The sequence below is a fragment of the Gadus morhua genome, chromosome 12, assembly GCF_902167405.1.
Source record: "Gadus morhua chromosome 12, gadMor3.0, whole genome shotgun sequence".
Taxonomy (NCBI): domain Eukaryota; kingdom Metazoa; phylum Chordata; class Actinopteri; order Gadiformes; family Gadidae; genus Gadus; species Gadus morhua.
In genome coordinates this window covers 17360159-17504337 of record NC_044059.1, presented here as the reverse complement: position 1 = coordinate 17504337, position 144179 = coordinate 17360159, and the positions used below count along the sequence as shown (strand labels likewise).

The 144179-nt window shown below is 45.6% G+C and overlaps 4 protein-coding genes across 20 annotated transcripts in view; 1 reads left to right on the top strand and 3 right to left on the bottom strand.

The window, feature by feature from the left end:
• Window positions 1-56363: 56363 nt before the first annotated feature.
• On the bottom strand, window positions 56364-90323 carry plpp3 (phospholipid phosphatase 3). 2 transcript variants are annotated; one of them, XM_030371904.1, is made up of 7 exons: window positions 89717-90323; window positions 72173-72330; window positions 69449-69541; window positions 69115-69302; window positions 68937-68994; window positions 65748-65924; window positions 56364-58997 (listed from the first exon to the last, which is right to left on the bottom strand). In XM_030371904.1, the coding sequence occupies exons 1-7, from the start codon at window positions 89853-89855 to the stop codon at window positions 58869-58871; spliced, it is 942 nt and encodes a 313-aa protein (XP_030227764.1). In that variant the 5' UTR covers window positions 89856-90323; the 3' UTR covers window positions 56364-58868. The 2 variants fall into 2 exon arrangements, with proteins under 2 accessions (XP_030227764.1, XP_030227765.1); XM_030371905.1 differs by lacking the exon at window positions 72173-72330 and adding an exon at window positions 72971-73125 and having other exon boundaries at window positions 89717-90322.
• Window positions 90324-91143: 820 nt separating this feature from the next.
• prkaa2 (protein kinase, AMP-activated, alpha 2 catalytic subunit) lies at window positions 91144-130029 on the top strand. Its single transcript, XM_030372576.1, has 10 exons — window positions 91144-91366; window positions 92299-92440; window positions 93668-93761; window positions 94188-94332; window positions 95382-95469; window positions 95599-95823; window positions 107535-107697; window positions 108052-108390; window positions 126141-126267; window positions 126730-130029. The coding sequence occupies exons 1-10, from the start codon at window positions 91270-91272 to the stop codon at window positions 126981-126983; spliced, it is 1674 nt and encodes a 557-aa protein (XP_030228436.1). The 5' UTR covers window positions 91144-91269; the 3' UTR covers window positions 126984-130029.
• Window positions 130030-131720: 1691 nt separating this feature from the next.
• On the bottom strand, window positions 131721-143228 carry LOC115555615 (FYN-binding protein 1). Of its 4 annotated transcripts, none has more exons than XM_030372572.1 (20): window positions 142640-143222; window positions 140936-142116; window positions 140299-140432; window positions 138817-138981; window positions 138188-138512; window positions 137948-138069; window positions 137306-137334; window positions 136894-136928; window positions 136374-136554; window positions 134767-134926; window positions 134401-134536; window positions 134271-134305; window positions 134059-134140; window positions 133834-133868; window positions 133417-133486; window positions 133215-133292; window positions 133019-133035; window positions 132894-132927; window positions 132481-132592; window positions 131721-132175 (listed from the first exon to the last, which is right to left on the bottom strand). In XM_030372572.1, exons 1-19 carry the CDS (start codon window positions 142646-142648, stop codon window positions 132487-132489), a joined length of 2934 nt encoding a protein of 977 aa, XP_030228432.1. In that variant the 5' UTR covers window positions 142649-143222; the 3' UTR covers window positions 131721-132175; window positions 132481-132486. The 4 variants fall into 4 exon arrangements, with proteins under 4 accessions (XP_030228432.1, XP_030228435.1, XP_030228433.1 ...); XM_030372575.1 differs by having other exon boundaries at window positions 131855-132175; window positions 132477-132592; window positions 138188-138473; window positions 142640-143228; XM_030372573.1 differs by having other exon boundaries at window positions 131855-132175; window positions 132477-132592; window positions 142921-143222.
• An 894-nt stretch (window positions 143229-144122) lies between these two features.
• dab1a (DAB adaptor protein 1a) overlaps window positions 144123-144179 on the bottom strand; it is a 166034-nt gene continuing 165977 nt past the window's right edge. For all 13 annotated transcript variants that reach the window (XM_030372487.1, XM_030372488.1, XM_030372497.1 and 10 more), the window contains one exon: window positions 144123-144179. This exon is cut by the window's right edge and continues 2507 nt beyond it. The gene's annotated coding sequence lies outside the window, so the exon portion shown is untranslated.

The following is a 144179-nucleotide window of genomic DNA, read 5'->3' as shown; positions in this document are numbered from 1 at the left end:
CTTTCCCTATGTCTGTTTAGATATCCTTTCAAAATAAATGTTAATATTATGTTAATAAATGGTAACATCTAGGAAATTGCAGTAATTGTAGTTATTTTCAATGAAAACATTAGTCAATGAACAAAAAATACATAGTAAAATTACTAATTAAATAGTTATTTAACTTTTAATTTCTCAGTAACTTTAAAAGATTTTTTTGAAGAGAGTTTTAAAGTTGAATTTTAGTTTATTCCCTTAAATAACAGACAAATATTTGTGAAATGACGATATATTTGTGAACGTATTTTAACGATAAATATATGGATTTCTAATAGTTTATTTTTGTAAAAGAACAGGAATATTGTGTGTTTTCACAGTTACAGTGATTTCATGTAAGTTTACATTTGACATGTAAAATCACAGTCTCTTTTTGTAAATTAAATGGTGTTTTAAAAATACAGACAAAATCTGTGAAATAAACAGTAAAATTCTGTTATATTACAACTTTTTTTTACAGTGTAGTATAAAATGATTAATTCAGTAATCACCCACTAACAGTAACCTGTGCCTAGGCAACACGATAACTGAGGTGCACTATCCTTTTTTTCCAAAGGATTATGGTGTCAAAGATGATGCTGCTGCTGATGAAGAAGAAGATGATGACGAAGATGCTCATGATGTTGTTGATGATGATGATGATGAGGATAGTCTTAATGATGATCATAGATGAGCAAAGTATATCATTGTTGGGGGGGGGGACGTGCAACGTTATGATTTAGTTTGGAGCATGTCTCTTGTTTGCTTTACGAAATAAACAAGTTCCCAACAAAGGGACGAAGGAAACTGGTCTCCCCGCGCTCATTAACCTGCTACAGTGGCGCCCAACGTGGGGCGAGCGCATTGAAAATGGACCAGTCCCCATTGGGAAACGTGCTCGGGCACTTGGCCCAGATGGCGGAGCGACAAAGCCAGTTACACCATGCGCAGAACGAGGTGCTTACGGAACTGGCCCAATCCTTGGCCGCCGATCGGGCCATGCTCCGGGAGCTCCTCACCTCCAGCGGATGCGGCGAGGGACCCCGGGGGGCTACTCCCAACATTCACATCCCGAAAATGGGGGAGACGGACGACGCAGAGGCCTTTCTGGGGACCTTCCAGGGGGTGGCCGAGGTCTCGGGGTGGCCTCGCCAGGAGTGGGCGCACCGTCTCCTACCGCTCCTGACGGGCGAGGCGCAGCTAGCCGCCCACAGTCTGCCGGTCGGGGCTCAGCGGGACTATGACGCCATCACCCGAGCCATCCGGGATCGGCTGGGCCTGTACCCGGAGGAACATCGGCGGCAATTCCGGGCGCTGGCCTTCGGCGAGGGGGACCGGCCCTTCGCCTTCGCCCAACAGCTAAGGGACCAGGCCAGGAGAAGGCTGGTTCCAGACCGGAATACAGCGGAGGAGGTGGTGGAGCAGGTCGCCATGGAGAGATTTGTGGAGGGGCTGCCGGCGAGGACATCCGCCTGGGTCCGATATCACCGGCCCGAGAGTCTCTCCGCTGCCACCTGCCTACACCAAAGGCGAGCCAGCGACTGCCGGTAGCAGGCCCACGGGCCGGTGCGGCGGCCCCGCGGCGGGACAGACCAACACCGGCACCAAGGGCGAGAGGGGGGGGGCCCGGTCCAGAGCGGGCACATGAGTTGCTTCCCCCCCCCACTCCACAGACGGGCGCTCAGACGGCAGGGGAGGGGTGCTGGCGGTGCAGGCGGCCAGGCCACCTCCGGCGGGAATGCCCTATGATGGAGGTGGGTCAGGTCGTCCGCGTCATCGGTGCCCCGTCTCCCCCCCACGGTCCTCATTAAAGAAAACTGGGAGGAGGGGTCCAGTGACAACAAGAACGAAATCCAGTACGTTATGGACTTGTCGTACAGGCGTCATGGACGCCTGTACGACAGAGGGACTAGATTACGCGATCTCACCCCGGGGGATATGGTCCTCGTACTATATTTCCCACCTCTAGCACCAAATTACTCGCGAAGTGGCAAGGGCCCTTTGTGGTCACACGGCGGGTTGGGGACGTGGATTACGAGGTAGCGCGGTCGGACAGGGGCGAAAACAAGCAGGTCTACCACATCAACCTCCTAAAGAGGTGGAACGATGCGGTCCCTGTCGCGTTTGCGTCAACGTTACCGGAGAGGGAAGAGCTCGGACCGGACGTCCCTAGCCCAGGCCCCACCCCCCCTGTTGGTCAGGGCGAGGGTCTCTCAGGGAGTCAGGTGCGGGACGTTGCCGGTCTGCAACTCCGGTTCGCCGACGTCTTTTCGCCCCTGCCCGGTCGCACCCCGCTAATTACTCACAACATCGAGACGCAGCCCGGGTTAAAGGTGCGGACACACCCCTACAGGCTACCCGTCCACAAACAAGATGTGGTGCGGCATGAATTGGCAACCATGCTGGAGTTGGGCGTGGTCGAGGAGTCTCACAGTGACTGGTGCAGTCCCGTCGTGCTTGTGGGGAAGCCGGATGGGTCTGTCCGGTTCTGTGTAGACTACCGTAGAGTGAATGCGGTGTCGAAGTTTGACGCCTACCCAATGCCTCGGATCGACAAACTCGTGGACCGGCTTGGCATGGCCACCTATTACACGACCCTGGACTGCACGAAGGGCTACTGGCAGATTCCGCTGTCTCCAGCAGCCCGGGAAAAAAACAGCGTTCTCCACTCCGCTCGGTCTGTACCAGTTTAAGGTGCTTCCGTTGTTCGGGGCCCCGGCCACGTTTCAGCGGCTGATGGACCGGGTTTTACGGCCCCACGCCGCGTATGCTGCTGCCTACATTGATGACATTGTCATCTATAGTGGAACGTGGGAGCAGCATATGCGGCAGGTGGCGGCTGTTCTTCAGTCGCTGAGACGGGCGGGGCTCACGGCCAACCCGAAGAAGTGCGTGATCGGGCGGAGGGAGATCCAGTATCTGGGGTACCACCTGGGGGGGGGGAAGGTCCGGCCACAGGTCGCGAAGACCGCAGCGGTCGCCGCCTCCCCTCGGCCCAGGACCAAGAAAGAGGTGAGGCGGTTCTTGGGGCTGGCAGGGTACTACCGGCAGTTTGTACCACACTTCTCCGACCTGGCCAGCCCCTTGACCGACCTCATCCGTAAGAGGGTCCCAGATACAGTCCAGTGGTCGGAGCCATGTCAGGTGTCGTTTGAGGCTATTAAAACAGCCCTCTGTGGAAAGTCGGTCCTGTGTGCTCCTGACTTTGATCTCCCTTTTTCCCTGCAGACTGACGCGTCGGATAGGGGGTTGGGCGCGGTCCTGACCCAGCAGGTGGAAGGGGTCGTTCGCCCGGTGCTGTACCTGAGCAGAAAACTGTCGGACCGGGAGGGTCGGTACAGCACAGTCGAAAAGGAGTGTCTCGCCATCGATGGGTGGTCGGCGCCCTTCGCTACTACCTGCTGGGGCGCGCATTCACCCTCTACTCCGACCACGCCCCCCTCCAGTGGCTCCACCGCATGAAGGATGTCAACGCGAGGATCAGCCGGTGGTATCTCGCGTTGCAGCCCTTCAACTTTCGGGTCGTGCACAGGCCCGGGGCGCAGATGGCCGTGGCGGGCATCTCCCTTTCCGGGGGGGGGAGTAAGTTGGCGGCCGGATATGCCCCGGCCTGTGTCGGGCGGTGGGGGTATGTGGGGGGGACGTGCGACGTCTGGCCTGCAGGGGGAGGTAGGGGACGGTTGGGAACACACCGGATTGGTTGGGGGGTTTGGACCTGGTTGCGAGCAGGTTCCCGCGATCAGGTCCAATCAGGGAATGTGTATTTATGTGCCTGCTTTGTGTTGCAGTAGGCGAGAGATGTTACTTGAGAGAGAAGTTACCCATGAGAGAGAGGTTACCCGTGAGAGAGAGAGATCGACAGACTGTGCTCAACATCGATGGAACCAGGAAGCGCATGGATCGAGCGTTATGATTTAGTTTGGAGCATGTCTTTTGTTTGCTTTACGAAATAAACGAGTTCCCAACAAAGGGACGAAGGAAACTCTCCCCGCGCTCATTAACCTGCTACAATCATATCTCCATTTTGGGTTATTTTCCATACACAGTATTTTTTTTTTGCCGAAAATCAGTTTGAGTTGGACATGATGCTGGGCACATCCTGTAAATAATGACAGGAAGACAGGATTAACATACTTGCTGTTTTTTCCCCCCGGTACATTTCATTTCATTCAAGGGGCCATTCTTTAAATCACAACCATTAAGTGGGATTAGGATTTTTTTCATGCAATATCTTTGTTTATATTTGAGAAATGTAGCTAATTTTTTCCTTTGTACTTAGTAGGTAACATGAACACAGCCGAGTGGATATGAATTAAGCATTTCCAAGAATCTCATACTATGTTTTCATGTGGGGACAGTGAGTGGGGTGGAAGAAGAGTTGAGAAGATGGAGAAAGAAGAGGAGTTGATAAAGATAGCAGATGTCTGGCTCTATGTGCAATGTGTATGTGTGTGTGTGTGTGTGTGTGTGTGTGCAGGGCAAAAGGTGATTATGTCATTTTCCAGTGACCCTCCTCCTAGTCTACCTCCATCTATCGCTTCCTCTCTCTCTCTCTCTCTCTCTCTCTCTCTCTCTCTCTCTCTCTCTCTCTCTCTCTCTCTCTCTCTCTCTCTCTCTCTCTCTCTCTCTCTCTCTCTCTCTCTCTCTCTCTCTCTCTCCCCTTCTCCTCCTAGGTCTTTCATTTTGTTCTTTATTTCATAAATCCATGACCAACATTGACCCACATTTTAGCAACTGTCTCATAAAACCTTGCTCTATGCCTGTTTTACTAGCACACACACACACACACACACACACACACACACACACACACACACACACACACACACACACACACACACACACACACACACACACACACACACACACACACACACACACAGCTGCATGCACATTGCCCCCAGCTGTGAATCTCTATCTATGTCTGGACCGATGCACTGATACTTCCTCTCCCTGCCCCCTGCTTCATGGGAAATGTCTGGGATCTAACAACATTTAAGTAGAACTCTATAATGCAGTGATGCAGCCATTCCTTACGTCTATGGATATTAGGATATTTGTAAGTCATAGTTCCCTTATTTTCCAATTTACTTTGATTCGTTATACAGGTGAAACACTTTAAATACCCAAACGCAGGATACACACACACACGCACGCACGCACGCACGCACGCACGCACGCACTCACACACACACACACACACACACACACACACACACACACACACACACACACACACACACACACACACACACACACACACACACACACACACCACACACACACACACACACCTTCTCCATTGACTCTGTCAGACCAACTACCTGGGGGAGGATTTGTGCCGGGATTCAGCTCTACCTGTCTGGTTCCTTTAGCCAATCATAAAGCCGATTGGCGCCAGGTTGGTAGACAACTGAGGGAAATTAGGGGAAAATCGGATTGCGCAACCAGATGACGAAACAACATTAGGCAACCTCTCTTTCCAGAACAATTTGTGTTTCGATATGGCCAAGCTTTCTTATGCCTCAGGTTGGGTTACTGTTTTTTAATCTCTCTCTCTCTTAAATTTTTCAATTCAAAAAAGCTTTATTGGCTTGAGAAATATACATTTGCATTGCCAAAGCAGCTGAACAATAAAATAAACAGCGTTAAAAGTAAAGTAAAAAAGTAAGGTATATATTATCATAATAATAAGTATGATCCTAAGTGAATCTCTCTCTCTCTCAAAAACACACACACATACAAATATTGAAACATACAGACGCACACAAACACACACATGTACACAAACGTACGCATAATGAAAGAGCTCAATCCAGCTATGTTGTTTGATAGAAATCGAGAGCCCTGGGGGGTATACCACAAACCTCGCTAAACATACCCAGGCTTTCTTGGGAAAACCTGGCTCGACGGAGCCGCAACTCGCAATCAGAGTTAAATGATACCACAAAGCTCACTTTAGATTCAATTAGTTAATTCGTAAGTGAAAAGATTCTGCATATTGTCTAAAATATATTATGTATCATCATCCCTTTTACCCACATATATGTGGGGCCCCATGTTTGCTCCTACGAAACTGGGGCCAAGTCAAAAATAAATATAAAAATATTATTCAATGTTGTAAGTTGTAAGCATCCATTTGAATAATTTCAGGTGAATCTAGCCTATGATTTGGTTTTTCCGACTATTGAGGTGATTTTTCTTAACAATTCTCACAGCTATGATATGAATTTGTAGAATAAAAAATGCCTAGGCCTAATTGTGTCACTGACATAGCGGTTATATAAGGGATAATGGACAACACAATTGACTATAGGTTAATGTACGTTGAACGTGCGGGGCCACCTTCGAACTTGAAACACAGACACACTGCGCAACACTAGCCGCGTTTACATGGCACATCTGATCCGCATAGATTTCTATGCGGAATAGATCTGTTCCTAAAATGTGATCCCCTCCTGTATACGTGGCAGTAACAAAAGTGTCCGTTATGTCTCTCGCGCACAGCTGACACATCTCTGGACCGGCGGCGACATAATAGACGTCTTATCACTATTTGGCATTGTGAATTTGATTTTAATGAAAGCACAGCAGGAGAGAGCTTTTCTCTGCCTGCTCCTTAAATTAAGAAGGAGGACAGCACAGCTACGTCCGATCTTTATATTTACCCCCACCTCCGCCGCAAACAAGAGGAATTTGAATGCAAGTCCTCAGCCAAGACTGCTGGGAGAGAGTGGTCTCTCTAAGTTAAGAAGTATTTTAACGTTCAGCCTGCAAAAGTACTAGTAGCCTACTCATTTACAGTTATCTCGGACGCGCGCGGACACTATGATACGCGAACACGTCATTAATAAACACCCATGTCCCGTCGCTTAGCAACGGGACACGCTTACCGGACTACTTACGAACAAAGACGTGAATCAGGCAATAAATCCACTTTCCTTGACAGCGGTCAAATTCGGTGTGCATTAAAGTACCAACGGAGCTCAGTGGACCAATTGCGAACTACTGCAGCTGCTCTAAGTTAAACCCCAATCTGTTCGGAATAAGTGTATACATTTCGATTAAAACGGACTACACCACCTCTTCTATTCGGCATAGAATTATATGCCGAACAGATAATTGTATTCCGAATGAGGCATATATATGATCATTTTCTATTCTGCATAGAAATCTATGCGGATCAGATGTGTCCATTTAAACGCGGCTAGTAAGTGCACGGCTTCTATGTGTAGCATTGACTACATACGGTCCAACAAGGAAGATCAAATAACGAATACCCTCTGATGAGAATCTGTGTCTCTCGTAAAGAATATCGTCAGACAATGCCAAGGGATCGGTTCTGTCCCGAAAAAGCCTCTGTCTCCGGAGAGACGCCTGTACGATAAGTGCGCCGAGGTCCACGGGAACACCCACAAATGGTGACGCCATTGTCGGAGGAGGGGCTAGGAAGCTGCGCACGCCAATTTAAGTAGCCGATCTCCGGCTAGACTAAGCCGAAAAGCTGCTCCCGACCAGGTTTGGTTGCGAGCAGTGTTAATTTTGTCAGCTATTTTAGATTTAGTCTTAGTCTTAGTCTTTTGACGAAAATGCTTAGTATATTTAGTCACATTTTAGTCATTGTTTTCCTTTGTAGTTTTAGTCTAGTTTTAGTCGACGAAAATTCCTTACATTTTAGTCAACTTCTGGTCATTACTTTTAGTCAAAATGTTTTCTCTTTTTAAACTAGTTCAATTAGGCTAACCCTATATAGGCTATATGGACACCTGCTAAGTTGTTCCACTCAAACAGAGTACTAAAGTGAAAACGTTACGTTGTCCTGGCAACCGGATTTTCAGTTCTAAACAACCGAACGAGAGATGGTGTTCTCCATTGCTTCCATGTGTTGTTTCTTTCAAAATTAAAATAAATCAATTTCAAGAGGTGAAAATCACTACCAATCGAAAAATGTCGAGGCGTTCATGTATTCCCCTGGGGTATTAAAAGGAAACGTTTGTAAACGTTAGTTTAGTTTAGTTTTTTTTTTAATATGAAGACAATCTATTCTCAATATTACTTACATCATTGGTAAACTAAACTCACAAATCAATTCGCAAAAAGATTGTTCCTTTTCTATAAAAGGTTTGTGTGCCATAGGATTTCCCCTTGTTAATTTGGTTGTGTAGAACCGAAAATCTGTTGCTCTCGAAACGTGACGTCACACTTTACTACTCTTGTCTGTTCAGCCTTCAAAACGATAGCTGGTAAATTGTGAAAAATGCATTAAACTGTCATCAGAAAACGCGGTTATATGCTATAAACCCGATAGTATCTTGGGTATAAAGGCTGGGACGAATTTCAAAGTCCACCTTATGTTGGAGTATAGACCGTGGCGATTCCCATTGAAACGAATGGCGCGGTGATTTTCTTCAAAACGAGAGCCGGTAAATTGTGAAAAATGAATTAAACTGTAATCAGACAATGCGGTTATATGCTATAGACCCTAGTATTTGTGGAATAAAAGCTGGGAAGAATGTCGAATCATGTACAATGCATAACGTTAGCTCATAGCTGAGTGGACCATACCTCCCGTTGCCAAGTCGTAGCTAAGGTCCGTCCTATTTACTGGAGGAGTGAACAGTTGCATAAGAACCTTACGGGAGTGTACTGATTGGAAAATATCGTGCATTTTGAATGTCCAAACAGCACACCAATAACATTTTCGTCCTGTCTCGTCTCGTCAACGAAAACAAAATGACATTTCGTCATCGTTTTTATTATCACAGATCTATTTTTAGCTCGTCAACGTCTCGTCTTAGTCACGGAAAAAAGGTCGTTGACGAACATTTTTCGTCATATTTTTCGTTAACGAAATTAACACTGGTTGCGAGCATAAGTCACCATGGTGATATAGCGACGCTTAAAGAGATAGACTTTCGTGGTACAGCTAACCCAGGCTTTCAGCTCAACATACCTCGCTAACCCTCTAATCGATCTTCGTGGTACAGGCGCCTGCTGTCTTGATTGTGCTGACTCATCCACACGAGTGTGTGTGAGAGTGTCCTAGAAGCGTGTGAGTATCTATTGCCGCGTTTCCACTGCAGGGTGCGGAACGGATCGGATCGCAGAGGTGCGGTAGGGAGGGGGCGGTATAGCCCAGCTCAGTTCCGAGGTCGCGTTTCCACTGCCGACAGTACCCTTTGTGGTAGGCCGGATGTCGATCGCCGCGGCAGCTACGTACGTAAACATCGTAAACAACGTCTTCCTCCCAAAGAATGCAGACGAACGACTCCACCTCCTTGTTCGCCCAAGCAAGCGTTTTACGCGACATGTTAATCGTAAAGAATAATACCTCGAGGCTACTGTTTGTTTGTTTTTATCCCTGCGTCACCCGGAAGTGATGATTCTGTCGACCAATCAACGGGACCCTTTTCCGGGACCCTTTCAGGCGTCTCGTCTCGTTTTCAGTACCCCAACGGAGGAGTCCTGAAAACGAGGCCAAAACGGGTACGGCTAAGTCCGGGTCAAGCCCACTTTTGGCGGTCGAAACGCGGCCCGATCCGCACCTTTGCGATCCGATCCGTTCCGCACCATGCAGTGGAAACGCGCCATATGTGTCATTTTGAGGATGCCACCAGAAGAGCTGAGGTCACCTTGGTCGTTCGCACTGCTGAGATCTTGCGTGCAACTTCCCTGTGTTGGAGGCGGGGGGGGGGGGGGGGGGGGGAGGGCATCCACAGATTCATGCTGTTTTACCGAGTGTTGGCTAGCCTGGGCCTACCCGACTCTCATACCTCATTTAATTTGCAAAGAGAGTCTGGACCTACTCAATTGACAAACGTTAACTCACTTGAAGGCGGCTGTCTGTTGAAGTTTAAAACTATTGGATCTGCCCAGTGCCACTCTGAATCTGCCATAACCAATCGCCAACGTTTGGCCGGGAATCACGTTGAGCGGAGGCTGTAAACAAACCTGTGCGTGAAGATGTCCGTCAACAAGAGCTGACTTTAACGTCATTGTTCTCAGCCACTCCCTCTGTTCGCTGATTGGATGCAGACAATTTGGAAGGAGAAAACAAACTAACATACTGCAGACCCAGACCTAGCACTGAAGGGAAATTAAAATTGAGCGGCAGTACTTAGGTGGGCGGAGCCAGGCTAAGTGTTGGCCACTGTACCTATGGATAATGGGAGCTGTAAGAGCATTCCCTAAAAAGGACACCAGTGGAATATATACCCCCCCCCCCCCCACCCCCGAGATTGATAGGTCTAATAAGATCATAGTACAGTTGGCTGAGTGGGAGATTGATGGGGAGGTAGAATTTCTGAGGCTGCATAGAATGGAGAGTTTATCAGTCGTTTATTTTTCAGAGAGTGTTTCTAGATAAACGTTGTAGGAAATGTGATTCAGTATGGAGCTGGACGCCCCAGAGCCAATCATCATCACCCGTGATCCGGTCCAGGCTTACGCCTCACAAATACACAATGCACAAATAACACATTTGTTTGTGTGCGGCTGGTCTAGCTTTATATGTATGTCATTGTTTTTTTTTCAAGGGTCTTTCCCCGCCAAACATTAAACCTACACTCGTTCTTGAGAATTAGATGTGATACATTCCAGAAGTGGATCTAGATTGGATGTGGATCTAACTGAGACCTCAACGAGATGTCACTAGATGGATCGGTCTATCCATCCATTCATTCATCCATCCAGCCATCTATCACAGCCAATCATCTATCACAGCCGTCTATCAAGTCGATGTGTGCGTGTGTGTGTGTGTGTGTGTGTGTGTGTGTGTGTGTGTGAAGGTTTAGCCCTATGACTGCACAAATGTGTGTTATATTTGTATTGTGTGACTTTCATCTGACATGCAAGACGATGTGTGCAGGAAGCTAACGCAGGCCAGCTGTTCAGCAGTGGCGTTTCTACATGTAAAAAACAGGTGGGGCTAGGCTAATATTGTTTATCCTTTAAAATGACGAACCAGTGTTCTTTTCGTCACCCGTTTATTTTCACAGCCGTGGCGATCTTTGTAGACGTTGACTCCGCCTGCTCCTGGCTATCATGCACAACACAGGACTGTATGTAAAAATCTAGTTCAACATCTGACCTGTGAAGGGCAGTCATACGCTAAACAGCGTCTTAACTGCCGAAATCATTCAACAAAAATTGTAGACCACTTCACTTTTATCAGTGTTTCTACTGGCTTTTAAGGCATACAGACATCCATCCAAACAAATGATGGAGCATTTTAATTTTGTTTGAAACTCATTTTTGGAAAAGGTTACAGCCCAAATATTTTACAAATAAAAATGGTAATTTTCATAAAAAAACAAAAGTATTTCAAAATAGAGATTGAGCTTCCTTCATTGGTCTTACTTAGTCAGTGTCCCACCATGCTGTTTGTAGCCCTGGCTTGTGTTTCCCATTCACTATTCAGCCCTTAGCTCCACCCACCCACTGTCCTGGCACCTGCCAGGACAGCAGGCAGGTACTGGGGCCATCACAACCATTACAAATATAAACATACTTTAACACTATTCAGTATGCTGGGCTTTTAGTTTTTTAACTAAGTGACTGTTCTCCATTCATCATATATATATATATATATATATATATATATATATATATATATATATATATATATATATATATATATATTCAATTAATAAAGTACATTAGTGCAGCTTTTAATCTTTTATCGCTGACATCAAAACATTGCAATAATGAAAGTCTCATCTAATCTCATTTTCGTCCGCTTATCCGGGGTCGGGTCGCGGGGGGAGCAGCTCAAGCAGGGGGCCCCAGACTTCCCTTTCCCGGGCCACATTAACCAACTCTGACGGGGGGATCCCGAGGCGTTCCCAGGCCAGTGTTGAGATATAATCTCTCCACCTAGTCCTGGGTCTTCCCCGAGGCCTCCTCCCCACTGGACGTGCCTGAAACACCTCCCAAGGAAGGCGCCCAGTGGGCATCCTTACCAGATGCCCGAACCACCTCAGCTGACTCCTTTCTAAGTAAAGGAGCAGCGGCTCTAATCCGAGTTCCTCACGGATGGCTGAGCTTCTCACCCTATCCCTAAGGGAGACGCCAGCCACCCTTCTGAGAAAACTCATCTCGGCCGCTTGTACCCGCGATCTCGTCCTTTCGGTCATCACCCAGCCCTCATGACCATAGGTGAGGATAGGAACGAAGATCGACCGGTAGATCGAGAGCTTTGCCTTGCGGCTCAGCTCTCTTTTCGTTACAACGGTGCGGTAAAGCGAACGCAATACCGCCCCCCGCTGCTCCGATTCTCCGGCCAATCTCACGCTCCATAGTACCCTCACTCGCGAACAAGACCCCGAGGTACTTGAACTCCTTCACTTGGGCTAAGGACTCATTTCCTACCCGGAGTAAGCAATGCATCGGTTTCCTGCTAAGAGTCATGGCCTCAGATTTAGCGGTGCTGATCCTCATCCCAGCCGCTTCACACTCGGCCGCCAGCCGATCCAGTGAGTGCTGAAGGTCACAGGCCGATGATCCCATGAGGACCACATCATCTGCAAAAAGCAGTGACGAGATCCTCAGACCACCGAACTGCAACCCCTCCCCACCACGACTACGCCTCGATATCCTGTCCATGTATATCACAGGTGAACCTGAGGGCTGTGTTCAACAGGATTGGTGACAAGGATTGGTGACAAGGCGCAGCCCTGGCGGAGACCAGCACCCACTGAGAACGAAACTGACTGGCTGCCGAGGACACGAACACAGCTCTCGCTTTGGAAGTACAGGGATTGGATGGCCCTGAGGATAGACCCCCTTACCCCATACTCCCGCAGCACCTCCCACAGTTTCTCCCGGGGGACCCGGTCATACGCCTTCTCCAGATCCACAAAACACATGTAGACCGGATGGGCATACTCCCAGGCCCCCTCCAGGATCCTTGCGAGAGTGAAGAGCTGGTCTGTAGTTCCACGTCCGGGGCGAAAACCGCATTGTTCCTCTTCAATCTGAGGTTCGACGATCGGCCGAACCCTCCTTTCCAGCACCTTGGAGTAGACTTTACCAGGGAGGCTGAGAAGTGTGATACCCCGGTAATTGGCACACACTCTCTGGTCCCCCTTTTTGAACAGGGGAACCACCACCCCGGTTTGCCACTCCTTTGGCACTGTACCCGACTCCCACGCGATGTTGAATAGGCGTGTCAACCATGACAGCCCCTCAACACCCAGAGCCTTTAGCATTTCTGGCTGGATCTCATCAATCCCTGGGGCTTTGCCACTGCGGAGATGTTTAACTACCTCAGTGACCTCCACCAGGGAAATTGACGACGAAACACCATCAACCTCGAGCTCTGCCTCCAACATAGAGGGCGTGTTATTCTGATTCAGGAGTTCCTCAAAGTGTTCCTTCCAACATCCGACGACCTCCTCAGTTGAGGTCAACAGAGTCCCATCCTTACTGTACACAGCTTGGATGGTTCGCCGTTTCCCCCTCCTGAGGTGCCGGATAGTCTTCCAGAAACACTTTGGTGCCGACCGAAAGTCCTTCTCCATGGCCTCTCCGAACTTCTCCCACACCCGCTGCTTAGCCTCCGACACGGCAGCAGCTGCAGCCCTTCGGGCCTGTCGGTACCCTGCAACCGAGTCAGGAGTCCTCCAGGATATCATATCCCGGAAGGCCTCCTTCTTCAATCGGACGGCTTCCCTGACCACCGGTGTCCACCACGGTGTCCGAGGGTTACCGCCCCTTGAGAAGCCTAAGACCCTGAGGCCACAGCTAGCCGCCGCAGCTTCAGCAATGGAGGCTTTGAACACCGCCCACTCCGGCTCAATTCCCCCAACCTCCACAGGAATGCCAGAAAAACTCCGCCGGAGGTGTGAGTTGAAGATACCTAGGACGGGGGCCTCCTCCAGACGTTCCCAGTTCACCCGCACTACTCGTTTGGGCTTACCAGGTCTATCCGGAAATTTCCCCCATTCCCTGATCCAACTCGCAACCAGATGGTGGTCGGTTGACAGTTCCGCCCCTCTCTTTACCCGAGCGTCCAAAACATGCGGCCTCAGATCAGATGACACGATCACAAAATCGATCATTGATCTTCGGCCTAGGGTACTCTGGTACCAGGTACACTTATGAGCACCCTTATGTTCGAACATGGTGTTTGTTATGGATAATCCATGACTAGCACAGAAGTCCAATAACAAACGACCGCTCGGGTTTAGATCAGGGAGGCCGTTCCTCCCCACCACGCCTCTCCAGGTGTCTCCATCGTTGCCCACGTGGGCGTTGAAGTCACCCAGCAGAACTACGGAGTCCCCTACTGGAGCCCCATACAGGACTCCATTCAGGGTCTCCAAGAAGGCCGAGTACTCTGAGCTGCTGTTTGGTGCATACGCACAAACAACAGTCAGAGTTTTCCCCCCTACAACCCTTAGGCGCAGGGAGGCGACCCTCTCGTCTACCGGGATAAACTCCAACACCGCGGCGTTCAGCCGGGGATTTATGAGTATCCCCACACCCGCCCGGCGCCTCACGCCCTTGGCAACTCCGGAGAAGAATAGAGTCCAACCCTTATCCAGGAGTACGGTACCAGAGCTGAGACTGTGCGTGGAGGTAAGCCCCACCAGATCTAACTGATAGCGCTCCACCTCCCTCACAAGCTCCGGTTCCTTTCCCCACAGCGAGGTGACGTTCCACGTCCCCAGAGCCAGCTTCTGCCGCCCGGGTTTGGTCCGTCGAGACCCCTGACCTTCGCTGCCACCCATGTGGCTGCGCACCCGACCCCAACGGGTCTTCCCACAGGTGGTGGGCCCATGAGATGAAGAGAGGGGGGGTGCCACGTAGTTTGTTCGGGCTCTGCCCGACCGGGCTCCGTGGCAAACCCGGCCACCAGGCGCTCGCCATCGAGCCCTCCGTCTGGGCCTGGCTCCAGACGGGGGCCCCGGGCTTCCTCCGGGCCGGGTCACATCTCCTCTTATTCCGATATTCATTGAGGATTTTTGAACCATTCTTAGTCTGGCCCCTCACCTGAGACCACTCTGCCATGAGAGACCCTACCAGGAGCACAAGGCTCCAGACAACACAGCCCTCAGGTTCACAGGGACACGCAAACCTCTCCACCACGATAAGGTGACGGTTCCAGGAGAGGCAATAATGAAAGTATAGTTTTTAAACGTTTTTAAACTTTAAACTAAGCTTCCGTAAACCTCAGAATAAAATGATACTACTGCAAACAGCTGTAAGAGCTACTATAAGAACCCAATATCATTTTACCATGGAGTACACCTCTCATAGGCCTAAGCAGTGTCCTGGAGGAGAAATCAAAGAAAATAGCTGTGAAAAAAAAGATTCAGAATGGCCTGTCTTGGTTTAAAGCCCACTCGCCACCACGACAAGGCGCAGGGCAGCAGTGGGAACATATAAGACTGGAAAAACATAAATAGACTGAAGAGCAAAAGACATAAGGCGTTTTACCTCTAATTCTTCCTCCAGACTATGGCCCTGTTTACACGAGGACGCTTGTGGGTAAAAACGACAATGTGCCTTGCGTTAAGACGGTGACGGCGTTTTTGGGGCATGAAAACGCATAAATCTGAAACCACCCATCAGAGTGGAAAAGTTAAATACGCTCCGTCGTAGCGTTTCCGTCTACACACCTTCAAGCTGCTCTGGCAGCTCTAACAAGCGTACAGTAGTCTTTCCATGAAATGTACAGGATATGTACAGATAGAATTACTGAACAGAGAAGGATCTTTTTGGTTTTTTCGGCACGGATAAGAGAAGAAGGAGGGTTTTACGTATGCGCTCAGACATGGCGGTGTTGTGTGATAGTGTATCACAGCACCACCTAGCCGCCTGGCATGCATACCCAATCGAATTCCACACACTTTTGCGTCACCGTATGCACGCAGATTTCCTCCCGAAAACACTTGTCTAAACGCGGAATAAAACGCCACTTTTGCGTCTTCTGTTCAGACCGTCATTGTGTAAATGTAGCCTAAGGGTCTGAAATCTGTGCTCCAATAGATGATCTACCACATTCATGTTGTCAATTCGTTTTTGTTTGTGTGCCTCCGGCATGTTTATTAGCAAAGTTATCCTTCTCCTTCTCTCCTTCGCTACCGGACTTCTTGCGCGCGGTAAGTGTGTTGAGGTGGGGGACTCTCTAAATCGACGCCACTTCGCCCGGGGCGGGACTTTACGTCCTACGTCACTCGCTATGGGTGTGCATGTGTGCGCGTAGCCGTTTGCATCAGGGATCTGTGCACGAACTCCCTTGCACTACAGGATTACGAGCGTCAGTGTCGTTCGCGATGGAGGGTGGGAGACATTCCTACAGTCTGTGATGATAGGCTATATTTCTACAAATGACTTACTATTACTAGCGATTAACATGACGAAACAACACAAACTAAGCTAACATTAGACTATAGTCATACCAGATAACGCCATACCAGCTAACCCTAACTATTTCTATTAAACTCTGAACCATTTTGCAACGGGCAACTGTGTGTTGGTGTGTCTTATTGCTTCCCACGTCTGCGTCTGCATCTTTCCCACTCCTGGCTAATAGTTTCAGCTTTTGCACTGTATATCAGAAATGATAACCCTGTACCACACTGCTCATTTGTTGACGTTTTGTGAGAACTCACGCATTTCTCTAGGTATCTTAAGTTTCCTACTGGAGTCATCAAAACTTTGAACTTTGTGTTATTGTAAGAAATATTGTGTTGCAAAAACACTTTGGGCCCTATTTTAACGGTCTGAAACGCAAGTGGGAAGCGCAAAGCGCAAGTAGCTTTGTGGGCGGTTCTATGGCGCTATCGCTATTTTACAGGCGGATAAATGACACTTGCGCCGCGGCGCAAGTGTCAAAAGGGTTGGTCTGAAGCAGCCTAATTACCCGTAGGTGTGGTTTTGGCGTAACGTGCAATGAACCAATCAGAGCGTTTTCTCGCATCCCCTTTAAGAGCGATCGGCGCTTGTTCCATGGCGGATTGCTATTATGATGGCGGATTTGCCAGGCGCACGCCAAGAAAGGTTCAGAGGAGTGAGAAAATAATTTATTTTTCAGCTAAATCTCCTTCAAATCTTTGCAACTTTTCATTTTTCGTTTTGTATTATTTGTTTTCATTTACGCCTACGAACATTTGGACAAGTCGAATAAAAAATGTCCCAAGGACATTCCGATGTTTTGGGCTCACTTTCTCTGAATCACAAGGTTATGAATGCATGGTAATAATTGTACAATGTAGCTAAACAATAGAGCGGAGATTTCATTAGTTTGCGTACCTCACTATATACGATGCAGCTCCTCTGACAGATGAGCTCTCCTTTCACGTGCTGCTGCTGGGGCATTTGGACGTAATGGCATCGGCACATGCAGTTCAGCATCACGTCTCCTTAAGTCCTCTAATCTATCCTCATTAATGTCATCGACACATCCATGATTCATGGCAATGTTGTGTAAAACACAACATGCCACAAAGAATGCTGCGACTTTTTGAGGACCATACTGTAAAGTACCACCTGACCTATCCAAACACCTGAAGCGCATTTTCAGTATTCCGAATGTACGTTCAATTACACTGCGTGTTTGTGTGTGTTTCCTGTTGAATACAATTTCGCGCACTGTTAGTGGCATAAGAAATGGGGTCATGAGCCATGTCTTCAACGGATAACCGTTGTCCCCTAACAGCCACCCATCCAAGGGAGGATTCCCCTCGAATATGGCAGGAATGGTCGAGTTTGCCAATATGAGAGAGTCATGGCTTGAGCCAGGGTAATTAGCAAAGACATGATTTATTCTACAATTAGCATCGGAAATGACTTGGATATTAATCGAATGAGTTCCCTACCGGTTTATGTATATGATTGCGTTTACTGATGGGGCACGTAGCTGCACATGGGTGCAGTCTATAGCACCAAGGACGCCAGGGAACCCATACTTGGTCCAAAACTCCTGCTTTGTTCTTTCCTGGCTGTCAGGTGTAACAGGGAATTTGATGCATTCCCCAGCATGTCGGACTAGACCTGACGTAACTGCATGTATAGCCAAACTTATTGCCGATTGTGAAATGCGTCCCATAGAAGGGGATGCTGGAATGACCCAGATGCATAGAAATGCAGTGCCGCTGTAACTTTCACTGCAACGGGGAGGGCATAGGGACAGCGTGCATCAGACCCCAGCTCATCTGCCAGGAGATGGCAGATATCTGTGACAGCCTGACGGGTCAGGCGTAGCTTACGCCTGCCTTCCTCCTCACTCAGGGAGAGATAGGTGTGTCTGGGCCGGTAGACCCTCTCCCTCCGGCGTCTGATCCTCGGTCCCAAGACGTATTCCATTCCACTGTGCAATAGAAAAATTATGAGCAACCTCAACTTAACTGGTAAGTTGCAGAGTAAGGTTTTAAATGGACTTACAGAAGGTGATTTCGCAGTCTTCAGAATTTATTTCGCAGTCTTCAGAATTGTGGTTCCTGATTCTTGAGGGACAACCCACTTGACAGGTGTCCTTATATAGCCTACATAGTCTCTTGCCACTATTGGTCAACCAGGTTAATTTGATCCGTCATTACGCCTGCTACAATTCGCGTGAATAATTTGGGTAAATGTGTACGCTAGATTTATGCCTATTTATTTTATCTTTATGGACACCACAATGATTTTCCTTGTGTGGTAATATTTTATTTTCCTTGTAATTATGTATGGAAAAATGCAAAAATGGGAACTGCTGTCCGTGTAGATGAGAGAAGCAAAGTGTATGCGCGAGGTGCACAAGCAATCCGTATGCATCGCATGCGCATGTATGCATGCGCCCTTAAAATAGCATCTGAACAACGCGCCACTGACTTTAAACCAGGTATTTCCTGGTCTGTGGCGCAGTTGTATTCAGAAACGGCAAAATATCGTTTGCGCCAGAACACGCCTCCTCCTTTCGCCGAACCGCCCCTTGGGGCGCAAGATCATTCCCTAATTTACCGGCGAGTGGCGGTGGTGGGAAAAAAAAACGCTCTGCGCCAGTTGTAAACTAGCAACGACACATGCGCCAGTGACTAAGTCACTTGCGCCGGATGCAAGATAGGGCCCTTTGTGTCTTACCCTTACCGTTACCGTATGCCGTTATAACCCCAGTAACATTTCTTCACCATAAACTACAAGTTACGCAAAATAGCATACAAACATCCAGTCCAATATGAAAGAAAAAAGCTAGCTTCATTTAGGAATCGAACCCCTTATCCCCACGTTAATGAGTTGTTCTCTGACCACTAGCCCATCAGGTCTTACATACGTGATTCAAGAGTTAACCACTTGACAATCTTTAAACTTCGTTTGCCTAGAAATTGTAAAGACAGTGATGTGTTTACATTGTGCGAGTATCCGTCACTCGCGATGTGTGTGCAGTCCAAAATGAAAGAAAAAACCTTGCATCCCTAGGGAATCGAACCCCCAATCATCAGTCTTTTAACGGTCGTTGGTAACTGTAAACAAAGAGATCGCATTTTGTTTAACTGCTAACTAACAAACGGGTTTATGCGTTCACTGAACAAAGATTATGGAAATAAAAGACCACTTTTCCATCAGAAAAATCATCAGAACCGTTATTACCAACCCATAGACACTAAAAGCCAAAACCTTTCTCACATGCACACCCATCGCAAGTGACGGCTACGCGCACACATGCACACCCATAGCGAGTGACGTAGGACGTAAAGTCCCACCCCGGGCGAATTGGCGTGGGGTGAAAGTAGCAGCATAATGTGTTTGAGCCTGTAAGACAACTGTACCATCATATACTGTTATTTCATAGCAGTCCATCAAAGCATTTTTTGTATCTTTCTTTTCTAGTTTCACTCCGATTCAATGCTGTCAACCTGACTGACCTGCTGTTTAAGGTCACTGGAATCATGAATCATCATCACGTGCCTCACCCTACAGCCAATGAACTGTGAAAAACGATGGCCCTACTTCCACGAGCTAGCCCCACCGGAAGTAAAATAATCTCCGTCCACTTCAACAGAGAAACACGCCGAGCATGCGCATTTCATTTTTTCACGTCACATTACATTGGGTTGGAGGGGCTAGCCCCTCCAGACGAACTCAGCCGGAAGAAGCAAGCCTGGGTCGACTAAAAATGAAATAAGAGCGCCGAACTTATTATTTTACAGTACTTTCTGGGGAGATTATTTTTTAAATATATATATATATATATATATATATATTATTTATTTGATACATTTATTTTTTTTCATTTTCATTTTGTTCTTTTTTTCTTGTGAGAGTAGGTGGGGCCGAGCCCCACTTGCCCCTAATGACCAGTCGCTCATCAGACACCAACACAGTCTCACTCTGAGCTCATCAGACCAAGCCGCTTGGTCAGGGACTTCTGTTGCAAAAGGGTATCCTTGTGCTTCTTCATTCGATGCAGGGAGTTTTCAACTCATTACAATGCAATCCCTCCACGGCAATATATGAAGCCCGGGGATGGAGCATATTAACCTGATGCCTGCACATAGAGAAGCTATGAGCATTCATCCCATTAGCTAACGGAGGACCCTATGGCTGCACATAGAGAAGCTATGAGCATTCATCCCATTGGCTAACGGAGGACCCGCTGTACATAGAGAAGCTATGAGCATTCATCCCATTGGCTAACGGAGGACCCGTTGGCTGCACATAGAGAAGCTATGAGCATTCATCCCATTGGCTAACGGAGGACCCGATGGCTGCCCACAGAGAAGCTATGAGCATTCATCCCATTGGCTAACGGAGGACCCGATGGTTGCACATTAACTGCGATTTTACAGTGAAATCTGTGACATTACTCAACTCAAATACATCAACGTGTCCTTGTTAATTACACAACATGTATGGATTAAGGCTATGGACATCAGTTCTCCTGTTTTGTGCTTTGATTGAGAGAAACAATCTTTTTTTTGATCAGTGGGTAGCTGAGGTGGTTGCTACAGAGACCACGTCCGTCCGCTTTGTTTGACAACTGACCGAGCTGCCAAGGCCCACCCTTTGGCCCTGAGACACACTCATATCAACCAGTTCACACACTATCACACGCCACAACTCAAATTTCTCACGCGGACAAATTAATCCCCAAAATAACGATGGTTTTGCAGGACTTTTATTTTGACTGTCTTATATGTAAGGGATAAGGCCCCTCCGCTGCGCGTCGGCTGTTCACGCCTCCGCGTCGTCCATTAATTCCTGATAATGGACACCTCGAAGGGCATTATCCCGCTTATACCACGGTCACTTGCCAAAGATAATAAATTAAGACCATTCATTTATATTTTCATGCGTTTTACAATCCAAATATAAAGTTTTTCACAAGCCATAACTTTGTTTCCCTGGTAACGCCTGAGGGTTTGACTAATTCCTGGATCAACCATTACCCTCCCGTAAGGTTCTTATGCAACGGATCGTTGTTCACTACTCCTGTATTTAGGACGGACCTTAGCTACGACTTGGCAACGGGAGGTATTCTAGTCCGCTCAGCTATGAGCCAGAGAGCCAGGGCCGTTGCACCAAATCCTGGGCCCTGTATACAAGAGGTACTGATGGGCCCCCCCCCGAATTCCCCCTACCAGCCCCCTGCGCTGAATTGTTGACGGGGGGGGTGGGGGGAGGGGGTAGAGAACAATTGATGACGGGGGGGGGGGGGGGGGTGGGGGGGGTAGAGAACAATTGTTGACGGGGGGGGGGGGGGGAGACATGGCCGTGTGCGACTCCTAACACTATGGGCTGGTGGATAATTAAAAAAATCCCCCGACGGACTGCGGGGGAAAATGAGGCAGTCTTGGGGGGGCCCAAGGCCCCCCCTCTGCCTTGGGCCCCCCCAAGACTGCCTCACTTTCCCCCGCAGTCTGTCGGCCCTGCAGAGAGCTAACGTTATGCATTGTACATAAAATTCGAAATACGTCCCAGCCTTCATACCACAGATACTATAGGGTCTATAGCATATAACTGCGTTTTTTATTACAGTTTAATGCATTTTTCACAATTTACCAGCTCTCGTTTTGAAGGCTGAACAGACAATTAGACTGGAACTACTTAGCAGGTGTCCGTATATCAGGAGTTAATGCACACCCTGCAGCCAATCAGAATCGAGCATTCCCCCAGACCGTGGTATAATGAAAAGCTAACGGACATGAGTTCCGTGACATCCTCTTTCCGCCCACGCGTTAACGTGATGCTTGGGTGTGCACTGTGCAGCCGACTTCAAAGCAGCTCGGAGGTTTGGAAGCTCTTTCGTATCTTTACGTAAACCTTCCCTTCTTCCGAAATAAGAGTGTTCAGGAAATGGTCGTAGGCTATGACATAAAACCGGAAAAACAGACGAGTGAGACTAGACTTCATAACAACAAGTATGGATGCCCGCAGTGACCTCTTTGCACTTCTTCACTGAATCAGATGAATCAGTTATTAGAACTGCTTGCGATGGTTGAAAATAAGGGAGAATTTATCAGTTAATGTTTATAATTTTAAGCTATAATGTATCGTAATGCAAATATTAGAATGGGTGTTAAGTTCGCCTATTAGTGCTTGCTGCAAGTTCACTTTAGTCTATCAATGAAATGGGCAGCCATTGTTGTGACGTAAACTCTGAGGCTCGGGTTGCTCTACTTCCTCACGAATTTCCGAGGGAAGTCTCAGACCTAACAGAGTGTTCAAGGCGATTTCCTCCAATCTTAAGGTCCCATCCTCCGAAATTCCCGGAAACTCAGACTGTTTTGAAGGCACCAGAAGCATGGACCCATAGACATTATTCTGCCCTGAATATGTTTTATGTTAAAAGACACTTAAAGTTACTGTTGAAACGTTTTATTGTTGCAAAGGTATTGTGGAGCCTTTATTTTGAAAGCAACCTAGTAACAGGAAGCGGTAAGTAACAGTGTAAACACAACAGTGAGAAGGCATGTTTGTATCATCTCATGGCTGTTAATCCTTGAGTAATCCTTTGTGTGTATCCCTCAGAAAGCAATGACTGTAAGTGTTACACATTCTTTACATGTTGAACAATTTATATTGATTTATTTTGACGAGTTTACTGATATGTTTGTAAGAAAGTAGCAGCATAATGTGTTTGAGCCTGTAAGACAACTGTACCATCATATACTGTTATTTCATAGTAGTCCATCAAAGCATTTTTTGTATCTTTCTTTTCTAGTTTCACTCCGATTCAATGCTGTCATCCTGACTGACCTGCTGTTTAAGAAGTCAATAAAGGAGCATGCACGCTCACTTCCTGGCTCTTGAAAAGGAGTTGTTTATCTATGTCATCACTTTAGAAGTAAAACACATAGAGAGAACAGTAAAGTGAAAGGTCATACTGTCAGAAGGATTCATCTGCCACAGTTATGGAAGCCCAGAAAACACAAAGGGATGAAAAAGCATCATCACAGCCCAGCTCCAAGGGCACATCTTCTTCAAAGTGCTCAGTGGCTAGTGCCGCTGCTAAGGCCAGAGCTGCAGCTGAAGCCGCACACACCAGAGTCACATTCGAACAAAAGAGTTGGAATTGAAGAAACAGAAAGCCAAGTTAGATTTGGAAAAGGCTACACTAGAAGCGAACCTAGAAGCACTAGAACTGGAAAAAGAAGCTGCTGCCGCCAACGCAGAGGCTGAAGTTTTAGATGCTGCAGCAAGAAAAGAATGTGAGGACATGCACAGCGTCGTCAGGAGTGACGTCTCACCACAGTCAATTCGACAGCGAACAGAGGCATATTTGGAACATCAGGCTCAGGTCAGCTTCAATCCTAACACACCTGCCTCAGACACACCGCCCCCTCCCCATATCACAGAGACACAGCCACTGACAAGGCAGGAGGTCCCTGAATCAAGTCCCGCCTACCACCATGATGGCTCGCCCACAACGTCAAGACAGTACGTATCAACACCCCTGCTCCAGACACACCCGCCTGAGCACCCAAGCTCACACCCTCATTCCTCCTATAAGCCCTATCAGGAGCAGCCCTCCTCTCCATTCAGGCATGCAAGTTATTCAGACCATTCTCCTAGGAACAACGCACAGGGCTCTGCTATTACTCCATCTTCTAACATGATAGACTTTACTAAATATCTGGCTCGCAGGGAGATAATAACAACAGGTCTTACTAAATTTGATGATCAGCCTGAGAGCTTCAGAGCATGGCAGTCCTCCTTCTTTAATGCCACTCAGGACTTGGACCTATCAGCTAGTGAAGAGTTAGATCTACTGGTAAAAAGGCTGGGAAGGGAATCATCTGAACATGTTATTAGGGCTGGGCGATTTGGCCAAAAAATAAAATCTCGATTTTTTTCTAACGAATGGACAAATTACGATTTAAACCTAAAATTATTTTTCTGTTTTTCTCTAAACAAATTAAAAAGACCAAGGCAAAATTAAATACATATTTTCTTTATTAACACAATACAAATAAATGAGATTACCAAGTAATCTAGGCCTATGTGAACCAGGAGGATAAAAAATAAAATCAGCACCACTTGGCTGTCATTGTGCAAAGATTTTTTTACATCAAACTGAAAAAAAGATCTTGTAGGCCAACCCTGAAAAACTTGTAAAATGCGATCGACTTTCTACAAACCTCACACGGAACAGTTTGTTCTATGTCGGACTGCTTTGTACCCGAACCACTTCCATACAACTGAAGTATCACCCTTTTTTATGAATGAGTTCTTCATCTGTGTTCATGGACATTTTTATGGTAGGGGAGATCCGGGTCGATTGAAACACAGGGACGATTGAAACACATGCGATTTCCTCGAAAACCACGGAAGGCTTTCACGTCAAATTCCGTCACTTACGTTCAGCACGCAAGACTGACATAACCCCGCGAAATTCCGTGTAATGACGGCCCACCGTTCAAATGTTATCCCCCAAACCTGTTTTCGAGAAAAAAAAAAAAAAAAAAACGGTTTTCGGTTTTTTGGTTCAGCCATTTCACAAACCGTAGCAAAAGTAAAAATTCAAATTAATCGTTTAAACCGAAAAAATTAAGCCCTAAAAGAATTCGAGCATTACACGTCACCAACCCTCAAGCCGCGCTTCGGCTGTCTTGGACAAGACTCAGAGAGTGCTATGCCACCCCTGAAGTGATAGAGAGTGCTCTATTTAAGCGGCTGGATAATTTTCCTCGTCTCACTTCAAAGGAGAACATTAAACTAAGAGAAACTTAGTGACCTGCTCATGAGCTGCTCTCAAGCTAAAGAAGACGGGTACTTATCTGGACTCAGTTCCCATGACACACCTCGGGGCATTAACCCGATCGTTGAAAAGTTGCCACCAAACTTACAAGAAAAATGGCTGTCTACTGGGTCAAGGTATAAAGAACATCACAGAGTTTGTCATCCCCCGTTCTCTTTCTTTGCCGACTTTGTCAGCAGTGAGGCAAAGGCCAGAAATGATCCCAGCTTTGTCTTGATGAACAGCAGCCGTAACCATTACCATAATGAAAGGCCCACAGCAAAATATGATGGTGTGAAGGCAGCTATATCTGTCCATAAGACAGACGTATCAGTAACAGCAGGCTCAAGCTCGACGTATAGAGCAGAGATGGAGAAGAAAAGTAGTTGTGATCCAGCTAAATACTGTCCACTTCACAATAAAGCTCATCCTCTGGAAAAATGCAGAGCCTTTAAAATGAAGCTGCTGACAGACCGCAAAAATTTGCTGCAAGATCACAGACAATGTTTTAGGTGCTGCTCTGCTACTCACATGGCCAGAGAATGTCCTGTGGAGCTGAAATGTAATGAGTGTGAGAGTGACCGATACTGCACGGCCATGCATCCAGACGCTAGCCTCTCACCAGCAGTGTCACCTGTGACTGAGCCAGACATAGAGCCGCAAAACAACCAACCTCCAGAGGTAACTTCAAGGCGCACTGAGGTATGTGGAGAAGGTCTCCCAGCTCGATCTTGCGCAAAGGTATGCTTGGTGCAAGTTTTCCCACAGGGACAAAAGGAACGCTCAGTCAAGAAGTATGCTATCCTTGATGACCAAAGCAATCGCTCCCTGGCTAGAGCTGTGTTTTTCCAGCTCTTTGGCATCCGAGGCACCCCTTCACCCTACTTGATGAGAACCTGTGCTGGTACCATTGAAATGACTGGAAGGAAGGCAGTCGGTTTTCAGATAGAAGCAATGAATGGTGAAGTGTGTTTTGACTTACCGCCACTCATTGAATGTAATGAGATCATGACCAAATCGTTCAGAAATCCCTTCACCAGAGGTTGCTCTTTCCCATGCTCACTTAAGACCTGTGGCACCTCACATCCCAAAGCCTGATCCTGAAGCGCAGATCCTGATCTTACTAGGGCGGGACCTCATACGTGTTCACAAGGTGAGACAGCAAATCATTGGGCCACACAATGCACCTTTTGCCCAGCGTTTGGATTTAGGGTGGGTGATAGCGGGGGAGGTCTGCATTGAAAGTGCTCACAAGCCCTGTAGCTGTCTTTAAGACCAACGTCCTGCAGAATGGACGTCCATCTTTTCTAACACCATGTCAGAAACACATCTGTGTTAAAGAAAAAGCGAGCTATGGCGGGGAGCACAGGCATGCCCTTTCTACCCAATAGTCCAGCTATTCTGCCATCAGTGTGCCTGCCGAAGACAAACTTGGATGCAGTGTGTTCAGGAGAACAGAGAATGATGACAAACCTGCTTTGTCTTTCGAGGATGAAACATTTCTGGAGATCATGCAGGAAGAGCTCCAGAGAGATGAGAAGAACAGCTGGATTGGTCCCTTACCATTCAGGTCACCCAGACCACGGCTTCCAAATAACCGTGCTCAAGCCCTCTCTCGCCTCCACTCCTTGCAACGTACACTCAACAAAAATTCTGAAATGAAAGAACAGTTTGTTGCCTTTATGGAGAAGCTCTTTGAAAATGGACACGCTGAGGAAGCTCCCCCTGTCCCCGAGAATGCAGAGTGTTGGTACTTACCTATTTTTGGGGTGTATCACCCCCAAAAGCCGAGTCAGATACGAGTTGTGTTCGACTCGAGTGCACAAGAAGGTGGCATCTCCCTTAACAATGTCTTGCTTTCAGGCCCCGACATGAACAACTCCCTCCATGGAGTACTGCTCAGGTTCAGAAAGGAGCTTGTTGCCCTAACCGCTGACATCCAACAAATGTTCTATGGGTTTTTGGTGAGGGAAGACAACAGAAATTACTTAAGATTCCTCTGGCACAAGGATAACGATCTTAGTAAGGAGGTGGCAGAGTATAGAATGCGAGTCCATGTGTTTGGGAACAGCCCTTCATCTGCAGTGGCTATATATGGCCTTCGGAGAGCTGCCCAGGAAGGTGAACAGAAGAACGGCTCTGACTCTCGCCACTTCGTCGAGCGACACTTTTATGTGGATGATGGGCTCATCTCCCTCCCAACTGAAGCCAAAGCCATTGATCTGCTCAAGCGCACTCAAGCGCACTCAAGCTTCACTGGCAGAATCAAATCTTAAACTCCATAAAATCGCCTTTAACAGTGTCGCAGTGATGCAAGCTTTCACACCTGGAGAACTGGCTGCGGGCCTAAAAGACTTGGGCCTTGATGAAGAAGTGCTTCCAGTACAAAGAAGCCTTGGTTTGTGCTGGAACATAGACTCTGACACTTTCACATTCAGAGTTGCAGTCAACGACAAGCCGTTCACCCGCCGTGGAGTGCTATCCACCGTCAATAGCCTCTTTGACCTATTGGGCTTGGTCGCACCAGTGACCATCAGGGGGCAAGCACTGCTCAGGGAACTTTCTGCTGACGTTCATGAATGGGACACTGAACTTCCTGCAGAAAAGTTTAACAAGTGGGAAACATGGAAAGAATCACTGCAGGATTTGAGTAGCCTCCATCTTCCCCGCTCATACAACAGTCTCTATCCAGTGCCACATACACAGAGTTGTGTCTCTTTTCGGATGCTTATAGCTGGGCTATAGGAGCAGTAGCTTATTTGACGGTTGTCTTGACAAAAGGGCATTGTAGAGTTGGCTTTGTGCTCCGGAAAGCAAAGCTAGCCCCTCAACCAGAGCCCACCATCCCTCGCCTCGAACTATGTGGCGCTGTGCTGGCCGTCGAGATGGCTGAACTGATCCTCGATGAGCTTGACCACAAGCCAGACGCACTGAGGTTTTACTGTGACAGCAAAGTTGTCCTCGGCTATATACACAATAGCTCTGAGCGATTCTTTGTGTATGTACACAATCGTGTTCACCGGATACGCAGGACAACCTCCCCCCAACAGTGGCATTATGTGCCTACGGATCAAAACCCAGCTGATCTGGCCACCAGGTCTGTGTCTGGTGGCCACACACTTCAAACAAGGCGTAAGTGGCACACGGCATGTCCAAACCTGGAAGTTGGAGACATTGTGGTACTTAAACAGAGCCAATCACCCCGCAATGAGTGGCCAATGGTTTTGGTCACTTCCACCAGTCCAAGTGGTGATGGGAAGGTCCGCAAAGTTGAGGTCAGGACAACATCGCAAGACAAAATAAAGACATTCTTAAGGCCTATCTCAGCTGTGGTCTTACTCCTGGCAAAGGAAAGTCAAAGGTCAAGTTAGGAAAGTTAAGTCTTCAGTGGCATCAGTATTTGCCAGACGGGGAGTGTTCTGCCCTGAATATGTTTTATTTTAAAAGACACTTAAAGTTACTGCTGAAACGTTTTATTGTTGCAAAGGTATTGTGAGCAACCTAGTTACAGGAAGCAGGAAGTAACAGTGTAAACACAACAGTGAGAAGACATGATGGCATGTTTGTATCATCATCTCATGGCTGTTAATCCTTGAGTAATCCTTTGTGTGTATCCCTCAGAAAGCAATGACTGTAAGTGTTACACATTCTTTACATGTTGAACAATTTATATTGATTTATATTGACGAGTTTACTGTTTCTAAGTTGTAAGAAGTAGCAGCGTAATGTCTTTGAGCCTGTAAGACAACTGTACCATCATATACTTACCTGTTATTTCATAGCAGTCCATCAAAGCATTTTTTGTATCTTTCTTTTCTAGTTTCACTCCGATTCAATGCTGTCATCCTGACTTACCTGCTGTTTAAGAAGTCAATAAAAGAGCATGCACGCTCACTTCCTGGCTCGTGAAAAGGAGATTGGCTGGCTGTTTATCTATGTCAACACTTTAGAAGTAAAACACATAGAGAGAACAGTACAGACACCTTATATCGTAGACGGAGCATCGAACGCTACCGCCTACTGGCGCTGACGAGACGCGGGGCCGCCATCTTGGAGTGGTCATCCGCTCCACTCAGTGTAATCCATTTGGCTGGAGCAATGAACTGTCAGTGCATTTAATTAATCATACCTCACTGAATACCACAGATTTTCATGCGTTTTTTTGTCATACGTGTAGCTATGATAAAGGAAACATTTGGCGTGTTAAATTATTCATACTGTAGTTGGCTTATCACTAATAGAATATTCTGATATGCTCTAAGTGACCTGACATCCGAGATCAAAACTGGGAACATAATCCCTGAGAAGGGGAAAAAAAACGGTCAGCTATTTTTAAGTTGAAGAAACAATATGACATATTTATCCTGCATAAACAATGTAAGAATACATTAGATATGTATATATCTTAGGGACCTTATAGACTGCATCTCTGATTGTGGCTGCAGCAGCAGTTTATTCTGTCTTTGACACTTTGTACTGATATTTTGTATTTACTATTAACATACTTTCCTTAAATGATTATGTTTACAGTGATTGTTTTATATGTATGCCGCTTTAGCAAAAAAGCGTCAGCCAAATATTTAAACATACAACATATATATGCACCTGAAAGTTTTTATATCAGCTAAAACCACCAGTCTTTTTCACTGGATTCAGAATAAAACCAAATTCTGTCTTACCCAACAATGTTAGTATTTAAATATTGTTACTTGAATGACTTATTCATGGTTACAATTATACTGTTTTTTCTTATGCTTTGCCTAAAATGAGAATGCATCATAATACAAATCTGCTGATGGAATGTTTATTTACAGGAAATAATATAGATACCGGTAAATATAAATATACAGGAAATATCAGCAGAAACTAGTGAAATTCAAAAGACAATAAGCAGCCAGGGTTAGGGTTTTAAAACCCCTGAAAGAGGACTGTTTTGCACAGCTTCTTTCTTGTGCTTCCTTTCTGTAGTTGAAGAGAGTTTGGCAATGTGGTGTAGCTTTAGCTTATGAAACACCGACACAACCAATGAGAGCAAGTCCGAATGGTGGTTGTCGATGCCAAACTGTGTCTCCTCAATGTGTTCCCAAGCAGAAATATATCCTCTATTCCAATCTCCCCTCGGACGATGTGTAGGACTGTTGACACCTTAGGAGCTTGAGCTTGCATTGTGGAAGCTTGGCGGATCACCCTCTCTGCAGTTTTCAGGACCTTATAATAATAACAATAATAATACATTATATTTATATAGTGCTTTACACAGTGCTCTAAGACACCACAGAACAGAGAAAATAAGAAAAAAGCAACTTTAATATTCAAAAAACAAGATAATAAAATCAAATAATAATAATACATAATTATTAGGGCTGTAACGATACGCGTATCAAACCGAAAATCGCGATACTCAAAGCCACGAACCTGTCTCGCGGTGTGAGAAGGCAGAAGCGCGATATGCCCTTTCTAACTCTTCGGTCAAATTGTCCGATTGAAATTTGCTAATAATTTGTCTAAATAATAGTCTGCTGACAGCGCCCCCTCCTATCGATGCCGTAAATATGTGACGAGATGCCTCTCTGTGATCACAGCTCTCCGTGGCTACGGAGGATTGCATTGTCTCCACAGCCGTCGAAGTCCTCATATGCGATATGAACGACATTTATCCAGAGTGGGCCAAGCGCGAAAAAAATTGCCTGTGTGATCCTGTCTCTATTGTTTTGTGTGATTTGACTGGCAGTTTGTCTGCTTATAGGTCGGAATGAAGCGGCCACCGATTATTGACAGGATGGGTACTTTATTCTACCGGACTCGTTCGCTTCTTCACTAGACACACGCGCTACCGCTCGCTCTCCTCGCTCGTCCACTCACTCGCTGACGTCACTCACACACGCACAGTGTTTCCACAAACATTTTGGAGACTATGGGGGGGGGGGGGGGGGGTGGCATGGAGCGATTGTTGATGGGGGGGGGGGGGGGGGGGGGGGTATGTAGCTACATAGCCTAATAAGAAGCGCTATAAGGATATTTGAATAAACCAACCAAACAGTTAAAGGGGCCCTATTATGCCTACCAGCAAAAAAGCATCCTCCAACTGCAATCTTTGGTTATTTCTTTATTAATTTAGCTATACTTTAATAGTATTCTTTCGGTTCAAATCTGTTCAGTGTTCCAAATTATTTGTTATTAAATGTTACATTAAGATAATTGGTATTTAAGTGTTGTTTAAATAAATGCTTTTTAAATTTAAAAGAATCGTGGGATGTATCGAACCGTGGGTCAAAATCGTGATACAAACCGAATCGTGAATTTGTGTATCGTTACAGCCCTAATAATTATACATAATACACAATACAATATACAAAAGGATAAGTTTGTTTTGACAATATAATATTTACATTTATGAATGCTAGCCTTATGATGATACACCTAATCTTTGGAGGTGAACCGGGAAGCTGAAGAGGGATGGAATAACACCATCAAGTAGTCTGACATTCTGACCCGTCCTGTCAAAATCAGCCTGCTTAAAAAGTTGACTGCAGACAACTGAATAATCACTTGCAGTGAATCCTTTTCTCCTCAAAGCCCCTTCCCACTTCTTCCTCACATCTTTATCTTTTGGAAACCTTCAAAAGTGTCAGATGTAATCTAGGTCAGTGCTTATGGATAGGATTGATCAAGTATCAGTTCATGAATACATAACCTAGTTCAACAGTAATGCCAAGATTACCCCATTCCAGGTGTCAGGTGTGGCAGGGCCTTTTCCTGTTTATCACACATTTTGCCCCACACATTTCACAAAGGTGGGCTACACAAAAATGGGTTGGAAAGTTAGACTAGCTATACTGTGTATAGCCACTGTCCATCTGATCACCTAGTTAGTTAACATATATTAGCCCCCCTACACAATCTGGACTGTGGTCCTAACTTTTATCCCTATTGGCTTTTACAATCTTTATCATCATCATTTATTTATTCATTTCTGTCCTGGGTATGACGTAAAACTGCATCCCTAAAAACAGGACACTCTAAACTAAAACCGGGACTGCGAGGAGTTGCGCCCCACAGTACTTAATTAGCATAGTAAAGCCAACCATGAAGAACAAAGTTATCCCAAACCCTATACTTCCAGCGGCGGGAGTCCGCAGGAGCAACACAGTGGAGCGGACGGTGGTGCTGGTCCTCCCTCTGGAGGACACCATGACGACAGGACCTAAAACCCTGGGATCCAGGGAGGGTCCTGTCCGATCACAGCACCCCGTCCAATGCACTCATGCGCTGTCGGAGACCATTCGTAATGGGAACCTTCAACGCATGTACAGTGAGAGAAGAAGCTAGATTGGTGGAGCTAGCACACTGTGCTGAGGAGCGGGGAGTGGAGATCCTGGGAGTCCAGGAACACAGAAGAGTGCACACTGATGACCAGATCGTTTACCACAAAGTAGAGAGATGCACGTTCATCACCTCGTCTGCGTGGCGAAACGAGGCCCAGGCCGCAACAGGCGGCGTGGGGCTACTGCTGGGCTCTCGGGCGCGTAAGGCTCTCCGTTGGGTTTACCAACACACCGAAAGGATCCTTATCGCAGAGTTCTCATCTAACCCATTAACAACAGTCATAGTCGTGTACTCACCCACTAACGTGGCCCCAACTGAGGAGGCGGAGAAGTTCTTCGAGGACCTGGCAACAGCCGTGCGAGGTTTTCCAGCACACAACTTCCTAGCAATCCTGGGGGACTTCAACGCAAGGCTCGGACCAGAGGACACACCCTTCCCATACCACGACTCTACCAACCGCAATGGTGCATACCTCACCGCCCTTCTCATGGAGCACGAACTACTGGCAGCGAACACCTTGTTCCAGAAAAGACAAGGCAAGAGATGGACCTTCCAGGATCGAGCCACACGTATGGTACGCCAACTGGACTATATACTTGTGAGGAGAAAATGGAGGAACTCCATCCTTAATGCCGAACCATACAGTTCGTTCAGCTCGGTGGGTTCGGACCACCCTGTGGTGTCCATGAGGGTGCGACTGAGCCTCAGGGTCCCCAAGCCTAGTCCCAAGATCCGGCACGATTGGAAGGCATTCGCAAACGATCCTGGCCTTCAAACCAGGTACACTAAGGAAGTCAGGAATCGGTTCCAGCAGCTGGACAAGGGAGCGGAGCCCAGCAGCGAATATATGAGATTTGTCGCTGCAAACGAGGAGGCAACCAGGATGTGTGTGCCCGTGTTGGACAGAGCCAGAACCTCCCTGAGGTCCAAACATCCGGAGGTCGTAACGGCACGAGGAAGTGTGGAGGAAGCACGCCTCAACTTTGAGCGTGAACCAACCCAGCAGAGATGTGGGGAACTGAGAGAAGCCAAGCAGCTACTGTTCAGTACCTACGACAACATCAAGGGGGAGGAACTGATGGAGAAAGTGCAAAGGGTGCAGGCTGCGCAAGGCGAAAAACAGTATGGGGAATCCTGGAGGGTCATCAACGAAATGACTGGGCGGAAAAGGACAAAGGAGGGACAGGTTGAAGGTCACAGCCCTGAGGAGAGGATGGCAACCTGGTTCAACCACTTCCGAAGCCTTCTGGTTTCAACAGCAGATGGGGCCGAGGAAGAAATTCCACCAGTCCTTCGGAACCTAGACATCGATGATGGTCCATTCACTGTCACTGAGTTAGCCCGGGCGAAAGGCACAGTGAGAGCTGGAAAAAGTGCTGGGCCAGATGGCATACCCCCAGAGGTTTTAAAGAACTGTGAAATCGATGACATCATGCTGGAGTTTTCCAACCAAGCGCTACTGCAAAACAAACTGCCTGAAGTATGGTCTCTCTCCAACATCATCCCAGTGCCTAAATCAGGAGACCTCTCAAAGCCAGACAACTACCGAGGCATCAGCCTGACATGTATCACGGCAAAGATATACAACCGCATGATACTAAACAGGATCAGGAGCGCCATCGACCCTCACCTGAGGGAGAACCAAAATGGCTTTCGCGAGAGGAGAACCACCACAGCCCAGATCCTGGCACTAAGGAGAATGATCGAGGAGGTGAAGAAGGATAACCCGACAGCTGTACTGTGCTTTATCGACTTCAAAAAGGCATTTGATTCGATCCACAGAGGCACGATGGTGAAGATCCTTAAGGCCTATGGTGTTCCTCCCAACCTACTCCAGGCTATTGAGACCATGTACGCAGGAACAAGGTCCAAGGTGGTTACCCCAGATGGCAGCACTGAGGAGTTTGATATCCTGGCTGGAGTAATGCAAGGGGACACACTAGCCCCCTTCCTCTTCATCATTGTCCTGGATTATGCGCTGGATTCGGTCTCGAGGACGTCCTAGACTCACATTCGTGGATGTACTCAAGAAGGATGCAGGAGCGCAAAGTACCAATGAACTGGCCAGATGTATGGAGAATCGGGATGACTGGAAGCAACGATGGAGGGCTCGTCTGAGGACGACCTAGAGAGAAATACAAAATTTAGAAAATACGTGTCCCTGATCACGTTTCAATAGATTAAATAACGTGACAGTGTCACGTATTTTCGTGAGACCAGGTTTGAGCATGTGCATGGGTTGAATTGTGTGTGTCTCACGCCGAATGCATGAGACTTGAGAGCCCTGTACTTACATGACACAAACCACCACCGCAAACGTTCTCTCCCGCTTGAGATGAAGTCTTTCTTTATAGGTTCATGGGTCTGATGCGCCAATTTCCCATGCTGATATTTCCGGAGATTCTCGGGCATCTTCGACAATTTGGCTATAGATACATTTCATGTCTCATTACACGCTAAATAATATAATTATAGCCTAATTATATATATAGCCTATACATATATATAGGCAATATATATAATTAGGCAATATATATATATATATATATATATATATATATATATATATATATATATATATAGCACTTGTGGTTTTGGCATAAACATTACTAGGGTGTTATGTTACAAAAAAGGTCGGACTATCGTGCTCTGGAACACGCTTCAATAGATTAACGTTCGTGCGCATGAGCACGAAATTGCGTGATACCGGGTTGGATTGGCGCTGTCACACCAAAATTGTACCGGGGGCGAAAATTGTATCGTAATCCGCGTTCGAAACATTACGCCATCGTTCGACGCGATTGTCCTTTGCAGGGCAGGTTTCAAAAAACATTTTGCTCATGTTGCCAAAGACGAAATAACATAATACAGATAACACTTGTTTTTACTTTATATTTGTATTGTATTGAATTTAGCTAGTAAACTGAGTGTTTAAATGGTATCATAGTCAAGCTAGCTTGTGTTAATAAACTTTACTAGCTAAATGCGATTAAACAATTAAATACAATGCAAACATAAAGTTAGCAACGCTAATAAATGACATTTGTAAAATGAGTTTTGCAAATGACATTCTACAACATTCTACAAATGTTCTACAACGTTACTAAATAAAACATGACCATTTACCCACTAAGTAAGCTGAAACTGTACTGTAAAAGGAAGCCTTGTTTGTTTCCATGGAATTACCAGGCTCTTGCCATAGTTGTAACTGGTTATTACCTTTTCCATGCAATCACCACAAACTTGTATATGTTCTGCAACGTAGTTAAGATCTTTAATTTTAGTTATAAAACCCCAAACCACTGTTGATGAGAGGCTAAATCAAAGGCTTATCTTTCAAACAATGCATATCTCACAAACAGGCACTGAACACTGAAGAAAATCGGGGGGGAAAAAGAGCCGTCCACATCAACTCAATTTAAATGCTACTAATGGTGTTTTGATAAAACACATGACAGGGTTATGGCAAGTGACCAAAATGGAGACTGCTTCAACCTCTACAATTTGAATACGTGGCGAATGCCATGCAGCAATCTGCCTATGGGAGCAGCTCTTTAGCATCGTGCTAACCGGGGCGAACAGAGCCTGTCCCTTCCCGTTCTATTAAAGGCCTAAGTGCAGGTTAACTGGAAGTTTTGATTAATGGGTACATAAAGCACTCGAAATATGTATATCATTTATAAAATGTCTCCAAAATAGTGTTAAAGTCCAGTTTTGATCTTTTTTGGCAGTAACGGGTGTTTTCTAACATCATTCGGCGATGACGTCATGTTGGGGAGACGTGGTGGGAGGTAGCCTCAGCCTAGTACTAGAACTATGGCGTCTTAGAGGTGGCAAGAACCATAAATAACGTGTATGATGGCCCACAGCAGTATAATTTTGAACCTGTCAGACGTGAGAGGGCGAATGAGGAATTGCCGAGAACTGATGGCGGTCAAAGCCAATTAAATACATGGTCAGAGGAGAATGAGTGGAGAGTTGCTATCATTTAGCAAACAGCAACGAGCGCTGGAGCTAGTCAATGAACAGCAGTGCATACAACAATAACATAACTTTTATTTATTTTTACTGTCAGTGAATAGCAAAGAGTGAAAGTCAACGTTTTCTTTATATCACAGTGACAGTGATTATGTCTTAAGTACCGGTAAACTTAGTCAGAAGATCTAGAAATAGAAGGCATAATGCTAGCTATGGGCTAACTTAGCCTATCGGACAGCAATCAGTGCACTTGCAAATGAGCGCCTGCAAGTATAACCGATCGTGGTGTGACATTATTTAACCATCAATCTACCACAAATACGACCAGACAAATGTACATTGAACACATACACAAAGCACACCGTCAACCCGGCAGATGCTGACAGACAGCCCACAACAAGCCAAACATCACCACGGCGGGTGTGCTCTCTCTCTCACTCTCGCACGCCCGTACTACACAATCACTCCTCGGCACCTCTTTTTCTCCCCTTTTTCTCCCTGCCCATCGACATCTTCTGGGCCGGAGTTCCGGAAGCCCAGGACGCCGACGACGAGCATCGAGGTTGAAGACGTCGCCTCCTTGGACGACGTCTTTGCTCATTGTGCGTCCGGGTTCTCCCGCTCCGGGGCTTCCACCGAAGCCACTGTCGTCCCGCAGATTACCGGCCTGACGGACAGGGTGTTCGTCTGTGCCTCGCAATCTGCGGCGTCCCTATGAGCTTCGTGGGCGGACTGGAGACTCATTACACGAGCCCGTGGATACGGACGCTTGTGCTAGTTTCCTAGCTTCCCCCATTATCCCCTCTACCTCCCTTCTACAGTCGACGGTGAGAAGACGGGTCTGCGCGCTGTGTAATACAGCCAGCGGACAACGCGCGGGCACGAGTGCTACGGCTAGACGGCTCGCTGCCTGTTCAGCGGACACGAGCGGGGCATCTAGACAACTTTACTCCGGCTACTTCCTGGTTTCCAAGAAGTCGGGAGAAGAGATCTATTCTGGATCTTCGCGTGTTCAACAGATTCGTTGCCGCGAGGAAATTCAGAATGCTCCCTATCAGAGCGCTGCTCCGATGTGTGGGAGAGGGCGACTGGTTCACATCCCTGGATCTCAAGGATGCTTACTTCCACGTCCCTGTTCGGCAGGCGCACAGGAAGTTTCTCAGTTTTGCCTTTATGGGGGTGGCGGACGAGTACCAGTGCCTGCCATTCGGCTACTCCCTGGCCGCGCGCAACTTCTCGAAGTGTGTGGGGACGGCGTTGGGACCAGGGAAAGAGGGTTCTCTTCTACCTCGATGACCTACTTATTCTGAGCAACTCAGAGGAAGCTGCAAAAAGGGACACCATGACGGTGATAAACCATCTCTCTTCCCTGGGTTTTGCCATCAACTGGGAGAAGAGCTTCCCGCTCCCCGGCCGGCAGATAGTCTACTTGGGGCTTTGCCTAGACTCAGCCACCATGACAGCGATGCTCTCGCCTCCTCGGCGAGACGCCATCCTGTTGGCACTCTCCCGCTTTCGCGTTCTCAGAAACGTGACCGCGCTGTCCACCATGCGTCTGTTAGGGCTGATGGTAGCCACCCATCCCGTGGTTCCCCTGGGTCTGCTCTTTATGCGCAGACTCCAGTGGTGGGGCTCGCCAACGGTTGGACCCCGTGCGACACAAGGTCAGGGTGCTCCTCCTACCCCGTTCGGTGTCACCAGAACTGGAATATTGGGGAAACCCCCCCGCCCTTCTCAGGGGTGTTCCCCTGGGCAGAGTGATGTCCTACATAGTGGTCTTCGCGGACGCCTCGTTGACGGGTTGGGGAGGAACGTGCCTCTCTCACTTGGTGGGAGGCGAGTGGCGCACGACCCCTACAGTCGACATAAATGTCCTGGAACTCGTCGCTGTGAGGAAATGGCTGTTGCATTTCTTTCACCTGGTACGTGGCCGCCACGTTCTGATCAGGACAGACAGTGTGTCGGCGGCGGCGTACATAAACAAACAGGGGGGAGTGTGCTCCTCTGCTCTCCACCAAAAGGCGGTCGAGCTCTGGCTTTGGGCTCATCAGTATCTCCTCAGTCTGAGAGCCCTGCATATCGCGGGCGCCCAGAACTTTGGGGCGGACCTCATGTCTTGCGGCGGTCCCCGCCGCGACGAGTGGCGGTTACATCCTGACATTGTCAGACTGATCTGGCAGGTTCGGGACGGCTCAGGTGAACCTGTTCGCGTGTAGGGAGAACACACACTGCAGGTGGTGGTTCTCTCTCAACCCTCGGGATCTTCCCCCGTTGGGAGTGGATGCGTTGGCGCACACACCTTGGCCGTGGGTTCTCTTGTATGCGTTTCCTCCGCTCCAGCTGATCCTTCCTCTTCTGGAACGGGTCAGACAGGAGAGATTGTCCCTGATTATAGTGGCTCCGGAGAACCGCTCAGCTCTGTGGTTACCAGAGCTGGCGGCGCTCTCACGGACGGCGCCGTAGCCGTTACCGTTCAGAACGGATGCGCTTTCACAGGCCCATGGGACGGTGCACCACCTGCCCGATGGATCGGGACGGCTTTTGGTCTGGTTCCTGAGAGGTTGATCCTGCAGGGAAAAGGTTTGCCTGAAGCGGTTATCAACACTATCCAGGGTGCTTGTGCACCTTCTTCCCTCTATGCGGCGAAGTGGTGCGCTTTCTCTGATTGTTGTGACAGGAACCACGCTGTCCCATCCCATTGGGAGGTGGGAAGTGTGCTTGCATTTCTACAGCACTTATTGGAGAAGGGTTTGGCTTTTTCCACTATCAAGGTCTATGCGGCAGCTGTTTCGGCTGGCCATGCGGGCTGTGATGGTGGACCGATCTTCAGCAATCCACTGGTCAAGAGGTTCTTGCGTGGGGCTAAACGGGTTAGGCCTGTTTCGCGCGTGCTTACACTACGCTGGGATCTCCCCACCGTGTTGCGCGGTTTGTCCAGGGACCATTTCGAGCCTCTGCCTCAGGCCCCTTTGGATGACCTGTCCTTTAAAATGGCGCTCTTATTGGCTTTGGTTTCTGCAAAGCGGACCTGTGAGCTGACCGCTCTGTCTGTCAGCCCGAGCTGCTTGTTGCTTAACGAGGACAGCTCCTTTGCGCTGCTCAGACCTAATCCTGCGTTCCTCCCTAAGAACATTAATAATTCTTTCCGGTCGAGCGATATTGTTTTTAAGGCTTTTCACCCACCACCTCATTCTGGTGAGGCGGAGGCGGAGTTGCATCTCCTGTGCCCGGTGCGGGCGCGCTATGTACGTGAAACGCTCGGCCGCGTTCCGCTCCACACAACAGCTGTTTGTGTGTTATAGCGACGCTAGCAGGGGCCGCGCTCTCTCTAAACAGCGGTTTTCTCGCTGGACATGTGAGGGTGTTTGCTTAGCCTACGCTCGGCAGGGCATAGCGCCACCATTGGGCGTTAAAGCTCACTCGACACGGGGCGTGGCCGCTTCAACGGCTCTACTCAGAGGCGTTCCGGTGGAAGAAATTTGCGCGGCTGCGTCTCGGTCTTCCCCCGGCCCTTTTGTCCGTTTTTACATGTTAGACATGTCCAGGGGCTCACTCGGCAACTCTGTGTTGGAGTCCGGTGCCCCTTCTACGGCTTAAGAATGAAGGCTTGTTCTTTTAAGCGACATCGTTGAAATTCCTCGCGCCTTCCGGCGAGAGGAATTTCCTCTCGCCTTTTGGCGAGAGGACTTGAAGGCGTTGGACTTGACTCCCAGTATTTCTCTCCCGCCGTTTTTCAAATGGAAAGCGGAGTAGAGAGGTTCCTATTGGCTCGCCGATTTACGAGTTGGTTTTGTCTGCCAGTATGGCACTCCCGCCGTTTTTTAAATAAGAAACGGACGAGAGAAGCTCCACTTATCCACCTTATTCCGCACGTAAACATGGGGGGCGCCATTGTTGTTGACTTTGTGTTCAAACTTCCTGTATAAATTTAATTTGGAACCTCCGCTGTATTGAGACTGTAGTTGTGTACTGTTGCTTGTTGCCGTTGATGCCGTTTGATACTTACGAAAAGAAAACATGTCTAGTTTAATATGTTCAGTCCGTGGATGCCACAATAACTGGAGAAAGAGGCGTCTTTTTCTTGAATCAGAGTGCTTTCAACATAAGAAAAGGGGATCGGAGTGTTGTGGGGCACCGTTTAATTTATTTCCACCACCGTCCACTGAAGAGTACCTGCGCTCCTGGCTAAAAGCCCTTACTTTAAAACAGCCCCCTAAAAAACCCTACGTCTGCTCTTATCACTTTGTGGATGGGAAGCCAACAGCGGAACACCTGATTCCTGAGAAATGGCTGGGATATGAAACTCAAGCTAAGGAGAGGCGTCGGGTGCTTGTCGGAGCGTCAGATAAGAACTATTATTGTATTTCGTTTTATACTAGGCCTACTGCATATTTTCTTGTTTGAGCACAGTATTACGGTGTCTGCCACACCGGCATTTGGTAGCCCAGCTATTATTAAACATTTTCAAATGTGAAAATCGTGAAACTCACTATTTTCATCAACCAGCGATGCAATAGAAAACATAAATGGTCTGCTTGTAACACCCAGTCCTTCAGGTACCTTGGGTGCATCAACACAGTGGGGTGATCCAAGTCTATCGGACCACAGCTATGCGGGCCTTCTAGCACTTCACCTACCCCTTCAAAATGATCAGGCAACAGTGTGCTCCAGCTGAGGTGAATCTTCAGTTGCTCAGAAATGACCACCTCTGCCTGTCACGGTTAGCGGGTGGCAGGCAGGCAGGTAGGACCCAAACGCAGACAGTTCGAGTAAAAGGATAATTTATTAACTCAAAAAGGCAAGGAACACGGGTGACACGGGTAACACAGGGAACACCGGGAACACAGGACAGAACTCACCACAAACTAAAATGATCCGACCAGGAACAAAGGAAAGACAAGGGCTTAAATACCAAACACACACAGGGCAGGCAACGAGCAACAGCCGAGACACATTAGGGAGGGAGCAGTAATCAAACAGGAGGGAAACCTGACATGGGGAGAAACAAGACCGATAACAAAGTAAAACAGGTAACACACCAAAACAAGACAAGGAAACAGACAGACCATGACACTGCCTGCTATATACAAGATTGAACTTAGAAGCTTTTAATACATTAGCTGAAAACCTGACAAAGGAATTTGGTAACTCCTCACAGCTATCCCCCAGAGATCAGCTCTTGATGACTCTGATGAAGCTCCGGCTTAATTGACTCCAGGGTGACCTAGCGGATAGGTTTGGCACATCACAATCTATTGTCAGTAAAGTCACCTCCTGTTGGTTTGACTTCATGGAAGAAAACATGAGATGTTATGTACCATGGCTGCCCAGGGAGACAATTCAGGCAATGTTGCCCCAATGCTTTCAGGAACATTACCCCAAAGTGACATGCATCATTGACTGCTCCGAGACCCCCCCTTCAGAAGCCACACAACCTAGACTCAAGGGGCGAGTCATACAGTCACAATTACGGCCAGAACACCATCAAATACTTGGTGGCAGTTGCACCATGTGGGCTCATCATGTTCATTTCGTCCGCATACGGAGGAAGATGCAGTGATAAATTCATAACATCGGATTCAGGTTTTCTGGATTGCCTTCGCCCAGGTATGAAGTTATGGCTGACAGGGGGTTTGTAATCCAAGACCTCCTGTATGAAAGGAAAGTGAAGCTCACCCTGCAAGCGTTCACCAGGAAAGGCAACAAACTGTCAGAAGAGGACATTACCACCACAAGACGCATCGCAAACGTACGTGTCCACGTTGAACGTGTCATACGTAGACTAAAAAAACTATAGGATTGTTTCTCAAATAATAGCTCTCCCCCGGTGGTAACCTAATGGAAACCGTATTGATCTGTTTTTTTTTCCCTTCACTTTTCATGGATTCCATGAAGGAAGGATTGGGGCAAGACTCACTTTTTCTCTTGATCATCGCCTTGCTTGATCTAGGAGGAATTCGTTTTTTATTAAGCTGTTGTGTTTTGCACATCCTCGGCTTTTTTTTAGTCTTATGTGCCCTGGTGGCGAAGTCTAGACAGCGTAGCCTACATGAAATAGAACGATAGTTATGATATTATAACTCTAGTTCTATGATTGTAGGCGTAGCCGTCTAGTTTCCCACCGGCTGTGCCAGTGTTGTTTTCGTCAGGCAAGACGAAAACGAAAATGACGTCGTCAGACCCCTTTTTTCCATGACGAAAATGAGACTAAGACGAACGTCACCAAAGCCATATAAAGACTAAAATGTGACGAAAAATGTAGACATTTTTGTCAGACGAGAACTAGACGAGACTAAATTGTTAGTGAGTGGACGAACAAAGTTTCAAAACATGCTTTTTTCCCGCCAACTATAATAAGCGTGCAATGTCACTCAAGAGCTCAGACATCAGAAATGGAGCCAGCTGCTTGTCCTAACAGTCACGCCCCCATCACACACTAAAAGCCTCGCTCGCGCGCAGCTGCGCCTGCACGCACACGGCACACACACACTCATTGGGTGTGTTCGAAACCGCGTACTTGCTTACTGCTTACTACCTACTAAATATTTGGCTTACTTATCGAATCCTTAAATAATGATTGAGTAATCCATTTGAGTAATCGACGTTCAGAAGACCGTCCCTTACTTAACCACCTCAGATGACGTGAATCAAATGACGTGTCAATAACCTACCGGCCGGGGCGCCGTTAATAAATATTATAAATAAATATATAAACGTCACATTTAACGTCACAGTACATCTCTCAACCTAAGGATTTGCGGTGATATGTTAAAAACAATTATTAAACAATTATAAAAGCACTGCTGCTGCGGCTCCCCGTTTAGCGCCATTGCTTCCACTGTTCTTTTGAATAGACGCAGTGCATTCTGGGGCAGTTGAGTACGTCTAGTAAGCTGGCGATGCTTACTCAAAATCTTTCCGGAAGTAGAAGACATTCGGATACTACTCGCTTACCTAAAACTCGCTTACTACGTTCTGCATACTCAATTGACGTCATAGTTAGTAGGAGTAGTAAGCAAGAACGCGGTTTCGAACACACCCATACACTACAGAGAGAGGCTGGTGGACGAGGCACACACACACTCATTACACTACAGAGAGAGGCTGGTGGACGAGGCACACACACCACACACACACCATGGCAGCAGCAGCGGTGCTAGCAGCGGTGCTAGCAGCGGACTAAACTAGACTAAAACCTTTGGAGTTTTCGTCGGACTAAACTAGACTAAAACCTTTTGAGTTTTCGTCAGACTAAAACTAGACTAAAACTTTCAAAGATAGAAATGACTAAAATGGGACTAAAACTAAGAAGCATTTCGTCAAAAAGACTAAGACTAAAACTAAATCTAAAATGCCTGCCAAAAACAACACTGGGCTGTACCCTCCAATGGCTGAAAGAATAGCGTGGAGGATGGGCGGTGGTTTGCGCCGCTTTATATACACGTACCGTGGGAAATGTGGGCAGTGCCCACGTTGATTGGTGCATAGTTGAAATATTTCAGTGTGCGCGAGCACGCGCCCATAAGGCGAAGCCTAGACGGCTACGCCTACAATCATAGAACTAGAGTTATAATATCGTAACTATCGTTTTATCATCAACATTCAGTCACTGCAAAGATTTAAAGACTAGCCTCTTACCATAAGTTAGAATGCACCGAAAGTATGTGATTTATACAGTCTGGTTCGGCTTTCGCTAGCTATCCGTTTTTAGTAGGCCTATGACTTCTCAACATTACGTCTTTCTTGTGTTAGGCGCACATGGCTAATTTGCATACGTCACCAGGATTGGCTGGCTCCGCAAGGCAAATAATATAACATATTTAATTATCTTTCAATTCAATTCAATTCAATTTTATTTGTATAGCCATTAATCACCATTACAGTCTCAAAGGGCTTTAACAGGCCAAATATTTGTGACACCCCCCTTTACCCATGCCCCCACACGGGCAAGAAAAAACTCCCTTGAATCAGCAAGGAAGAAATCTTGAGAAGAAACGCAGTGTAGGGGATCCCTTCTTCCAGGGATGGTCAGGAGTGCAATGGGTGCCACAATTGGCATACAGGTAAATACATGTACATCATATTAAAATGGTGATGGGGTTCTGGCCGGTTATCCATGAGGAGAGTCCAGGCATCCAGTCCAGCACCCGCAGCACGCTACAACTGACAGAATAGTGAATTAGAACGGGAAAGTACATAGTGGGAATGTATAATGTAAGAAGAAAAGCACAAGCAAACAGAGTAGTCTTCACTACGCATCTGTTGTTTTCACACTCCAAATGCAAGATTGTAGAGGTGCGTTTTGAGCTTCCCCTTTGAATAGCTCCACAGAGTCAGCTCCCTGATCGCTGATGGCAGCCTATTCCATAAAAAGGGGGTCGATAGGCAAACGCTCTCTGTCCGGCCGATTTCTTTTTTACCTTCGGCAATGAAAGAAGGTCGGCTCCCGTAAGACCGGAGAGACCGAGAAGGACTATAAGGAATGATCAACCCTGTAAAACCCTAACCCTGTAAAGAGGCGAGAATAGGTGTAATATGATCAAACTTTCTCGTTCTGGTCAGCAATCTAGCTGCCGCATTGTGTACCAGCTGTAGACTCTTTGTAGTAGAGTTCGGTAATCCCGAGAACAGTGCATTGCAATAGTCCAGTCTTGACGAGACAAACGCATGAATCAGTGTCTCTGCATCCACTACAGATAACATTGATCTGATTCTTGCAATGTTTCTCAAATGGAAAAAGGCAATTCTAGTTATACTTCTTATATGCTGATCAAAGCATAGTTGAGGGTCAAACAAGACACCAAGATTTCTGACGGATGCACTCTGTGGGATGGCGAAGCCATCCAACCACAGAGAGACATCCTCAAACTTTTCCCGGTCCCGCTTCGAGCCGATAATCATCAGCTCTGTCTTCCCGTTTAAGCTGTAGGAAGTTTTGTGACATCCAGCCCTTCACAGCAGCCAAACAGGACTCAACCTTTGAATCTGGGCAGAATCCCCGGAATCTACAGGAATGTAGAGCTGGGTGTCATCCGCATAGCAATGGAAACTAATTCCGAAGCCGCGGATAACGTCACCGAGGGGAAGCATATAAATTGCAAAAAGCAATGGACCAAGAACCGACCCTTGTGGTACGCCAAAGCGCAATTTACAATGCTTCGATTCTGCACCCTCATGAAGCACAAATTGGGTTCTATCTGTGAGGTACGATTCAAGCCAACCAAGAGCCGTACCCCCGAAACCAACATAGTGTTCAAGACGGTGAAGAAGAGTGCTATGGTCAATCGTATCAAACGCAGCGCTCAGATCCAACATCACAAGCATTGTGCTTGTATTTTTATCCAAAGCAAGAAGGATGTCATTTACAACTCTTGTAATAGCAGTTTCAGTTGAGTGGAAATTCCTGAACCCCGACTGGAAAGGTTCGAAGAGATTATTCCTCGTCAAATAGTCAACAATTTGCTTTGCTACAATCCTTTCCTGTACCTTAGACAAGAAGGGCAGATTCGATATAGGCCGATAGTTCCTGACTAATTCAGGATCTAGGCCAGGCTTTTTGAGTAGCGGTTTTAACACCGCAGCCTTGAAATTGGAAGGAACAATTCCTGTTGAAAACGAAAGATTCATAAGCAAGAGGATAACAGGCCCCACCGTTGGAAAAAGATCCTTAAGAACCCTAGAAGGGAGCGGATCCAACATACAAGTTGTTTGCTTTGAGGCCTTTATCACCCTTTCAAGTTCCACCAAGGAAATCGCCTTAAACTCCAAAAGAGTTGCGTCAGAGTTCACCATCCTATTTGGCAGAACCCCATCCTGCCCCACAGGATGTGTAGGATTAGCCGCCCGGTAAGCATCAATTTCCTCTCTAATTGATTGAATCTTATTCTCAAAGAAATCCATGAATTCACCTGCCGAGATCGAGGAGCCTACGGTCTGATTCTGTTTCTGAGTGAGACTCCTCAGCGTGTCAAAAAGAAATTTAGGATTATTTCTATTCAAATTAATGATACTAGAAAAGTAGGCGTTCCTGGCGATAGTCAGCGCACCCTTATAGGTGATCAGACTATTATGCCATGCAAGATGAAAGACCTCAAGTTTAGTCGAGCGCCATTTGCGTTCAAGGATCCTGCAATTTCGCTTCAAAATGCGAGTTTCTGCATTAAACCAAGGAGCTGGTTTTTTCAATGTTCGTTATTTAGTTACGTACGGAGCAACTGAATCAATGGCAACAGACAAGGCAATGTTGAGGTCATCAGTAAGGCACTCCACAGAACCACTATAGTTACAGAGAGGTGCAAGTGAACCAGATAACTTATCTTCCATAGCTGTAATGGTTGCAGGTGTGATGCGGCGACAGCTGAAAGTAGCTTGCTGATCGTCGCAGGGGCAGGATACCACCACCTGGAAAGTGAGCAAAAAGTGGTCTGATAAAGCTGAGGTGTAGGAAGAGACCACTAGCTGCGAAATGTCAACACCGTGGGGACCTAATCTTTCTATCTGTCTATCTATCTATCTATCAACGCATGGGTCTAGTTTGAATGTGATGTTTTTGTGTATGTCCAGTCAGACTTGTTGTCTCCCCTGTGTGGTCTTGTAGGCTATAGGCCTACTGTGTGAGCCGAATCACCTAAATGAATTCCCGACGTGTAGTTTGGTATTAATAAAGACTTGACTAGGCTATATTTATCTATCTAGGCTATTAGTCAACAATTATTCGCCAAAGGCGAAGTGAATAGTGGGGAATAGCCCCCGAGACCTAAGGTTTATTTGTTGTTATCAGCTGACATTTTGCGATGAAAACAATATCGAGTTTGAGATGTCAATCATGGGATATTGCCCAATATCCCGAGATAGCGAACCAATAAAATCGCGCCGCCTTAGAAGGTTCACGTGTAGCATATACTGACTATAATTATATCTATGTATTTATCTATGTATCTGTATAATCTACAGAACACTCTCTTACTAGTCTCTACTCTCAAGGGTCTCAATGCGGCTTTGGTCCGTGTCTCCCCAACGTGACGTCATGCAATGCATTCTGGGGGAAATGAGAATCAATACCAAACCGCTAAAATAGTACAATCCGTGCATGGCTCGTTCTTTGAATATTCCGATTCAAAACAAAATCAGAAAAAACAATTAAAAGAGTCTTTTTTTGTTTTTTTCTGATTTGGTTTTGAATCGGAAAAAGAGCAAAAGGAATAAACAAATAAACGGCATTTTATTTGTGTTTGTGTGTTGGTTTTTTAAACCCGAAAACAGAAAAACAAAAATAGATACATTTATAGTTATAGGCTACACCAGAAGGCAGAACGCAGCGAAGAAAAAAGAGCCAACCACCTAAACCAGCAATAAACTGTCTAATTATATTTAGCCTTAGTTATGGCCGCACTTACCTTATCGTGATTTAATTCGTGAACTATTTGACACTGGAAAGACACACGATACGATCAGTACCGCTCTAAAGCAATCTGGTGCCCCGAAGTGCTAGCCTGGTTCTACCAGACTCTCGTACTTCACTTCATTTAATTTCATTTGTACAGAGAGTCTGGACCTAATCAATTGACAAACGTTAACTCACTTGAAGGCGGGTGTCTGTTGAAGTTTAAAATGATTGGATCTTCCCAGTGCCACTCTGGATCTGCCATAACCAATCGCTAACGTTTGGTTGTGACGTATGTCATGCGCCGGGAATCACGAGCAGGTTGTACACAAACCAAACACCTTGCGCGTCTTCACGAAAATGTCCGTCAACGACAGCTGCAGGTTTTGTTCGTCGAATTTAATTTATCAGGGAAAAATTGCACATTGTAAATCAACTACCGACCTACAACAACAACTCAAACTGGCGTACGACTTTATCGTCATTGTTCTCAGACACGCCCTCTGTTCGCTGATTGGGGGCCGCTGTGGCGGCACCAGAAAACCAAATTACATACAGCAGGTCCAGACCTAGTACTGAAGGGAAATTCAAATTGAGCGGAAGTACTTAGGCGGGCGGAGCCAGGCTACCGAAGTGCTCCTTCGAAGAAGAAATCTAGTTTCTGATTTAGTTTCAGATCGTCCAATCGCAGACTAAGTCGCCGGCTCCCACGGAAAACAATAAAGCTAGCCATTGTAGAATGCGAGAGACTCGATAGAACGTTTGAAACGTCTTTATATGCATTTCTTTTTAATCCGCGTGCCCTTTTCCCGGCATTCATTGCGGTTTTATCTAAATATCATGCTGTAGTGAGTGTAACATAATTCACCTACAGTATTTGTTATGTGTTTGTTCTTTCAATTGTGTTAGGCATGTCGTTTACTGTCTTGGTGGTTCAGGGATCACTGTCCCTTTAAGGATTACGAGCGTCTCATGACGTCAGAGCCCGATGCGGGATTTGTTTACTTGCAGCACATTTTGATTTCCTGTTTCTCTCTTACTAAATAAACGAGTTACACAACTGTGTGCTCAACGTGCGAAATTGTATCTCTCACTTAATGCAATTTCCACACTGGTGACCCCGACTTTAGTCTGCTGGACGTATCCAGGGACCCAACACGACCATGACCGCGAACGCTGTTACTCTCAAGCTCCCCGAATTCTGGGAATCGTCGGCGTCGGCATGGTTTGCCCAGACCGGAACACAGTTCCGGTTGCGGGAGATCAACGCGGATACGACGAGGTACTACTTACGTTGTGTCAGCTCTCGGAAATTCAACAGCATCCAGAGTGGTGAGCCTCCTTAAAAATCCTCCGGCAAGGGAGAAGTATGCCGCACTCAAAGCCCACCTGTTAAAGACCTTTGAACTGTTGGACACAGAGAGAGCCAGCAGGCTTTTCTCACTTCAAGGGCTCAGTGACAGCAAACCGTCTGAGCTCATGGACCGTATGCTGGATCTCATGGGTGAGCACGAACCCGATTTTCTTTTTGTGCAGCTTTTCCTGCGTCAGCTGCCTTCCCAAAGTGAGGGCGGCTTTAGCCAACACCATGATCACTGACTGTCGGAGGCTGGCTGAAGAAGCTGATACATTTTTCCTGGCGGGTCAAGGGCACTGTGTGGCTGCGTTTTTTCCCGCACACATCGCTCCTGTGACACTGGACGACTCCACGCTCGTCGCTGCCTCCACTTCTCGTCGGCAGCAGTCTTCTGACCCTCAGCAGTCTTCAGGCCCGCAGAGGTCTTCAGGCATGTGTTTCTACCATGCGAAGTTTGGACCGAAGGCTCTTAAATGCCTTCCGCCATGCAGTTACGGCGGGTTGGGAAACGCCAGGGCCGGCGCTCGGTAGTGGCCATGAGCGTCGGCCGTGCTGGCAGGCTGCTTTTCATCCGCAACAGCATCTCCGGACGGCGGTTCCTGTGCGACACGGGAGCACAGAGGAGCGTCCTGCCTGCTTCCCGCTTGGACATGGGACCAACAGCCACGGCCCCCCTATGGAAGCTGCTAATGGTAGCCCCATCCTTACCTATGGAACGAGGTACATTGAGTTGTGTTTCGGAGGCCAACGGTTTGGCTGGGACTTTTGTTACAGCAAAGGTCCTCCGTTCCCCTCCTCGGCGCTGATTTTTTGTGTGCGCATGGACTGTTGGTGGATGTCAAGAACCGCCGCTTGATGGACGCCGTCCGTTTTGTTCATATGCGTGCACGCTCAGCGGGGCTGACTCCATACGACTGTCTAGCATGCTCCCCGCCTCAGATGACTTCCACCGTCTGCTTGCCGGTTTCCCAGCCCTCACTCAGCCTACTTTCTCTGCGTCTGCCGTGAAGCATGGTGTGGAGCACCATCTCGCCACTACTGGTCCACCCGTCTACGCCCGTGCTCGGCGCCTCAACCTGACCAAGCTTGCCGTTGCAAAGGCTGAGTTTGCAAACATGGAGCGCCTGGGTATAGTCCGCCTGTCCGAACAGCCCGTGGGGCCTCACCCCATCCACATCGTCCCCAAACCCGGCGGCGGCTGGCGCCCGTGTGGCGACTACCGGCGCGGCTAAATGAGGCAACGACGCCTGACCGGTACCCAGTGCTTGAAATATTCAGGATTTTTTCGGCACACCTGGCTGGTATGGTGATTTTTTCCAAGGCGGACCTTGTCCGGGGATATCATCAGGTGCCTGTACACCCACTAGATGTTCCCAAAACAGCAGTGATCACACCGTTTGGTCTGGTTTGAGTTCCTGCGGATGCCGTTTGGCCTTAAAAAACGCAGCTCAATCTTTTCAACGCCTCATGGACTCTGTTTTGCGGGAGCTGCCTTTTCTTTTTGTGTACTTGGATGACATCCTAGTGGCGAGCGCGTCCAAATCTCAGCACCTGGCGCACCTCCGGACTCTTTTTGAGCGGCTCAGCCAACATGGGCTAATTGTCAACCCTGCCAAGTGCCAGTTTGGTCTCTCCGTCATCGATTTCCTGGGACACAATGTCACTAAGGACGGTGCAGCCCCTCTCCCATCAAAGGTGGAGGCGGTCGCGCAGTTCCCACGCCCGCTCACTGTCAAGTCCCTGCAGGAGTTCCTCGGCATGGTGAATTTTTACCACCGTTTCATCCCTCGAGCCGCCCAGCTCATACAACCCTTGCATGAGGCCTTGCAAGGTCAGCCCAAGCACGCTGTGGACTGGACTGAGAGCAGGGACAAGGCTTTTGTTGCCACTAAGGCGGCCCTGGCGAACGCCACCATGCTGGCACATCCTTCTCCCACAGCCTCCATCGCCATCACCTCGGACGCCTCGGACTACGCTGTCGGTGCCGTCTACGAGCAGTGGGTGGGCGGGGCCTGGCAGCCACTTGCCTTCTTCAGCGGTCAGTTGCGTCCCAACGAGCGGAAGTACAGCACTTTCGACCGGGAGCTGCTTGGTCTCTACCTCGCCATCAGACACTTTCGTTCCCTGTTGGAAGGTCGGCACTTCACAGCTTTTGTCGACCACAAGCCGCTGACTTTCGCCATGGCCAAGGTGGCTGAGCCGTGGTCCGCCCGCCAGCAACGTCATCTGTCCTACATTTCCGAGTTCACCACGGATTTACAGCACGTTGCCGGTAAGGACAATCAGGTGGCGGACTGCCTGTCACGGGCTGTGGTAGGAGCAGTCCATCTTGGTTTGGATTACAACCGCATTGCAGCGGACCAGAACACGGACCCAGACGTGCAACTCCTGAGGACCTCGACTACAGGGCTGAAAATAGAGGATGTGTTTTTTAGCGATGCCGGCACCACGCTCCTGTGTGACGTCTCTACAGGCAGTCCTCGGCCAATCATTCCCACGGGATGGAGACGACAAGTTTTTGATGCCATCCATGGTCTCTCCCACCCAGGTTCTAAAGCGTCACAGAGATTGGTGGCCGCTAAGTTTGTTTGGCACGGCCTAAAGAAGGACGTTAGGGACTGGGCTAACACCTGTCTGGAGTGCCAGTGGGCAAAGTGCACCGCCACACTAAAGCCCCGTTGGAGTTGTTCCCAGTGCCGGAGAAACGGTTTGACCATGTCAACGTGGATCTGGTCGGCCCTCTGCCCTCCTCTCACGGTTTCAGCTACCTGTTGACCATGGTTGACAGGACCACCCGTTGGCCTGAGGCTGTGCCACTGACGTCGCTAGCATCGGTCGAAATGACACGGGCCTTTATCAGCACCTGGGTTGCCCGTTTCGGCACTCCTTCCGACATATCCTCCGACCGGGGCGCGCAGTTTACGTCTGAGCTGTGGAGCGCTGTCGCACAGAGCCTCGGAGTGAAACTCCACCACACTACCGCATATCACCCACAGGCTAACGGACTCTGTGAGCGATTTCATAGGTCGATGAAGGCTGCTCTTCGTGCCAGCCTCAAAGACAGCAACTGGGTCGACAAGCTCCCGTGGGTACTGCTTGGCATCAGGACTGCACCAAAGGAAGACCTACAGTCCTCCTCCGCAGAGCTTGTTTATGGCCAGCCGCTGCGGGTTCCAGGGGATTTCGTCCCTGGCACCACCGTTCCTTGGTCTGCCACTCTCCAGCGGTCCACGCTACTGGACAATGCGAGGCTTTTCGCACCTGTCCCCACTTCCCGTCACGGCCTCCCTCAGTCGCACATCCCCGGTGGGCTTCGGACGGCTGCCTACGTTTTCATTCGCCACGACGCCCACAGGGGACCGCTACGCCCGCCCTACGAGGGCCCGTTCCGGGTTTTGGAGACGGGGGACAAACATTTTGCGGTAGACATGGGCGGCAGGCCGGAGCGACTCTCCATTGACCGCCTCAAGCCAGCTCACTTGGACGTGGCCAGGCCCATTGACCTGGCTCAGCCCCCGCGGCGCGGACGACCTCCAGCTCTGCCCCTGCCGGGCCTCCCCTCCCTCCCAGAACTCCCACACTCCATGCCCCATACCCGTGTCATGGCGGGACGCCTAACGTCGCCTAACGTGCAAAATTGTATCTATCACTTAATGCAATTTCCACAACGCAAACTAAACAAGCAACTGGATTATTCAGTTTTCCCGTTTTGATAAAAAAAAAACTGAAAAATACAGTTTATTTGTATATTCCTTTTGCCCTTTTTCGGCTTCAAAACCAAATCCGAAAAAACAAAAAACGACTGTTAATTGTTTTTTCTGATTTTGTTTTAAATCTGAATATTCAAAGAACGAACCATACACGGATTTAGTACCTACGGTGGCGCTGAGCATTCACCAAATAAAAAAAAGTTTCACAGCTAATGTAGCCCTTAGCACACTCAGGATCTCGTAATTACGAGATAATATCTCGTAATTACGAGATAAGGATCTCGTAATTACGAGAAAAGATCTCATAATTACGAGATAAGGATCTCGTAATTGATGACGCTATCCGACGCTATCGTATTTAATCTCCTGCTCGGGTTGAGGCATTGGGAAATATTGATGTTCCTTAAAAGTGAGGAGGGCATTAATATAAGTATGTCAACATTGTGCAGACATCTGAAGTCATTGGCCGGCAAAGATGACGCTATCCAACGCTATCGTACTTTATTTCCTGCTCGGGTTGAGGCATTGGGTAATATGGATGTTCCTTAAAAGTGAGGAGGGCATTAATATAAGTATGTCAACATTGCGCAGACATCTGAAGTCATTGGGACTGTTCAGGAGAAAAGCCCAGTCGGACCTGCTACAAGTGGCTCTCTTCCTGCAGGAGCAGTTGAACCAGTACGGGATGCTTGTTCCATCATTTGATGTGCCAAAGCCCCTCGAATATTGACGCGTTAATTGTTCAGTGGAACCCAGAAGTGGAAATGTTGTTGTCGTGGTGGTTTAAAGGGCATGTGGCTGCCCCCTCACATTGCAGCTCTTAAAAGTTGAATACAGCAGTGCATTATGTGTTTAACTTTATACTATTCATTATTGTTCAGAAAACGTCTTCCCTCAAGCTCTTTTCCGATTAATGAGCTAAATTGTTTTTATACAAATCAATAAAATATTGTTTTTGTGGGGAAATATAATTTTTGTCCCACTGCCCACATTAGATTTTGTTTTAATATTGGTTGTGACAGTATGTCACATAATTAATGTATTCAAATTTAAAATACTATTTTCATAGTAAAGGCAAACCATGTCAGTTGTTAAATTATTTAAAATGTACTGACTGTATGTTGGTTAATTGAAATGCCATTTATTAAATGTGATCTTGTCTTCAAGTGGTTTAACTCGGACAACTCGGACATATTGTTTAAAACCTATAGCACCCAACTTATTAAAATATCCGGATTTAATCGGGCTCTATCCCATAAATTCAGTCAATAGAACGGGCAGGGACAGGCTCTGTTAGCCCCGGTTAGCGCAATGCTAAAGAGCCGCTCCCATAGGCAGATTGCTGCATGGCATTCGCCACTTATTCAAATTTTAGAGGTTGAAGCAGTCTGCATTTTTGTCACTTGCCATAACACGGTCATGTGTTTTATCAAAACACCGTCAGTAACAATTAAATTGAGTTGATTTGGACGGCTCTTTTTTTTGTCCGATTTTTTCAGTCTTCAGTGCCTGTTTGTGAGATATGCATTGTTTGAATGATAAGCCTTTGATTTTGTTTAATTTTAATACGCCTTTCATCAACAGTGGTTTGGGGTTTTATAACCAAAATTAAAGTGCTTAATTACTGGTGAACGATGTTGCAGAACATATATGGTACAAGTTTGTGTTGATTGCATGGAAAAGGGAATAACCAGTTACAACTTATATGGTAAGAGCCTGGTAATACCATGGAAATAAACAAGGCTTCCTTTTACAGTAGCTACAGTTTCAGCTTACTTAGTGGGTAAATTGTCATGTTTTACTTAGTAATGTTGCAGAACATACATGGTACAAGTTTGTGTTGATTGAATGGAAAAGGGAATAATCTATTACAAATTATATGGTAAGAACCTGGTTGGCCTAATACCATGGAAACAAACGAGGCTTGCTTCCTTTTACAGTACAGTTTCAGCTTACTTACTTGGTAAATTGTCATGTTTTACTTAGTAACATTGCAGAACGTACATGGTACAAGTTCCAGTTTACTGCATGGACAATGGGATGTATCTATTACAAATGATATGGTAATGACGTGGTAACACCACAGAAACAAACGGCTTCGTACCCAGTATTTAAGAAGATGTACCATGACACTAGGAAAACGGTTCCTGCGGAGGTTGTTACCAGGTAAGTAATTCCATAGTTTCTAAGGTAAATCGAATAAACCCTTTCTAAATGGGTGTAGCTATGAATAATAACTATGTAAGAAAAAGTAATTTATTGGAAAGTACTATGCTAATTTCTAGATAGTACATCATTCAACTTGGGCTGTTACCGACATAAACCTTGGATAAATACAATTGTAACTTGAATTAATAGGTGTTTCTAAGAATTGGTTGCCTAATTTCCTAGGAAGTACGAGTTATTACCAACCTGAAACAGTTAGAACCACACGGTACTTGATGGGTAATAGTGGAGGTTTTACTTAGTACTACAGCTGTAATTCCTGTGTATTTACCTTCTTATTACCAGTGGTAATTACCCAGCAATACACTATGATTTACCATGTATTTACCGGGTAATTCCTCTGTATTCACCTTCGTTTTACCTGCGGTAATTACCCAGTAATACACTATGATTTACCATATATTTACCGGGTAAATTCCTAGTAATTAGGGTACTGTAAAAGGAAGGGTTACCACTTTACTGTAACCCTGACCAGTTTGCACAATACCTCTACCTGTTATCCATTTTTAATTGTACATAATATAATATTCTTCATTTGTTAAAACTTATATTGTATTGTATTGTATTTTTATTGTATTGTATTATTTTATTTTATTACAGTAAGCACAGATAATACAGAGCATGTCACACAAACATTTCACTGCATATCCTGTATGAGTATGTGACAAATACAGTAAAACCTTTGAATCTTGAATCCTCTTCTTATACCTCCTTCTTCTTTTCTGTTGATTCCCCCTCTCACCCTCACTATTCTTCTGACTCCTTCAATTTTGGTAACAGTAAAGGCAAGTGAACTAACCTGCTGCATGTTTATAGTGCTTGAACCTGATGTCTACAATTAAGCAAGCATGTGTTTGCGTACCTTATGGCTGTGTTTAACCAATTGGCTCATAGGTGTGGTAATTTGGCAGTCAGTGCTTTGGAATGGCAAGGAAGTGTCATCCTGATATACTTCTGTGTCTAAAGTATACAAGTGTGTTTAGTGTTTTGCAAATCACTGTGTGTATTGTTTTGCAAAAAGTGTGAGGCTGACATTGTGCTTATAGCGGGGAAGCAATATGGGGGCGACTTGCTCAAGGATTCTTACAGATAGGCTGCAGACCTTCCCCCCTTTTGTCTGAGAGTGGACCACCTAGAGTAGAGTACCCATCTAATCTGTGATGATGGGGTGAAGACACAACAATAAAACGCACAAAGCAAAGGTGTGTTGGTAATGAGCTTTTCATTTTTATTCATCGCATGTATTAGAGTAGATTTAGCAGAAAGAAACAAATGTGGCTATTTCTTTTATACTAAAATGAGAGAATAAAAATAATACTAATAGTGTATTGAATACATTTTGTGTGTATTTTGTGGTTGAACGCATATTAAAAACATAATTACCACAATTTACATTTTTTGTTATCTAGATACAAGGACAATAAATCAGTCAATCAATGCTTTGAAAGCAGCACTTTGTAAAGAACACAGGTCTGTAATCATAGTGGATATATTTAAACACATTTAGGAACAATATCTTACAGAGTTAATGGTGTTGTACTGATCTATACATTATTTATATATATATAAAAAATAAGGTAAGTAGAACGCTTGTTGAGATGATGGGACGGACTGTACGATGAGAGAAGGTGTGCAACAATGGCGGGGCCTGGAGTCTGCGGCTGTGTGTAGTAGGAAGAGCTGCTGTATGCAAGTGGTACTGTACAACTGTTAGTGATTACACTGGAACACACATATAGGTTAAAAGATAATAAAATATTAGATCCACAGTTTTAATAAGCTTCACCTGACTGGGAAGTCCCAAGGCCTCACACTCTCAAATGCAAAGTGGCACACGTACATGGACACCAACACACACACGCTAACACACACACACACTTGGCTCAGACAACAGTGTGTGACGAAAAGTGTGGGGGGGGGGGAGGAGCAGGGAGTCTACACACACACACCACACACACACACACACACACACACACACACACACACACACACACACACACACACACACACACACACACACACACACACACACAAAGGATAAAAGTAAAGGGCAGAGCAGTTACAAACTGGCATTCAGCCATGCATCATACTCGCGCGCACACACACACGCACGCACGCACGCACGCACGCACGCACGCACGCACGCACGCACGCACACACACACACACACACGGGATATGTACAAGTAAAGTACACCATGACAACCACATGAGTATAATGGACAAAATACAAAATTCACATTAGGCACACAATCACATACACACACACACACACACACACACACACACTGATTATGAGCTATTGGGCAGGTGAGAGCCCCTCCCTACCAGCGGGAAGATCCCCAAATAATGTGCCAGCTTAGCTGTCAATCAATGCCATCTTTCCAAGGTGACAGACCACACCCCTATGCTTTTGCCCCACCAATCCCCTTCCTGTCAAGCAACCAATCAGACGGCTCCGACGCCAGAGCAAGAAGCATGGCACAGCCACACCCCTCGCCCAGGTCCTGAGAGATTCTAACCCCCTCCCCCCCCTACATCCAAAGAAAATAGACCCCCTACATTTCACATTTCCCCCTTCCAAAAATATATATAAAAAATGAAATGCAACATCCCGGGTTAGGGCTGCTATGATAGTTCACTGTGAAATGCTTGATGCGCTAGTCAAATTGACACAAGAGTTCATGAGTCAGGAGAAAGAGGGTCCTGGTTGTAAACCCTGGTCCTTAGAACCCTTCCCCTTGCTCACTGACGGCTGCTGATGCTGATCTCGCCGAGTGGTAACCTGTCCCAAACATTACAGTATTGGAAATATACTGTGACCGTGTCTCACTGTTCTGGTTCTATGAGGAGTGACTGATCAACTTTGTCTTCACCAGATATGGAGTTTGACGATTACGTAATTTCTAACTCTTGCTTCTGTCGCCGTGACAGCATCATTAAGCGCTTTCACAGACAACACATCTCAGGCAGCGAGTGGTGATAATGGACACTGTAATGTAAAACAAAATAAAAATAGTGCTATATGTTTAACATTGTTTTTCTCTATACTGTTAATATATCTATGCTGCTAGGTATACCGCACAGTTATAATGTTCCGACGGATCGCATGGGGTGTTTTTCTTACGGCGTATATAGGCCACACAGAGACGAGATCCATCTTCCTTCGATGCAGTGACTTTGAAGAATCACATGAATTTCCTTCAATCGTTTGTTTTATGTTTCTTCGTCTTTCAATCTCTCCACTTTTTTTTGTATACATAGAGGACAAAGCATTCATACTCAGAGGATGTTTCACTTCAACGCCAAACCCCCTCCTTCTAAACCCCCAGCCCTCGATGATCTTACTTTAAGTCATACTTCTATAGCTTCAAATTATTTTCGGTAACTATTGGTCAAACACAAACACAACGGGCGGGTGGATAGTAGTAAACATAACGGCAGTGAATAATGCGTCTGGATACTGATAGTGGACTTTGTGTGTGCAAATCTCAAATTCCAGGGCCTTTTTCTACCTACAGTGTGTTGTTTGGGCCCCGTTGAAGGCGGCGCACGGCGGAGGAGGGTTAACGTTGGAGAAGCAGCCGTATCATCTCTCCTCGCTACATTCTACTGTCTGATGGGGAGGGTTGAGCAGCACTGCAATTGGCTCCTCAGTCACAAGGGAGGAAAGAAAAAGGAGGCCTAGAGTGCCACGGCCCCCCTGGTCTCACACCATGTTGTGGTGTTTGCTCCGGTCGATGATGTCAGAGGAAGGGAGGAGCTCCTTCTTGATGGGCGAGGGAGGTGGCGTGGCCGGCGGGGTCTTGGGTTTGAACAGATCGGACACTAAGTACACCTGGTGGAAGGAGAGAGAGAGAGAGAGAGAGAGAGAGAGAGAGAGAGAGAGAGAGAGAGAGAGAGAGAGAGAGAGAGATTAATATAGTTATCACCTCTGGACAGTTTATTGTTTCATTACAGTAATCGTTCCGTTTTCATCTCGTGAAATTAGTTTTTCGTGTCTTCCCCTCCGTCTCTGCAAGATTCCCTGCAGCCTGACTGCCCTTCTGAGAGCGGGACCAGCCATAAACACCCAGGTCAGCGGAGAAGAAAGTTATCAGTAACAACGCAAGAACCATTGGTGGACACACAGGGAGGAAGTGGGAGAGGATGAGAGATGGGGGGTTGGGATCATAAACAACATTCTAGAGAGCTCAAAGAAAAGGAGAATCAAAGAGGGAAAGGTATGGAAATTCTGCCTTTCCTGTTGAACCGGACTCATAATAATAATTCTTCACTCAGAATTGAAGAAATTTGGAAAATGAACTAGGTGGCATGACAACATCCTGGCGGGGTTCAGCTCCATTAGTAAAGCGATCTGGCAGGAGGAAGTGATCTAGGAGCTGCGCACCATAAAAGTGAGATTCAAATACAGGAAGCTGATCTTATGGGCTCAACCTTGCGTCATCAGCCCAATCATAGTCAATAATCAGAATCATTCTCAAAAGAAACAGAAAAACAACCACATCTTGGTTACAAAGTCTCCCAGGCAATTATACAGACCTATTTCCTGGGAAAATGGAGGCAGACTGCTGAGTCAGAAATTCAAAGTCAAAGGATGAGAAACCTCTTCTTGAGGTCCTGATGACATCATACAACCAAAAGGAGACTGGGAATGGGTGGGCAGGAAATGGGACTATAGAACATACTGTCCCAACAAATGATGAGGGCTGCTGTTAGGAAGACCCTGGGCTCCGGAGGGAGAGCTTCATGCCGCTCTCCGGCCGGCTCTGGGCCGACAGGGGAAAGGCCCGCTGAGCAGCAGGTCAAAATGCTCTCTGCATTCCCGTAGAGGGACTAACACCCTGGGAATTCTTTCTCATTATAGTCAGCTGGAGTAACTATCCCTCATGTCCCTTCAAAATCTCATCTAGGCAGACACAGTCCGCCTAGAACATGTGTATTGCTGGCTAAAGAGACAGCTGGTATGGTCTATGGTCACAAATGTCAAAGTAGATCAGTGGTGGATACATTGCCACCATAGAGGGTAATGAGCTGGCTGGTTAGTCTTTAAGTGTGTGAGATTGTCTTTGAGTGTGTGTGTGTATATGTGTGTGTGTGTGTGTGTGTGTGTGTGTGTGTGTGTGTGTGTGTGTGTGTGTGTGTGTGTGTGTGTGTGTGTGTGTGTGTGTGTGTGTGTGTGTGTGTGTGTTTCCATGTAAGTGAGAAAGTGGGCGCTCATGCCGGCATGTGTGGGGAGACCTGGCATTTTGTGACCTTTACTGGTGACCTTTCAATGACAGAAATCATTTGGCAGTATGTCTGTATCTCCCATTAAAACAACCAGACACGAACCATCTTCCCAGTCTCCAATGAGCACTGTTCAAGTCTGTTCGTTTTGTGCATGTACGTGAATGCATACTATGTGTATGTGCGTGCAACTCACTCCTGGTCCATTGTGTTCAAAAGGCTGAGTGTGCAAAGTTGGCTATGACGGGACAAGGGGGAGAGTGCGCTCTTTAATGCCGTTTAGCTGGAAACAAGCCAGCGGGAACCTCTGGTCTCAGCAGCAAAATTTGTGCGAGCTCTTTTTAAGTATGTGTATGTTTGCGTATTCAAATTCATGTTCTTGTGAGTTCATGTTTCGAATCAATCAAAATGTGGTTTCCCCAAATGAGGTCACATCTGAGCAATGTCAAATGTGAGTCACAAAGGAAGTGATTGAGCTCAGGAAGTGCAAACATAAGAAAAACAAAATAAAGACCTTGTGCTTTAGAGGGGAAAAGTAACAATTGCAGTAGATTTAGACACTTTTTAGTCAACAACTGTGTAGAATCTCCCACATCCTTGTTCTTTACTGAAAACCAAAGTAAAGTGAGGTTGTTGGGTTCCATTGTGTTGGCGAAGGGTTATCAAGCAGCCATTTGGGACTATAATGACCACCAGACACTGACTGGCCTACGATCTAGCGGCTTTCACTGTTTTCTTTGTGTCTCTGTCTGTTTTTAAGAGGACATGAGAGCAGCAGAGAAAGAGGAAGACAGGAAACAAACAACCCTTGGCTGAGCGTTGTGTCTGACCTGACTCCTCGACCCTCCTCCATCTCTGATGGTGACAATGAACCCTGTAAATAAACCAACACCACCCCTACGCTTTCTCTCTCTTTCTCTCTGACAGCTGCTTCCTGTTTGACTTAAGTCTCGCTTGACCTTCACCATACCCCTCGTGGAAAACTGGGTCAGAGTGGATGGCCAATTGTGACAGGGAACTTCCTGGCTTATCCCAGAGTTAACTGAGGCGTTGCTCCGGCAGTTATTTCCATCATTTTGTTTTGAGCTATTTGATTATCCAATAAATGTATGTGTTAAACCAAATTCCAACACCATGTCAATTGAATGATAAAGTGTGAAAATTGAACCCAGGGTCTTTTTCGGTATGAAGACCCATAAAATAAGCCCACCAGACACTTTTTTTCGTCGATAATCGAGTATAGAGCTTGCCCGCGAATGCCCGGAGCAATGTAACAGCACAAATGGCTTCCATTATATTGGCTACCACTAATATTGCTCAAAGGTCCATGTTTCCAGGAAGTCCACACAAGTCGATTATCGGCTACCGTAAAAAATATAATTGATAATGAAAATTTAACTTAACATTCTCCCCTCTTGATAAATTGTTGGCACCTCTATTATATTATTTACAGTAGCCGGTAATCGACTTGTGTGGACTTCCTGGAAACATGGACCTACCGGCAAGGCACAGACTTGGAAAACAGTCTTCTTTAATAAACTCCCAGTACTATAACTAAGTTGTTAATGCTTATTTTTATGTGTAGGGACCCTAGTCATGCTACTGTGGAGGTTTGGTGATATTTTGAGCAATATTAGTGGTTAAAAAATCTAGATTTGGAAGCGTTCACACCACCCCTAGCCAATATAATGGAAGCCATTTGGGCTATTGATCAAACCAGAGTATGGTCATTTTGTCTGATTGACCATCCATTTTCTCGAATTTTAGCTGGGGTTTTTCTGTGGGGGTAATTTAAGCTTTATTGAGGATCTCAGGCACCCAGGTTTAATACCTTTTGGTCTGTCCCCCATGATCCTCCTTCTAGTCCTGTGCAATGCTCTCAGAGGAAAGGAGGAGCAGGAGCAGCTCAGCAGAGAAGTGCTACCAGATGTTGGTTTCCCCTTACAGTGGGGAAATCAGAATGGGAGTGAAGTATCGTAAAACTGAACCCACTGTTCCAATCAGCAGGGGTTGGACTGCGCTTTTGTGTGTGTGTGTGTGTGTGTGTGTGTGTGTGTGTGTGTGTGTGTGTGTGTGTGTGTGTGTGTGTGTGTGTGTGTGTTTCACATGCTGGTTTACCCATAACAATACAATAAATGTGTACTTGGTTGAGGCATTAATGATGTGCATGCATGTTTGTGTGAGCGTGTGTGTGTCTGTTTGTGTGTGTTATTGTGTGTGTGTATGTGTGTCTATATGTCTGTGTGTGTCTGCAGTGTCAATGTTATGAATATGGTTGGGTAAGGGGGGGTATGGGTTGGGTATGGGTTGTGTGTGTGTGTGTGTGTGTGTGTGTGTGTGTGTGTGTGTGTGTGTGTGTGTGTGTGTGTGTGTGTGTGCGCGTGTGTGCGCGTGTGTGCGCGTGTGTATGTGCTAATCAGTGAGTTACCTCATAGTCTGTGCATGGTTAGGTATGCATGCGTAGTATGTACGAGGCCCCTGTCGGTGGGTTCTCAATGAGTGTGTGTAGAGGTGAAGTCTTCCAGGAGCTACGCCTAGCTGCAGTCTTGCTATTCCCTTGTTCATTCAACCCCTGCCTGATTCCAATAATCCTATTGAACCTACAGATCTTGGATCCTGAAAAGGTACCTAAAAAGTGGTGTGATTAGCCGTTACAAGCCGTTTTGGAAATCTGCCCCTTATGACATCACAGGTGGGCGTGTCCACTTAGATGTGTGCTGGATAGATCCGTCAACCAGCCTACCCAGTGGACTGTAGCAAACGTTGCTCATCTATCCGTCACACATCTAGGTGGACACGCCCAACTGTGATGTCATAAGGGGCTGATTTCTAAAAAGGCTCGTAACTGCTAATCACACCACACCTGGTGGCATGTCATGGGACCTTTAAGTCGCAGTATTTTGTCACATGCACCTATGTCTGTGTGTGTGTTTGTGTTTGTGTGTGTGTGGGTGTGTGCGTGTTGGTATATGTGTGTGTGGTGTGTGTGTGTGTGTGTGTGTGTGTGTGTGTGTGTGTGTGTGTGTGTGTGTGTGTGTGTGTGTGTGTGTGTGTGTGTGTGTTTCGGCTCTGCCATGGTCAGCCAGAGGCAACATTACCAGTTCTGTTCAATAAATCTCCCCACGCAAACAGTTTGTTTGTGTGCATGTGTGTGTATGTGTGTGCGCGTGTGTCTGTACCGTAGGCATGTCCATATGGGCGTGGGTTTCTTTATTTTTCCCAGAGACAGCATAGTTTACCTAAGCCTGCTGTGCAGTAAGCGCCCAAGCAGCCAAATAAAAAAAATAAAATAATTAACAGCCTTATTCCTCGTTCAAAGCCTAATACCCTCTCTCGTCCCTCTCCCTCTCCTTTCCACCATCACCTCCGTTTAACTCTCCTTGGCACCGGCTGGCGTAGCTTAATGATGACGGTTAACGGCAGTGGAGGGCCGTCAGGGCCAGCAGGGTCTTCTCTGCTGGCCCTGTCAAAATCGAAATAATATCTATATATAATTTTTTTCAAAATTACATTAATTTGTGTCTGAACGCATCTTACTTCCCAATTTCTTCTGAGGCTGAGCTCAGCTGAATTACGCATCACTAGGTTACATGGACCAGCAGGCCCAGCACTAAAAGTATTGCTTTTGCTGAAGCTGCCACCTCCCATTGGATTATAAATTTCACTGACGTGTGTAATCAGCCAATCAAATGTTGATGTGGAGTAATAGAACTCCCCCAGGGCCCAACAATAGTGCCGGCGCTGGCCCCCGGTGATGTCATCAGCGAATTTTGAATTGTTGGCGGTACTGAGTTGATAGTGAACTACTATGGCTACCGCCTTCACAGCACCTAGCGATCCTGTTTCTGATCTCCTTCGTTTGCCTTTTTCAAGGCGATCGTTTGGAGAGAAGACAGTTTTAATTTCAAGAGGAAGACCTACACCGAAGCTGGATGGGCTGACCCAGGCCAGTAAAGGTTTTGTGTGGCACTCTACAGAGTGCAACTACAGCCACTATGACTGGCTAACGGCTAGCACCGTTAAGAACAAGCAATTCTGCTGGCCGTGTTTGCTGTTCAACATCAGCGAGGGGACATGGAACAGTGCCGGATTTAGCAGTCTTAACAGCTTCACCAAGGCCATGGGTGATGGGTGAGTTATACTTTGCACTGTATTGGAGCGATAATGTTGTCGTGGTACTTTAGTTTAAAACACATTTTTTGTAATGGTTGGAAACACAAACATATTGCTGGAATTTGGGCAGTAGGCTTAATGGTAATGCTGTGTGTGGATGCCGTTTAGTAAGCAAATTGAATGAACCCGTTCACTACTAATCCTGTGGGTTTAATATTCTGGCTGGAATAGCTGTTGTAAAATATCTGGCATAAAGGCCTACATGTATGTTTCATTTTTGTCCATGAACTGGCATTGCACTAGTAATACTGTCGCTATAGGCTACTTTATTGAATCCGTTGAGGTTGCGAAAACACTTGTTTTTGTGTCATGTGTGTGATATGCAATCTGGTTGCGGAGTAACATAAGGAAAGATCAGATGGTGATGCTGCATTACTCTAGCTCTGCTGTAATGCAAAGTGGTGTGCGTGTGCGCTGTTGTTGTTGCTGAAGATCAACTGTCTTGTTGTGGATGTTACGCAGTAGCGCATATTGTGGCTGTGTTGGCTGTATCGGCACCTAATATGACATTTGCGTGCATGTCTGAGTGTTTGGAGGTTGGCCGTTGATGGAGTTCGTTACTGAAGGCCCTGACTTAAACCCCACGGTACGCTACTGGTTAACGGAAATATGGCGACTGCCATGACGGTATGTCACCATGACTATATGTCAACAATAAAGGGAGGAAGTGTGTAGTAAAATATAGGACTTAACAAACAAACAAACAAACAAACAAACAAAACACACACACACACACACACACACACACACACACACACACACACACACACACACACACACCACACACACACACACACACACACACACACACACACTCACACACACACACACACACACACACACACACACTGGCTTGGTTCCCAGCAATGTGTTCTTCATTATAGGGAATCAGATTCTCCTCACTTCACTGCCTAGTCTGTTTTTCAGAGCGAGCGATAGACAGCAGTTCGGAGAACGGTTGGCGTATAATGAAAATGCAATAATAATACAAAGAGCCATGTGGGGGGGGGGGGGGGGGGGGGGGGGGGGGGGGGGGGGGGGGGGGGGGGGGTGGGGAATAAGCGTTTTTAAAAGGGGTTCCTCAATGCTTGGGAGAGAGGCATTACAATGAGGTTCAGAGTTCAACATGGTGGAGGCTGAGTGTGTTCAGTACTGCCACGCATCAGTAAACAGGCGATTCACTCACTGTGCAGCAGGCCACCAGGGCCCCCTGGAAGAAGCCGGCCAGCACGTCGGTGGGGTGGTGCTTGTGGTCGGAGACCCGCGAGAGGCCCGTGTAGAAGGCCATCATCAGCAGGGTGAACTGGAGCAGGGGCCGCAGGAGCCGCGCCCCGCGCCACGTGAACCTGGACTGAAGGTAGAACTGCAGGGAGGGCGGAGGAGAGAGAGAGAGGGATAATAATGTTTATTGGTGGTTAGAGAGGTCCCCCCTTCACTTTAGGCGTCTTTGAGTGTTATTAATTATTATTATTCTTCATGTTTAACCTCTGTTTTCCTTTTATTCCTAGTCTGTTTTACATAGTTTTGAATGATGACTATATGCTCTGTAAGGTGACCTTGGGTGTCTTGAAAGGCGCCTCTAAATTAAATGTATTATTATTATTATTATTATTATGAACAACATAATGAATGACTGTAACTTAAGAATTATTTTCTCATTCTGAATGTGGATTTCTGAGTGCCGACATCCCTGAGCAATACTGGTTCGATATTACGTTTCCCGTTGAACACCTGGAAGAACATGTTTATATCAATTAGCCTTCAATGAATGTGTTGCAACCCTTGGGTGTGTGTGTGTGTGTGTATGTGTGTGTGGTATGTAGTGTGTGTGTGTGTGTGTGTGTGTGTGTAGGTGTGTGTGTGTGTGTGAGTGTGTGTGTGTGTGTGTGTGTGTGTGTGTGTGTGTGTGTGTGTGTGTGTGTGTGTGTGTGTGTGTGTGTGTGTGTGTGTGTGTGTGTGTGTGTGTGTGTGTGTGGTATGTAATGTGTCTGTGGTGTGTGGGTGTGTGTGTGTTTGTTTCGGTGTCTGACCGTTTTAAAATGAATCAAAGGAGGGATGCCCAGCAGACCCACAGAGAGAAAGACACACACACACACACACACACACACACACACACACACACACACACACACACACACACACACACACACACACACACACACACACACACAGAGGATAAACGACTAACACAAACTAAGCAACACAAACCACGGCCCTCTGAGAGACTTGACTGAACCTATACTTCCCAGCTGCACAAACAGCACAACCAAAGAGAACACACACACACACACACACACACACACACACACACACAGGCAGGAATAGTGAGGTCAACACAGGTTTCTCACCACTCTCAAATCCTCTTCCACCACTTCCTGTCTCTCACACCCGGCAAAGAGGGGTTAGGGCAGAGCTAGAGAGCAGGTTGCAGCCAAGGTCAAGCCTCTTCCCCTCCTCCCCCTAGCCATCCTCCTCCCTCAATCAAGGGCTCTCTCTCTATTCGCCCAGACGAACAATACTACTTTAGACAACCCCCCCTCCCATCCTGCTCCTTCAGTAGATGTTGCCCCCCCCCACACAGACTATGAGACCGACTGCATTGGTCTGATCCTTGATGCAAACGAGGAAGCGCCCCCCTCCCATCCTCCACCGCCCATCTGCTCCAGGGATGTTTGGAGCGCAGGCTTCCTCCGCCCGCAGGTTCCCAGGTACGGGACCGGGCCACGTCCCGATAGGCCTTGTAGAGGCTTCTGTTAGGTACTCTGCATCCCAACCGCTTCACTTCCTGCTAACCAGGGGAAAATATCACATTCCCCTTGATACAATATTTTCAATCTGTTAAAAACCACCCTTTTTATAGGTCGGTTTATAGGTTTGTTTAACCGTGGCAACCTAGGCCATTCACGGCTAGCCCAAACACAGATAGCAACAATGTTTCAAATCAAATACACAAACACGGCACAATGAGATAAGGAAGTCTGTCCTTTGAACAGTTCTGGTCTCAACAAGCTCCTCGTTGCTCAGTACCAAGACACATCCTCGTCTGCCTGCTCTTCATCACACACACACACCCACACATACACACACACACACACACACACACACACACACACACACACACACACACACACACACACACACACACACACACACACACACACACACACACACACACACACACACACAGTACTCTGGCATCTGCCTCTCTGACCAGCCGGCTCTTGGGAATCTGCTGTGCATCCCAAAGGGACCGTTACACTTGAATAATACAAAAAAACAGAAGGAGCCCGGGCAGATTCCCATGGTGGAGGACACGTAAGAGAGACAAGCAGTCTGGCGGTTTTTGGAAAAATCCCACTCCCTCCCTCCTACCCAGATCTCTTTCTATATCTCTTTCTCTCTCTCTGACTTAAAGGGGTTTCAAATAGCGGAAATGAAGAAAGTCATGCACACATCAGAAAAGGGCATGTTTTACAACAAGTACGCCCCCCCCCCCCCCCCCACACACACACACACACACACACACACACACACTGTAATCCACATCTCTCTCTGGAGTTCACACCACAACGTGAGACAAAGCATAGCTGTGGTGAGGATTGGTTACTTGACAAACATGCTTGCGGGGGCTGCTTCGGCTACTCTGCCACCGCCCTGCTTCGCTGTCTGTGTGTCTGTCTGTCTGTCTGTCCATCTGACTGACATGTCGGTAGGCTTGAGCTCTGCTGAGGTAAGCCACAGGAACAACACAGCCCTGAAGGAGACACTTTGTGTTTGCATTAGACGCTAGCATTCCCTCGCCCGCTCGCTCACACACACGCTCCAATCGGGGCGACTGCGTCAGCCGAATTTTCCGTTCAGTATGTTGGAGCACCGCTCGCCAGATGTGCCAGTGAGCGGTGAGCTAAGTCGACAGCGCCGGGTGATCAGTGGGTGCTAGCCTGAACTGTCCCAGTTAGAACAGCCTTCCCAGGACAGAGATGAGGCTCCCGAGGACAGAATTGAAGCTCCCCAGGACAGAGCTCAGGCTGAGGGAAAACCAGGGCCCGCATTGTTGAGCTTGGAATGTCACCCTTGGATGACAAATCTAAAGTAGGGTTTTGTTTTTTCTCCATTAATCTCTCTCTCTTTCACCTTCATTACTGTGCGACTCTCTCTCCTGCATGGTCCCCCTATGGTTTTGCTCTCAGCACAGCTTTCCTTCTATGGTCTGGAAACTACATTGGATTCCCTCTTTTACAGCTTTGTTATGGCCTTGTACTCTCTCAGCCTCAGTCTCTCTCTCTCTTGCTCTCTCTCTCTCTCAGACACATATTTGCAATGTGTCTGTGTGTGCGTATGTCTGTGTTGTTAAGCTAGCAGGATCAATACTTACAGCCAGGTACAGCATTGTGTACATCGAAAACGAGGCATGTCCAGAGAAGAATGATTTTCTGGGGAGAAAAAAATGATTGATATAATCACATTTAGTGTGCATACATACATGACCCAATGTGTTACCAACATGCCCCTGTGTGTTACACATGGCTGCATGTAGGTTGTTGCATACACACCTGGCCTCCTGTACTTTGCTGTCCCGGCCAAGGCAGGTATAGACGGTGATGTAACCCAAAGAGCAGTTGATGGTGGAAAAGTCCGGCTGGCAGACGTCCAGGAAGTGGGGCCTCATGCGACCCACCGACACCTTGGCTATGTCCGTGAAGGACTGGCTGACTGCGCAGCCAAAGATGAACACACCCACCTGAACCCACACACAACAACCAAATATATCATTTTTACATGGAACATAACTGTCTTCCTATTACGTCATGGTGAAGTCATGTAGCATTTGTTTGTGTCCATCCATGAAAAGCTGCATTTCCTTTTCCCAGCATCACGACGACTGACCTGTTTGTAAAGAGCGGACACGTAGGGGTTCCCCACAAACGATTTGGTTCCCTCGTGGAGGCTGTGGATCCTATAGCACTCCCCAATCACTATCTATAAAGGCAAGGAGATCACATGAGTGTGAGTGGATGCAAACCTGATGAGTTGGTGAATAACAGGGTCACAGCCCATGTGGGGAAAAACGCCTAGTTTAGAGAGTAAAAGTTCCTGCCGTGTTAGCACTCTGATTTTGTGGCATTATAGTGTTTCTAATCGGACACATCATCAGCCACATTAGCCTATTGGATATAATCCCAGACAGATGGCTCAAAACATTGACAAGGACTTTTACTCTCCAAGCCTGGAATGCTCATCTCTGATTAAAGCAAAAGTCAAAGAAAGAAGATTGTGATGAATCCTGTGCTGTTCGTGGAGTAGTTCCAGCTGCGGCAGCATGCGTTTTAAAAGAAAGCTCCTTAGGCGGTTATGACAACATTGTTTGTGCAATAATTTTGGGAGAGTGGATGAACAGAGTATGGGTTAAAAGGCACACATACAAACACAAAGAAAGAGACGGAGGGATGGACAGGCAGACAGACAGACAGACAGATAGATAGACTGGTAGACAGAATGAGTATGGCCTGCCTTTCCCACAGGCAGTATGTTGATGATTGATTGATGGAAGCATTGTTTTACCACTTGGTTTATGGAATCCAGCATGGGATGAGTAAAGCAGTAAAGGAGGGAAGATAGTACTAAAATAAAAATAGTCCATGTCTCCTGGTTTCAAATGTAAACTGTTTAGCTACAGGACGAACAATGGCAAGCTAAAAATTATTATTCTTTTGCAGCATTTAAATCTGTTACAAAAAAAACATCTGGTAGAATGTAAAGCCAAGCCTTTGGGAATTGTGCTGTCTTAACATTGTCTAGGGGTGCCTTGCTCGGTTAATCTTTTCAAATGCCCCAGAAAAATGATGACATGTCCATCACTAACCAAGCAAAGAATGGAGTCAAGACCCAATGTTCAATCTATGGTCTGACCCAATTGCCCTTCTCAGTCTTTTGCGTCGATGCAGGTATGTGCATGTTTATGTCTGTCTTTTCTTGTCTATGTTTGTATGTGTGTGCTTGTGTTTGTGCACATGCCGACAGGGTGGTCAGAATGCAGGCTTGGAACCAATTTAAATAAACATTGGAGTCTATGTGTGTGCTTTTTCTCTTGGGGATGTAGCGATGGCAAACATACATTTTAAAGAATTTGACGGAAATACAAATGTCGGTAGATAAAATTAATCAATCAATAAATTGATATATCTATCTGTCTACCTGAATTGTCTTGTTGGTATTTGTACTCCCTTTATCCTATCTCTCTCTCTTTCTCTCTCTCTCTCTCTCTCTCTCTCCCTCTCTTATCTCCCTCAGTGGGTCTGTGTGAATGTGTGTGTGCTTCGCTTTAGCGGTAGTGAAAGCCACTAATGGAATACTGATGCAGCAAACAGGACAGCTTAAGCCACACATGATAATGTGAGAATTTACATACAGCCACACATGGATGGCACACACACAAACACACATAAATAAGTGTGTGAATATGTGTGTCACTGCTTTTTATATTGGTGGCATTAAAACAGTGTCTTGGTCTGCTGTGTGTGTGTGTGTGTGTGTGTGTGTGTGTGTGTGTGTGTGTGTGTGTGTGTGTGTGTGTGTGTGTGTGTGTGTGTGGGTGTGAATGTGTGTGTGTGTGTGTGTGTGTGTGTGTGTGTGTGTGTGTGTGTGTGTGTGTGTGTGTGTGTGTGTGTGTGTGTGTGTGTGTGTGTGTGTGTGTGTAGGCCACCATGCACAAGTATCTCATGATTCCACTAACCCCAACCAAGCTTCTAATGTATAGCCTGGTGACTGCAGAGAGTGAAACAGAGAGAGCTCACTCTCAGATGAATGTGCTCTCTGACTGAAACCCATTCGTTTTTACTAGCTTTTCTTTTAAAGGGTAGTTATTTTTCAATTGAATGTTTCTTTATTAGAGTCTCACTTTTTTTAAGACGTTGGAGGACTTGATGACATTTGCAATTTCTTTATTATGCATGAATGCCATTTTACTCATAAAGTATATATCCTAAAATACTTTTTTTTGTTAGCTTAATAAGATGAAAGCCTCAGTCTTTGAGTTAAGGACGACGAGGAGTGGGGAGAGGGCATGATACATTTAGCCACGGATTGAAAAAGGGCAAAGGTGATGGGGCAGGCATTGGGGGCATGAGAAGGGCTGGTTCTTACATGCATGCATACATGCACGGCACACCATCACACAGACAGCTTCCTATTACAGATGGAATGAGGTTAAAGACAGTTGTTTATTCAGAGACATTTAAATGACAATGCAAGGATATTGAAGAAGGAAGTCAGACAGACAAGAAAAGAGAGACACATCATACTCTACACGGAAAGAACAGAAGCACTGCATGCAAGGAGATAAAAGACTAGAATATATATGCATATATATATATATATATATATATATATATATATATATATATATATATATATATATATTTATATATGTGTTATGGTTAATCATTAATGATCTCGTTATATGCAAGAAAGCTGAATGTTATTATATTACTAATTCCGTAAGATCTACTGTGAAGGCCAGAAAAATATATATGAATGGTCAAGGAGGGGCAGAGATAGGGAGAGTAGAGGAAAAGGTAGATAAGAGGTTGGTTTCTATGTACGTAGACTTACAAAAAAAATGGCAATGAGAGTGCCAGCAGCACAAAGCACGGCGTCGCTTATGGTTTCTCCGATTTTATAGGGGTAGCGGATGGACTCGTCTGTACAGTAAAACCCGCGCTGGTACGGCCTTATGGTGCTAGTCTCAATGATGAGGAAAGGCAGGCCAGCTACAACAGACACAAAGAAAGGGAGAGAGAGGGAGAACAAGGGAGAGCCAAAGAGAGACAGAGACAGTGAGAGAGAGAGGAAAGGTAGAATGATCACAGAAATCGGATCGTGACACACACAGACACACAGAAAGAGAGAGAGAGAGTGAGAGTGAGAGTGAGAGTGTGAGAGAGAGAGAGAGAGAGAGAGAGAGAGAGAGAGAGAGAGAGAGAGAGAGAGAGAGAGAGAGAGAGAGAGAGGAGAAGAAGACATAAAAGCAACAGGTCAGTGACACAGGACACAACAGAGGGATCGGGGGAGGGGGAGTCAGTTGGGGAAAGGGAGCACCCTGGCAGCAGAGGATCATGGGATACGGCAGGGTTTTGAGGCTGGAGGATGTCCAAAGAGGTGTAATTTCAAATTGATCAACCAATTTCAAATATGAGGAGGAATTCCTTGATTCTTCAAAAGAAAATCACGATCTTACACCTATCTTCAGCAGCAAGTCTGGATTAAATTTGAAGAATTTTTGCACCTTTTTTCCCATCCGTCCATACACCTCTGGCCCCACCCCCCCAGTTCCCCTCCGGTGATCAGGCTGCTGTACTGCTTGAGCGGGTGCTCAGCCCGGCGCGGTCGGGCTATGTTGGGGTGACTTACAGACACCACGGGCAGTGTGAGCCCCACACCGATCAGCATGGAGGTGGGGACCGTGCTGCCCTTGTAAGGATAGCGCAGACTGCTGTCGCTGCAGTAGAAGCCCCTCTGGTAAGGAGGGACAGAGCTCCTTTGCAGCACCAGGCTAGGAAGCATGACTACACGTACACACAAACAGACACACACATACACACATGCACAGATACGGACAAGCATCCATGTGTTGCAAAAGACAAACACACACACACACACAAACACACACACACACACACACACACACACACACACACACACACACACACACAGACACACACACACACACACACACACACACACACACACACACACACACACACACACACACACACACACACACAACCACCCATGACCGTAAATTAGCACACATACAAAACTGGTAAATCAGATTACAAGTACACTCATTTCCTTTAATGGCCGAGCAGCTAACAGCCCATACCACCCACTTACCTGTAAACCCGGGAGAAGATCTTCACATCAGCACACATTAATCAACAAACAAAAATTAAGATGTGTGTGTGTGTGTGTGTGTGTGTGTGTGTGTGTGTGTGTGTGTGTGTGTGTGTGTGTGTGTGTGTGTGTGTGTGTGTGTGTGTGTTTGTGTGTGTGTGTGTGTGTGTGTGTGTGTGTGTGTGTGTGTGTGTGTGTGTGTGTGTGTGTGTGTCTGTGTCTTATGGCAAGCACTAAATGGGCTATTTACACAGCTTAACATCTCCTGCTGCTCCTGTTGACAATCAAAGTTATCGTTAGCATTAGCATTAGCACAAACACCCCCCTCTTTTGACAGAGCAAACGCATTCTGACACCCAAGACCCAAAGGGGGTTGGGGCTCCTTTAGCAGACAAAAGCTAATAATGCTTGCATCAGTGTTGTGTGAAAATTAGTGGGCAATTATGGTATGCAGGGGATGGAGGGGGCCTTTCCAAGAAGAGTGATGATTTTTGTATTACCTTTAAGGTTAACTTAGCATTGAATTTGAAGTCTTTGAAGCCTTGCTTGACACATAAGCATTGAGTGGTGCATAACCGAGCCCACTAATTCAGCTCTGTAGTTTCTTAAACCACTGAAACCTACACACACGCACACAAACACACACGCATGACCACAAACGCATGCACACATACACATACACACGGCTGCTCAATACCTTAGTCATTAAAGTGTCACTACTAAACAGGGGTGGGCTCACCAGCGTTGAACATACACACTTATAAAAACACACATCGAGACCCCCCAACCACTAACACACACACAAACTCACACATACTGCACACATCAACTCCATGCAGTCACAATATAAATAAATACATATCTCCGAATCAAAGAAACACAAACACAGCAATGCAAACTACGGCTCTGCCGGTAGGAGTTTCCCTGTGAAATCTGTGAATAGGCAAAAAACAACGGAAAAGTCTGGGCTCCGGGCGACCACCCAACTATAAAATGAAGGCGAAGCATAATATTCCCTATGCATGTGTGCCTGATGCAGGTTCACGTGCACGCTTCACTGATGTGGTCGAAGCGGTTAGCTCCTATAGTATGGACATTTGGGCTAATGAGGGCTGTTCCCAACTGGGCTGCAAAACCTCTGCATTCAGCATAGAGAGAGAGTGAGAGAGAGAGTGAAAGAGAGTTAGATTGAAAGAGTGAGCGAGTGAAAGTGAAAGAGAGAGAGAGAGAGAGAAAAAAGAGTGAAAGTGAGAGTGAGAAAGGGAGAAAAGGGAGAGCGACCACATAAAATGGGCTTATTAACATATTCAGTTTGCCCTAACTTCCGTAACTTTGCTTCATGGGAAAAAAATGATATCATGTTGGCGCCTCAAAGGGAAATATACATGGTGTTGAAAGATATGTCACAACACATCAGTCCACCATAGAGAAAAACGTGTGTATCACAGTTTTTGTTTACATTGATAAACTTAAAAGGAAAAAACCTTTGCGGGCATTTGGCAAAAAACAACACACACATGGGAATTATTCAGAGGCATTTATTGTTCTATGTAGATGTTCCAGAAGGTAGGCTGAAACATATTTCTGTTTGTTACAGCCCCTTTGGTTGCCTCACACCCACACACACCCACACAAACCCACCCACCCACACACCCACACACACACACACACACACACACACACACACACACACACACACACACACACACACACACACACACACACACACACACACACACACACATTCACCCCAACAGACAGACCCTGATGCCTCAGGTGTCTAAACTACTAGATCAATAACGATCAATGATGAAGATCCCCAGCCCCCCCCCCCCCCCCCCCCCCACCGTCTCCCTGGTGTGTGTGTGTGTGTGTGTGTGTGTGTGTGTGTGTGTGTGTGTGTGTGTGTGTGTGTGTGTGTGTGTGTGTGTGTGTGTGTGTGTGTGTGTGTGTGTATGTTTGTGTGTGTCAGCTGGTTTTTGGCATCAGTTCAGAGTGGTGGGCAGGAAGCAGGATGGGTGCTGATACTGACACCTTTAAAAACAGGGCTGAGAGCTGTGTGGACAGAGCTCAGAAAGGTCCGGTGTTAGTGTATGGGAATCTAGTTCTCGGGAAGGAGAATTTGTTGTTGTTGCATTGCAGGGATGAGCTGGGAGAACCCCCCCCCCCCAAGACATCAGACATGCAGTCCATATATGTATACATATGGCAAGGGGGTTTGTGATCTATGAGGTAAGCAAACTTCTCGGGTTTTGGTGTGGGAGGTCTCACATCCTCTAGTCTCTGGGCTCCGCTACTACTGTCTGCTTTCGCACTGTCTCTCCCTCCCCCTGGGTGATTCATATGGAAATGAGAACTGAAAGTGAAAGAGGGTTTGAGGCTTTACCCCTGAAAACTGGTTCTCACCCTCACACTCCTACGTGCACTTTGCGCACATCAGGCACACTTGAAAACACACATACACACACACACACACACACCTGTTTGCATAAAAAAATAACCATGGGAAACTGAAGAGGTGACCAGTAGAACGAGTGAGAAGGTGATGTATGTGTGTGTGTGTGTGTGTGTGTCTGTGTGTGTGTATGTGCGTGCGTGTGCATATGCTTGTGTGTGTGTATGTGTCTATGTGTGCGTGCGTGCGTGCGTGCGTGCGTGTGTGGGGTTTCAAAACAAGCTTGTGAGATAGGGCGCAAGAGTGAGCACTTCAACACTCATCTATTAAGGTGTTATGAAAGCCTCACTGTGTGCATGCTGCTGTCCTGCTGGCTGGGTGCTGGCAGCCCCAGGATGCCAGGCCGCTCTGTGCAGCGCGCCGTGCCATCTCCATGAAAACAGGCCGGAATGTAGCATTCTCCTCATACCGAGGCGGGTGGACTGGACCCAGAGGAGCGCACACACACACACACACACACACACACACACACACACACACACACACACACACACACACACACACACACACACACACACACACACACACACACACACACACAGACCCCTCATGGTTTCTGAGCCCCGAAACTCGTGAACCCCCTCCCTGCCAAACATTAAACACACATCCACTGCCTCACCACCACCACCGCTCTCTCTCCCTTCCTCTCTCGTGAAGCAAGCAGGAAGAAATATGGCCTCCCATATGTCAGTGGGGAAGAACGAAGAGTGAGCGACCTTAATGATAGCACTGAGCCGGAAAAAAATAAAAATAGAGAGAGAGAGAGACAGAGAGAGAGAGAGAGAGAGAGAGAGAGAGAGAGAGAGAGAGAGAGATGGGGCCAGCTGAGAGGCACGATCAGGGAGAGAGATAAAAAGACAAAGAGCTGGAAAAAACAAAGGTGGGCCCCGTCATTGGCGAGAGGCCGGTGGTGCGTCAGTGTATTAAAAACAACTCATTTACAAGCTCTTTCATGGGGTGTTGGGGGTTGCCCACAATCAGACAAAGACCCCCCCCCCCCCCCACACCTCAAGAAAACATCCTTCCCGGACGGTCTGGCCGAAGAGTGCCAAGACAACCGCACGGTGATGAATAACCAAGCTTCAGCCACACCACCCTGGCTTTTTTTTTGGAGGTAAAGAATGTTTTAAAAAGGGTCAATGTGAGGGCTTTTGCTTCAAGATGTGGAGCCCCTACTCCACTGCAGTTGAAGAACAGACATATGAAAACATCAGAGCTGAAGGGAGCTCTGATAAAGAAGAGAAAGATTATATGAGTCTGAAGTATAACCATGTCTAGTGAGGGGAAAAAGAACTGTAGTATGAGAGAAGTTAATGTACAGACATATTTCTATGGCTAGTTTACTATGTATGCATATACCGTGCTCCGGTCTTTGGTCTTTTCCAAATTACCAAATGAAAATATTGCAGATGGAATATGTGCATGGGTACATATTCGTATTATCATATTACAGGATACCTAATTATCATCCCAAAGACGTTATACACAGGTTATATTTCAAACTGCAATTCCCCTGCAAATATAAACGCAGTGGGTGCAATTGTGCCGAGGTATTTATTTATGTGTGTGTGTGGGTGTGTGTGTGTGTGTGTGCACCTTTTTCTTGTACAAGATTACCCTAGAGGCACCTTTGATTGGCTTTGGGGTTATATTTTGTGTGGTGAGAGAGATAGCACCTTACTAGTAGATTGCCCTGACCTTAGTTTGGAAATTCCTATTATAGTCTAATTATAGCTTAATTTCACTCAGCGATTGCATACATTTCTCTCAGCTAAATATGGCAAGAAAAAAAAAGTCTGGTGGGACAGAATCAGGTAATGGCGCGTTTCCACCGGAGGGTGCGGGTCGGTTCAGTTCGCGAAGGTGCGGCACGGATTGCGTTTCGACCATCAAAAGTGAGCGTGACCCGGACTGAGCCGCACTCGTCTCGCAGTACTCCTCCGCTGGGGTACTCCTCCGCTGGGGTACTGAGACGCCTGAAAGGTTGCTGGCAAGTTTGAGCTACACACTCCATCAGTTGGTTGGTCGACAGAATCGCACTTCAGTGCGACAGGGGGATAATAACAAACAAACATTATCCGCGAGGTATTTCTGGACAAAGGTTTTCGCAATAGTTTGCCGTCCTTCTTTGACGTCCTACATTGTTGGTCTTTGTTCATTGTGATCGTTCTTCTTTTTCCTTGAATTTATTAGCAGGCTACACTGTTTCAGGCTGCTATGAGGTCACGATGCTAACGCTGCCATGGCAATCGCCATCCGTCTTAAACCCCCCCCCCCCACCATAAGGGTACTGACGGCGGTGGAAACGCGAGCCGTAACTGAGTTGAGCCGAACCGCACCTTCACTACACCTTCACTACTAGCCGCACAGAAACGACCCGCACCCTCCGGTGGAAATGCGCAATAATAGAAATGTTCCCCACTGTATGCTACCATCCGCCAATAACCCACTTCATAGTTCTTTCGCTTCATTAATATTTTGATTTCCACATTAGTCTCTTGTCTTTTTCTCCAGACATGGTCTTCTTTCATGGTGGTCAAACTTTAGAGAAGTAGAACCACATCAAAACATCCTATCTCATAGCAAGAGGAGGGTGGGACGCTCCCGGGAGGGGGGGTCCGGCGAGAAGAAGGGCACAGTGTGTGAGAGGTTAATGGGAGGCGAGGAGAACAAACGTAGAGGAAAGGGTTTTGTGGTGCGTTATAATAGAGGATATCTGCCTCAAGTCGCACGGCAGCAAGCCCATGTGACCCAAGAGCCGGTGCGAGGGAGGGAAGGAGAAACTGACAGTGGGGTGAGGATTGAGGGGCGGGACAGGAAGATTTAAGGGGTTTTGTTGAGTCCATTGACCTGCCACTCAAGCAAACATTTCAACCTCCTGCCCCACTGCAATTCTTCCCACATTTAATGCATAGATCAGCTCACTTTAAAGCAAATAGTGGATTAACAGTACATATTTGTATGTAGGTGAGATAGAGAGGCTGAGAGAGAGAGAGGCTGAGAGAGAGAGAGAGAGAGAGAGAGATAGTGACAGAGAGAGGGACAGAGAAAGGGACAGGGATTGAGACAGAGCCAGGGAGAGAGAGAGAGAGAGAGAGAGAGAGGGATCTTGCTGTTGGACTCACCAGTTTGTTTGCTCGGACTTAACTAACTCACACAAGCCAAACACACATTTATATGTGTAGAAAATATACGTTGTCTTCTCTGTAAGCAAACCTTGAATTTCAGGGCAGTGGATATTGGATTTCTCATGAGTGGTGGGGTCTTAAGTGAGGAAAGACCCAGTACACATACAGATCTATTTTGAGCTCAAACTCTGCAATCATTATGCCTTTATTGGGACACATCCAATACCTATGGCTCTTAAAATTGTTGTCAGAGCTTCTGTGATGTGTGTGTAGCGAGTATTTCGGAAAATTCTTTACATTTATTCTCGGTGCAAGCGAGACCCATCTGAACCCAGCAAAGTGGGGGCATGAGTTGGCTTTGTATGAGTGTGTGTGTGTGTGTCTCGGTTGTAGTGTGTATGTATATCTGTTCACATAAGAATATGTAAATGTGGTTTTCTGTTGGCTCTTCCAGCACATCAGTTCCAAAACATGTTTCAGTTACAAAGCCCTTTTTCCAGCCGCAAAGAGGCTTTTAAAATGTTCTGGAGATCCAAATAAACAAAATCAGCCCTCATCCACCCCCAAGCCCCAGCTTCATCTACCAACCCATCAGTGACTGTTTAGGAATCACGTTCACACACAGACTAACACACACACACACATACATACACAGAAGCAGCTGAGGTCAGCAGAGCAGCGTACAGAGTGAATCCCTGTCTTTTTTTCCTATGTGTGTGACTGAGGGGCCGCAGGCAGAAGCATGTGCTTACTCAGAGAGATTTTTATTCACAGAAATAAATGCCTTTTACATGTGGCCACTTATTGGGACAAACCCTTGGGGGCTTTTTTAATCCATTTTCTTTAAGCAAAAGGCACCTGCAAGGGGAGTTTAGAAATGGAGGCCTCAAGTGCCAGTCCCTTTCAACAGGTCCCACTTAAGCTGTATAAAACAGCAGACATACCTCAAATCACTATTTAACTCTGCCACATTACCTTGTCAAACATACATAGTGTAAGATCTGTTATCAAGATGAATTCAGTGTATCGCCATCAAAAGCAAAGCCTTTAATGGACAACTGTCAGATGTTAACACGTTTCCTGTGTTGTGTTTCAGATTAAAGTGGGCACTATCAGGACAGGGAGTAGAGCCGTCCGGAGGTGGATCACAACGCCACAGGGAAATCCTAATGGTGGTGTCGGAGGATCAACAACAGCTGCATCTAAAAGGTTTTTTTATTGTTCCGACCTCTCCGTCGTATGCGGACTCCTCCGGCGGCGAGAGGTAGGAACAATGTAGCGTCGGAGAAATGACATGGACCCGAAGTGAACTCACAGCTGTCTACTGAAAACATCTTTCTCGAATGCCGCCTGTGTTTGTTGTTGCGGGGACGTAGAGGTCAACCGGAAGTGGCTCTATAACCAGTTGCTGAAAGGGCTACAGCGCCACCTAGGGTAGCGGATTCAGCCATGCTCCGGCCATTATCCGATCTCTTAAAGGCCATGCACGTTCGGATAATTTAAACGGTCCGTTCGGTATAAGGCCTAATCCGATCTAGCTGTCCCATGTAAACGCACTGACTCATTCAAGCGTTCTCAGAGAGAGAGTGGGAGAGTAGAGTGTATGTATGAATGTGTGTTTGTGCGCCTGTGTGTGCGTTGGCAAATCCTGAGTTTGCAGCCTCTATGCCGTCACGACTGGTGACTGGATAGCGGTGAGGGTGTCCATAAACCTCAACAATAGGCGTTAAAAGTGAGACTGCGGTGTGAATGCAGTGCGTAGCGCAGTGTTTGTACTGGGACTAAAGGGGTGTATTTTCATGACTGGCCTGCTCTCTGTATGCAAAGGGGGACAGGTCTTGTGGTGGCTGTAGCCCAGATAAGGCCTAGGCCAATAAAGATGCTGAGCTGATTAGGACACAGCGCAGGCCAGCACTAAGGAGAGATAAGCATTACGGCCTACCATCCACTTTAACAAAGATCTGCTGCTAGCAACGGCCACAGCCGTAAACCACTGAGGGATAATCAACAGGCTGGCTAGAGTTTCCCTCTTCCCCTCTGTTCCTCTCCCTCCCTCTGCTTACTCTCGCTCCTCCTGTCTGCTTTAAGCCCATTAGTTCTCGTTAACAGACAATGCATTCTGGGATGCATCAAAAGGGACATTGTTCAAAGAAAACAGTGAAATCAGGCCTCCGCCACCCCCACCCCATCTTCCCCCACTACCCATAATCTGTGCAGAGACAGACACACACACACACACACACACACACACACACACACACACACACACACACACACACACACACACACACACACACACACACACACACACACACACACACACACACAAAGAGTATTGTGATGGGGTGAGGGAGACATGCAGACAGAGGGCCCAGTATGACAGTGAAGTAGGGGCCCGGTAGGAGACAACATGTTGACAGTGAGATGCATTGTGGGGCCCCCAGGCCTCAGCCAGCAGGCTGTTATGAAGCCTGCTGTTCCACTTCTGTCTGATACTTCCATGCTGTAGCAGTACGGCTTAGCAGAGGGGAGGAGAAAGAGGACCCACAGAGCTCATTCTTCAGTCTTTTGAACACACATTGCCTGCTTATGTCTCACATGCTGAAGGCAGAAACAGTGAAAGAATCTGACGAGAAGAATGCTAGCATGAAGACATAAGAGCCAGCGAGGCACGGAGTAAACTTTTAATTTGCATTGGCATACTGCCATGGTGAATGTTTACAAAATGCCCTCTGTGCCTACACACACACACACACACACGCACATACACACACAGAACTTCACACAATCTTCATTCACAACACCAAACGACAACACAAACACAGACTGGAAAACACATAGGAATTACTGATAACAATAGTTTACGTTGGAGGATCCTATAATTATCATTTAAACAAGCAGTTTGTGTTATGGTTATCTCAGAGGTAAAAGGGAGGTCGTAATCAAAGATTAAAGACAGACTAGAGAAATTATTATAAAGCTATAGAATTTAAGTTGTAGGATACAATTATCAAACTAAAGGCAAGTAGTTTTTGCCTATTCTTTGTGTTTTCAGTGCAAAGAAAAGGAGATCATCTGAGATAATACGTCTTCAGTGAATGGGCAAGCTGCCGGGCTGCCCACAGGGAACACACACACACACACACACACAAACACACACACACACACACACACACACACACACACACACACACACACACACACACACACACACACACACACACACACACACACACACACACACACACACACCCACACACCAGGGCCAAATATGGCTCACACATGCTAACCATGTGCCAGTTACACACAAACACACACACACAGTCTCTTGCTCGTAAGCCATAGAGACATTTTAATGATAGCCCTAGGCTCTTCGTCTCCCTCAAAAAATCCCACAGGGCCCACAGACACACACACGGACACCCACACACACCTCTAATCACAGCCCTGATGCAGACACACAGACCGGGGGGTTGTTGTTTAACTGTAGCGCCCAGAGTGGTCAAACTAGCCCTATAAGTAACACTGAAAGGGCTTAAACATGCTACACACACAGGCGCACAAACACACACAAAAACACATTGGCTTGGCCGTAATCCCATCATGACCCCACATTAGTAAAAGGACAAACAAACGCGTTTCAATGTGTGAGATACTACTAAGGAACACAGGTTATGGGCCTCTGTTGATCAGGACCACTGCTTTGAAGACACAACAGTGCTCTTTATCTCTACAAACTATAAATAAATCACCCTCCCTCTGAAGGCTGTGATATACTTCATGTAAGTACATCCTGCATTTGTTTGATGCGTCTTCAATGCGCATTTCTCTACGCCTGCGCAAGGTGTGCATGCATGCGCAAGGTGCAATACCTTGCATCACGTCAAGAAAAGTTTGTGCTAAACGACGGCTGAAAACTATGTGAGCTGGTTCACAAATTACACCCATCTGTATGATGCAGCGTCTCTTCTGTACCACGACAAGTCTGTATGCCCCGATCGTTAGCGTGGAATCAAAACCGACTGATAAAGAAAGAACGTAAGGAGAAAAGGACGGCTGACCCTTTTAAACATCCATTTAAGCATAAAGTAAGCATTGGAGTATGTGAACAACCCATAAACTAGACCTGCAGCTACGTCTGACTCAACAGCCACAGCATTTTGTTGAAAATTAGACTTTGACCTTACTTCAAATCCCTATTCCTGCAGAATGGCCACACTGGCTGACCAACAGAGAGAGAGAGAAAGGGTGCTTGTGATCACTCTACACCTGTGACCGTGCTTTATATGGGTGGAAATAGTTTTAGATAGAGTCAACCATCCAGCCAATTTGTGTCTGGAGATTTACTTATATTGGAAATAATATGTTAAACTATAAAATGCATTTCCTGCAGAAAATGCGGTGAGTGCTGTAGTGCAAAGTGAGGTTGAAAACATTTTGTAATAAAGCCACATAGATTAAGACATAAAGAAATGTTAAATGGCTTAAATCAAGTAAAGGGATTTGAACAAAAGTTCAAAAGTCTAAATGGAGCAAACATTGTAAACATGCACACCATTTAAGAAAATGTAAATGGTTGGAAACAAATAAAGTGGCAGCAGAATGAAAAGCGCAAAGCATTGCTAAAAATTGCAGAAATGTAAAATGAATTGAACTGAAGAATCTGAAGGTTACGATGTTTTGCCCTGCACTGCTGGTGCGCGTGCGTGTGCGTGTGTTTTTAAGAGAATAGCGAGCCGGTGCGTGATTAAAAGTAGCCCAATGGAGCGGGAAAAAAAGCCTGATCTGGCAACACTGCCTGAAAGTCCTCAAAAGGAGCCAAATCTTGGAGTAGGGTCTGTCTGCGTCCTGCAAGACGGAGGCGTAACTTGTAGTAGGAGGCGTAACTTGTACTAGGAGGCGTAACTTGTACTTTTCTAAATCGCGGTCCAGGCGAGATCTTCTCTTTTCGCGGTAAAAAAAAGCCTTGTAAATCACGGTTCACACAAGATCTTCCTTGAAGTCGGATCTCCAGATATTCATGTCGGTAAGTGAAAAGAAGTGGATTAACAAGAATGATTTTTTTTTTTTTTACAAGCTTAATGAACTCTAGAACTAGGGCAGACTACTTGTGGTTGTGATACTGTTTAACATTCTTTACGAAATGTTCGAACGCTTAGGCCTACTGTTTTAACATTGGAAGAAACCCCAGCTTTCGCCACCTCGGTGAAGTTAGTTTGATGCACACGTTTGAGATGCACACTGAATAGTCACATAATACGCTATACTGTACAGGCTAGTAGATGTTGCTTGCTTCTTTCTGCCCCGAGTTTGCACAGTGCAACAGTGATGACGTACCTGAGAAATCCATGCATTGAAGACCGGCAAATATATATAAAATGAGGGCTTGTAATGTGAACGCTATAATATGAAGGCTTTCTCAAAACTATCCTCCTGTTAGTGACATTGTTCTTGTCTTGTTTCTATCAGTAATATTTATTTTAATTAATTGTTTTCTATCTCATGCAGGACCTTGAAAACATGCAGCATGCGATCAATAACAATATGTATTCAATACAATTATTTGAATTATAAATCTGCAGTCTTTTTGTTAAAGGTCTAAAGGGATTAAGTAGTCTAAACTTAAGCAGGTTCCCCACGTTAAACTGCTATATGCATTACATGTCATTGTAAAATTGTAATAGGCTTCTTTTCTTAAATGCATATGACTCAGGGATGTCAGTTTCAAGTAAGGCTATGATTAAGCTAATCAAGAGCATATCAAGATTAAGCTAATCAAGAGCATATTTTTAAATGAGCGGGTCGGGTGCATTATCTTTATATAATAAGGCCTAATATTTGAGGTCAGAGTTGCGGTCATTTATGTACCCGCGCACCACTGCTACATACAGATCACTTCCGTGATTTAGAAATGTACTAGACACGCCTCCGACTACAAGTTACGCCTCCTACTACAAGTTACGCCTCCTCCGACTACAAGTTACGCCTCCTACTACAAGTTACGCCTCCGTCTTGCAAGACGCAGACAGATACTATTGAAATCTTGAGGGAAAAACTGCCCAATCTCGCAACACTGCTAAACGTCCTCACGCTCCAGCGTCAACGTAAATCAATGAGACCAACTGAAACGAAGACGGTATGAAACTAAAACTGTGATTCTGAAGAAAGTTTAAATGATATCGAAATTCCGTTTAGATATTATTGAAGAGACAAGTGGGTTATTTTGTTAAATGGTTTGAACGAAGATAAACAGTTGAAAATTGATTTAGTTACGTCTTAAATAGTTGAAGTACCAGAAGACGGCTCCGCCATCCTCCCATTGACTCCCATGTTAAAATAGATAGTCTTTTAAAAGTAGAATATCTTAGAAAGTATAAAATATTCAAAAATCTGAAAAGAAGCGAGCGATTCCATGCTATTCTGAATATTTAAAAATTCTCTAGGTGAGTCTCTTGGTGAAAAATTGAGAAGGAGATGTGTCCCAGAGTTTGTAGAGAATAAGAAAGAAAGAAAGAAAGAAAGAAAGAAAGAAAGAAAGAAAGAAAGAAAGAAAGAAAGAAAGAAAGAAAGAAAGAAAGAAAGAGAGAAAGAAAGAAAGAAAGAATAAAACTTATGAAGAACATAGTTGGCGCTGTATGCAGCACTCACCTAATATTATTCAGCTAAACAAGTAAGTGATCAAGGAAAGTCACACAACAGATCAAAACATGTTGAAAAATCATCAACAAAGTACTTTTATTTCCTCCTCTCTTTCAGAATTTTTCCATATGCATTCCTATTGCTCAAAATGTAGTGTCATATTTATTATCAGCCTGCAAACTCACCGACCCCCACTCTGGTGAGGGGAGGGAAAGGGGGGTCTGGGGTCAGGAGGAAAGGGAAGAGGGAGGAGAGGGGGGGAAATGGGCAGCAAGTCACAAAATACATGATGACAGGATTCATTTTCAACCACACCTAACTTTGACCGACACTACCTTTCCGCTTCCCACCCTTTCCTGAACTCAACTCTGCACACACACACACACACACACACACACACACACACACACACACACACACACACACACACACACACACACACACACACACACACACACACACACACACACACACACACACACACACACACCTTACCTAGTGTTTCACTCATACAGAAAATTGCACCAGATGTCGCTGCCGCCAGGAGATGAATTTGAGAAATTCTTAAAAATATTTGTTAAGTGGCTCAGCATTAAAGTGGTTGATGGCTGGAGAGGCAGAGGTTACCTTTTCTGCTTTAATGAGCGGCGTGCAGACGCATGGCCATAATACCATAATTGGCTTTCATGGTGGAGAGAGAGAGAGAGCGAGAGAGTGTACTAGAGCTATATAGGGACACGGCCTTGTTACCAACCCCATTCCCCTTTGCCTTAAAGGTTACGCTCCCCTGCTCTGCCATGCACAATCCAGACGGGCTGGATTGTGTCTTCTACAAATGCCACAAGCCAAACACCTGACATACAGCACTGTGCCATGCACAGGTAGGGAGAAGTGTGAAACGAGGAAATGAACTTTAAGGCTACTTTCGATACCCTCTCTGGTATTCTCTCTTCTTTATATTACATCTTTATGTACATATATTTAGATTACCACAAAACATACATAAATACAGTAGTACACACAATTTTCGCCTGTGTCTGCGGGCTAGTCTATGCCTTTTTTTGATAAAAAAAAAACAACCGCATGCACAAGTGCACACCAAACAGACTATGGAGCCCAGCACATCATTTAAAACCCATTGTGTAAAATAAAATCAGGGCTTTGGTGAATCTACTTTCAGAGGCACCATTTCCTGAAAGTTGTCCCTCTGTGATATGCCCCCCCCCCCCCCCCCCTCCCAACACACACACACACACACACACACACACACACACACACACACACACACACACACACACACACACACACACACACACACACACACACACACACACACACACACAATTATCCATTCAAAAAATAATGATGCCAGTCCCAGGCATATGCACATGAGTAAGAAGAAAAAAAAAAAGGAAGAAGCTTTAGCGAGCAGTGATTTCCCAGAGCCTGTGGTTTGCTTAAGTGTGTATTTACAGAGCAGAGTTACACGAGCGGTCTTTGCAGTGTTGCTAAATATTGTCTGCTGCTCAACGACCATGGAATCCCAGCCAAACTGAAATCAGGGAATGCTGCCAACTGTGTTCTCGCTGTACATGGGCCCTGCTGTGCTGTTTTCATAAACCTGTGGCATTGAGACAAAGGCTGTGGTCACCCGGAAAACTGTTGACAGGATCGTGTGTATGTGTGTGTGTTTGTGTGTGTGTGGTTGTGGTGGTGGGCTTAAGATGGCCTTCGATGTTCTTCTGTAGGTTCTTTCTTGGTGCCTCAAGAACAATGAAGATAAAACCTTCAATAAGGAACCAGTAACCAGCATCAGACCATCCATCCCGATACCATCCGGAAAATGGGAAATTAATTGTGCATAATGGGGAAAATATTCATGAACATAGTTATGACCCCCCCGAGACAGTTGAGTGAGCCGACCCTCACCCACACCCCTAAATCACTCTCAAGTCCCCGATGTCCCTACTTGTCCATTCTCCTGGGACCCCCCTCCTTATGACCCCTCAAACAAACCCCCCCTGAACACACACACACACACACACATACACACGCACACGCACACACACACACACAGCCTGCCTGAAGCAGGACTACCAATCGTGCGTGAGGCAGCCAGCCTCTATTTAGCATGACAAAAAAAGAATTGTGTGTGCTTGTGTGTGTGTGTGTGTGTGTGTGTGTGTGTGTGTGTGTGTGTGTGTGTGTGTGTGTGTGTGTGTGTGTGTTTTGTGTGTGTGTGTGTGTGTGTGTGTGTGTGTGTGTGTGTGTGTGTGTGTGTGTGTGTGTGTGTGTGTGTGTGTGTGTGTGAGTGTGAGTGTGTGTGTGAGTGTATGGTCCCTTTGAATGCTAAAGAGGCGTCAGGCCCGCAGCTTCACCCATTAGGAAGTTGGTTTGAACAGGAAATTTGCTACACATGGGCTTAAAGTCTGCATGCTTTTATGCAGGAGGGGATGAAACAATGCATCTGTTTCTGAGGCACTTTAATAAGCAGCTAAACATAGTGGAAAAGATTTGTGTGTGTGTGTGTGTGTGTGTGTGTGTGTGTGTGGTTTTTGTGAAGACTGTGTAGTGAGCCCAACATTAAAATCTCTCTGCCCTGTATTACAGGATTCACAGCCCGGCCCTTCGGTTCTCGCTGAGACCGTTGTTGAGGCTTCCACCTGAAGGTCTCATCAGACTTGTGTTCGGCCTATCTGTCTCTCTGACTTATTTTGCTATCTTCTTGGCCTCTCATTCTCTCTCTCCTTTTGGACAACCCACAACATGTTTAAGCAATTATTCGATGCATTCTCTTAGACAGAAAGAGAGAGACAGAGAGACAGAGACAAAGAGACAAAGAGAGAACAAAAGTAAGAAATTGAGAGAAAGAGAGAGAAAGAGAGAAATCGAATGTGGAATGATGGGGGGGGGGGGGGGGGGGCAGCTGGCCTGGGACGTGCAGATAGGTTCTGAAAGAGAGTATAAGTCGGGCCTGACTCTTCTAATCCTCTTCTGTAGTGAGAGAAAGGGACAACAAGGGTAGAAGAAAGAGAGACGGGGGCTGGAGGTGCGAGGGGATAGCGTTTACAGTGACAACAGCCAAAAGCAAACTCGTTTTTTTAAATCCACATTCACACATCCAACGAAACACATGCACGCGCCCACACACACACACACACAGAGTCACACAGACACACACACACTAGTGTGGCCAACAGGGAACAGACACTTACAGAATATCAACTAAAAGTAACATAAACTAAAAGGCAATCAGAGAGATGCCTGTTGTGAAAAATCGAAATTGTGTCAGCTTCTGCTGTGCTGATCTATCATTATCTAAAATGAACTTTTATACTTTTATATTTGTACGAAGTGCTCTGCTGGAAAGGCATCTCAATTGGAGGTAGGGGAAGAAGTGCGCGGCAAGGAGGGCAATAAAAAGGTGGACGTGAGCTATTTAAAGGGCAGTAATACGGGCAGGTTACAGCTCATCAAAACATTTATGCCCTAGGCACGCTGGCAGGAAGAGTCCAACACCGGTAATGTCCTGTAAAAAATAATAATGACAGTGCCAAGCTAATCGCAAACAAGAGAATGATCATTGGTTGTCCAGTGGAATCAGACATGATTAATTAATTAATTATTAAGTGGGCCATGAATTCAGATGTGTTCTGCTGATTGCATTACATTTGCTGTCACAACGTAACTACATCTAAAACGAAGCCAACTTTATGAACAAGGATGTATGATGCGTGACAATTGGACGCATAGCTACAGGCGCCCACCAGTTGACTGTCCTTTAGTGATAAGGGGATGTTGCAGTTTATGTTGCCTTGTTGTGAAAGATAACAGACTTTACTTTAAAACCGATCAGACCCTAAATTGCACACATTAGAAAACGCTTTTTTACATTCAGTCTTCAACCATACATTCGGTTATTAACGTTAAAATACACGGCATCAAAGCTTTTTGGTGTGAGCCAAATCATTAATCATCAATAAGAATATGAGCAAACGAAAACAAGAAAGAAAACAAGAAAAAAGTGATAAATTGACTCACCAAGAAGGAGGCAGAAGATATCTAGAGCTATGAGCAGCTTCCTCTTGCTGTTGTCAATACCATTGTTGTTATTTAGAGTCGAGGTTCCTCCGTTCCTTGTCTCTTGAGCCATTGCTTTCTCATACATATATTTTTGCATTTGAGAACTCCCTACTTTATATTCAAATCTGACACCGCTGGTGCAAAAAATAGCTCAGTAGACCTATCTGTTCAGATGCGGTAGCGCATCAATGTCATTACATTAAATGGGAAAGTTACTGATTCCCAACTCGGAGGTCTGAAAAGTTTCACTCCGGCAGTGCAGCGATGCGACCCTTCGTTCGTATTGAACTTTGAACTAAAATCAAATAAAACAGAACTACTGTCGGACGTATTCGATTATACTTGTGTGAGACTGAGTACACTTCAAGAAGAAACGCAATTTTGTCTGAGTACAAAATCAATTGTAAGCCCACTCCTTTTCGTTCTTGGTTCAAGGCTTGAACAGGGTGAGAATAGAGCTTGGCGCTGAGAGCCGCTCTTGTTATATCAATTCGTCCTCTCCGCCCCCTTCAGTCTCAGGATTCCCTCCGCTGCTTCAAGGCACAGCCCCCTAATGAAGCTCCATCACATCCCTATACTGAATGTCCATGTCCATCACCAAGCTTTGAAAAAGAAGAGCAAAGAGAGCCACTGATGAGCGACGGACAGCGCGCCTAGTGGCGTTGACCTTTCATGTATCATATCTGAGGATTTCTTTCAGATCAAATTTGAGGCTTATAAAAATAACAAAGAATTGAAGACCAGAAAAGTCGATCACACCAGTCAACCTTTTGCTGCTGCATTTCCACCTATAATAAATAGTGTTTTCCTTATATTATACTAGCAGGCAAAGACCTATTGTCGTCATGAATATATATATATATATATATATATATATATATATATATATATATATATATATATATATATATATATATATATATATATATATATATATATATATATCTTACTCAAAAACGTAGGATTTACAGTCTACTTATGTCATCACATAAATGGTCCGTTTAACAGATTCAATTCAGACTCGGGACAGTTCTGTGCGGGTTTGGCGAGAATGTTCAGAAGCTGAGCGCGTCCTGCCACCTAGCGGTTAAAACTTGTATGGATGCACTCTACAATAACAAAAACTGTTCAGAGATTGTACAGGCCGACACATTTTTGTTTACGCAAGCGTATAATTTCAATGTTATGGGCAAAAACACAAAAACGAGTGTGCAAAAAAAGCCTTTTCGTCAAGCTTTAAGGCCTTCTTTGCTTATTCGTCTTAAATGTAGGCCTATAGATCTAAACAGAAAATAAAACCTATATTTTTGCTGATTCGTTTATCCCATCATCTTTCCCGCACATTGGGCTGTCTTTAAAACGCTGAAGGTTTTAAGAAGCTTTAAATGGACCATACATCGTTGATCGGTAGATCTGTGCAGCATGTGAGCACCGCCCCGCCTCCCCTCCGCACGCAGACAGCAGCAGCAGCTCACCCGCCGCCGTGGACTTACCCGTAGGTAACGGAGAAGATGGCAGAGCGGCAACAGAAGCACGAAGGCAGAGTAAAGATTGGCCATTACGTCCTCGGCGACACGCTTGGCGTCGGAACATTCGGGAAAGTAAAAAGTTAAGTCCTATTCGTACCCCATGTCTATGAAAACGTAGACCTTTTTGTATTATCATGGTGCATTTCAGTAGAACATAATACCTTTCCCTCCACAATGTTAAACTTGCCGGTGGTCAATACGCAACCTGCGTAGCTACAGCGATACGAGCAGCAGCGTGACGTCTTTACAGCGTAAACATATTTTGAGACTTAGGCGGCTTGAAAGGGAAATTCTCCTACCAAAACACTATCATCATATGTTTCTTATCATTAACCTTGGGCGTTAAATATCTAATGTTAAGTGCGATAATTTGAATAGTATTGTAAGCTTCATTTCTGTCTTATTAGGCTTTACGTGTTTGGTCCTGTCGCTAAAGGACATCTCTTAAGAATAACCTACACAAACCCTGTCGTAGAAACGACCAAATGATAACGACTGGGAATTAACTTAAATGGCATTTATATGTGGCTAATATCGAGCACTGCCTTGCTCTTAAACCACGTAAATCACAACACTGACATTGGACGTGATTAGCAAGTCACGGTGTTATGATAATTTCTCGGCTCCAGTTTTTCCGTGCGCGTGACCTTGTGGTATTTAAACCCCCTGACTGGCGTCTCCAACGGCCCCTTTTAACACGCACTTCAAATGGGTTTGTGTGACGCGCTTGGGCTTTTATTTGGTCACAAAAACAATGCTTTTTCTACATTCTCAAAGCAAATACGTGTTCATTTTCGGAAATGGAAATGACTTTATGGAAATCTGAACTGTAGGCCTAGTCTTAAGAACTGGTGACTTATTTGCAAGGTTATCTACGTCATGCTATTTATTTCTTTACTAGATGCATTGCTTTGTTAATACCAACTCTGCCTTTATTTATTGCCAAGCATAAATAAAGGCAAACTGTTTTTCTGCAATAAATACATAGTGTATTATTCATTTTACATTTAGTTGGCCAACATCAGCTGACTGGCCATAAAGTGGCTGTAAAGATCCTCAATAGGCAGAAGATCCGCAGCCTTGATGTCGTGGGGAAAATCAAACGGGAGATACAGAACCTCAAACTCTTCAGGCACCCACACATCATCAAACTGTAAGAGATTGAGACACGTCACCACGCACAACAAACAACCTTGTTCTCTTGGTTATTGCCTAAATGTTTCTGACATCAGAGCACCAGAACATTGGCTGCTTCATTGTATTCCCTTTGTATCTTTTTGTTTGTACTGTGATATGGTCCACTCTTAACTCTGTTTGTTTACTATTGCTGCCTCTTAATGGGCATGCTCAGAAGTTAGCTCTCAATAGTTTCACTCACTCACTTAGTCATTCACACACAAGAGATACTAGACACTAAAGTTTGCGTACAATGTATATCATGTTCACTAACTGTAGCCTGAAGTTTGGTATGCAGTCAGATAACAGACAATTTAAGTTACACAAAAAGCAAAAAAGCATCCCTTTCCTAATCTCTCTATCCATTAAACTATGCTCTCATCTCTTTCCCCACTCAATAAGCCCTGTGTTATTTTTAGGCCTGGGTTCGAGTTAGCCTAACCCCGTAACACTGTCAGCTATGCATGCATGTGCCTTTTCAGCCAGCGAGTGTCTGCTATCATACCCAGTACTGTAGCACTGAGATTGGGAACTACACTAGAAAACAGCGACATATACACACACATTTACACACACACACAAGACCAGTTTATATGCTCTGCTCCTCAACAGATGGCCTCAGGCTTTATGATGTGAGAAGCAGCCCCCCTCACTGGCACAAAGATATCATGTGCACGTGTGCTCTTATGGCTTTGGAAGTACTCTAGGTGTGTGTGTGTGTGTGTGTGTGTGTGTGTGTGTGTGTGTGTGTGTGTGTGTGTGTGTGTGTGTGTGTGTGTGTGTGTGTGTGTGTGTGTGTGTGTGTGTGTGTGTGTGTGTGTGTGAAGAAGTGAGAATCTATGGTGTTGAATAGTGAGTGCGTCTGACATATTTGAGGTTTGTTACCCGACAGAGCCAGGGTGCAGAGCTCAGTTTAAGTACTCACTCACTCATTACAGTATAACCTGATTGTTGCTGCCTGACCTTTTATGAATACATGCTACGTACGCCTTCAATTGGCATGCACCTAATCCATCTTCAACTGTACGTTTGTTACAAAACTACACTCCTTGTAATGCTATCACAGACCCAAAAGGATTAGAAAATTGTGTGTGTGTGTGTGTGTGTGTGTGTGTGTGTGTGTGTGTGTGTGTGTGTGTGTGTGTGTGTGTGTGTGTGTGTGTGTGTGTGTGTGTGTGTGTGTGTGTGTGTGTGTGTGTGTCAGGTACCAGGTGATAAGCACACCAACAGACTTCTTCATGGTAATGGAGTATGTATCAGGAGGGGAGCTCTTTGACTACATCTGTAAACACGGACGGGTAAGGCACTCTTGATCTGCAGATTCATTCACATCGATTCTTGGTGGTCTAGATTTATAGATCTATTTCTGTTTTACATCATTATACCAAAAGCAACTATCATCACAGTGTCAAGCCTGAAATGTTTGCCTTGTATTGTTGTGGTTTTTTCGAGCATCTCAATATGGGCTAATTAATGCTAATACCATGTTCAAAGTTATTCTAAATCTTTTTTCTGTTCAGCATTTGTGCTTTGAATTTCTGTTTTGATTGGAATGTCGTCAGGGATTTAACAGCCCTATCAAAATCCATATTACAGATTAGGGATACATTGTATTTCCCTTCCAGGGTTAATAAAGTACATCCTATTTTATGAATACACCAAGTACTTTCAGCCTGTGGTTGTGTCTGCTATCCTGCGGATTGACCATTTCTCCTGTGGTCTAGGTAGAGGACTCAGAGGCACGGCGTCTCTTCCAGCAGATTATCTCTGCTGTTGACTACTGCCACAGACACATGGTGGTCCACAGAGACCTCAAGCCGGAGAATGTCCTGCTAGATGCCAGCAAAAATGCCAAGATAGCAGACTTTGGTAAGGGGAAGTGGTGGCGGGGAAGTTGGTCTTTATGTCTTTCCTCTTCTCCTCGTTCTAAAAACAATAAAAATGTCAGGCAAAGAGAGTGAAGCACTATGGACATGAGGTGAAGTTCAGAATCAAAGAGAGTGATATTATACGCAATAGGTGGTTGATTGTGAAGCCATGTTACCACCTTAACTGTCAAGAGGATGTGGGAGGGAGATAATGCAGCCCTGTACACCAAGCTGCTTATTAAAGTGAATCACTCTCGATTGGCTGCTTCTCAGTAATCCAATGAGGGAGAGGGAGAGGGGGAGGGAGAGAGAGAGAGAGAGAGAGAGAGAGAGAGAGAGAGAGAGAGAGAGAGAGAGAGAGAGAGAGAGAGAGAGAGAGAGAGAGAGAGAGAGAGAGAGAGAGAGAGAGAGAGAGAGAGAGAGAGAGAGAGAGAGGAGGAGAGGAGAGGAGGGAGGGAGGGAGAGGAGGGAGAGAGAGGGAGGGAGAGGGGGAGAGAGACAGACAGACAGACAGACAGACAGCAGTGAAAGATTATCGCAGGTATACATCTAGGGTCCTAGAGGGACTGGGGAAGTTTAGTATCCACGCAACCAAGCAGCCTTAAATACATTTTGGTATACGTAGTATAGAGGCCCAGTGTCATTGATATGAGAGAAAAGAGCAGGGGCAGGCAGGAGGGGGGCTCAGCAAGGGTTTTTGTTGAAAGCAACAGGCAATGGTGAATAGTGCTCCATTGCGTTAAGGCAAGAAGGAGAGATAAGAGAGAACACAGGAAGACCGCAGGCGTCTGTGTTTAGCCTGAGGGCTGCGGCCTTGACCGGCCAATGGGGGCTCATCTAATTTAAATAAGATGTCAAACGAGGTATCAGAGACCCAGAGAGGGGAAAGATGATATACGTATCAAGAGACCACCTCCCTCTGTGAAGACCGATGATAACGATATGATGTTTTGAACTCTTGAGGTTTTACTGCAAGGTCTGTTGTCAAAACAAGCCCTTGAAGGTGTTTCTGAGTCCTTGTCCTTGTCTTGCACTGTGATGGGCCAACAGGCCTGTCAAATATGATGTCAGACGGGGAGTTCCTGAGAACAAGCTGTGGCTCGCCTAACTATGCCGCCCCAGAGGTTATCTCAGGACGGTACGTGTGTGTCACCGGATGACGCCTCCGTATCTGCAATAATCAAAGTTTACATAAGCATAATCACTATAAATGTGATTCACCTCTTGGACAAATGTCTGGTGCTGACGGCTGCCATGCTGTGCGCAGGCTGTATGCCGGTCCAGAGGTGGACATCTGGAGCTGCGGAGTGATCCTGTATGCCTTGCTCTGCGGCACACTGCCCTTCGACGACGAGCACGTGCCGACACTGTTCAAGAAGATCCGGGGAGGGGTGTTCTACATGCCGGAGTACCTGAACCGCTCCGTGGCCTCGCTGCTCATGCTCATGCTGCAGGTGGACCCGCTGAAGAGAGCCACCATCAAAGACATCCGGTACCCCCCCCCCCCCCCCCCCGACTTTTCCCTGCTCTGCCTGGGATACTGCAACTATTACTTAATCCTAACTAAATAGCGCCGCTCTGTACCATGGTGTTCAATAGTATCTCTCTGCGTCCTGCAAGACGGAGGCGTAACTTGTAGTAGGAGGCGTAACTTGTAGTCGGAGGAGGCGTAACTTGTAGTCGGAGGCGTGTCTAGTACTTTTCTAAATCGTGGAAGTGATCTGTATGTAGCAGTGGTGCGCGGGTACATAAATGACCGCAACTCGGACCTCAAATATTAGGCCATATATAAAAATAATGCACCCGACCCGCTCATTTAAAAATATGCTCTTGATTAGCTTAATCTTGATATGCTCTTGATTAGCTTAATCATAGCCTTACTTGAAACTGACATCCCTGAGTCATATGCATTTAAGAAAAGAAGCCTATTACAATTTCACAATCACATGTAATGCATATAGCAGTTTAACGTGGGGAACCTGCTTAAGTTTAGCCTACTTAATCCCTTTATACCTTTAACAAAAAGACTGCAGATTAAGAATTAAAGACAGCAGATTTATAATTAAAATAATTGTGTTGAATACATATTGTTATTGATCGCATGCTGCATGTTTTCAAGGTCCTGCATGAGATAGAAAACAATGAATTAAAATAAATATTACTGATAGAAACAAGACAAGAACAATGTCACTAACATGAGGATAGTTATGAGAAAGCCTTCATATTATAGCGTTCACATTACAAGCCCTCATTTTATATATATTTGCCGGTCTTCAATACATGGATTTCTCAGGTACGTCATCGCTGTTGCAATGTGCAAAATCGGTGCAGAAAGAAGCAAGCAACATCTACTAGCCTGTACAGTACAGAGTATTTTGTGACTGTTCAGTGGGCATCTCAAACGTGTGCATCGAACTAACTTCACCGAGGTGGCGGAAGCTGGGGTTTCTTCCAACGTTAAAACAGTAGGCCTAAGCGTTAGAACATTTCGTAAAGAATATTAAACAGTATCACAACCACAAGTAGTCTGCCCTAGTTCTAGAGTTCATTAAGCTTGTAAAAACAAAAAAAAATCATTGTTAATCCACTTCTTTTTACTTACCGACATGAATATCTGGAGATCCGACTTCAAGGAAGATCTCGTGTGAACCGTGATTTACAAGGATCTTTTTTTACCGCAAAAAGAGAAGATCTCACGTGGACCGCGATTTAGAAAAGTACAAGTTACGCCTCCTAGTACAAGTTACGCCTCCTACTACAAGTTACGCCCACTACAAGTTACGCCTCCGTCTTGCAGGTCGCAGACAGACACTGCTCATGGTGTTAAGTGCAGGGTGCTAGTATTTAGGACTGAACCCGTCAAAGAAAGTTTTTAGTAGACTTAAAGCAATCCATCAGTCGACTATTGTCATATATGATTACTTTGTTTTCATATTTAAGAAATATCTCAAGCGCGACCAGTGTGTTTTTCTATCTGAACAATTTATATTTAGTTTCTACAATCTGGTTTTAATACAGTATGTGCCCACGGTGTTGGACTCTTTTGTTAACCTATTTTTATCCTGTTGTAGAGCTAGTGGGATACACTTCTAAACTGCCGTTTTCATTATATTAGGGACATTTTCAGTATCAAGTTTCCAGTTTAAATGCATTTTAGTTTGGCTATTCTGTAGAGCTGTTACGTTGGGTGTGTAGTAAAAACCAACACGAACGAGTTACTTTCCAACAAACATCTTTATCTCCGTTCTTGTATCAACATACATTACATTCCTCTTCCCCTCTTCTAGCATCTATATAATCAGTCTGCTTTACTATGTCACCAAGAGGCTGTACAATTCAACTGAACATAACTGTATGAGTAACTCAATGCCGTAGTGAACACAACATCTCCCCCTTTCAATAAAGGCGAATTCCTTCATAACAAAACTTAAAATTACTTTTGTAATGGGATTCAAGTAACACCATGCCTATAACGTTTTCAAATAATAAAATGACAACCAATCAACCATTACAACAGCATTTAACAGTATGTAATTGCATACCAAACATTTTCATGCATGTACTCTTTTCTTTTCTTTAACAACCAACAAAAGGCATATTTATGCAGCTTCTTTAGTACAGGACATAGCCCTTAGCCCAGGTAGGAGGTTGCCTAAACCTCCCACTGTCCACATTTGTCTCTCATTGAGGTTCGGTTTGTTCAGTGTCATTGAGCGTTCATTTCTGGTAGTACAGAAAGATGAGATGCGTTCCAGATTCTACCATCATCCAACAGGTAGGTGTATGGGCTTTTGTTCCGCACCACAGTTCTTGGCTTTCTTTGTGAACTTTTGGTCCCCTTTCTTTACCTTCCATGGCTTCCGAATCCTACCCTGATCACCGGGGTTGAAGGATGTCTTCTTCCTGTCTGTGTACTGTTTTGAATTTTCCTGTATCTTTCTAACTCGTTCACGCACCACATTCTCGTTTACGTGGACATGAGTCATATCCATGATTTGGAGTGTTACTGTATGAGTAACTCAATGCAGTAGTAAACACAACAAGAGCCCGACTGATTTATCGGCGGGCCGATATTAGGCTTTTTCCAAATTATCGGTATCGGCATTCATAATGGCAGATTAATGAATATTATTATTATTATTTTTTATTTTTTTGTTCAAAGGACTTTGAGTTTCGTGCCTATTTTATCTATCAGAATGTGTGTGTGTGTGATTGTGTGTGGTGTGTGTGATTGTTTGTGTGTGAGTGACGTCAGCGAGTGAGTGGACGAGCGAGGAGAGCAAGCGGTAGTGCGTGTCAGTTTAGTGAAGTAATGAACGAGTCCGGTTGTGATAATAGAAGAATAGAAGAATAAAGAATCGGTGGCCGCTACATTCCGGCAATATTCCGGCCATATTCCGACCTATAAGTAGACCCACTGCCAGTTAAAGTGAAGGGTGTTGCCCCCGAGAGAGCATCGGCCCTGGAGGGAATGTCTCCCCTATGCTCCTCGACTACGGTCTTTGAGCCGACAGCAGGAAAGGTGTAACACTAACCATCTCATAGTTGGAGGCGGAGGGCAAGAGGGTATACGTGCTCCAATATTGCGAGTTAAAAATAAAGCGCATATATGTTTGAACGATTTTAGCTTGCGTGTGATTAATCGCGGGCCCGGATCTAGTGCTGAACTTTGCGGGTGCGGGCGGGTCTCAAACAATGGACCCGCAGGACTCTGGCCTAGGCTATTGGAAATAAACAAAATATCGGAAAGCAGAGTTGGTTGGGCTGCATTTGGGCGCGTTTGTTGGGTCCGCACGACAAAGTATCTCTAAAGGAATTGTAGCCCAAACATTCGCATGGTAGATTCATAGATATGGTAGGTCAGATGGTTTTCCACGTCAGCTGAGCTACGATGCTGTCCATGATGCTGACATGGCAAATGCGGCCCAACCAACTCTGCTTTCAGAGTCCTGCACGGGTCCATTTTTTGAGACCTGCACCCGCGATGTCCAGTACCAGATCCTCCCCGTCACTCATGATAATATCAAAAGGAAATCCGCACCCGTCGAGACCCGTTAATATTTGGCCCGTTACCCGACCCGTGCCCGTAATAAATCACAGACTAGCTAAAATCATTCAAATGAATGTGCTTTATTTTTATCTCGTACTATTGGAGTCTCCCCTGTTGCGCTCCGCCTCAACAGGGGAGACGTTCCCTCCAGGGCCGATGCTTTCTCGGGGGCAACACCCTTCACTTTGACCGGCAGTGGGTCTGCTTACAGGTCGGAATGTAGCGGCCAGTGTTGGGGTAGTTACTCAAAAAAAGTAATTAGTTACTTATTACTAGTTACTTCTGTAAATTGTAATGAGATTCCTTTACTAGTTACGGCATTTGAAAAGTAACTTCACTGCTTATTACTTTACTCTCCCGTTTTTCTAATTTACTGTAGATACATGGACAAACATAGCCCTATCATCACCTAGTGTTTTTTGTATAAATCTATACAAAATAGCATAAAATCATATGAAAGAACAATATCCCTGTCTGCACAAAGAAATGCCTCACTGTAAAATCCACAAACAACAGGATAAAGTAGGCTATGATGAGGTCAATCAGTAGCAACACACACGTTTCAATACACAGGCTTTGGGAAACGAGAAAAAAATTAAGTGGTCAATGAAAAATATAAAAAGGTCACTTTATCCCATACAATTTAAAACAGATATGCACTTGAGCGACGGTGACACATGCTGTTACTTTATGTGGTCCAAAGGCTGAATGAACCTGATCTATTTCGCAAGCTATGACATCGTAAGTGTGTCTTCCTCTCACCCTCTTGCATGCAAGAGCAGCCTTCTCAAGTTTTAAAGTAATGCTGTCTATCCAGTGCACCGTCATTCCTTATGAGGCACCGAAATGTGCGTTCTTATTCAATCTTGTTACAACCGTTAACGTCGGAACCGATTCCCTACTGAAACCGTGTTTCGGTGCTCAACCCTATTCCTAAGTAACTTTTGTTGTTGGTGGACCAAATGTCCGTGTTGGTGGACACATCAATCAATCAATCAATTTATTATTTAAAGTGCAAAATCACCATGGTACATGGTCTCAATACACTTTACAAAATATCAAGTACAATAATAACAATATTAAAACACCACAGGAATATGATAAAACAGTTAAAAATTAGTTTAAACCAAAGTATTGAGTAAAAAGGTATGTTTTAAGATGGGACTTGAAAATTGCAGTGGATGAAGCTTCTTTGATACATAGTGGGAGGCCATTCCATAGAAAAGGAGCACGGTAGGAAAAGGCCCTGCCACCAGCAGACTTTTTATTGATTGGTGGGATGACAAGGAGGTTAGAACTAAGAGAACGGACTGGACGTGGCGGAATGTAGGGAAAAAGTAGTTCAGTTAAATAAGAAGGTGCAAGTCCATTTAATGCCTTATAAGTTAAGAGAAGAACTTTAAAATCGGCTCTAGCCTGAATGGGCAGCCAATGTAATTATGCCAGGACAGGAGTTATGTGACCGTACCTACTTGTTTTTGTTAAGAGTCTGGCGGCTGAATTTTGCACAAGCTGAAGGCTCCTAGTAGAACAGATGGGGAGGCCAGAAAAAAGGACATTACAGTAATCCAAACGGGAAGACACAAGGGCATGGAGAACCACCTCGGCGCTACGCCGGGACAGAGCAGGGAGGATTTTAGCAATGTTGCGCAGATGAAAGAAGGCCGACCTGGTGGTTTCCTTGATGTGAGTCCGGAAAGTCAGGGTTGGGTCAAAAGTAATGCCTAGGTTTCTAATGTGCGTGCTTTCAGAGATTGAACAGCCATCGATATTAAGACAGAGACTCTCAGAGAAGTACTTGTAGTTATTGGGCTTAATCACCAGCAAATCAGTCTTAGCAGTATTAAGCATGAGAAAGTTTTGACTCATCCAGGTCTTGATTCGGCGAACACACGATTCCAGATTTTGTATATGGGAGGGGTCATTAGGCTGTAGTGGGATGTACAGCTGTGTGTCGTCAGCATAGAAATGGAACTTTATACCATATTCGGCAATTATCATACCCAGAGGAAGCATGTAGATACAAAACAGCAGGGGCCCCAGGACAGACCCCTGGGGCACACCAGTGGTAACCGTAGAGCATTCTGACAAAGAGTTATTGAAACTGACACATTGGGTTCTACTAGATAAGTAGGACTGGAACCAGGACAGCGCCAGCCCGTGGATACCAACGTAATGCTCCAGTTGGTGTAGAAGCACACAATGATCTACTGTATAGAAGGCCGAACTTAAGTCAAGAATTAAAAGTAAGGAGGCTGATCCAGAGTCAGCAGTGACAAGTAGGTCGTTAACTACTCTAGTTAGGGCAGTCTCAGTAGAGTGGCAGGAGCGGAAACCAGACTGAAAATTGTCAAAGAGATTATTGGCAGAAAGGTGGAGAGTCAGTTGATCAGCAACAATTCTCTCAAGTATTTTAGATAAGAAAGGCAGAGTGGAAACAGGTCGATAATTTGCAAGAATCAGTGGATCGCTATTGGGTTTCTTGAGGAGTGGTTTAATGATAGCAGATTTATAGGTTAAGGGGACACACCCCTCAGAGAGGGAAGTGTTAAAGATGGCACGTATAGGGGCACTAAGAATAGGAAAGAGTTCCTTAAGGAGGTCAGAAGGGATGGGATCTAGTGAACATGTTGTTGGCTTTGAGGCGGCAACCATTGAGGCCAGGGCCTCAGCGGAAATAGGTTTGAACTGAGAGAGTGAACTTGTGGACCAGGACACAGAGCACTGGCTGGACATGGTACTAGAGGGCTGCTGGCTAATGATATTGTTCCTTATTTGGGAGATTTTGTCGGTGAAAAACTCTAGAAAATCATTAGCTGTGAAAGAAGAGCTCAGAACCGGTGAAGAGTGTGTAAGCCTGGCCACAGTATTAAACAGGACCCGATGATTGTTCTTATTGGTATTTATCAAATTGGAGAAATAAGAAGATCTGGCAGCAGAAAGTGCATGTTTATAATGTTTAAAGCTAAGAGTCCAGGCGAGGCGTGAGGACTCTGATTTACAGGTGCGCCATCGGTCTTCAAGTTTACGACAAGCCCGTTTTAAAGAGCGAGTGAGGTCGGAGAACCAAGGTACAGATTTAGTTCGAGTGCCTCTACTGGTTCTAAGAGGAGCAAAGAAATCAAGCGATTCTGACAGTGCACTGTTTAGGCCATCTGTAAGGTTGTTGACAGACATAGACGTGTTGGAAAGTGACTCAAGTTTATCGGGCAAATGATCAGCTAGAAGGGACTTAACATGGTTGTTAATGACACGAAAAAAATGAGGGTTAGATTCAGAGCGATTTGTCTGTGCATGCGTGAGAAGGTTAAAAAAGATACAAGAGTGATCCGAGACCGGGACCTGAAGAATAGAAGGGAGGTCAGTAGTAATATCCTTTGTACAGACTAGATCCAAAGTATTACCGAGATTATGAGTGGGGCCTGACATGTTGGATGAAGTTGAGACTAAAAAGAAGGTTCCAGAAATTCGGTAGCTTTGGAATCCAAAACATCATTAATGTGAAAGTTCAGGTCACCGAGCAGAACTATTTTGTCGTACTTAATCAAGGCGGTAGATAAAAATTCAGAGAACTCAGTTAAAAAAATGGGATTAAACCTGGGTGGTCTATAAATGAGTAATGCCAGGATATGTTGGCGGTTTCCAATAAGGATGGCCAGGTACTCAAAAGATGTGAAGTCACCGAGTGAACATACTGTACAGGGAAGTTGATTAGAGAAGATAACTGCAAGTCCCCCACCCGTTCTGTCTTTCCTAGCGGAGAATAAGAAGCTATAGTCAGGGGGAGACGCCTCAATAAGAACAGCACTGGCAGTGGAGGAAAGCCAACATTCAGTGAGGAAAAATAAATGCAGCCCATAGTGAGTAATAAAATCATTAATATAGGATGTCTTGCTGGAGAGTGACCTAATGTTAAGTAAAGCACAGCTGAGGTCGGCAGGTGGAAGAGCTGGAGGGACAGGAACTGATTTTATACTAATCAGGTTAGATGTGACCCTCCCATGAGTGCTGGAACGATTAACTTTATTGGGATCAAGATTGTTGCTATGAGGACAGTGAGAGCGTTTCGACAGGATGCAACGCCTGTCAGTAACTCTAATAGGGATATGAGTGCAGATAGAAGTTGGAATTGACATTGGAAAACAGGTATGAGGATTTGCTGCAGGTTTTGCTGCTGCAAAATAACTAGGTGGAGTAAAGGGGCCAGAAGTGCAAACATTAAAGATGACAGCAGGACCCGCACTGTCAGAGACAGTGTTGTGACAGGAAGCCAACGTGTGCAGGGCCGAGTCTTGCTGGGAAAAGCATCATTTCAGGCTGAAAGCAATGAAGTTAATAAAATTGCTTGTTAATCTTTCAGACCCTTTCCTATTCAATTGTAAGCCATCAAATTTGAAGAGATCACGCTCAGTCCAGAAATAGTCAAAATTGCTGATAAAACCCAGGCCTGTTGCAGTGGTGAAGTTCTGCATCCACGTGTGCAGACTGAAAAGTCGGCTAAAACGCTCTGAGCTTTTGAGCAGGGTGGGAATAGGGCCAGAGAGAACACACCTCTTCCCAAGGCTTTCAACAGTGTGAATCAGTGACTCAAGATCAAGGTAAAGTTTGCAGGAGCGTCTGGACATGACGTCATTTGTGCCAGTGTGCAATAGAACAGTGTGAACAGATGGGTGGAGATCATTAAGGACAGGTATCCGTTCTATAAAGTCAGTAGTACTCCCACCAGAGAGACAGTAAGTAATGGAGCCTGGGAGATGCACATTTCTGATGATAGAGTCACCAAGTATAAGAATTTCAGGAGGTTGATTCTTGCAGCCATTGTCATAGACTGACAATTTAGGAGACAGGGAGAGATGGGAGTTGCCAGGGTTTTCAGGATCAGTAGAAGAGGGATTAGCGCCACCTACGCAGATGACGTCATCATTGTGCGTCGGGGCGAACGGACCCACTCCAGGCAGTGGGAACGATTGCTGCGGGGCAGGTAGAGGAGGCCAGTCTTCTGAAAGGGATACAGATGAAGGGGATGAACACCTTGGACGTTTATCCTGGGACATTAGTGCAGGGGTTGACACTAAGGTTTCAAAAGCACTTGCCCATCGGGCAAGTACAGGTCAGGTTCAACTTGCCCGAATGTAATGTTCACTTGCCCAAATTATAATCAGAATCGTGAACGGGCCTCTTTTTGCCAGGCACCCGGCCTGGTTTTGGGGGGGCTCAGAAAAATCCTCCTAGCTCAGACTGAAGCTGAATGTTAGCTTCCACACATAAAAAATAACAAACTTCTCTTTGTTTACTTATTTATCGAGCGCTCACATCGTGCCATGAAGTGATTTCAGTCCACCGTTCCAACCTATTAAAGCTACCGCCAAGTTATATGTAGACCTTCATGATTTTATGCAAATGTACATGACTAAATGTCAGAGGTAGTAGCAAAGATATGTCTTTTTAACTTTTAAGTTTCTTGTAGCTATAACTGAATAATCACAATCGCGTTTCTAGTAGGGTTGTCAGTCACGATACTGGATTTTCTAACTTCAATACTATTCCTGGAAAAAGATCGATATTCTATACCATTTTTGATATCAGGGGAAAAGTATTTTTCAGGAAAGAACATAATGTCATGGTTTTGCTTAGTCTGTCTATGGCTTGTATCGATATCATTTTTCGATGTCGGAATTCTCAAAACAAAAGTATTTTCATCAAGTATAATTATTTACAATTTACAAGTAAATAGATTATATCTCCACAACTGCAAGGGCGATAATGTCATCTTTGGGCCAAAAGAAAGATTGTTGTGCAAGTGAAATATTCAATGGGGATAATACTTGGTTAAAGTGAATAAAGCCATGGAACACAGCATAAGTGGAAGATAACATTTCCACCTGAAATAATTATCAGTATCAGTTGGTCGTTATCAGTTGGGAGCGCTGTCTTACTATGAGACACAAATAAAGGTAGATATCTTACAATTTTGACACTTGACACCTCTATTTAAAGTTCAGGGCAATCGAATGCACCAAGCCAAACACTCGCAAATAAATATATGGCCACTAGATTGCACTGAAGAATATGTTTTCTGATTGAAGGCAATTTACCTATTTCCTAAGAAACCTTCTCTTATTCATTGATTGAAAACACCATGTTAAGTTGCAAAATTTGGCCCAGATACTGGATAATCTGTTTATGGTGGTTTTATTAGATCAGAATCAACTTTGTGGACAAAAATCACAAAGGTAATACTTCATTTTTGGTTGTTAAAAGAAAAGGGGACGTTTCTTCTTAAGTTGTTATTTGCGAGTTTTAGTCACAGAATGATATGGTTTGGACTGTTGGAATAAGTGGAGGCTCAGCTTTCATGTAATATATAGTTTGTGAGGGTCCAATTTCGTGAAAAAGATCGCTATTGCTGTGTGCATGTGCACAGTTATGAAACCCAAAACCGTGTTCTTGACTTTCCTTGATAATTTGCCTCAATCCAAAGTACTTCCAAACTGCACTCCTCCATCACTACTCCATTTAACTTCGACCTAAACCGTTCGCGGAGGTGCTGCACTTGAGATGCTAGCTGTGTTGGCTAACCTTTAGGGAATCACTGCCAGAGACCGCACTGCGAGTGAGTGACAGAAGGCGGGGCTATATTCGCACTGAAGCGATGCGTGTCTGTTAACTCGCTTTTCCGAGAGAAGAGAAGACAACGCGCTGATCAATTGCAAATACTTCTATTTTGTGTGGTTTTGAGGAACAAAAGGTTGTTCTGCAGTTTCTAAAAACATTTGAATAAATAGCTTTTATATTAACATCCACCCAAAATCCACTTGCCCGTTCGGGCAACCAGAAAAAATCTCAACTTGCCCAAACATTTTTTTTACTTGCCCCGGGCAAGCGGGCAACCGTTAGTGTCAACCCCTGTAGTGGACTAGATGGAGGGGTGCGACGCTTTCTGCGTCGGGAGATTGGCAGGATCGGTTGCTCCTGAGCGGTGAGTGAGGATGTAGCCGGTAGCCCAGCTAACTTCTCCAGTGGGGTGAAGAAGTTTGACAACGGGATGAAATCATCGTCGTATTCATCCAAGTCAGGGGAAAAGAAGGGGAGAGAGACCCGTCTCCCCTCCTTAACAGCAGTCGTCCAGGAGGAAAAGGGAGCATCCGATGTGCGGTGGTCAGCGTTGGCCGAGCTTGGACCATCCTGTTGCAGCGCTTCCACCCGGGCGAGAAGCGAGGATTGGCGCTGGAGGACATCATCCAGGAGGGTCGCAATGGAGCGAAGCTCTGACTTCAGGCAGGACAGCTCATGGTCCGCCGTAGTGAGTGGAGGCATACTCGCAGCAAACCTGGGTTCCAATTCCCAGGTTCCAAACGAGCTTGGCTCATGGGAGTCAACGGCAAGGCTTGTTCAGCACTAGCCACACACACACATGATCCAGGAAGGACTCAAACTATTTTTTGAGCTTTGATTCCATGTCGGTATAACATTTGTTCAGGTTGGCTAATGGGAAATGTTTTTTTTACACGTAGGCAAACACGGCTTGGGTAACGCAGGAAAGCGCGTTACTAAAGTCTAGTAAAGTAGTGTAGTTACCGATATTTTAAATGGAATGCGTTACTTTACTTCGTTACCCAAAAAAGTAATATCGTTACTGTGACGCGTTACCCCCAACACTGGTAGCGGCCACCGATCCTTGACAGGCTGGGTACTTTATTCTTACTTGCTCACAACCGGACTCGTTCATTACTTCTTCTACTGACACGCACACTACCGCCCGCTCTCCTCGATCGTCCACTCACTCGCTGACCACACACACACACACACACACACACACACACACACACACACACACACACACACACACACACACACACACAGCCAGTGATATGCGTAGGCCTACGAGATAGGCCTACTTTCTCGTGCTCACGAGATACTTTCTCGTGAGCAACAGATACTTTCTCATGCTCACGAGAAACGTAAAAAAAACTGGTTTAAATAAACGCTATATATGGATATCAGGAAGTCGGATGTAATCACCCTTCTGTTGGATGTGCTCAGAATGCGACCATCTCCTGGTATGATTTCACAGATCCTATCACTATTGTGTCTTGCCAGGTGTGAAGGGATCTGTGTGTGTTTGGTTGACTGTCTGTCCCTCCTTTCCCCAGGGAGCACGATTGGTTCAAACAGAACCTGCCGGGCTACCTGTTCCCGGAGGATCCTTCGTACGACACCAACGTGCTGGACGAGGAGGCTGTCAGGGAGGTGTGCGACAAGTTTGAATGCACTGAGTCTGAGGTCATGTCCAGCCTCTACAGTGGAGACCCCCAGGTACGCTCCCAGCCCGCAGGCTGTCAGTAGTGGGACTGTTGCAATTTCGTTTTTTTTGTCACCGTCTTATAAAGTAAGAAAGTACAGTAATGTTTGTTCAATTGGAAGATGCTGGGCACAGGACACACTTGACGTGTAACCTAACCTGTGCTGTAGCAGGGGACTGAGGTGTCTTGTTTTCAGCTGCTCTCTAGCACAATCCATTTACGATGTATTCTTTTAAACTGTTGGTTTTCCCTCCCCTTCTATTTAGTTTTAATCTAATAATAAAAAAGAAAATATCCTTATCTTATCGTATCTTCACTTATTCTCATCCCCGCAACCCTTCTTGGTATCCCTCACCCGAACCTCCAGGACCACCTGGCGGTGGCCTACCACCTGATCATAGACAACCGGCGCATCATGACCCAGGCCAGCGAGTTCTATCTGGCCTCCAGCCCCCCGCAGGGCTCTTTCATGGAGGAGGGCATGCCCCTGCCCCCGGGTGTCAAACCCCATCCCGAGAGGATGCCGCCGCTGCTGGCCGACAGCCCCAAGTCCCGCTGCCCTCTGGATGCTCTCAACACCACCCGGCCCAAGCCACTGGCGGTGAAAAAAGCCAAGTGGCACCTGGGCATCCGCAGCCAGAGCAGACCCTACGACATCATGGCCGAAGTGTACAGAGCCATGAAGCAGCTCAGCTTTGACTGGAAGGTAATAAGATGCCCATTTCCTGTCATTCAGCTATGCCCTTTATCTGCCGCACCACATGCACGCCGCACCTCATCCATAGCCATTATTATGTGTCAAGGAAACACTAAAAAGGTTCCATGTGGGTGAGTTAATTCTGCGCATGCACCAGGAGGTGTGATAGACAAATCTCGCAAGTCTTGTTTTGGCTCTCCATTGTGATTAGCATTCACTGAAGCAATTGGTTGCCCCATGTGACCTTTGTGGTTTGTTTAAGTCAAAATATAAATAATTTGCCTCATACTGTCTCCAAACATTAAACAAGTTAAAGATTTGAGAGTTATATAGAGCAAGATTATTTGAGATATGAGAGCAAAATTTTGAAAGAAAGCCCAATCCCTCCCACATTTCTCCACGCTTCCCCACAGAAACCTGTGGGGAAGCTATGATAACGATAGTTACGTATTGTAACTCTAGATTCTATGAGTATAGGCACAGCCTTTTAAGGCTATCGCTATTGGGTTATCCTTAGGCGTGAGCCGTAGCACGAAAAAATTTGTAATCCCCGCCCACCAACAGCGTGGGCCTCAATCACGTCCGCGGGCAAAGATATACGCGGGCGCCGGCGGCCGTTCTGCTCCCAATAAACAGCTTTTCTTCAGCTATGTAAGGACAATGAGGCCGACACTTAAAAGGCTGCGCCTATACTCATAGAATCTAGAGTTACAATACGTAACTATCGTTCTATTTCGTATAGTAGGGCTGAACGATTTATCGTTTTCTGATCGAAATCGTGATTTCAGATAACGCGATCTCGGGATCGCCAAAGCCACGTTTTTTTCGGTTTTACTGTGCGTTCACGCGTCAACGTAGAGACGCGAATCGGGCGAATTAATATAATATAATTGTATATATAATATCGAGGCCAAAAGCTATGTGAGCCTCCGGATGGCCGTAGGGCTGGGAGCTCTCTTCGAGGGGTTTGTTTACCGGAGTTGCTATGGTTACCACGGTTACCGGTCTTGTGTGTTCCAACGGTTTATTAGGAATCTAATAAATGGCTGTCTACTGTGCGTTCACACCAAACGCGACGGGGTGAAAGGATCCTATACAAAGTGACACAGGATCCTGTACACTTTCGCCGTGCACAGGCGAACAGCCAATCAGCGTTCAACAGCGTGGCCACTGAGTCACATGTGTAACGTAACAGCCAATCAGCGTTCAACCGCCAAACTCAGTGCAGTTCAGTTCGGGGTGAACTGCAGCATGGAGGAGAAAGTGAAAGTTGCCGTTTGCGACTCCCGGAGCTCTATATATAATATAATAGTATGTAATATAATATTTGTATATATAATATCATGGCCAAAAGCTCTGCGCCTCCGGATGGCCGTAGCGCGGGGAGCTCTCATAGGGATTGGGCTTCTCGGGGTTTGTTTACCGGCGTTGCTATGTTTCCGGTCTTGTGCGTTCCAACGGTTTATTAGGTAGGCCTATCTAATAAATCTCTGTTTATTCAATACTTTATTCACTGCCTCTTCCGTGGTCATTACACTATTATGAATAGACTGCGTTGGGTTCTCCGACGTCTCTCCCTTTGTTGTTATACTCGAATGCACGAATTGAGTAAAAGAGCCATAAAAAAGAGTCTTTTTAAAAGTAGTACTTTTCTAAGTTAAGACAGTCAAAGATGGCTCTTTTAGTTCTTCAGTTGTAACAACTGCAGTTGGTAAAGGACTTTAGTTTACATGCATGTTTCTTAATAAATACATTTGAAATCAATTCTTAACTTTAGTTTTCATTCTTACATTAGAGTAATGGCATGTAATGTTTTAATGGTATGATGTCATCTTTGTAAATATTACTGTACATTGTGAATATTGCACTGAAGCTTGATTTGAAGAAAATCGTGAAGAAAATCGAAATCGCAATATCTGCCAGAGAAATCGTAATTTGATCTTTTCCTGAAATCGTTCAGCCCTAACGTATAGGCTTCGCCTTTTAAGGCTATCGCTATTGTGTTAAAAGGGCGAAGCACGATATAGTCTATGCCTCATTGGTCCCGATCAGTACCAGAAACACTGCTACATATGCGCTAGTATCATGCGTCAGACGTAGCATAACATACGTCATGCGTCTAATGGCACGTCATCAACGAGCAGCTCTAATGTGTCTGATAAGACACAAGAGCTCTCAGCATGAATATTTGACTCCACCTCACATTGTTTAATATGCGAGGGGAATAGTCACACAATCACACTCACTCTGTCAAAGCACCTAGAACTGAGTGTGTCATAGGGAGGCGCAACATGTCTCTTAGGTAAAACCTAATAAAGGAGCATGGGGAAGCCCAGGAGGCTGCTGTGCAGATATCCTCCATAGGCATCCCTTTTTGCAGAGCGACAGAGGACGATATTCCTCTGGTCGAGTGAGCTCTGATAGTCTCAGGCGGCTCTGCCCCCGCTGACACAAGCCTGTGTGATAGCATCACACAGCCAATGTGACAGCCGTTGTATCATCAGGGGGAGGCCCTGGGAATGTTCTCTGTAATGCACAAATAACTGTTGAGATTTGCGCAGAGCCTCCGTGCGCTTCACATAACCGTACGGGGCACAAGAGATGGGCTGTTGCCTCCTCCTCAGATTGATGAGGAGGGAGAGAGAAACCATTGAGTGTTATTACTCTCGATCTGAACGAGCTAGTAATACTCTTTGGTGTAAAAGCCGGGTTCGGGCGTAATATGGACGAACTGCCGCCTCCTTGTATTCTAAGAGAAGAAGGGGCTACAGAGAGTGCAGACAGGTCGCTCACTCTCTTAGCTGACGTCAGGGCCAGCAGCAAAGCTGTCTTGGCTGACACAAACTTGAGGGGCACCCGGTCAAGAGGCTCAAATGAGGCTTTAACCAGTGCTCGCAGCACCAGTGTTAAATCCCATTGTGGCGTGAGAGAGCGCGTCACGGGTCTCTCTCTCCTCACACCGTTTAGGAAGCGCTTCATTAAGGGGTGACTAAAAACATTTTTATCCCCGAAGCCTTCGTGGCATGATGAAACAGCAGCAGCGTATGTTTTAACCGTGCTAAAAGCCAGCCCTCTTTCCATCAGTGCCTGGAGGAAAGAGCACACGCGGCAAAGGGCAGGAGATGGGATCACAAACCCTCTCCGTGCACCATTTCTGGAAAGCCGCCCATTTAGCCGAGTAACACGCTCTGGTGGAGTCCGCTCTGGCACCCTGGATGGTCCGTACGACCTCCTGGGAGAGGCCGAGACCCTCTAGGCGCTTGCGGCCAGTTCCACAAGTGCTGGCCGATCTCTGGGTAATCTATGATTGCTCCCCCTGCCTGTGAGAGAGTGTCTCGCCGCCAAGGGAGTCCCTTCGGCGGCCCCGAGATCAGACGCTGGAGGCAGGGAAACCACGGTGCACTCGTGCGTTGCGGTGCTATGAGAATCATATACAGCCGCTCCTCTTAGACTCGGTCCAAGACTTAGGGAATCAGAGGGACGGGTGGGAAAGTGTACAGGAGTGTGTTCGGCCACGGTCTGTGAGCGAACGCATCCACCCCGACAGGGGATTGTCCGCGCGAGAGAACCACAGCTCGCACTGTGTGCTCTCCCGCGTGGCTGGCGAATAGGTCGACCTCCACCTTCCCAAACTCGCTCCATATCTGATTGATCAGATCGTGGTGCAGAGTCCAGTCTCCTGGTTGGGGACCCCCCCTCGACATAATGTTGGCCCCTCTGTTCAGGACACCGGGGATGTACGCTGCTCTGATGGAGAGCAAGTGTGTGTGCGCCCAGCATAACAGCTGTCTCGCTATGCTCAGCAGCTGTGCCGAGCGCACGCCCCCTTGGCGATTTATGTATGCTGCTGTCGCCTTGTTGTCCGTGCGAATCATTACGTGTTGATTCGTCAACATTTGGGCAAAGTGTTGGATCACTTTCAACACAGTGAGGAGCTCCATTTGCGTTTATATGCATGGTCACGGCGGGCGGCCAAACGCCGCCCACTACGTGAAACTCGCATGTTCCTCCCCAGCCCGACAGAGACGCATCCGTGATCACTGAGATGTGTGACATTGGTCTGCCCAACGGCAGCCCTCTCGCGAGAGTTCGGGGATCGCCCCAGTGGGTCAAATCGGGGCCCACTGATAGGGGAATGGTCACTTTGCGCCGCCGTTGGCACAAGGTGAAAAAACATCTCTGCAGCTGCCTCATGTGAAGCAGCCCCCTGTGTTTGGGGATCACTGTGGCGTGGAAGTAGGCGTCCTTCAAATCTATTGAGGTGAACCAGTCGTCCGGTTTTACACACTGTAACACTCGTCTGATTGTTAACATGTAAAACGGCCTCCCCGCGATGCATTTGTTGAATAGGGCTATATCGAGAATCGGTCTCAGCCCTCCTGTTTTCTTGGGTACCAGGAAATAACGGGAATAGAATCCCTGCATTTCCTCTCCCTTCGGGACTGTGGAAATCACTTTTTTCGCTAGAAGCTGCTGGAGCTGTTGATCCTTGGATGACAGGGTTGTTTCCACAATCCCGTTGAATCGTGGCGGAACGGAGGTGAACTGCAGGGTGTGTGCAATTGGCCAGGGTGCATGCGTTCAGCCATTCTGAGTAATGCTCTGAAAACGGCTGTGCAGCCTCTTGTTTTGATGCGGCTGTCATGGAAACGAGCCAGACTTGAGCCCCTGCTGCCGCTGCGAGGGGAGGAGTCCTCCTCGCAGCCCATGGGGAGCTCTGCCCGAAAGGGCTGGGTGTGTGTGTCATTAGCAGAGGCATGCCCTGCCTGCTCAGCTTGTGACAAGAGTGTAGCCTCCTCTCTCCTGAGCGTTGGGACGCGAGGAGGAATAACACTGACTGGGCAGCAGACTGCTGACACTGTGAACGAGCTGCGTGTCATTCGTAGACAGAGAGCTTGTTTTAGCGCCCGTCTAGCCACATGTCATGCCAGGCATGATGTGGTGAGGGGAAAGTAATGTAGGGCTGGCTCGATCAATAATACGAGGTTTATAGACGGCCTGCCTATATGTGGTGGGAGATGCGTGTGAAACAGTTATGGCCGAGCCGATAGGCTCCGGCGTTAACTGAGGTGTGGGGAGAAAACAGCCGTCTTTAGTAAAGAGGTGTTTCTCCCTGTCACACGCTTTTCCCTGGCCCCGTAATTGCCTTCGCCGGCGCTTGTGGGGCGGGACATAGCCCCATGAGCCCGCTGCCCGGGGCCTTCGCTGGCCGATCGCCGTAGCCTGCGACGGAGGCGGGCGGGGCTGGTAAGCTTGGGGGCCAGGAGAATGAGCTGCCGGCGGCGCCATGACAGTGGCTGTCGGGGGCCTATGAAACGACGGGAGCCTGGAGCGGAACACTGCTGCCCGGGTGGTTCTCGCCACATCGAATGCCTGTTCGGCCAGACGATGAGGGTCAGCCGCCATGTTATGTGCCAGAAGGGCGATGTTATTCATAACAGCCTCTTGCTGCATCATACACTGATGCACTCTGTCTGTAAGCTTAGCCGTAAGCTAGTCTTTGGGAGTGGGGCAGCGGTCGCTGAGCCCCGGCTTCACTCCAAAGACAGCACACAGAGCGGGATCCAGCGGCGGTACCGCCCTGTAACCCCGGTCTGTCAGACCCTCCGTCTTCGTGACCTGGATAAATGTTTTCACCGGGGCCCCGAGCTTCGAGATTGAAGTACGGTCTGATGGCGGGAAACATCGGCCAGATCGGGTCGAGACGGGCGGGGCGTTTCGTGGCCTCGAGCCCCTAGATGCCATGCAGCTGTTCCGGGCGTTGGGGGGCCTGAGGCACGGGCACCGCAAGGCGGCTGCCCTGGCGATAATGCCCGTTAGCTCTGCCACCAAAGCTCCAACCACTGAAAGTAAGGTGGCGGCGGGGACGGGCAATGCTGCTGCCCCGGGCCTCTCCATTCGGAGGGGGGAAGCCGGGGGAGACGCCCCCTCCTCGTCGCGGTCGACTCCGAGCTCACAAGGAGAGAGGGCATCGTCGAGCGGAACAGTAAAGTCGTCGGCCCATTTAGCAATGGCGGCGGCAGTGTCAGCTCTGCGCTGTCTGTCGTCCGACGGCAGCGTCGCACAATGCCGACACAGACAGAGCTTTTTTTAGAGCTTTTTTTATAGCTCAAATAAATGTTTTCAAAATTGTGCAGTACAGTGCACATTGTAATTGACTCAGATTTGTGCATTTATTCAATTAAGGTTATTGAGTTTTAGTTAAAGAAACATACTGCATTGTACCTGAACATAGTTGTTCAGGTACAATGTTTTATCATTTGTGAAGTCAAGTTTGCCCTATTTGTTGTGGGCATTGTCAAGATTATCTCAGGGAGAGTGTAATCCAAACTGTTGTCTGAGACCATTAAAAAAATAAAAATAAACATGGCACTTTTCCCTTAAATTAAGTTGAAGTATTTTTCTTATTTTGCACAGACAATGTTAACATTTGGAAAGCCTTGTTGCATTCAAGAATGCATCCAGTGGGGCATCACAATAACATTAAGCATGTTGTGTTAATTCCACAACAGGAGATATGTAATGTTACCTAAATTAGGTTTGAGGAAAAATAACCCAAATATCGACATCGGTATCGGCTGATATCGGAATCGAAAATTTAGAGTTGGACAATATCGCATATCGGATATCGGCAAAAAAGCCAATATCGGACATCCCTAATAATAAACGTATAGACCTACTTTTCTCCAAGTACCCTGGATTGCCAGACATGAAACCATATGGTACCAAACTTAGTGTGCTGCAGCCATGGAAGAAAGCTAAATAACTGGATCAACTGAGTGCTAGATTCAATCCAACCTAAAAAGCTTTGTCCTTTGTCAAAAAAGCTCTATGACCAGAGCCTTGCTAAACCATTGACAATCTTGCAGTTGCATTTGAAAGATGGAGAATGCTTAGAGCCCAGAAGGATTTCAAGAAAAATGCCATGAGCTCGGTCTGGGAGGAAGGGGCGGACGGAGACAACAACAAATTGTTACTACGCCAGTTCCTGGCTACCAACCTGGATTTGATAAACCCTTTGATTTACTGAACTAAATTAATATGGTCTCAATTACCTTTACCACGAGGAGCTGGTCAGACTTCAAACAAGTGGTCCAGAACCCTCCAGATGACCCCCACCTGCCTCACCTCTGAGAGTTAACCCATAACTTCTTTATTTGTAAACCAGACACTTTTTTCTCCCCGTTCATAAGGATCTGATAAACTTATTTGACTTTATTCCATCAGTGCTATCTTGCAACTGCTCATAGATGCATAATATTTTATTCCACTTATCAAAAGCCCACAATCAAGAAGAGTAAACTCATCACAATTATATATTATATAACTTAAATAAAAGCTTCTTGCAGTCCGGCTCAAGGCCGATTCATACCTCCGAATCCGGACGAAATTCGTCCGTCGCCCCAAACGTTGCCTCCGGAACTACCCTTCATACCTCCGTCTGGTTTCAGCGTTGTTATGGATGTTACGCAATTAATCTATCTTAATTACTCTAGAGGGCAGTGACTGTCGTTTCACAAATGAACGGCATCGACAATCGCAAACATGACATCTGTAGAGATGATTTTGCTTTGTGTCATTCGAAATCGGCAAAGAAATGTGCAAAATGTGTAAGGTGGCATGTGACACCCCTCACCTCACCAACCCGCAGATTATCTCCTCAAAATGTTCTTAAATGACCAGTTACAACTCTTTGCCAAAGCAGGGGAACAATAAAATAAAAAGGTCAGGTATATAGTATAATTTAAGTATAAAACATTCAACACAATATATATACTTATCAGATATTATACTACTGTATCTATTTTCGCGAATGGTCCGACTTTTGACTCTATACTGCCGCCTCAATTTCCGGTGGTATTGCTCCTTTTCTCCCGGAGCACTCCGGATTCGTAAGCTCAGAGGCGACGGACGAAACACCTCCGGGACCGGACAAAATGGCCCGTATCCGTATTTACCGTAGGGTGTGAATGGGCCTTCACACAGAGACCATAGCCATGTTCATTTTATACAGGAAAAAATGTACTTAAAAAAGCAATCATGGATGTCAGAAACTAGTAAGTTGAATGCTCACCTGAGAAGAAGGTGAGAAGGAGTCCAGTGAAGAAGGAGCAGATAGGACAGACGAGTTGAGAGAGGAGGGAGACAGGGAGCATAGGTTGTGTTGCAAGGGGGCAGACTGAAAAAAAATGTTGCTCTATTTTTTTTATTCGAGCAGCTAAATTGGCCATTGAAGATGTTAAGGGTTGCTAAACCTCATTCTAAAAAGACAAGCATGTGTGTACAGAGGAAAATCCAATACAGCATTGCATTGATGGAGGTCCCATTGTACAGAATACAACCACATTGCACATAATTCAACTTCAGGCAGCAGTCAAATTGCAAAAACAACAGCAGATTCAAATCAAATGCAAGTTCAAAAATAAATACTGGAGAGTTAAGATTAGTATGTGCAAATACTTTAAAGGCCCACTATGCAACTTTTTTAGCCAAAATTACATTAAGTATGCAGGTTGAGAGTTATGCTGATGGTTCTGCATCCATTTCTGGGTCGATTGGTGGGTGTGTCATTTACCCATGTCGCCTCTCCAGTGAAAAAGCGCATATGCAACTTGATCTGTTCGGACCGACACAATCCGGATGTGACGCAGCGGAAGTATCCTCGAAAATGTAGTCAGATTGTAGTTTCGAAAATGCTTTACGGCACAGACACACACCCAAACATGGCACCGGCTAGATATAAACAGCCAGTTGCGAGGCAATTGTTGCATTCATCATGGATCAATCGACTAATGGTACGGCCACACCAACCGCGTTACCTGACGCTTGATCATTGTGTTTCACAAAAATGGTTCAACGCGCCTGTGGCTGCGCTAGAGTCCGAGGTAGGAAACCCAAACGCCGCCGTGTTTGGGTGCATGATAGAGTTTAGATCGGGTTAGATTAAATAATCTCGGATATAAATAACGATCTCATCTCATCTCATCGTCATCCGTTTATCCGGGGTCGGGTCGCGGGGGGAGCAGCTCAAGCAGGGGGCTCCAGACTTCCCTTTCCCGGGCCACATTGACCAGCTCTGACGGGGGGATCCCGGGGCGTTCCCAGGTCAGTGTTGAGATATAATCTCTCCACCTAGTCCTGGGTCTTCCCCGAGGTCTCCTCCCCAATGGACGTGCCTGAAACACCTCTAAAGGGAGGCGCCCAGTGGGCATCCTTGCCAGATGCCCGAACCACCTCAGCTGACTCCTTTCTAAGTAAAGGAGCAGCGGCTCTAATCCGAGTTCCTCACGGATGACTGAGTTTCTCACCCTATCCCGCGACGCCAGCCACCCTTCTGAGAAAACTCATCTCGGCCGCTTTTACCCGCGATCTCGTCCTTTCGGTCATCACCCAACCCTCATGACCATAGGTGAGGATAGGAACGAAGATCGACCGGTAGATCGAGAGCTTTGCCTTGCGGCTCAGCTCTCTTTTCGTAACAACGGTGCGGTAAAGCGAACGCAATACCGCCCCCGCTGCTCTGATTCTCCGGCCAATCTCACGCTCCATAGTACCCTCACTCGCGAACAAGACCCCGAGGTACTTGAACTCCTTCACTTGGGCTAAGGACTCATAAATAACGATAATCGGGTTAAATAACTTCACATGGTGTGTCTGGTGTGTTTCCAGCATTCCTAGTGTTGATCAGGAGAGAAATAGTCCGCCAAGACGTTGAGGTTGCTTAGCAACCAGAGACTCTGTCCATGCAAGTGAACGGAGCGTTCACTCTTCGTCATAACTATCAAACCGAACATCCTTCACATTCACCGAGCGAACATTATGAAAGTAAAATGCACATTTCTCGCTAAAAATGTTTCCATAAACGCATTTAATGGCGTAACTATGTTACTATTTCCACCCAGAATAAAGAAAGATGTCGGCCGTATGCTTCTGTGCAAGGGTCACTACAGTAACGAATTGCTTTACGGCACAGACCCCCAAACACGGAACCGGCTCGATATAAACACAAGTAAGGGATTGTTATATTCATCATAGATCAGCCGACTAAAAAGAGACAGAGAAACCCAATGTCGGAGGAACAGAAGAGAAAAGGGAGACTGACCGACAGAGAGGCCAGACACGAGTAAACGTTGGGCAAGCTTTTCAGGAATAGCGTGAACTGAAAGAAAAAGAAGACTGCAAATCAGACGCCGACTCGGCCGTGTTGCTTTTGAAATTGAAAGTACCCTTGGGTGAACTTTGTCTTCGTGGTATTCTTGATTCTGATAGTCTCTGTACAAATGTGTTTGCTCAACCATTTAGTTGTGAGCCCTGTAAAAATTGTTTTCTCGACCGTTTTGTTGTGAGCCCTGTATGTTTCTAGCTTGCTTGCAACCATATAAACACCTTTGTTTCCATGGGTGTTTTGCTGTTCGTCTGTCCCCCAGATACAGACTGAATCCCCGAATCCAGGTTCTTGTTTATTTCGATTATTATGTTGGCCAAACCTCTTACACTGATTGTTCTGTTCAACCTAAGATAAAACAATTATAACCTAGGGTATAAATTCTCCCGGTGAACTATAAAAAAGGATGGATTTATGTTTATTGCAATGCAAATACACCCTTTTTAAAATGTATAACCTTGCCTACACTTTATGAACATCTACTTCGGACATGGCTCCACGCATTCGCCGGCTTCTTTGAAAACAAATGCACATGGCTCGCGTAGAAGTGCATGGGGAAGGGACGTCAACGAGTTGTTACGACAGTGTTGTGAAATATCTACTACGAAGCTGTAGGGGGCGCTGTGTAGAGAAATGTGCGTGCCAAAACCAAGAAAACAGCGAAGATATTCCCGAAGTTGCATAGTGGGCCTTTAAATCAGTTACAGCATCTAATCTGTGACTTAAACCATTGTTAGTTTTATCGTCATTCTTCTAAGCCTTCATTCTATGAAGATTGCTAAAAGTAAACAAGGGATGGAACGCCACACGTCCTTTACTTTGTGAATTTCCTACATCAGTCGTTTACATCTGCCAAGGTTATTTCGGCGCTTAATTCGCTTCATGTCTTCCGTGGATACCTGAGAGAAGAGATGGCAGCATCTGCAGAAGGTGCCATCCGTTCCTTATAGTCCAGTCATTTTATGAAACAAGGTCAAACTAATTGCAACAGAAGCAACCTCCACTGGTTGTATCCTCAATATGTCCTGAGTAAGGAAAAAAAGCCCAGAAGAATCCCATTAGGGGTAGGTTTTGAAAAAGACCGATATGCCTATTCAAAGGCCTATTTATAATTTTTCTCACGTGAATAGGGGAATAATTTTAACCTTTAGATATCACCAAGAAAATTACTGAGTTGATTAATTGTGCATAATCAAATTAGGTATGTGCTCATTTGCATAAATGCCACAACAGATCTAAACATTGGGTATATCCAGGTGAAAATGTCTTGTTGAATCTTGTTGACATATAACAGTAAAATACTTAAAGGGCAACTTCTCCCATTTCACTTAAGCTTTGAATCGTTAGAAACACACTCATATTCTTGAATGGTCGAGCATCATTCCCTTTTTTTCTGGAGAGACTGGAGAGATCCGTATCGATCTCCAACCATCTGACGATTTTTGCGTGCAAGAAAATAGGAAGTGTAAGAGGGGATGATTCTCGTAAGACTACAACCACTAGTCCCACCCCCCTCTAGGGGGTGGGACTAGTGGGGTGGGTCCCACCCCCCTCTAGGGGGTGGGACCCACTGACGCTACAGACCTATTAGAGCAGTGCCAGTGGGTGGGACTTCACCAGCAGAAACTAACATCCACAGCGTCTGAAGCTAAGCTAACAGAGGCTGTTGATAAAACTGAAGTACAATGGCGGAGGGTACTGGATCTGACATAGAAGATGGCACCATGCAAAAGTTCACCATTTCGAAAGAAATACAAACGAGGACTACCGTATTTTCCGCACTATAAGGCGCACCGGATTATAAGGCGCACCGGATTATAAGGCGCACCTTTAATGAATGGCCTATTTTAGAACTGTTTTCATACATAGGGCGCACCGGATTATAAGGCGCATAGAATAGAAGATAGGCAAGGCAAGGCAAGGCAACTTTATTTATATAGCACTTTTCATACACAAGGCAGACTCAAAGTGCTTCACATATAAACATTGTCATACAATTAAATTAAATAAAAGGTAAGTAAAAGAAAAACATATGCAAAAAATAGAAAGTTAAAAAGGCATTTTAGTATTAAATTAGAAAATAAAGGCAAAGTTAAAAAAGCTTTTTAGAAAGTGCAATGTATTTAAGATTTAGCAGAAAGCTATAGCAAACATAAAAGTCTTCAGGCTTGTTTTAAAGGTGCTCAGAGTTGGGGCAAGTCTTAAATCCTCTGGGAGTTTATTCCAGCTATTTGTTGCGTAGTAACTAAATCCTGCTTTCCCATGTTTTGTCTTTACTCTGGGGATAATTAACAGATTGGTCTCAGAGCTTCTTAGTGGTCTAAAAGGCTGATGTAGTGGAAGCATATCAGTTAAATATTTTGGGCCTAAACCATGTAGGGATTTATAGGTAAGCAACATGAATTTAAAATCAATTCTCTGACCTACAGGAAGCCAATGTAACGTTTTCAGAATTGGTGTAATATGATCAAATTTTTGATCATATATACGGTAATTCACTGAGTTCACCAACTAATCCTCTTCACTAGAAATGTTGTGTGAAATGATTTTCAAGCAGTCCTGCGGTTTATACTGCAGTCAAACGTTAGACTGGGGTTGCGTTATGCATCGACTAGACCGAGCTGTGCTAAAGGGAATGTCAACAAAACAGTCAGATAAAGTCAAACTTTATTAAGCGTTCTGACAACTCCGTTCACTCCCATGGTAACGATGTTGAAACGTTAATGTGCATATTAACAATATCTCATCAATATCTGATCAGTATCAATATCTCTCAACAATAAGCTCACTTTTTCAGTTCATTCCCTGTCCACGAATCCCTCGAATTCTTCTTCTTCAGTGTCCGAATTTAACAGTTGGGCGAGTACGGCATCCAACATGCCCGGCTCCCTCTCGTCATTATCCGAGTCAGTGTCGCTGCTGTTGCCTGGCAGTTCAGTGATTATTCCTGCCTTCGTGAAAGCTTGGACCACAGTTGAGACTGTTATATCAGCCCAGGCATCCACGATCAATTGGCAGAGAGTGGCGCCCAGCGCTGTCTCCCCGTCTTGGTGACGTGTCTTCGCCTTCTTGGCCCCGTCCACACGAAGCCGATTTTTTGGTGAAACCGCAAAAGTCTTGTCCGTTCGGCCGACCGTCCAGAAGGAGCCGGCGAATCCGGTGCCCGAAACCGCACATTTCTGAAACCACCCTCGGAGGTGGTTTCAAATCTATCCGGACCTATGCGGTTTCGTGTTAGGATTCGTGTGGACGTCTGAAACGCTTGATGGCAGTGGCTCCCCACCAGCTGGGGGACGTCAGAGTTGCGTTGAATCTTTTATTTATTATTTTATTTGTATTATTTTTGTAGCTTTAAATAAAGCCCTTTGATAAATGTCATTACTAACTATACATTAAAAAGTATTTCTGCTCAATTTAAAAGGTTGAATCTCCTCGTGACTGAATACAGCGCGCAGGATTGATGCGCTCCACTTTTTTCTGTGGAGAACCAGCGCCTTGAATATTTACTACAGCGTTTCTACAGCTCGATGCGGTTTCGAAATTACTCCGTCCTTACGGAGTGCGCCTTATAGTCTTTACGAAGTACGCCTTATAGTGCGGAAAATACGGTAATTCACTGAGTTCACCAACTAATACTCTTCACTAGAAATGTTGTGTGAAATGATTTTCAAGCAGTCTTGCGGTATCAGCCTAGTAGATGGAACAGCGAGGTGCCCGATAGGCGGAGATCTAGATCAGCGGGAGTGGCCAGCGAAGCTGTGCATCGTGGTGCATGGTGGGAGTTGTTGTCTTCAATCCACAAGCGCCAAAAAGTCACTTTCTGCCTTTTCTCGGTCAAGACGGCACCAAATTAGAATTTTATTTTATTATTCGACTACATATAGGACCCAATTTCAATACATATTCATGCCTCCACCGGTGAAATGCTCCTTTAATGTTAAGGTCTGAATGGAACCCATTTAGGCTCCCCATGAGCCTTAATACATAGAGACAGGAAGAAGTACTTTGAACCAGCCGTTATCAATTATTATTGCAGAGATGGGGTTTGGGGCTTGGTATGTCGGACTGTTTCTGGTGGATGAGTCTGAGGGAATAACAGGAGACAAGGGTAAGGAGAATGCAGAAGACAAAAAGTACGTAAAATAAAAAATTGCTTGATCAAACAATCTTTCCTACCTGACAGCTTATTGACAGTTGAGTGGACCTTGAATGATTGACTGAATCTCTGCCCCTTACGGTGACATTGGTTTGCCTCTATAGTCTTTTACTGAAGGATGTCAACAAGATTCTACAAGACATTTTCACCTTGCTATACCCAATGTTTAGATCTGCTGTGGTATTGTTGTGGATTAACTCATATATATAACACTTAGACTAATTCAAGAGAGAGAGAGAGAGAGAGAGAGAGAGAGAGAGAGAGAGAGTAAAATGAAAACGAGGGGTCCGGAGCAAGAATTGAAAAAAGACTTTATCGTGCAGAAAAGCAACAACGACAACAGCCTGAGTGGGTCTATAGAGTCACTGCTCGTCAACAGATTCCAGCCTCTTCTTAAACACACAATAGCACAGTACTCAGCAGTTTCTTGTTTTTTAGGTGTCCACACATAATCAAACACAAATTCTTCTAAACAGATGGTCACCGAGATAGTCTAGGACCCAGGAAGTGGAGTCAGCATACATTGTCTCAGTAGCTTCCTGCTCTTGGGGTTGGGCCCCAACTCCTGCTCTGACCCAAGACTCCCAGGCCTCGTGACCAGCCCTGGATCAGAATCCAGAGACGCTTTAAATGTTTTCTACCATTAGATATACAAGCCTAATAATAATCATGGTTTACCATAGAATATAATCATTAATTTCTACCACAGTATTTATTCAAATTAGCACATACGTAATTAGATTATGCACGGCATGCCCATGTTAACAAACAATTTCCAAAAGCTTGGTTTGTCTTCATATAAGTACCGGTAATCAACTCAGTAATTTTCTTGTTGATATCTAAATGTTAAAATTAGGGATGTCCGATATTGGCTTTTTTGCCGATATCCGATATGCGATATTGTCCAACTCTAAATTTTCGATTCCGATATCAGCCGATACCGATGTCGATATTTGGGTTATTTATTTTTCCTCAAACCTAATTTAGGTAACATTACATATCTCCTGTTGTGGAATTAACACAACATGCTTAATGTTATTGTGATGCCCCACTGGATGCATTCTTGAATGCAACAAGGCTTTCCAAATGTTAACATTGTCTGTGCAAAATAAGAAAAATACTTCAACTTAATTTAAGGGAAAAGTGCCATGTTTATTTTTATTTTTTTAATGGTCTCAGACAACAGTTTGGATTACACTCTCCCTGAGATAATCTTGACAATGCCCACAACAAATAGGGCAAACTTGACTTCACAAATGATAAAACATTGTACCTGAACAACTATGTGCAACATAGCAGTATGTTTCTTTCACTAAAACTCAATAACCTTAATTGAATAAATGCACAAATATGAGTCAATTACAATGTGCACTGTACTGCACAATTTTGAAAACATTTATTTGAGCTATAAAAAAAAAAAAAAAAAAAAAAAAATCGATTTTAAGGCAAAAAAAATCCGATACCGATATTGACCGATATTACATTTTTATGCTAATATCGGGCCGATAATATCGGTGGGCCGATAATATCGGACATCTCTAGTTAAAATGTATACCCTATTCATGTGAGAAAAATAATGAATAGGCGTTTGAATATGATATATTTGTTTTTGTTTTTCGAAACTTTCACCTCATGGGATTATTTTTCCTTACTCAACACATATCGAGGATACAAAATCAGTTGAGTTTGCGTGGTTGACCCCTATTTTGGCTTAAAATGACTTGACTATTATGGTTGAACGTTGGGAGACCTTCATCTTTGTGCTGGCAAGAAGACTCTTTTGATATTTGTAAACCAAGCAGGCCAATGATTAATTGTCTAGTAGGCCCGTGGTCCAATACCCCGTTGGCAATGGACCCTGAAAGATGTCATCCAACTCCGTTCACAACAATAATTTGTGTGGCGATTTATCCATTTTACCCTAATTTACCTAATCTATGACTGATCATACATTTTGAATGGCTCCATGCAACATCTGCCACGCTGGTCAGAATCTGACAGGGGTTCTGACTACACTAAAGTGTAGTGTAGTGTAATTCACTACAGTACTGTAGTGTACTACAGTAGACAGGTTTTTGTGTGGACTTCCTTCATCAAACATTAGGATAAGGATATCCAAACATTACTATATCTTACAACCCTTTTTCCCTAATGTTTGACTACTAATATGTTGCCATTTCATAGGTTGAGGGTCAATAGAAAGCTAATTGTGTTCTTTTGCGGGTCATCCAGAACTGTAGTGTACTACAGTTCTTCAGTGTACTACACTACAGTACTGCAGTGTACTACACTACAGTACTGCAGTGTACTACACTACAGTACTGAAGTCTACTATACTGCAGTAGTGTATTGTACTACAGTTCTGCCTGACCCTCTGTGCTGATGAAAATGATGAACACATTCTTTCTATTGACCCTCCAGCTATGAAATGGCAACATGTTAGTAGTGCAAACATGAAACACAGGAAGGTTTGGAAGATATAGTAATGTTTGGATATCTTAATCCTAATGTTTGATGAAGGAAGTCCAAACAAGACGGAGTCTACTGAGGGAAGCCACAGAGAGCTCAGCACTTATTTCCTTACAAAGACGGTAAAAAAGAAGATGGAAACGTAAGTAAAAACAGTCCACGTTATAGGCCATTATTGTACTAAATGTCTTAATTTATCCCCTCCCAATTTTTACACTTTGCCAAGCCGGTACGGTCGCGGCTTTGCACGCCCTGCAATTTCCCTGTCTTGCCTGTGTAAAACCGAGGGGATATAATACCCCTTCGTCAAGGAGCCGGCTGTCTTTGTTCGGTGGAGTAGGCGGGACTACGCACGGAGAGTAGACCTCTTTAGAATAATTTGCATACTCCGAATGTTTTTATATTTTTATGAGTCAAGCCACTCGCATGCAAGAATAATCTGAATGTGGGCTATAAGCGTGATTAACTATTAATAAGTGCAAAAACGCCAACATATTCTTTATTTTGCTGACCACATGTTTTTTATCCCGACAAGGCCTTGTAAGGAAAGTTCCTCTGGTACTTTCTCCTAGCTCGCACAATCTTTCCCTGTCTTCGTTAAATGCGACTGCATCACATTTCCTCCTATGGTCAGCAACTCACAGATTTCACTGTCCCTCCAGTTCGAACTACTCATGTTTATATCGCTGCATTGTATCTGTTGTAGAGACAACGCCGCAACACCTCTACCCAAGTTCCACCCCTGGAACTGCAAAGCCGAAAATTGGGGTGCGAAATCAAGCCGGTATATTATTATTGGTCATTGTAAACACGCGGACCATGCCGGGAAAAAGGAGCGCTTACGACGGGCATATTTGGCAGTGTAAAAACGTTTTATGTTTCTCCTAACCATGACATACTTGATTCAGCGCCGAGGATCCTGTATCTCCTCTGGGAAATGTGTTCTCATGCATATCTATTTGTTTGCAGGTGGTGAACCCTTATCACCTGCGTGTTCGCAGGAAGAACCCAGTGACGGAGACCCTGGTGAAGATGAGCCTGCAGCTTTACCAGGTGGACAGCCGTTCCTACCTCCTAGACTTCAAGAGCATCGACGGTAACCCGCCCAGTAACAAACCTGACGTTGATGTTCTGTTTGCATTCAACGGACCACTTTTCATCTGTGTGTAAATGGTATTTAATGTGTAAAAAGCATAACACCTCACTGTTATGGGTGAGTTGTCGTAAAACTCATTATGAGTCTGCTAAATATATGTACCGGGAAACTAATGAAGATAACACATTGATCGCGGACCCCCTTCTCAGAGCAGTCATAGCAGGGCCAACACAGGTGTAGCCCCCTGAACATAACAGTTGGTCAGGAGGCAGGTGTTTTACATATGTGCCTCAAAGTACCAGCAAGGCTCAATGTGAGTTACAGTATCTTCAGTAGTGTTCACTCCTATCCGTGCCCGGGAACATCAGAGGAGCAGACCAGTCATTTGTGCACTGAGTGACACCTTTGTGTGTCATACAATGCAACGCCTGTTTTCCACACTTTTCCTTTTGTTGTCTCCAGATGACATCATTGAGTTGACCGGCTTCAAGTCAGGTTCGTCTACCCCTCAGCGGTCGGGCTCCACTGCGGGCCTGTTTAGACCCAGGCTGAGCGTGGACTCAGCCAGCACCGCCATGGACTCACTGGCCCAGCTCAGCTCCTCCCTGCCGGGCTCGCTGGCGGGAAGTGCACCCCAGCTGGCCCCACGGCAGGGGTCGCACACCATGGATTTCTTTGAGATGTGCGCCAGTCTGATCACCACCCTGGCCCGCTGAGGGAAGGAATGGATGCCCTCAGAGAGCCCCAAGGAACTCCCGGCCCTCCACCGGACCCCCACCACTACGTCAGAAGCCGAGGCGGGCCGAGGGGACAGGATGATGCAACTGCTTGTGTCGTCTCAAATGGTCTCAAGTGGTCTGCTGTCCATCGGCCCTCCTTTCAAATAATTATGTGATTTGAGTCAAAAAACAAACTGTGAGGGTGAGCAGGGATGTGAAAAGCGTAGTTGGTGGGGTGTTAGGGGGGAGAGGAAGCCGTTGATTATTTTTTTCTAAAATGGACCCACGGTCAGTCGCTGTGAGGTAATTGGTTGGACGTCAGACCGTGAAAACTGACTGTGGGCCCAGGAAACATAACTGGGATGATGGCTGTGGTAGGGGTGAGAGCTCAGAGGTCAGAGTTCACCATCATTTTTAGAGGCACGATCAGCTAAGAACAAGGTTGCTGGGCGTTTCGCCACGTGATACTGTGAAGTCACCCGTTGAATGCTGACCAAAAACAGCATTGCCCACGCATCACTGTAGAGAGCCTATTTACTGTAGCTCTGAGCAGTGGTCCAGGGTCAGTTTCAGAGTCTTGTTCTTAGTTAGAACGTGTAAACTGACCCGTTCTAAGTCTGAGGACACATAAACATAAGCATATTTTTTCAGTTTTCTTAAAGGTTTTGTAAACTACTATATATATATATATATATATATATATACACACAAAACCTTTAAGATAACAGAAAAAATATATAACATGCTATATTATGTGTGTAGTTGAAGCGATCAACATACCAAGTATAAATTGTTATATACTCATAGAGAGGTTTATGATTTAAGCACTGCATTAATCAGTTTGGTTATGATATTTAGGATATTATAGATGATCGTTAACCTAGAAATATTTCATACCTTGATTCTTTCTACTTTAAGGTACCGATACACACCATTGTCTGTGCTAGATAATGACTATAACCATATTGTATTCTTTCTAAAAACAATTCAGCAGGATTGACAAACATTTTACGTATGAAGCTTTCTTCAGATCCTCAATGTCCCTAACAATTGCAGCATTCTATCATTATTGTAGCTTGCAAAACACAGAGGTTTACAACAGAGATGGAAGCCATGCATGCAAACTGTTCTGTTGGAATAGAAGAATGCAAATGAAAACATTTACCGGCTACAACACAAACAATGAAAGAGCTGTATGCAGAGCACCGATGGTACAGTCCTTTAAGCAGATGGAGTGTATCTTGGGAAGTTGTTTGCTAAAATAAGCAACACAAATCTTTCTTCTGCTGCCTTCAATCATCAAAAAACATGGATTTTTATGTAGACACACATGCACTGTGTGTGTGTGTTTGTGTGTGTGTGTTTTTATGTTGGTGGGGGAACAGTGCTTTGGCATGAGGTGGTTTGGTGTGTGGCATCAGTCTTCGTCACGTCTGAGATTTATTTGGTGGTTCAACAAGAGGCAAGAGGATCAATAGAAACCAATCTGTTGGCTAGGAAGTTCATAATCCTTTATAACACAGAGCTGATTATTTTCCGAGGCAAGAGCAAAAGAAGGAACATAGTGTACAGTAAACATACTGTTGTTTCTCAAAGCAACACATTGTAATTCAACTGTCCAATCAGGTTGTGTCTTTCTGGTTGTCTCTGTATAGGTATCTGGTGAGTAACTCCTCTAGATTCCATTTTACAGTCATGAGCTGTGAATGGTTATAACCTGCAAGATGGAAGCCGGCCTGAGTATTTATTGCTGGTGAGAAACAGTATTCGTTGCGATGCATGCAACAGCGTCTTTTGATCTTTACTTGTTCTGGTCAGTGTGCATTGTGTTCTCGTTGCTGTAGTAATGTTCCGTGTGCTCAAACGAATATGGCCATGTTCTCTAGATCTGAACAAGGATGAATGAGTGAGTGATTGATTGGATGCCCGGCGGTGTAAAATATGGGCTCAGAGAATACCCCTAAATTTCTCACCTCTCCCTTTACTCTATTTTTTTTCCTTCATCTCTCTCCCCCCTTTGGAGAGAGTTCCCACGATTAACTTTTGTGAAACAGTACAGATGTGCTGGAGACCTGCTGCCCAGCAGTTGAAACTGTTATCCAAGGTATCAATCTGTTACCTGATCATTCTGTTGGACCTATCCATTACCATGAGGTGGGTTGGTGAAGACATGCATTAAGGAATACCTCATCCTGTTGTGGACAGGTAAGAGTACTGCCCTTTTAGAGCACTACTGAAGTCCACCATGTTCGGAAGGATCTGGTTATATTGTTGCCTTATGAGAGAATTCTGGTGGAGTCTGGTTGGAGGGGAGAAGAGCCATTTTACTCAGCTGAAACCTCTTGATCGCTAGTGTTGCTGTGTCTCTCGTTTTGAGCTAGAGAGCCCCTGAGCAACATATGCACGTCTGTCTTTCCTCTCTGGCTGGTCATACAGCATTATGAAGTATATCTACTGAAAGAAAAAAGTGAAACGCTGCCACCTGCTGCTAGAATTAAGCAACTGCATACAGAATGAGATAGACTATGAGCATGTTACCCACATCGGCTGTGAACCTGATCAGTTGCCCGCTGTATAGTGTACTGCTACAATCACGTCAGGCCAGTTATGCATTTAGTATGGAGCCAACATATTGTCGACCTCTAATAAAGGCCAGTGTGTTGATAATGATACATCACGGTACGGATCGTACAGAACTACTTGGATGTAACCAGTAACTGCAAGTTAACTGATGTGTTTGTACTGTACTTATTGTATGTAACTACCAGTGGTATGTTGGTCACTTCTGTCTTTGTGTGTGCGTGTGCGTGTGCGTGTGCGTGCCTAAAGTGGAGTACTTTCCACCACAGAGCCGTCAGTTACGTTGGTCTGTGACAGGGACTTTATGGTTTGTTCAGAGGTGTTCGCCTCTTCCGTCTGAGAGGCTTTTTGGGGGGGATTTCTGTTACGCACTGCATGGTTTTGCTGTTCTGATTTGCACTTTAATTGCTATTCATTGTAAATTCATTGCTCACTGAATAAATTAAGGAGTATGGTAAAAGATGTTTTCTGTTTGTGTTTCTCTGACACATTTATCAATACATACAATCAAAAGGGCTAATTGTCAATTCATTATCTCAAGTTTGACATCAGAAGTAATATCATACATGAAGGAGTAACTTTGGTCCAGAAACTCGTGAACATCATCATAATCATGCCTGCTGGAACATTCAGTGTAAAAAGATTCGTAATCCATTTCCCTTGGTGTACATCCCTAACAAAATAATGTATAAGTCATGGATTGTGATATATTATGTATAATGTTACTGATAGTTGGTTATTCTTTTCTTGAACTTCCTATCTGACAACTTAAAAACCTAGAGACTTTGAATGATTTAGGAATAATCAAACCAAACTGAAAATATTAAACAGTATTAAAGATCAAATGCAACAACATAGAGGGATACATATTGTGACTGACAACAGGTTGCATATCATTTTAAAATGTTAACTATATTTCTGAACGTCTCCAGCATCCTGGCATAATTATAATAACAAAAACAAAAATATGTATACAAAATAGTAAACAGGCAAAGTGAGGCTCTGGCTGCAGCAACAAAACATCAGTAAGTACTACAATTAGTGTATCACCTTTTAGCAAACGAGCTCCACCGTTTGTGGGTAAAGGGTTGAGCTCACTTTTTTATTCTGTATACAACTACACACAAAAATGTGACCCTATGTAGAATCAGATGTACTTTAGTGTAGGGCTGTAACAACGAATCGATAAAATCGATAGAAATCGATTACTAAATGCGTTGGCAACGAATTTGGTCGTCGATTCGTTGTGTCGCGCGATTTATAAGTTACTAATAGGCGCAGCACTGTTTACATCCAGCCGCCGACAGGTTGGTTCATGGTTCATGCACGCCCACAGCGAGCTTTTGTGAGCGACCACAGCTTGTACTTTGGTCATATCTTAAAACTGGACTGTAGGCCTGCATAAAAGCGTTGTACCTTCATTGTCTTTGGGTTAAAAAAAACTCCTTCAACTCAGTATCCGTCTAGTCCAACCGAAAACTCTGTCAGCTGCTGCTGCTGCAGGCGTTGTGCAGACGGGCTCGGAGTCGGCACCGCGTGCATAACAGTCATTCAAAGCAGCGGTAGTAATCACGCAACCGGACGGTGTAGAAAGTCCCGTCAGTTAAAAATAGTAATGCAGTTTTTAAATCCATTTTAAAATCGGCAGGATATAGAGCTAGTTAGCTTAAAAAAAACTAACCAATGGTCACAAACAGTGTCAAATGTGATGTGTTCAGGTCGGCTCAGCAATATGATTGATGTGTTCAAATGCAACAGAAAAAAAAAAATAATAATTTAGATTTTGGTGAAAACTTGTTTTCCCAGTAATATAAAATAGATAGTAAAGATAGAATTATGACCTGTTTAATGTCCTATCTTGAACTATCATCTTATCAGCAATTAAAGCAATATTACAAGTTCTATTTCAAGGAGTCTCGAAAATGGTATCAATAGGTTTGACCGGTTAACCATGGACATCCCTTATATATATATAAAAGTATATCATACGTTGTATGTTTTTTTTTGTGTTATCCCAATTATTATTATTATTATTTTTTATTATTTAATATTACTTTTAATAGTTCCGGGACGTTCGAGAAATAACCTGGTGTTTTTACACTTCAGTCTGCACTGTGAATTTGAAGTAATGTTCAGTTTTTGAATAAAGATGCGGCAATTCCAAATGTTTCTTTTTTTTATCCGATTCATCGATTAATCGAAAAAATAATCGACAGATTAATCGATTATTAAAATAATCGTTAGTTGCAGCCCTACTTTAGTGTCAAATGGACCTGTTTTTTTTCCATGTTAAGGCGTTTAAGTCTTTCTTTGATGAAGTAGCATTGGACACATGCCTTTCTGAGCTTGTTCATGTGTTTTAAAAGTAGATACATTTCCATATGGTAAATCAGAGACCACTGTTTCAGTTGGACATCCGCTGTGTGTAAACCTTTCTCAGAGGTCAATTTGTAACTTCCCACACACATCGACTCCTCAAAAGTGTTTTTGACACATGGGATAGATGAAAACTGACCAAAACCACATGCCGTTTGTTGGCCGTTGGCTGTCACATTTTGTAGGATGTCAAGCTTGCATGGTGATCGGACTGATCAGCAGCAGCTTTTTGTCTGTCAATGAGGAAACAGAAAAACCATTAAGTTTAACGATTTCACGCACACACACACTCGCACACACACACAGACATACACACATGCACACACACACACACACACGCACAGACACCCACGCAAACACATGCACACAGACGCACATGCACACATATACACACACACACACGCACACAGACATACACACAGATACACACAGATGCACAGAAAATTACAGAAACACACTTACACACACATGCACAGACAATTACACAAGCACACACACATTCACACACAGGCTAGGATCCATGTGCCCACTCACCTACTGGGTCTCACAGTGATGTCACATTTTCAGGGTCCGCATAGAGTTCAGGGGGAGGGAGGATGAGCATGTCGGATATGTCCGTGATTAATTCCTCTGTGGGACGAGTCTCAGGCCTGTTGGGAGACAGTCAATGTTGATATCTCAATGTCTCTCTCCCTTCCTACCTCTCGCTTGATCTTCTCTTAACAGGCTCATACATACACTCCCTCTCTAAGAGACAGACCTGCTGGTCTATGTCTGGTCTGCCTCCTGCTCACGCACAAAAAAAAACCTTTCTCTCTCTTTTTATCTCACTCTCTCTTTCTCTGCAGGTCCTTGTAAAAACCCTCAAACACAAACTTCCAGAACTCGTCTGTCAACTGGTTGCACAACATGCCCTGAATTTCTGTGTGTTTGTGTTGCAATGTTACTTACGAAGAAACTGTTTCTTCCTCCACAAGTGTGTGACCTGAAAATATAACCAGGAAAAGCGTTATGTTTAAAAAGTGTGATTCTCCCAGGTTGCAAAGAATCTGAACACTTCAGTCTTTTTTACTTACTGGCCTCCTCTTTAGTGCTGTAGTTGGATTGAAACATGGAAAGAGATTTAGTTCACAGACACGTGTGTGTGTGTGTGTGTGTGTGTGTGTGTGTGTGTGTGTGTGTGTGTGTGTGTGTGTGTGTGTGTGTGTGTGTGTGTGTGTGTGTGTGTGTGTGTGTGTGTGTGTGTGCGGTGGGTGGGTACATCTTTCACACCTGGTAGTCGGCTCCTCCGCCACAGGTTTGGGTGAGTGGAAGAATGTGGTCAATTTCTGAAGTGCTTCATGCTTCGGGCTGAAAAACAACAGCCCAGGCAGACAACTTTTTGAGTTTAGCAGGATGAACGACTGGCTGACTGACTGACAGGTGAAAAGAACAACAAAGTTCTATAAGAGAGTTGGAAGCTAGGTATACTTACTGCATAGAAGGCTCCTGTGTGCTGATGTCACTGTGACTGTGCTGGTGGACTGCACTTAGCTCCTTCTTCCCTAAAAGGCCACAATCCAAAAACAACTTCGGAAAAACACACTTCACAGCACTAAAAGGAATATATGATAATGACATCAACACACAAATACTTCTTGATGTTCAGTTTTAAGTCCCCCGATAAACAATGACTATTTGCTGCAATCAAATGCAGTTCAATGCATACACTGTATCCTGTCAGAAGGCGCTGCCTGTTACATCTAGTATAAACTAGCCTTATCTATAGCTATTGTTTACTCTATGACTCCCCCAAGCTCCGATAAGGGGAGGCGCGAATTTAAAATATACTGTAGCCGTCACAGCCTTAAGGGTCTATATCAGACTTGGATTTATTTGATTACTGTCTTACCGAAGTCTGGCATGGAGTGTGTTCTTGTGTGGCCCCTGTAAGTGAACAACCAATACCAATTAGACTTACGTTCGTTCATGCACACAATAAACACACACACACACACACACACACACACACACACACACACACACACACACACACACACACACACACACACACACACACACACACACACACACACACACACACACACACACAGAGGTATGGACGGTGTGGGCTCACTGGGGAGTGAAGGGCTCTACTGAGTTTGTGGGTGTGAGAGGGTCCTCGTCATCACCGGTCCACTCCTCGCTGTCGTCAGTGACTACACACGCACACACACACATAGACACACAGTCAAACACACATACAGAGACACACATACATTTTTACTATGGGGTTCAGGGTTCAACAGTACCGACTTTAAAATAGGATTTTGAAGTTAGGACACTTACAGCTTCCTGTAGAATCTGGGGAATGGTTTGAACGCCTAAGGAAAAATAGACAAAAATGTATCAAAGTGAGACCCTGTAATGAACCTTTGGAATGGTAGCACTCTCCCTTTCATTGTGCTCATGTACTCACCTGTTGCTCATGATGGAGGCCGCCCCATCCAGGACGCTGTTGCTGCTGCTGTCGGGGTATGAGGTGGCGGCTCTCTTTCCCATCTGCATCATCTCCTGGATATCCAGCTCCACGTGGTCCACTGATATGTAACCGTCTGAGAGAAAACCCGTCCTGGGAGCATTAGCATTCAGGCCATGATGTGCAGCAAAGGAGTGTCTACCACTGAACCATAGCATGTTAAGGTCTAACTTCAAGGGATAACCCTAACCCTAGAGATAGGCCAATAGGAATCTGTAATGCCACTGAGCTGAAGAAATTAGTTTGATGCTTTTAATAGTACAATACCTTTGAATACATTTGTTTTGCAGATTTCATGTTACTCACAGGTGTTGCTATTGTTCCGGGCGAGCCATTTCCCCTTGGGGCACTTGGTTGTTCGGATGATGCTGATGTTCTCACCCCTTTCAACTGGCAAGTCATTTTTGCGGCCCTTCGTCGTCACAGTTACCGTTGCCTGGTACATAGCCTCCTCCTGGCCTGTGATCTAAACCAGTGAGGATGGGGGAGAAGGCTTTATGTGTTGTATAGTGAAGGGTCGACAGTGAATGGCATGCTAATAACCAAGAGATTATTCATAATACAAATATGCAATATTTCCTGTCAAGTCAGACTTTATGATGAGAAGACCACCTTCACATGCACAGTATTTATTTTATTGTGTGCTATCAAAATATATGCTAGGCTTTTAAGTTCAAACATGTAGAACAGTATTCTATTGGAAACCACATTGGAGATATTCGAGATAATAGCATTGTCATTTAGGTAAAATTTTGGTTTGCTAAAGTCTACTTGTTCTGAAATAGTTAACCAAAGAATTGGCCACACATTAGCTCATTCTTTTTTATTGCTAGCAATGCTAACACATCAACAGAAAACAAAGACAGATGAGGCCAAATACCACAGAGTAGAGAGAGAATGTGTGAGCCTCCATCTGTCTGAGCATGAACAGCGTGTAAGCGGTGAGCCTGACTTCCAAAGCAAGAGGAATGAATTCAGACAGGTCTGTTCTCCTCAACCACTCCCGCCTCGCTCTAGCAGTTGTCCTCCCCCATGTCTCTAACTCCCGGTTGGCCTCCCCCTCTGTCTCTCTTTATCGGTCGTCTTCCCCTCCATCTCTCGTTTGGTCGGCCTCCCCCTTGTCTCTCTATCTTGGTCGTCCTATCCCTTGTCTCTCTATCGGTCGTCCTCCCCCTCTTATCTCTCAGTCGTCCTCCCCCTTGTCTCTCTCTCTAAGTCGTCCTCCTCCTTTTCTCTCTCTATCGGTGGTCCTCCCCTTGTCTTTCTCTCTCATCGTCCTCCCCCTTGTCTCTCTCATCGTCCTCCCCCTTGTCTCTCTCATCGTCCTCCCCCTTGTCTCTCTCATCGTCCTCTCCCTTTTCTCTCTCTCTTGGACGTCCTCCCCCTTGTCTCTCTTATCGTCCTCCCCCTTGTCTCTCTCTCTTGGTCGTCCTCCTCCTTGACTCTCTCTCATCGTCCTCCCCCTTGTCTCTCATCGTTCTCTCCCTTGTCTCTCTCTTGGTCGTCCTCCTCCTTGACTCTCTCATCGTCCTCCCCCTTGTCTCTCTCATCGTCCTCCCCCTTGTCTCTCTCATCGTCCTCTCCCTTGTCTCTCTCTTGGTCGTCCTCCTTGACTCTCTCATCGTCCTCCCCCTTGTCTCTCTCATCGTCCTCCCCCTTGTCTCTCTCTCTTGGACGTCCTCCTCCTTGACTCTCTCTCATCGTCCTCCCCCATGTCTCTCTCTCTTGGTCGTCCTCCTCCTTGACTCTCTCTCTTGGTCGTCCTCCTCCTTGACTCTCTCTCATCGTCCTCCCCCTTGTCCCTCTCATCATCCTCCCCCTTGTCTCTCTCTCTTGGTCGTCCTCCCTTTTGTCTTTCTATCGGTCATCCTCCCCCTCCGTCTCTCTCTGTGTCCTAAAACAACACAACTCACGTTGAACTTCTTCTTCACGTCGTTCTCCTTCTTCTCCTTCTCCTTCTGCTCCCGCTTCTCTCTTTCTTTCTGCTCCTTCAGCTCCTTCTTCTCCTTCTCCAGCCGCTGCTTCACCTTCTTCTTCAGCTCTTTCTCGTCCGGCCCATCAGATGCAGCCTTTTTGTCTGAAGGTGTCCTGAAGCTGAGTCGATCGAGAGAGAGAGAGAGAGAGAGAGAGAGAGAGAGAGAGAGAGAGAGAGAGAGAGAGAGAGAGAGAGAGAGAGAGAGAGAGAGAGAGAGAGAGAGAGAGAGAGAGAGAGAGAGAGAGAGAGAGAGAGAGAGAGAGAGAGAGAGAGAGAGAGAGAGAGAGAGGGAGAGAGGATGTCCATGATGCAGGACATTATAATGGGATAATAGGATGTGGGTGTGGCTGCGGGGAACATAACAAGGGTGTTGCTAATGGGGATAGAAGGCCAGTCACTGAGTTGGCTACAAAGCTGTGACAGCAGAAATGGGTCAGACTCAGACGTGTGGGCCTTACTTGCCAAGACGGCCAAGCTTGCTCTTCTCTTCGTTCTGTGAAAGGAGAATGGAGATAAGGATATGTGCTAAGCCCTGCCTCATTTCAATTACAAAACACACACACACACACACACACACACACACACACACACACACACACACACACACACACACACACACACACACACACACACACACACACACACATACACACACACACACACACACACACACACACACACACACACACACAAACTCACACACATAAATGCATGCACAGACACAAACATACACACATCCTCACCCACAAAAGCACACGCATGCACACAAACACACGTTTAAACATATCTACTGTACATTAATCAGAGAATGTGTATAGAAACGTAATTAAAAGTTGCAAGTAATGCGCTCTGTATTGGCATCCTGCTTACTGTTGGCTGTTGGGTCTCATCATATGGATCTGTTGAAAGGGGACGAATACATGAATAATATATTAAAACGTTGTCTTCTTGCCATGATCCATAGGCACATTACGTATTATAGATCACATTTATTTTGGGCTAGACAGAGTAAGGCGATTGAATATTTAAAGGTATTCAAATTGCCACTGTGACACATGAAAACTGAGGACTTTTATAGTGTAAATGCCTTACACCCAAACCCTAAATTTGAATTCAATCCATACATGAACTACCTATGCAGGCTTCCCCTAAGAAAGGTTATTTTGGTGGTTGCTATGACGTCATTCATGTCTGCACTGACCTAGGAAACAGGTTACTATCAATTTAGCAGTAGACAAGTTTTGATAGTTTGAAGTCTGAAATCTGAAGTCTGATATGTTTTATATTTGACTTATCTTTTATAGCAATACTATTAGACCTGACTACTACACTATTTAACATACCTCTCATAGTTAGGAACTTGACAAAAGTCTGAAATCTGGTTTATTTGAATTTGATAGCTACACTATTTGTCTTAATTTGGTTGATGATTAATTTGGTTGATGAATAATAATACTCCTTGACAAAAAGCTGATGTTTGGTGGCTTGGAATTAAATTGAAAGAGTCCTTACTCTTTGGTGGTCCTTTGCGCTTTTTAGTTCCCTCCACCTTCACTTTCTTCTTTGTGGCAGACACGTTGACGTCTTCATAGAAGTTCTCGGAATTCTCCAATACGCTGTTATTTGCTTGCAACCTTGGTGAGCCACAAATGTAGAGAAACAGAAGTAAAAGCCAAGGACTCAAATTCAAATATAGAATCAAATCAATAACTCAAATGTCCAATCATTGACTCAATGGGGGCGTAAGCTTACATTGAAGTCGGTCGATTATCCCGAGTGCTATGGGCAGATGAATCAAACACATCCTGACTTTGCTCCTCTTCTGGAATCTCCCGGAATCTTGGCGCTTCAAACTCTGATGCCAATGCTCCGTAGTCCTCATAGGCTGAGTTAACGTTGTTTGGAAGTGGGTTTCCGGGATTGTGGCTGTTTGGAGTACTGTAGTCCTCGTTTCCCCAGGCATACTCAGATGGCTGAGGAGAGTGGGGCTCGGGGGAGTGTGTGTCCTCAAACTCTGGGAGGCCTTCGCTGGTTTCTTCTTGTTCCCAGGAATCCGGAGGAGTCAGGATCTGTTTCACTAAAGGGAGACGCAGGTGACCGCAGTGAGAATCGTATTAAACACATAACACATTATGTAAAGCAGAGACAGCTCTGTCTTGTACGTGCTGTTTGGAGAGCAGTCAGAGACTTTATTTTTATTTTTTATTTCCCATTACTAAAATTCAAAATATCAGCCCAAACAAATATAAGCGTTCTTATAGTGTAAAAGTTGAATTTCTGGCAGCAGAAGATAGTGCTTAATTTTATCGTAGCCAGCCACACAAACTGCCTGTATATTATAGGAAATAGCTTGTGTACGTGAATTATGTTGACATATTTACCCTCCAGGGGCGGAGACAAGTAGGGAGTCAGATTGACACTGGGGGGCCTGGCGGGTTTTAGTGGAGGGGTTCCAAGAACCTGGGGGTCAGGGAGGGCCCTTCTGGGCGGAGGCGGAGGGACCACCATGAGCTCTGGCATCACGTCAGGACCCTCTTCAGACGTACCTTGCGACACAAAACATACCTTGTTACATACATACATTTACAAAGAGGTTTCAACAGGCAAAGAGGGAACAATACGTGAGATAAGCCAAGCTAAATTTTTCAATGGGCAAGAAGCCTAAGCAGTCAAACACAATGAAATGAGTTGACGTCTTTCACCTCACTTCCACAGACATTTTGTCATCCAACAAATATCCTCCTGCTGTGGTAAGGTATACAAAAGCAAATCAAGATCATAGAGAGTTCCTCTACAGCTGCAACAATCTTCTGATAATGTCACAACACAAACATGCTCCAAATGTCCACCAATAGTATCATACATTCAAGTCCCCTGCCTCAAAAATCCTGCAACGTGCTAACCCACAGCTGGCTAGCTTGTTTGGTCAGTTTGTCTCAATCCAGTCAATGTTCATTCCTACTATGTTATTTTTGACAACTGTTGTATTCAACTGTTGTATGTTGCATTCAAATATCTGGTGTGTGAAACCAGGTCAGACCATTTAATTCCTTGAAAAAATAAATTTCTATCTAAACTTCTTGACCTTTGTTAGACGTTTATCCGGAAAAACATACTTATATGTTATATACTGTGTTCAAATTAACAAGCAAATGTATACAACAGACACCCACATCCCCCCCCCCCCCCCCCCCCCCCCAGCCTTCCCCCCACACACACGCAATTCTAGACTATAGAATATCATTAGTGTCGACAGCACCACACTGGCAAAAGCCTTATCTTATTATTAAATGTGCAATTGCATTATGCAATACTTACACACATTACAACTGAAATACAGAAGGCAGTGATTAAAGTGAGGCAGCTGGTTAAAATACATCGAGCTGTGATCACGACTCATCTCAGAGAGTCTTCAGTTCCACGTTCACATTACAGGCATATTCGGCATTCCTCCTAACATCCCCGCCTTCTGCTCGTCGTTTCTGGTGCACAAGAAGTATCTAGGTGATGTTATGCATTGTCTCCCTATTTAAATATTTGGACAAAAAAACACTCCTGACTTAGGACCTCCTGGCAACCACTGCTGTGCGCATACCACATTTCAGTTTGCAGTTCAAACGCTGCTACGTGTCTATGTGTGTGTGCACCTCGCCAGCTGTACAGGTATGTTAGTAATATTGAGTGGAGAGAGAGCATACCATTGTAAAATAGTATTTTCGACGATTACGAGAAGTGGAACCAAAATGAAACAAGAACATACGGTGACAGACTGAGGATGAAGTGAAATAGAGCAAGGCCCAGAGAGACAGAGGAAGAACGAGAGGGATTAGCGGGGGGGTCCATCGGCTTTCTTCTGTACATACTGTTCACAAAACCGTTTACGTGGGCTGCTTGAGGGTTCCTTTGATCCTCATAGTCCAGTGGTGGCAGATCAACGAGGCTGCCTGGGGGAGGGAATCCTTCTGGAGTTGGGTTCATTAGATTTGAAGTGCAGGGACTGTGGAGGAACAATGGACAAGTGCAAGATTATTCAGCATTATTCATTAGCGTGGCTCATTAGCAACATAAGACAATGAGGGTATGCAGGTGAAACTACCCCTTCAACAATCTAAACAAAGGGCACCAAACAATACCACTGCAAAAGTAATCTTGAATCCAGAAGTCCTACTTTGCTAGCAGATGGCAGAACTTCTCTTTGTTACAGAGATAAATTCCACAGATCAAAATTCCATTCCTGTGAGAGGGAATTTTAATTGAATCAAATTTTAGATCCATACTGTCAATTCATACAGTGTACGATTTGTAGAGATTTACTATTTTTTACAGTTTACTACTACGGCCGAGTTTGCGATGTCTGTTTATCGTCAATTACGCGCCTACGGATCCCCGCTTCCAGCCAAAGGAATGGGCGGAACGAATATGAAGCGAAAGCCAGCGTTGAGCTCGTCTGCCAACAGACTTAAGATGAATCTAAAAGGGTGCTTGAGACATATAGTTCACCTGGCAGCCTTCCTGCGAGCTTTCTCCAGGGCTTGGAGGATCCTCTGGTCCGCCGGAGTGGTCTTCTTCCCGGGGGCCTTCCCCGCCCGCTCCAGGGCCGAGGACAGCGCAGATCCCGGACGCTCCATTTTGGGAGATGCCGAGAGGGGCAGGGCGTCGTCAGCATTGGCCGTGATGGGGAGCTCCTCCCCGTTGTGGTCAACCTCCACCCCTGCTCTGGCGGAGATCTGCCCCGATCCGAGTGGTGGGGTGCTGGGGCTGGAGGGGGCCGGGCTGGGGGCGGCCACGGAGCTGAGCAAGGGGCTGTTTTGTACGGAGTTACGGACTGGGGAGGGTGTGGCAGATCTGTGGCTGGCTGAAACAGGCGCGGCGGGGGCGGGCTCCACCTCTGATAGAGTTTCTGTCTCTTGCCAGGGAGCCGTGCGCATTGCTGGGACATTGTCTGTGAGGGAGGCATAGGAGGGGCCGTTGGGAGGAGCGATAGGGATAAAGTTGGGTGGCATGAGGGCTGCCATGGGGTTGTACTCGGGGACTGTGGCGGGGGGCAGCGTGTGCGCTGCAGCCGGGGCTCCTACAGAGGGGAGGGAGCCACTCGGGACCAGTGGAGCCAGTCCACTGTGGACGTCCGGGCTGGGGGAGTCGAGAATGGGTTCAATGTCCATCGACCCTCTCTTGGAGATCTTTTTGAAGCCTGGGAAGGTCATCTTCCTGAGGGTGCCTTTTGGTGGAGGCGAGGCGGGCACCAGCTCACTGGACTCTTTGGATCTGAAAGGAAGCAGCCCCTTCTTGTCTTTCCCGCTCTTCGGCTTGGGCGGGTCTTTATCCTCCACGTCCTGCTTCTCTTTGCTCCCCTTCGTGGACTTTCTGTCCTTATCACTGCCGGCTTTGGACTTATCGTCGCTCTTCTCCTTGGTCTTGGTCAGCGGTATCAGGGGCTTCCGGCTGTCCTTCTTGTCCCCCTTGAAGATTACCCTGGGGGCCCCCGCCATCCTGGTGTCTAAGTTGATGGAGGTGAGAATGGAGGGCCGGGCCCCTGCCGGCAGGTGGTGGGTGGGACTCTGGGGAGGGGGGACGATCTGGGGTTTCTCTGGGAGGACAGGTCTGTTTCTGGGTTGCCTCAGGAGTATTTCCTCATCCTGGAACTTAGCCCTCAGGGCGTTGAAGTCCATTGTGTCCTCGTGCTTGAGGGGAGCATTAGGCAGAAAGGGCAAATTCGCAGTAATTGTAAATATAAAGTGATAGTAGACATTGTATTATATTGTATTACTTACAATTGTTATTGTTAGTTAAAAGTGATTTTGATTTCTTCCAGTTATAAAATGGAAGAAATCTGACTGTCTTTATGTTCTTTCATAGGTTATCAAAACCACCATTAGTAATAGACTCCCAATTGCTCTCTCTCACACACACACACACACACACACACACACACACACACACACACACACACACACACACACACACACACACACACACACACACACACACACACACACACACACACACACACACACACCGGAATAAAATATTGTTTTTATATTTGTTTTGTTTGATTATCTATTGCCTCACAACAAAAAGAAAACAAACACAACGATTAAAACGTATTTGTAACCTTATCTACAGATCAGTAGGATATCAAACAGTCATGTCGTAAAGCATTACATAGTGTCGTTTTTGAGAAGTTTTCAATAGAATCAATCGTACCTGATCCATTGCGCCTCAGGTCGTCAGGTGTTTATTTAAGACAACTCCACTGATATTCTCATTTGCCTCTCATTCTGGATCCAACGATTATTTCCTCTTGGTAAAAAATAATAATATATCGCTGCAACAACTACTATGTAAATGATTGAACGATATATCGTTTCTCATCTACTTGAAGTCTGGAAGAATAACACAAACATCAGCGTCCTGTGCTGTGCTATGGGCTCATCGCGTTCAGGTTTCGATGTGAGAAAGAAGTTGATGCGCATATCCCTCCTTACCTTGCCGAAACACAAGTCTCGTCCAACAAGTCTTGTCCCGGTGGAGGATTTAATGCCTCATACCTTAATCGACAGCTCCCGGACAGGTTTTTACCTTCAGGAATGTGGCTTGTCTGGCACAGCGTGTGCCACGAATGTGAGTCAGGCTTCGTAGGTGTGTGTGGCAGGCCTCCCGAGTAGGAACGTATTTTAAAACTATTTACTAACCTACAACAGTAGAGATTTCCATCGGTGAACACAAGATGTAGCCTTTACAAATAGCTCAAGGATATCCGTCGAGTGGGCTGTCTCTTTGGAATTGAAACGGATATGTTTGAGTTACTTATACCGAAATCCTTTATAAATATGATAAATGATACTGTAGCTGATACCTTACATTCCAGGCTATTGATACATACCTCACTGCTAATCAAGAGGGTATTCACACACACACACACGCGCACGCACACGCGCGCGCACACACACACACACACACACACACACACACACACACACACACACACACACACACACACACACACACACACACACACACACACACACACGCACACACACACTAACTTATAGAACAGGCTAACAGCTAAATACTTGTTCTGTCACTGGGACCTTTAAGGGGAGCAGAGGGCCTGTGTACTATGGTTCTAGCTTATGGAGAAACAATAGGACCGTTCCCATTGGTTGATGAAACCCCTCGGTATCAATGGCCTGATGAGGGCTGTGTCCTGTGAACTTCTGACATTTCAAACAGATTTTCCCCAGGTTAATTGTTAACCGTTTGACCTTTAAAATATCATGTTATCCACACGTACGCATGCACACATGTCTATACATAGGATGCCGTGAACAAACTAACTCTGGACTGTTAATATTGCTGTGCTAACTGTGTTTATGCATCCTGCAGGGAGGCGCTGGTATGGAAATAAGACAGAGGAAGGGAATGGCCTTGCTGGGCATTAAGCTGCTAATTAAGCTTATGGCATGTTGCATTAGAGGCTGTCAGAGCAGCACTTCGGAGACATGACAGCTCATTAAAGCAGGCTTGAGTTACAACACAATAGTGTGCCCCCGCCTTGCTTTCAAACACACAGGGGTCACCTCTGCCAGACACGAACCATTAGTCTCTCTCTCTCTCCCTCTCACTCTGTCTCTCACGCATGTAAATAACTACTCTAGAGGAGTAAAATAAAGTGTGGGTAGACATATTAGTCATTTGGGATGTGTTTATTTGCAACAGTAATACATTGTGGAATACGTAAGGT

Bases quoted from the DNA above. Each gene is read 5' to 3' on its own strand.
- plpp3 (XM_030371904.1), bottom strand. From the start codon at position 89,855: ATGCAAAAATATATGTATGAGAAAGCAATGGCTCAAGAGACAAGGAAC. The intron at 72,331-89,716 runs GTGAGTCAATTT...TGTCTGTTGTAG, and splicing joins TATCTTCTGCCTCCTTCTTG to CTGGCCTGCCTTTCCTCATC. The intron at 69,303-69,448 runs GTCAGTCGTCGT...GTGTGGGTTCAG, and splicing joins TGTCCGCTCTTTACAAACAG to GTGGGTGTGTTCATCTTTGG.
- prkaa2 (XM_030372576.1), top strand. From the start codon at position 91,270: ATGGCAGAGCGGCAACAGAAGCACGAAGGCAGAGTAAAGATTGGCCAT. The intron at 91,367-92,298 runs GTTAAGTCCTAT...TTTTACATTTAG, and splicing joins AACATTCGGGAAAGTAAAAA to TTGGCCAACATCAGCTGACT. The intron at 94,333-95,381 runs GTAAGGGGAAGT...ATGGGCCAACAG, and splicing joins TGCCAAGATAGCAGACTTTG to GCCTGTCAAATATGATGTCA.
- LOC115555615 (XM_030372572.1), bottom strand. The intron at 140,433-140,935 runs GTGAACTATATG...GTTCCTCCACAG, and splicing joins GCTCGCAGGAAGGCTGCCAG to TCCCTGCACTTCAAATCTAA. The intron at 137,335-137,947 runs GTAAGGACTCTT...CCCTTTCAACAG, and splicing joins GCGCAAAGGACCACCAAAGA to ATCCATATGATGAGACCCAA.